Below are 144179 nucleotides of genomic sequence, written 5' to 3' on the forward strand. Positions count from 1 at the left end.
GTGAAATACACAACCATTCTGAGTAACCTGAGGGTTACTCAGATGACGATGTTCATGCAGATGATCCAATGCTGCTTCTTTGGATGCTGCAGCGGATCACTAAAGCCAGCACTGGGCGTCTTTCTATTATAGACGCCTCCTGCTGCTTTAATGTTACACAGCAGCTGCATCCAAAGACGCATGGACTGCATCCATCTTTGAATCAGGCCCTCAAATCACTATACAGATTTTCATTTAATAGCATAGGGTAGACTATAGAACACATATAAGGGATGATTCTGAGTTGCTGATGTTGTGGACAGATCGTACATCTATCAGTCACTTTTCCACTTGCAGCTGAATGGTTGTGACTGGGCGAGAACGGGGCGAGTGCATGTAGACTAAGTGCTATGACGGAATGTGGTGAGTGTGTAGAATTGCAGCCTATTCTGATTTCTATGTGAGCAAAGATCCCTTTAATTTCAGATGGGTACCTGGAGCCAGCTATAGGGCAGGTGCAAATGCCGGCTGAAGGTGAAGATGGTTACATTCATAAGCGGATGGATAGGAGCAGTGTGGGCAGATAAATACAGCCAAGTCTACATGCAGAGGGAGATCTTCATATATTTATGCGCATGCAAAGCGGACGTATCTGTGCCCATCTTGCGTGGAACTCTCAGTCAGCCCCATTGTGACTAACGCTACCATCATGACAGAAACCATTCCATCTTTTAGATGGAAAATTTCCACTTTGTAATGGACGATACATTTGCTGACCTTGACATACTACCTGAGACAGGCTCCTAATTTTATGCCCATCCTTACCAGAGATTCAGTCAAACATAATTAGCTTGGCCAGTGCTGTTCCTAGACCTCTGAAGCTCCCCTGCATTGTGTACCACTTGCTCGCCGCAAGCATGCTTCCCTTATCCCCATTTTTTTCAGGGCTCTAGGTGGCCACCTCCATTCACCTAAGCCTAAATCTGGCCTGAGAACAGTTTATGTAACTAGGACATTATTTGCAAATAAAATAAAAAACACATCTGAACATACTAAGCCTGATCTATGTGTGACCTTGTTTTCAGGGGGACAGCAAAGAGCCAGGCCGCACAAAGCATGCACGCTCCAATCAAGTACATTCTTTACTCCCCCACAAACACACCCCCAGTTCTTCCTTCCTTCCCAGACTGCCACACGACATCTCTTCAGAATTTTACTTATTGGTTCATCTGCAGGTGGCGCCATCTACACACGGAAGCAACATATTACAAAGGTGTTTTTTTTTTTCCTTTCGCCACCTCCCACGACCAATCATCTTAGTTGTTATGTAATTGCTCCCCAATGCTTAATGGAACCTGAAGTGGGTAAAAGAATAAGAAAAGAAAAGCACCTCTAGAGTATCTCTAAAGGATGAGTTATACTCTAAGTGTTCCTGATGGTGGCCCACACGGCTTCTAGCACTTGGAGCACCTACTAATCTTGCTCTGCCCACATTGTACCCATGCTTGTATGTGTCCTTCTATCTCATTGTACTGGTTTCAGTTTCTGACAGTGAATATCTGTAACATGTAAAGGGTATTTAATTTTTTTTATAATTTAAACTTCTGGAGTTTAGTTGATTGAGTACATTACAATATATTCTTCTAATATAATTAATTATATTCGAGGTGTCAACTAACGGAAGTGCTGATGGCCAATTGTGGATTCATCCCACCACATGTCACAGGGATGGCTCAGTTTCTGGTGTTCAGTATCTTTTAGTACCAGGTTCCATTCTTTCCGTTGTTGCACAGTGCATGGGTGTATGAGAACATATGCTATATTGTGATGTACTGTACACAAAAGTACAATACTGAAAGATTTGCCATTTTAGCCATTAGAAAATATTAGGTAAAGAATTGTTTTATGTATTAAAATCCATTAAAGTAACACAAAAGTGACATATTGCAAATGTTCAGGAACCCGAAGACGATTTGTTTTGCAGAAAATTTCCACAAAGCTGAAATTGCAGCGTATATTATATTTATACATTTATACTCATAAACTTAATAAGGCATATTGATAAAATATAATAAAAAGGTAAAAAGAAATCTAATAAGAATTAAAAATATAGAATAGAGTGACAAAATTGCCAATGAAACTGATACAAAGGACAACTTACATGCATGTATGCTGTGACAATGAACACGTTACATACATGTAGGGTTAGTTAAGCATAGGCTTAAGATTTTAATAGGTAGATCTGGAGACAGGAGTAAGTCACTGGGAAGTGTGACTGCAAGTATCATTGTCACGTGCCCAGGAACGTTCCTATAATGGGTGCAGGGTGTGCGTTGCACACATGCCTCCAGGTCCAGGGGGGCCCGCACCGTACACCCTGCACCCATATTATCTAAAACTTACATCTCCGAGGTCCCGTGTCGGGTCTCTCTGCACTGCTCAAAATGCCGGAAAATGGCTGCCACAACAATTTTTCCGGTGTTTTACGCATATGCTGTGAAGAAATCGCAGGGAAAATGGCAGCCTCACCATTTCCCCGGTGATCTGTGCATGCGCAGTAGACTCTGGGCACACTCTAGTGCCCAGAATCTACTGTTTCTGCGGTGGCCGGCCAGCTGCGTCAGTTGGCTACAGGCCGCCAGGGTGAGAGAAGGGGGATGCACACGGGCCCCCTCCTCTCTAAAGACGCCCCTGCATATGCCAGTATATGTGTAGTTGTCACATACACTGTACACTCACACACTGCAGTGCAAACAAACATATTAGCTACTGTCTGTGTGCAGTTGATTGTTTTTGTGTATTAAAGTAAAGCTGCATCTTTTTTTCTCATTGCAGTTTACTATATTGTTTATCTGTCCAAAAAAATGCTCTACTGTACTGTACGTATTGAGTTTTTTCCCGGTTATATGTATATTTAAAAAATTGCAAAAAATAGTTTTTTTTTCTGTTTAAAAAAAAACAACATATAGGGCGGGATGTAATAGAGTTCTAGTTTTTAGATTTTGCGAGTTTCCCGGAAAACTCACACATTTTGGAATCTCGACCAATGTAATAGCCTGCGCGATCCTGCAAACACACATTTTTCCAAATAGACATGTTTCAAACTCGCATCCAGATGTTTCCCCAGGTTGTACATACAACTCTTGCAATGTAATAGGGTGCGAGTTCAAAACTCGCACATCAGACATTACCATAATCCCGCCAAAAAATAGACCAAAGTGACAATGGAGAGTTGTATGTTAACATTTTTTTTTTTTTCTAAACGCTTACAAATGAAGCTTTCAATCCATAAACATATATAAATATGCATATAAGTGTAAAAACACATTTTTAAGGTTGTAAATACTCATATTTCTTAATTATTACCTGCGATACTTTTCTGCCTCCGGGACTTTTCGCCTACTTCGACCTGGTTTGCAGGCGGAACAGTATTGCACGCGTGGCCGCGTATCCACGTATTCTATTTGAAAGTAGGCGAACCCGGCAAACTTGAACAGGGGGATAGTACTGTAAGATGCCTGACACCCCCCAAAAGATGCACTGACATGTGGGTTAGCTATAGTACCCCCCGATTTGGCTTGCTTATGATATTTGTTGTTTTTTAATGGGCTCAATAGCTGCTAAATTGCGTTTTCTATATGTGTTGCAGAATAGTATTCTGGAGTATTTTTGCCCTAAAATAACTTATCCCAGCAAATTTGGGGTACTTGAAAATGGGGGTCAGCATCTTTAAAAGTTGCTAAAGTGAAGTTGATAAAATCGTGAAAAATCCACCTGCCGCAAGTACCTGCAATCAAAAAAACACTTGGGGTATACTTGGGGACCCCCCCATAGTCAAGGTCGCTAGTTGTTAACTTTGTCCCCCAACATTTTTTTTTATGCCCCCAAATTCAAATAATTTTTTGGGGTGTTCATAAGTGTTTTTTTAATTTTTTTGACACAGTTTACATTTGGGGGACTGTCTGAAGGCTGCACTGGAGTTCCCGCAATGTTGCACCCCAAAACCACAATTTTGCACTTTTTTCCGCCTCCCATTCATAGGCGAAAATTTTCCGCTTATTGTTACATTGCATTGACTTTCCGCCTAAAAAGTCAAAACAGGCGAAAATATCGTCATTGGTGAAAAGTCTTGGGGATAAGTTTTCTCCCTGGCGTAAAGTCACAATTGGTTATTTTTATCCCCTGAAACCTACTGTTTGCTCATAAATAAATTCAAACATCTGTTCCATTTAAATATTGTTCAAAATTAATTATACAATGTAAGTTTAGTTTGTAAAGAAAGACACACAAATTTATTTCAAATTACTTTACTAAACTAGTAAGGTATCAGGAATACAAAACAAAAAATGTATAATAAAATATATTACTGTGAGGCAGATGAACCTCTACCCCTCCCTGACTCTGTAGTTGCACCCCCCCGTGTACGGGCACTTCGCCTCGGAGGACTCATTGGTGAGACTGTTTGGGGACTGGTGGCTTGTGAGCTGGGTGTAGATGCTGATGGCACATCCCTAAGGGCCCTTTGTGCCACCAGCTCTCTTTGTAATGCCACAAAAGCCTGGGTTTGCTCCCGTATGGCAGTATTTTGGTCTCTGGCGGCCTGTGTTTGCTCCCATATGGCAGCATTTTGGTCTCTGGCGTCCTGTGTTAGCTCCACCAGATGCCTACTGAAGTCACTAGCCATACGGGTGCGGGTCCCCTGGGCTACTGCGGAGATCCTATTTAGCTTCCTGAGCTGGTGTGTGATGCTGTCCATTTGTATTTTTTGCATCTCCATATAATGCATCTGGTGTTGACGGAAGCTGTGCAGGGACTGAGCCAGCTCATCTGCACTGGGGATGGGTGGCTGTGCTGGTTGCTGTGTTGGTGGCTGTTGGTGCTGTGCAGGTGGTTTTGGTCTTGTTGCCACCACAGGACTAAGAGGAATTGGTTCCTCAGCCTCCTCCTCCTCAGACGTGTAGGCCACCAATCTAAAATGAATTCCTTGGACCGTAGATGCTGGTGGTGTAGTCCGCAGTGGAGGCACAGAAACTCCAGATGGTCCTGAAAATTTTTAAGAAAAAAAATTAGAACTAATATGTTTTAAAGTATGTTTGGATTATTTTTTGAGTTTGATGTTCACATATATAAAAACCTAAACAGGTACATTCAGTAGTGACTGCAATAAAGTGACACAATGAGTGTATCTGCATGAGAAATGCTACTTTACAGTGGCATCGCTTATGACACTGGAGCGTATCATTTGGCATGGAGATACACCCGCTGTATGACAAAAAATATAGGAAAGCCGCATATCATTGGAATCAGCAGAAACTGCTGGACTATTCTTTTGCCATTGATGTGCAAATAAAACACATTGTTACAATTAAAATGTCTAGAATATAATAAAATAAAACAATACAAATATAAAGCCTGTGTAACATGCAAGGAGGCTATATTTGTGTACACATCTCTATCATTACCTTTTACTTTAAATTAAATAATATGTGTAGAACTTAATTTCGACTTTTCAATTGTTGTAAATTTTAAGGTAATGCTAAGGTAAATTATGTAATGTGACATTTTGTTGTAATCCAAATTAAAAAATAAAACCAAATCTGGGTAAGTGGGTTTTTCAAACGTTGGCATAACTCACCAGCCTGGTCCATTGACCTTTCCATGCGAGGTCTTTTAGGAGTTTGTGACCTCCTTGGTGCAGCAGCTGTGTTTTTTAAAACAAAAAGAAAAAAAAGATTAGATAAAAACAAAACTATTTGGCCCCTATTCAATTGGAAAGGACACAAAAAGGGCACCCGGCAAAACTAAAACAGTCAAAAAATCCTGGCAGATTGGTGTAAAACAGCCTGACATCCCCCCAAAAGATGCACTGACATGGGGGATCACTAGAGCCGTATTCAATTTGATTCGCACCCGCGATACTTTTCCACCATACAAACCAGGCGAAGTAGGCAGAAAGTCCGGGAGGCGGAAGAGTATCGTGGGTGCAAAACAAATTGAATATGGGATCTACAATACTTTGAAAAAAAGACAGTGAAAAGTAGTAACATTTGTTTGCATACTCACCACGACGCCTAGGGCTTGCTGGCCGGTCAGTGTCTACAATATGTGGACCTGGAAAAACCTCAGGAGCAAAAACCGGCCTCAGCTCCTGTTCATATGGAGTGAAGTGAACTCTCACTGCTCATCCTCCTCCTGTCATGCGTCGCTGCCTATGCTCCTCAGCCATTTTCTCTTTTGTGTTCCTTTTAATGTCATTATAGCACTTTTTGATATTTTTAAGGTCACGCCGGTATTCACTCACTGCATTCACTGCATCATTGATGTTATTCCACATCGCCTTTCGACGTGCTGCTGACGTCCGATGTGACTGTGCCCCAAGTAGGTTTTTAAGACCGGTACTATTGCACGGGGCAGGACGTAATTTTCATCATAAATGAGGCGTATATTACGCCCAGTATGTGTTTTCCCAGGGGCTGGGGGTGCTTCAGACTCCTCATCCTCAACACTACCCTCAGCCTCAGATTCCAGCTCCTGCGCTTCCTGCACCACACTCTCCTGCTCCTTCACCTCTTCACTGCTCACCTCCTCACTGCTCACCTCCTCACCAATATCAGGTTGCAGTACAACCTCCTCCTCCTCCTCCACCATCCTAGCCACCCTCCTTGCTTTTCTGAATGCCATGTTGCAGCACAATATATATACAATTGTTGGCTTTTTTTTCCCTCTCTCTCACCACTCCTTCACAAAACTCTTCACTACCTTTCAAAGGACAAAATGGAGGATAAGGGTTTATATAGGGTGTGTGAGGTAGGCATCAGGAGACTTTGGAGGGCCAATGAGTGACTTTGTTTAAACTCGACAGAACGGTAAATGAAAGTCGCATTCCGGTTGGTCCAAAAAACCGCATACTTCCTGATCTGTATCCTCGCAAGAACACGCACATGATAATGCAATTTGGCTAAAAAAATCGCACCCCATTACATTGCACGAGTTGTAGGGGAAACACAATCAAAAAAAGTGTGTGAGAATGTGCGAGTTTAGAAATGACTAAAAACTAGAACTCTATTACATCCCGCCCACAATTTCTAATTACATTTAAAAATGATATTGTGTATTTCAAGAAGTTGCTTGTTCAGATGAGTGATGCAGCGTATATTACAATTCTCTGTACAGTGGTGTCCCCCTGTCATCTGCACCCCAAAACAATTTTCACAGAGAACTGTTCCTCCAAGTGCATGAAAACAATAGCCATTATTTTCTGTGTCTAAAACAACAAAGACATTATTTCCCAACATTTTGCATAGTGTGTTATCCTTTCAGTGTTAGTGGTGGTGTGTGTTGGTGGTGTTCCCCCATCATCTGTACCCAAAACTAGTCTCTCAGAGACCTGTTCTTCCAAGTGCATGAAAACAATTGCCAGTGTTGTCTGTGTCCAAAAAACAAAGCCATTAGTGCAAAAACATTTGTATAGTGTGTTATACTTCCAGTGTAAGCCATGCTGTGTGCAGTGGTGCCCCCCCCATCATCTGCATCCCAAAACAATGCTAACAGAGACCTGGTCTTCCAAGTGCATGGAAACAATTGCCAGCATTGTTTGTGTCCAAAAAACAAAGCCGTTAGAGCAAACAATGTGCATAGTGTGTTATACATCCAGTGTAAGCCATTGTGTGTGTGGTGGTGTCCCCCCCATCATCTGCAACTCAAAATAATTCTCACAAAGAAGATACAACAATGTCTCCTGCTTCAGTTTCTCTGGCTAATGCTGCTGCCAGGAAAATAAAAAACTTTTTCCAAGAAATCCACTGGTTAGGAGGATGTCAACCAGCACATCAGAGTGAACATCATTACGACATCTGGTCAGCCTAAAGAGAATTGAACAAAATTATTGACACCTCTACCGTGACTCAATCTGATATAGTAAGCATCAATTGAATGGTGGAGGATTATTTTAATGACAATGTACAAATTAGCACCTCACAGAGTCCCCTTGAATACTGGAGGAAAAAAAGGAATTAGGAGCCCCTTCTACAAATTAGTTTCACTTTACTGAAGCTGCCCACCTTCTAGTGTGTACTCAGAAACAGTGTTTAGCACAGCCAGAAACCTTTTGAGCGATTGGTGTATGAGGCTACTTCCTAAAAATGTGGAAAAAATCATGTTGATAAAAATGAACTACAAATTCTATGAGGAAGACCTTTGCCGCCAATTACAACAAAGTACAGAGACTTCTGTAACAGTGGATTCCAGTGGAGATAAGCTAATATTGTGTGATGATGATATTAACAACATGGATGAGGATGAGAATGCTAATGACATTTTCCAATTGTAGACATGATTAACAAAACTGTTAGCTGCCTTGTTTTGTGGGGGACCCAAACAAAGTAAGCACTTCAGCCACAAACATAGCAGTCCCTGTCGCTGAAGTGCTTGGTTTGTTAAATTGTGCATGTCCTTTTTAATATACAACTTAAGGATGGATGGGAGAAGGACAATTCCATCATGCACCACTTTTCATTGTGGGCTTTGCCAAGATTGTGTGTCTTTGTCAGGAACTGTACTGTATATTACTATACTATACTGGGGCACTCATGTTCTTTTGTATCTTGCAATGCCAACAATCACCAGCTTCTTACTCAAAAGCATATAGGCCTTGTTTCCTGCAGCTTCAGGCTAGTATGATCAAATCATATAATTAATAATTCATTATTAAATTTGACTAGGCTGTTACTCTGCCTTAAATTCTGAATAATCAATCTTATTGGGATTTTGGATGCTTTTTTTGGTAGAGTTTTCCATTTCTCCGATTTACTTTTTAATAGCTAAATTATTAACACAAATCAATCAATTAATCAATCTTATTTGGATTCTTGTTTTTAATTAGTTTGGTCTATTTATCACAGTTTTTTCTTTATAATTATATTCCTTAATCAATCAATGAATCAATCAATTAATGAGTGAATCAATTACTCAGTCAATTAATTAATCAATTAATCAATCAATCAATCAATCAATCTTTTACCTGGTTGCCACTAATAGTACAACCTCCATTTACTTGTGCTGACCTCAGGCCTCTGATCTAGTTCTTGATTAATGAAAACATTCAATGGCATTGTTTAGTTTCAAAATTGGCTGGAAATGACTGGAAATGAATGTTATTAAGGTTAATAATACTGTAGGAACAAAAACAGGCCCACATTACATGATTTCAGCTATTTTGATAAATTTTTAAAGAAATCCAGATTCAAAAACAAAAAAATTTGAGGGTTGTTTTGGCAAAACCAAAACATTTTTAGGGTTGTTTTGTTAAAACCAAAACATTTTTATGGTTGTTTTGGCAAAACCAAAACATGGGGGTCTGCGCACATCTCTAGTTTAAAGATGTTAAATGTTGTTATAGTTTGAATGCAAAGCTTTGTTTTAACTTTTGGTTTTGCCCTTGGTGTGGGTACTTTCATGTCCCTAATACTGTGGTGTACACTGCAAACGTGTTTCTCCCCTGAAGTGAAATGCATACTTGACTGAGGTGGATCACAAATGTGGTGTGGATGAATAAGGGCATTTACCACTTATGCAGCATAATATGGAGAAATCCACAATTTAAGGATGGATAAAGAGAGGGGGCATGGTCAGAACACATTCTGTGGTCCTGCCCTGAGAAGTGTAATGATGCATACAGTATTGTTCTTTTATGGGATGTTTGCTTTAGACTGACGCTTCTGTTCTGTCTTCCTAATGTAGGAACCTACAGTGGGTCTGTTTTACTTAGTATATATAAACCAAATTAGAGAAAGTACAGACCCAATATTTTATCTGTGTCTTTTCTGAGCAAATGAAATAACATGATAGTAAGTAGATGTTCAAATGTAAAGAGGAAAGCCTCCAAATCTGAAAAACATGATATCCTGAATACTAATGTTATAGCAAAAATACCTCTCAAACCAAAAAAACATGATATTCAGAGTATCTCTCAATCTGAAGAAAATCCTTCTCGGAATATCTTTCAATGTAAAGAGGAAAACCCCTCAAATTGAAAAATATGATGTCAAGAAGACCTTACAATCTGATGAACGGTAGCCAGAAGACCTTTTAATCTGGAGAACATGGTAACTACAAAACATCTCAATCTGAAATTATATGACAGCCATAAAATCTCACAATCTGAAGAACATGGTAACTAGAAGACCTTTCAATATGGAGAACATGATAACCAGAATACCTCACAATCTGAAGAACATGGTAGCCTGAAGATCTTTCATTCTGGAAAACATGGTAACCAAAAGACCTCACAATCTGAAAAACATGGTGGCCAGAAGATCTTTCACTCTGAAGAACATGGTAAACAAAAAAACTCAATCTGAAAACGCAGTATCCAGAAGACCTCACAATCTGAAAAATATGATATCCAGAATACTGTACCTCACAATTTGAAGAACAAAGCAGCCAGAATACTCTGAAGAACATAGTAGCCAGAAGACCTCTCAATATAGAAGAAAATCCTTGACAGAACACCTTTCAGTTTGAATAATATGATAGTCAGAGGAGCCTAATGATCTAAATAACTCATTATTTGAAGACTAGGATTGTCAGAAAACCTCCTAATTTAATGAATTGTATTGTCAGAAGACCTATATACTATGCAAAATTAGAAGAACTTCCAATCTAAAGAACCTGTCAGAATCAAGTTTCTATGATCAGGAGGTCATCATTGAAGAACAAGAGGCACATCTGGGAAATTGTATTCAATTAGCTACCTTTTTATAGTTAGCATAACTTATAGGTAGAATATCCAATCATATTTCTAGTAATAACAATCACACTAATATCCACTTGTAACAATTCAATTGTTATATAACCTTAAAATTGTCTTTTTTTATTTCTATAGTATGAAATATATGAAGAAAAAACAATTCTACAATACAGGTTCTCAAATTCCAATTTTTTTATCATGTAAATTATTCCATTTATATGAATTATTAATCCATGTGTCCATTTTTGAAATTACCTCCAATTATTTTAAATCATTTCAATTTGTTGTTGAATTGTGCTTTTTATCACGTTAATTTAAAGTTGCTCTATAATTATGTGGTAATTGTTTCTAAAAAGAAGGCATTCAAATGTTTAAACAATATTTATTGTGTAATGAATTAGGGATCTTAAGATGAAGTCAGCAATTCTATGGCTCAAATTTGTTTTCTCTTGCTTTAGCTGTTCTTGTGTTAATGTGCTATAAGTGCTATAAAATTGGTTATTATTCAAACAAGTACTTTTATTTTGTAATTTATTCTACTTCCCGTGAAGGTTTACGCTGAAACATTAGTGAGGCAGAGACATAATATAAGCTTCTATTATGTGCAATGCAGTGATGATACTATATTTTTGTAGTTTCTAATGGCATGTTTTGTCACTGATGTTGCTCTACATGTTGTGTTGTTGTTCTTTACTCTTGTTTGTTAGAAAATTACCTCTAGACTGGAAACTAAGCAAAAATGCAAGTGACTTTGCATAAGCACCAGCAATAAGCACATATATGGGGAGATTTTGAAAACTAGTACAAATAGAAAAAGTGGTGTTTGTACTTTTAGCAACCAATCAGATTCTTACTGTAGATTAGAAGTGAAAGCAAACATCTTATTGGTGGAAATCTTTTTACTCCATTTTCTACTACTACTAATATTTACTAATATCCCTGGATGCAAGTAAAATTTCTGGAGTTTGTCAAAATTAAAATATTTAAAAGAACTTTTGCTTTACTGAAAAATATTCTTTAGGTACAGTTTAATAAAATATTAATTTCAATATGATGTAATTTTTTGGCTACATCCAATTGCAGGGGCTGTAGACAAAAAAATAGTTTCCACTTCATGGATTTATATTTTGCAATCACATGAGGGAACTGACTAGGATACTTGCTGATGGGGTTAGATCATTTTTGGGACTCCGCTTCAAGTTTGATCGGTTTTGCATGAGAACAACTTGGAAATGTGCCAGGGATTTAGTTATGTGTACCCTAGCCCCTATAAGTATTGAGGTATGGGGGACTAGTAATAGTCAATGGTAACGTCCAGGTAGTAGTGGTTATTATTTTCCAGTTCCCACAAGTCATGGGTCTGTAGTGATTTTACACAGCTGGTATGTATTTTCAGGGCTGGTCCGACTGAAGATGTACCTGATGCCTTTTCTTAAATTGCTGGAGCAGTGACAGTGTTGCGACTGTCTGTAGGCCCTCTGCTTGCCACATTTATAGAAACAGCACAATCTTTTTTGTTGTTGGAGAATTGGGTACTTGTGTACTTTACGGACTCCTTACAGAGAGAACCCAAGTGTCCTACACTCATTAATATTATCAATCATGGTAATGTCTAAATCCCCTTCATGGAGAGGATCCTGACATCATCAGCCAGTGCCCAGCATCATTCCCAGTGTCCAGCGTCATTCCCTACCATCCAAGTGGGCATTGAGGGGGAATATAGCCTTGTGGTGAGCGTAGTGAGCCACCGAGCCTGAAGCGTGGCTAGTGCAGTGAGCCCCGAGGGGACAACTTTCTTCTTTAGGTGGGGACAACTTTCGGTACTTGTGTACGTAAAGTACACAAGTACCAATGAAAACATTCATTGGGTTCTCTCTGCAATGAGTCCGTAAAGTACACAAGTACCCAGAATTGTATCTGCAGTAATTCATCATGGTCTATTTCTAATGCTGGGCATAGACTCTACAATTATTGGGCCGATCCGCCCGATATCAGCGTATCGCCCTGATAATTGTAGTGTGTGTGTGGCCGACCGAGGGTTAAATATCAATCGGTCGGGCATGCCGGATCGTACAGCATGTCCGTCCTATGCGATATCTGCAAGATAAAATTGCAGATATCGCATGTAAGGAACAGGGAAATGTCTCCTCCCCCCGGGGGCGGAGCACAGATATCGGGGCCAATACACTGTGAGGCATCTCACAGTGTATGCCCGCGATGTCTGCAGGCTGACAGGCTGCCAGAAAAAATGTCTGACAGGCATTTTATCTGGCAATGTGTGCCCGGCATTATCATTAGAATCTTCACGTGGCTAGCCAATCTATAGCTAGGGGTGTTAATGAGACACCTGGACATCCATTTGTCATGTACTGTAATGTATTTTGCTTAACCCAAAGATAAATATTCCTTGGTTTCTTTTTGTGCCCAAAACATCCACTTTCTGGCGCTTATTCTGCCACGTCTGCCACACAATGTTTATTGGCACTGTCAGGCATTTATTTTAGATAGTATTTTCTGCTTGCTCGTTTTGTATGTGTGCTCCGCTGATCATGATCTTTATACTGTATGTTGTGCTGGCATCCACATTTTGCCACTTGCTCTGCGGCATCTGCCAAACAGTATTGATGTGATCAATTTGACACATCTTCAGTTATGAAATGATCTGAAATGGCAGCTGTATTGTTCTGTGATTATTTTCCTCAGAGTGTCATAAGTATATATCAGATAGTGTTTTGTCTACCTAGTATACTGCACTTCACCACCGGAATCCCTATATTTTGGAGGTATTATTCATTACAAACAGTGATCTTTATAGCACACACATATCACACAGCACTTCACAGAAAATATTTAGTACTGTAATTCACATCAGTCTCTGCCCAAGTGGAGATTTTAATCTATATTCCCTAACACACATATATACAACACGCATGTGCACGCGTGAAAGTGAAGGTTATGTTTTGTCTGTATATTTTTGCTGTGTAGATGGAAATTGTAATGATTATTATTTTTCAACATAGTCAGCTAAGATATTAGGGTTCAGAGCTAATTCCTCCTCCCCACAACAGCATGTAAGTGTGTGTGTGTCTTGTCTTTCCTGTTACTACTGACCAGCACCGGCTCCTACCCTATTAGAGCAGGTGGGCTGCCGGGGCAGAGAAAACTCAACACCTGCTTAGCTACAGGCCGGGTCCCGGCACCTGCAAAATCGATGTGACAAGCGCCGGGACTGGTGCATGGGCACTAGCAACGGGGAGCTGCACATGCGCATTTTCCTCTGGCGTCCAAAGTGCTGCATCATCTGCAGCCCCTAGGAGCTGGGTAGGGCTGGTTGAAAGACAGAGTAGCGGCTTCTTCCTGGAAGCCACTCTCTGCAATAGCAGCCTAGACTGGGAGTCCCAGGGGGAGGAGACACGTCCCGCTGAGACTGTCTGTTGTGTATCTGACTGGCAGATGGCGCTTCCAATAGGAAGCCACTGCCAGTCACAGTGTATAGAGTGCAGTCACGGACTGCACTGACTACACTGAGGTGGCGGATTTTACTGGAGGGGAATTGCAGCCTCACAGCCCCTAGGCAAAATCTGCCACTGCTACTGACTACAGAATGGGACTCGATTCGGCTCGGAACCCAAAACTTCCGGTGTGTTATTTTTCGATAAAACTAAACCCCACATCTCTAGTAACAAGACTGCATACACTTTAAAGTTTTTGTCATTTTATACACATAATTCATGCTTGTAAAGTATAACAAAAATTATGGATCACATAAGCCATAATCAACAAATGTATCTGCAGAAATAGTTATTTTGTCTGTAGGTCACCTAAGCTATTTGCACTTTCACATTGACAAAGGGACCTCTGGTGATGTTAATGAGGTGTTTGTTAAAAGATACACTGAGGTGAAGGAAAGACTATTTGGGTATAAAAGTTCCCTTGTCACTCCTGCACCTCCACACCTAAAAATCTAACTCAATCTGGATTTAATATTAATTGATGTTACAGTTTTAAATTTTTGAACATGATCTGGTCATGAAAGTGAAAGATGCTGCTCATCATTTAGAAGTTGAAGGTTTTGGTAGGGGTACTTGACAGTTGTCACCTCTTTTGTTTAAATTAACATTGGATCCTCTCCATCCTGCAGCAATGGCCAGCCTTTAAGGGCATAAATATTGGTGGCTGAGATGTTCTGCTTTTGTGGATGATCTATTGCTATCTCTCTGAACCTGCACATTAACTGCCCCTGTTGCTATAGCTCTGATCCTGCACATTCTCTGTGATAGATAAAATTGAGACATATGGGAAAATCTTTGGTCTTCCAAATAATGTAGATAAATTTGTGGCGTTATATCTACACCATAGGGTCTCTTGCCCATCATGTGGTCAGTATTTTCCATTTAAATAAACAAGTCTTGCTGACCTCGGAGTACAGAAAAATCCATTGTCTCTTTATTTTGCGAATATCTCTCCAGCTATTTCCCATCTCTCCAAAGAGCTAGTAGGTTGGGGTCATCTCCAGCTATCCTACTTGTAGAGCTATAGTAGTCTTATTGTCTCTTTCCCCAAATGTATGTACATTTTTCAATCCCTTTTTTTTCACAAAGGTGGACAATGCTACCATTCATTCACTCTTTCATGCATTTCTTTGGAACAACAAAAGACCTAGAATAATTCTCAATGAACCAACTTCCCTGCTTTCTCAATGTTACCATTTATAACCTTGCTGCAGTTCTTCACCATTTGGGGACGGGCTGTGTTTTGATAACTATTTTACAGTATATTTTGTTGGATGCAGGTTTTCTTTCTACCTCCAATCTAGTTTAATTTTACATCTTTCTGACTATGATGTCCCCCAAGAGGCTAGCATTACCCCCTTCTACAGATGACTGGTGTGGCATATACTGTGGCACAAACTGAACCTCAATGCCCACAAATCCTTGTATCTTACTTTGGATGGCAATCCTGACTTACACGAAAGCATTGCAGCCTGTTCCTTTGTGGCATGGAGAGAGAATTTGATTAAATCAATTGCCTATTTATCTGTTATATCCTTCAGGAAACTGCTACCATTTAATTCAGCATCTGAGAAGTATCCCTTCTCTGACCCTTTCCTTTTGCATACTTCCAAGCCCGGCACTATATATCCAGGGCTCTCTGGGTTCTCCGTAACCCATTAGATTCTTCTTTACCAACCGCCTCCCTCCAATAAGGCTATTACCTTTCATTCTACCTTTGACTAAACTAAGTCTTCCATATGTCTCTACTCATGATTAAAAGTTGGTTCCTTCTTAGTGGCTCTGATGGAGTACTGTCGATTGATCCTCTCTAGTTTGTATTGAGAACTGATTTCAAAAGTTTTTCATGTGACATACCTCTCCCCTCATCTTAGTTTTCTTATAGGCCTCTCCCCTTCCCACACTTGTCCCAGATGTTTGGCTGACTATACTGATATCTATCACTGCCTTTGGGGTTGCCCAATTGTTAGAGGCTTCTAGCTAACGGGTAGAAAGTTTGCAATTAATTATTTGGTTAACTTTTTGCTCTTTACCCCAGAATGGGCTATTTTGGAAAATATGACCCAGAGGGTTAAAAGGATTTCCCAAGCGAGAGTCTCGTGTCTCTTGCTGTTTTACATGTGGAAAAGTTACATTGATTCGTTGCCCCATGTTACTAAATTTCAGGTTTGCAAAAGTGTTTCTAATAATGAGGGGTATGAAATAAGAAATGTGGCTGCTGTCCCCCCCTTCATTGGTAATGCAAGGTTCTACCTTATGTTGTCCAACTTATCTTCAGCAGAAAAAGAGGGGAAAATTGCAGATGCGCACTCTAAGCAATAGAAATGTTGATGATCATTTTTTTTTGTCCCACTTATGTTGTCAACTTATTCCTGAATACTGCTAATGCTATATTGTGTTGTGTGACACTTGCTGCAACTTGCTGTTATTATGTCACGTGTGTTTGTAACATTTTTTTCATGTTTTGTTGTGTCCAACTTTGGGTCTCATTCAACAGCTACAACTATTTGTTAATACTCGCACTATTTCTTTATGTTGCTATCGCTATGTAGATATTTGTATTTTGCTTTGCTTCGGATTAATAAAAAAAATGAAAATATATATATATACAGTATATACTGTATATATATATATATATATATATATATATATAAAAAATAAAATATATAGGGCCTCATTTATCAAAGAGTTTTATCACTCACAAGTGATAAAACTTGCTACGTATGATAAATGGTGCTCCAGCCAATCGGCTCCTGACTATCGTCTTTCAAACAGATTGGTTGGAGCATTATTTATCATATACAGTGAGTTTAATCACTCATTGTGAGTGATAAAACTCATTGATAAATTAGGCCCATAGTAAATAGCCGGGCTTCCTAAGATCCAGACAGTTTCTCATAAGAAGGAAGCTGCTGCAGTTTACTCAGTCTGTCCATGACAATGTGCTGTAGTCCTCCATTTTGTTCTGATGAGTTGAATTGGCTTGGACAGATTTGAGAAAGGGACCTCACCTAATTCCTACAAGAGGGGGTAAGTGTGGTGCTCACAAGTTGAGACACGTTTTTTGATTACGCTGGTACTTAGTTATCTGAGAGAAAATAATCGACATCATTTGGATGATGGAAATACGATGTCCCTAGTGATAAGACTACATAAAGAACTGAATTACTACCTACAAGTTCTTGGAAAAATAGTTTGCATGTAATGTGACATTTCCCAGCTTCTATGTTTCAAATAAATAAATATATATTTTTTTCAGATGCTTCTAATAAATATATTGCTGATAAATGGTGTACCTTTATCTTCCTTGCTTTGCTATATATTTGATTTATAGATGGGATCATTAAACATAGGCTACCTATGAATACAAAGCAGTTATAAAATCTGGGGAGAATAAGCAGAGTGTCAGTGTTATTGATACGACTGGAACCAGAGAAGTAGACGTCCTGTGCGTCACTGGGTACCGCTTGGAAGATGTGTTCTTCTACAAGATGTTCCCATTTATCATTCCAAGTTAAGGTGCTGAATATTCTTATTCTCATCACAATACTGTACCTTGTGTCACTGTTTCAACTCATCCTGGGTCTGCCAATGTTTTCTTTTCTTTACTTAATGAAGATTTCTGTGTTTTAAAACAATTCAAACAGACATAGCCTGATTCGCTATACCGATGTTTTCGCAGTTGAGCAAATATGGGCAATCTGCGCATTTGTCAGAATTGCACTACAAATGCATTAAGACACATTACTGTAGTTTTACACACAGTTTCATTGACAGTCAGGGAGCATTTGGAGGAGGTAACGGGGAGTGGTGGAACGCAAGAATGCCGCGACCGTTTTCAGGGTGTGTCACAGGCTGCGCCTGCAATCCTGTATGCAGTGAAAGAGGCTTCGGAGTCTCAGTACACGCTGCCATTCTGTGCGACTATATGGCTACTCAGAACTGTGATAATTTGAAGGATCTGTGATCGATGCTGCATCTTTGTACGCAGAGGTTTGCAAAGCCGCAAGTGAGCGTCTCATCATTTGCATATTTTAATGCCGTACCTGCGTACACTGATGCAGAAGCGCCGCAATTAGTGTACAACTCCGAATCATGCTGTACAATACTAAACCTTTAATCTTCAAATTGTGTCTATTAAGACAAAGGCCCTCATTCAGAGCCATTCATTAACAGCAGTACGCTCGTTGCGTTCCGATGTTGAGTAACCGCGCATGCGTCGGTGTTACACTGCGCATGTGCGTACGGCAGATTGCGAGTTTTTTTTGTCTCGTTCGTCAAATAGCGTACAGGAAGTGACATGTCAAATGTGATTGACAGAACAGGGCGTTTTGGGGTGTTGCCGGGGGAGGAGATGGAAAAACGCAGGCGTGGCGAGGCGTTTTTTGGGCGTACATACATTACCAAATGCGAACGTCAAATGTGTTCATACCAACTCATACGTCACTGGATGATCCTCTTTCCCTTCAAAATGCTCGCACAGCTTAGGGGCTGGATAACTCGACCACAGTGGCGATGGCCTTCTCCTCCATCCCGGCACTCCACGATGTTGCCTCGATTAATCACGGCTTGTCAGAAACTCAATTAGTGTTGGATTGAAAACCGGCTTGGTATGTGTTTGGAAAGCAGTTTTTTTGGATAGCACAAAACCGAACGCAGGTGGAAATCATAGCTGCTAATGTCTGGATTACACAATCAATTAGCGTACATTTGTGGGGGTGTATTTTGGCCGCAATGTGTTCTTTTTGGACTATTGTAACAATAATGTCATCATGTTTAGGTTTTGTGCCTCATTTTCTGTTTGCAAGGTGATTTTTCCTCCTTAGGTAATGTTTTAAACGTTCCTTAACGAGCCCTTTTTTTTCAATGTGTAATTTTTTAGGTTGAACGTTGTTGGCTTGTGGACCCGGATTAAATGTAACCCATTTTTACAATAATGTCAGAATACAAAGTCGTACATTTGTGGAAAATTTATTGGTATCCCACAAAAAATAAATACACATATTTAACTCAAACATTTTTGGCAGTATTCATTCCACAATATTTATTAATTGTGCAAACAATAATTTTTGGGTAAACGAAAATGCAAAAATTAAAAACAATTCACAAGAAAGGAGAGGGAAGTTTTGGCCAGAAAGGAATATGAGGCAAGCACAGAAGGAGTGTGGGAAAAGTAGCCAATGGTGTCACCGTTTTTTCGGCCGTTTGGCTGGGGCAGGGAGGGCGCCAGACCGGTCCGGGATGTCATCGGGCTGGCCTGTCCAGAGGCAGATGTTGTGGCCTCTGGACTAGGCACAGGGCTAGGCACATTTGGCGGATTGGCTGATGTTGTGCCAGAGGTGGAGGATCCTGATGTTCCGGCAGGAAGGGAGGTCGGCTCCACCATGTGCTGGCGAACGAGCTGCTCCAGGGCAGTGGCGATGCGGATGTTGGCCCTGGTCACGTTGGCCGCCGCATTTTGCTCCAGGGCCTCAGCCACCCGTACCAGACTGGCGTCCATCCTCTGCAGAATCTCCGTATGGAAATCCGATTTAAAATTGAGTTCTGAGAGGAGGGACACTGCCTGCGAGGGGGATTGCCCTGGATTGGCTTCTGCAGGGTCCTCAGCCGGATGTACTGGTTCCTCCCCTGCAGAAATTCTGCGGCCAAGGCTCCCCTCTGGAGCAGACTCATCCGCCTGTGTCTCTGTTGGAAAAATGAGAAAAGAGTCACATTAGAATCTACATATTGGCACAATAACATTTCAGAGTTGGTGACATCACAACATTTACCTGGGACAACATGAGGAGCCGCAAAGTCTGGCATGTCCGTATCCATGTTGGACACGCCAAACACCTCCACAGCCTGCACACACCCCTGTGCCAGCTCTTCTAAATCAGTCAACTCCAATGACACAGGGGTGGGACCTCCACCTGTCCCCCTTGCATGCCTAGCCCTGTCAGCCATTTTTTGTTTCAGGCGATATTTGAAGTCGCCCCATCTGTGGGTGAAAAAGGAACCATTACTTTTTATTTGATTTTGTTTTTGGTTTTAGGGTGGTCAAGTGTTTACTTACCGCCGTGAGTGGACATCCCGGGCTAGACGGACATAATCACCCACCCTATTGACATCCACGGCTACCTCTTCCCACATTCTCCACTTCTGGCTAGCACTCATATTCCTGTCTGCCTGTGGCAGGATGTCCACACACTTCTGAATCAAAACCTCCATCTCCTTTCTTGTGAATTGTGGCTGCCTTTTCTTTTTGGCAGCTTTGCCCGGAATACTGGGCCCAGCAGCCTCTTCCATGTCATCCTCCTCACCTATTTGTGTAAATTTGAAGAATTCTCAACTTCACAACTTGCACAATATTATGTTTCTAATTAATCATTGAGTCAAAATGCATGAAATACTTACCGCCTGACTGTTGTCCATTGTTTCCCTGGTCTGTAGCCATGTCTGAGCTTCAAACAAGAAATACACCAGAATTGTGTTTTTGTCTCGTGACGTATTTATACATGCGTCCTTATTTTGCGGCCGCATCATTGATTGTGCGTTCCTATGATCCCTCCTTAATTTGTGCGGGAAACGAAACACTATTTATGGCTTGGGGCGTCTCGATTCGAGGTGGCGTTTTTTGAATGTTGGAGGTTACGTTGGTTGGAGTTGATTGTTGGCTGGTATAGGAGTTATCGTTTTTTGTAGTATTTTTTTGATTTCCGTTTGTTTTTTTTCCCTTTGAATTTTTTTGGTCGTTTCCAGTTTTGGTAAGTTTGTGGAAGTCTAACTTTGGGTCAATTTGTCTCTCATTCTGGTGACGATTTTTCTAATAAGTTTTTCCCGTCATTTCATCTCTCTTAGGTTTTATTTTGGCTCTGCCCCAAAGACATTTTGTTCCGGATTCTTATATATTATCTCTTGGTAAGTTCATTTGTTAAACTGTTTTGGAAATGTTCTTGTTTGTCTTTACGCAACTTTGGTTGGCCTTACACATGTAACGTTTGTTTTTGCAAATTCGAAATCTGTGTTTTTTTATTTTTTATTTACGCGGCATTGTAACTTGTATTTGCGAACTAATTAGCGCATTTTTACTACTTACTATTGTGACTTGTATTTGCGAACTAATTAGCGCATTTTTACTACTTACTATTGTGACTTGTATTTGCGAACTAATTCGCGCATTTTTACTACTTACTATTGTGACTTGTATTTGCGAACTAATTAGCGCTTTGTGAAATGTTTATTCATTCCTTAAAATTGTTTGTGTTTTTTCGGGAGCATTTGTTGCTTACATTTGGCCTCAATTTGACGTAGTGTGCGCAACGTCGTTTTGCTCTTTGCCCAAATGTGTGTGTCCCCTTTTCTGTTTTTTCTTGCTTAAATTTTTTAAAATGACATGGCCAGCATAAAATGATGTATATTTATGTTGTGATTATTTCCAGTTTCAACATATCATGACAATACCCCGGCATGTAAGCATCAATGGATGGTATTTTCAAGCTAAGTAAAAATGTTTTTTTTTGGGTGGGGTAAAAAGCCTGACATTCCAATGTTGCCATTTTAGGTTGATATGGGTCGGATTGTTCTGGCCCTGCTCCCGGAAGCCGACCAACCTCAATCTCGTCCCAGGCGTAGGCATCGTAGGCATGCAAGGCCCCAGATATTTCGAACACGTGTCACCCTTTTTGGAATGCCCGATGATGAGGTTTTAAGATGCTACCGTCTTCCTCCAAAAATCATCATAGACACTCTCTCATTAATAGAGAGTGATCTTGAGCGGCAAATTGACAGTCCTACAGCAATACCACCACTTACGCAATTTATGGCGGTGTTACATTTCTGTGCCTCAGGATCGTTCCAAACAATGGTGGGAATAGTGGCGGGCATCTCCCAATCCTCCTTTTCCCGGATCCTGAGGGCAGTGATGGAGGCACTTTTCAAGCACCTCCATCATTTTATTCAAATGCCTTTGGATATGGGTGCCCTTAGTGTGGCCAAGGCCAATTTTTACCAAATAGCTGGCTTCCCACACATCATAGGGGTTGTGGATGGTACTCACATACCACTTCAGCCTCCAGCATGGCTGGAGGCAATATTTAGAAACCGGAAACACTATCACTCCCTCAATGTAATGGTGGTATGTGATGCCTCCCTCCAGATCCTGTCCCTGAATGCAAAATTACCAGGAAGTGCACATGACTTCTTCGTCATCCGGCAATCAGGGATATGGCACAATTTAACCAACCTACAAGCTGGTGATGCGTGGCTTCTGGGTAAGTGGAGACCTTTAGTACATAACAATGTTAAGCTTCATACAGAGTGAGCCTGATGTTGACTATTCTTTTTCACAGGAGACAGTGGCTACCTTTGCACGCCCTGGCTGCTCACTCCTTATTTGGCTCCCACACCAGGGCCACAAAGTGAGTATAATTCCGCACTTACAGCCACCAGGCAAGTGGTGGAGCGCTGTATCGGCCTTTTAAAAGGCCGATTCAGATGCCTCCACCGCTCTGGTGGCGAGCTCATGTATTTGCCGGATATGGTTTCGAAAATTGTGGTCCTGTGTGGGATATTTCACAACATCGCCATAAGGAGTGGTGTCCCAATGCAGCCAGAGGATGCCTTACCTGAGGATGGCCCCCCCGAGGTTGGTCGGAGGTCAGTATGTGGGGGGGCCATATGCAATGATGTGGTGGCCAGATTTTTTAGGTAATTATTGACAAAACAACAGTGTTGATACCTAATGTGGTTGGGTTTGTTTGAGAACATCTAATTTTTTTATAATTTTTTTCTCCATCTTCTGTTTTTTAACATAATCTTTGGCACTCCAACGATGACTACTTCCTGCTACCCTTACAAAACCTGTATGTGGACATTTTGGGGATGTATTCTGGAACCCATATTGCAACGCCATATTTGTGGAATCATGTTGGCATGGTCCTTCGTCAACCAGTTCTTGATTTTTTGTTTTTTGATGTGGTTTTTTTGGTATGTGTTGTATTTGAGATTATCACTGTGTGTTTTGTTTGTGAGTGACCACTTTTGATTTTTCAGTTATGTTGAGAATAAATGTTTTGAGAGTGAAATGTTGTACCTTTTTTGGAACGTTACCAGCAAGTGTAACCAGGTTCACACACGTTACATTTGACTAAGGGGTAATCCAGTACTGACGCCAGTTGAGCTAAAATGTAATTTTTTTTCAGGGTCCAAACCAACACCAAAAGGAAGCCTGTACAATCATTTTGCTTCGTAAGATTGGCCTAAGCAGCTTGCACACCAACTAGGAACCTGTAAAAGGTAGAAATATCTAATTGTGACTACACCAAAAAAGGGAAATGAGATTGTTACTGTTAGGTGTTTCTTGTGGCTGTTTTACATAAAAATACAACACACACTCTTAGTGTCAAAAAATGGAAATCCTTGCAGGAACAGTCTACTTATGTCAGGGTAAACAATCTGTGTTTTTGAAAAAACGAATGAGCCAGAACGTTACTTCGAAAATAACAATTTATTTATATAATGGGACAAAAAAAAAAGCTAATCCCTAAGGAGGACCGACATATGGTCAAGGACCACCAGCACCCCGATTATATTGTGGCGCATCCGGGCCACACAGGCGGATAATTCGGCCCGACGCCTCTGTTCCTCTGTGGGTGAGAAAAGTGTGGGGATTAATACAACAAAAAAAAAAAACAGCATTAAAACACATCAAACTAAAATGGTGTAGGCCAAAATTCCAAGGCCTATGTACAAATTCCGACAGGTGTGATATGTGTATGTGGAAAACAGCAGTAACAGGTAAAGGCAATCGCCCAAATCCTCAAAAGTGTAGCCAAAATCCCCCAAAAAAGGAACCACACATGATTACATACAAGCAGTTTGTGTCGATAAAAAACCGCAAAGAAAAACATACCGGAAGATCCAACGCCAGCTACGGAAGGCCCTCCATCGTCCTCCTCGGAGGTGGCTCCATTCCCCAAAGATCGGGGCGGGGTAATGACCGACTCCAGGGAGGGGGTCATTCTAAGAGGGGTGGTTGGAGGAGAGAGGGAATTGGGACGGAGGGGAAGGAGGCCCGAAATTTCAGGCTGAGGGTCTAGGAAGGCTGGGGAGGAGTGGGGAATAGGGGAATTACTGGAGTTGGAGTGTTGGCTGGGGGTTGGGGAGAGTGGCCGTGAGCGCCGTCTGGCCGGACGCTGACGTCGTAGTCTTCGCTGGGCCCCTAAAAGATGTGAAACAAATTGTGGTTAGTTTCAACACAAATCCGCGCCACAAAACAATTTCAAATCCCCCCCCAAAAAAACCAAAAATGCAGATATGAGGAATATGAAATACAGGGAAAACATGGCCATGCAGATATGAGGAGAATGAAAAAATATGAAATACAGGGAAAACATGGCCATGCAGATATGAGGAGAATGAATAAATCTGAAATACAGGGAAAAAATGGCCATGCAGATATGAGGAGAATGAATAAATATGAAATACAGGGAAAACATGGCCATGCAGATATGAGGAGAATGAATAAATATGAAATACAGGGAAAACATGGCCATGCAGATATGAGGAGAATGAATAAATATGAAATACAGGGAAAACATGGCCATGCAGATATGAGGAGAATGAATAAATATGAAATACAGGGAAAACATGGCCATGCAGATATGAGGAGAATGAATAAATATGAAATACAGGGAAAACATGGCCATGCAGATATGAGGAGAATGAATAAATATGAAATACAGGGAAAACATGGCCATGCAGATATGAGGACAATGAATAAATATGAAATACAGGGAAAACATGGCCATGCAGATATGAGAATGAATAAATATGAAATACAGGGAAAACATGCACACGCAGTTAGGGCCACAAAGACAAACATGAAAACCACAATCCATAAAACTTACTTTCTGCGATTTGCATGCGAAAGCATGCCAGCAAGCGGGGCGTCCGCCGTTGCAGGTCCGACCACCTGCGCTCCAGCTGCCCGATCTGGCGGCATGAGCCGAAGGAGCGCAGGTGGGCCCGTACCTCCGCATATGCGGAACGCTTCTCACGGTTGGTGATGGGTGGAGGCTGGCTGGTGATCCGCCTATCCATCACCTCCGTAAGCACCAGCAGCTCGCGCCTGGTGAATGCGGAGGCTCTCATGATGGCAATGGTGTTTTTCTTAAAAATCATTTTTGATAAAGTGCACCAAAATGTTATGATTGGCTAATGTATTTGGGTAATTAACAGGAGCAATTCTATTGGTTAGTGTATGAGTCATGTGTTCGACAGGGCCAGATATCTGTTGAGACTTATGATAGGCTTGATGCAGTGACATGCGTAAGCAAATTTACATAAAGAAATGAACTCCGGGAAATATGCGGGCTGAAAAACAAATAGAACAATTATTTAATTGAGGCTAACATGTATTTTGACAATTAAAAGCGAATGTTTAAGCCATACGTATTCTGCGGGTAAACACAAACACGGACATGAATAAAGTTTATTGCATTATGTTAAAAAAAAAAAAAACACAATTTAGCGATTTGATATATTGATTGGCATGATACGATTGAGGGAGGTAGGCAGAATAAACGAGCAGTTAATCGAAATCTGACAGTCCAACTTCCGGGTAGTACTAGTGCGTGCGTTCCCTTCAAGCCACTTCGGGGATGTACGCTCGCTATTTGGCACGCTCGTTAGTTAGAGGAGGGGTCGCTTGAGTTTGGGGAGGATGTTTGTCTGCGTGCGAAAATACGAGCGTGTGCTTGAATTTAAATTTTTTTTACGTACGCCGAACGTACGAACGGTCACTAGCGTCCGGGTCTGAATGAGGGCCAAAGATTGCTACCAATGAGCTTTGAAAGTAAATTTATAATGAGTTGACAAGGCTCGCGATGATGAAGTATCCACCTTGCCGTGGGGAATACTTATCACCAGAGCAATTTAGCATTGCTCCGGTGCGGGGATGGCTAAGCAGCTGTTCCCGCTATCAGTAACACTGCTACTTCTGTTACTGCATTACTTACCTGGGCTCATTCACCGGCTTCATCACACGTGTGACCTGAGGTCATGCATACGCAAAGCTGCTGGGAAGGCAGTGAGGAGGCAGTGGAGGGATCTGCACGAATCCCTCTGCAGCCCCGGAACATCTTCCCATAGGCAGGATCGGGGCTCTGACAGCAGAGCAAACTCAGAAAACTTTAGGTTTCCGCATATTTAAGGAATTGAGGGATGATAAATCAACTCCTTATTAAGACATGGGAAGCAGGATTCTGGGAAAAACATTTTAGTGCAAAAAGTTGCTGACTTTCCAGGATATAGTCAAAAACATGGTTACCTACGACATTCTGGAAAAAAATAAACAGGCAGAACAACTGGGCCTCTTCTGACCTATAAGTAGGCTAATAGTATACTTACACCTACTTTTAGTAACATATCATATAATGATCCAGTCCATTTTAACCAGATTATTGGTACCTAGCTTGTTTTTGGGCCACATATGCCAAAATATCACAACTGCCCATATAGCAGCATGCATGGCCAGCTTGAGCATTAGATGACATTAGATTGGGTAAGGAGCATGGTCCCCAGGTGCTGTCAGGTTCTAGTGCATGAGTTCTAAAACTCAATAATAGTTCTAAATAATTCTAGAATAAGCTCCCTCAGTGCCTATCTTAGCCATAGGGTTTATTAGGTTATTTATACTGGTCATGTTGATCTGATATGATAAACCCTGCCACTATTAACTATTGTAGTGTACTGCTAAATGTTCTAGGATAGGAGGGGTCAGGACTGGACAAGTCTATGGTCAGCAGAGGCTGTAAGGTCAGCAAAGTGCTTGCAAAGCTCATACTGTATATAAAATACAAAACAATTGTTGGAAAAAAAATGGCTGGCAATGGATATATTTAACTGAGGAACATGATTTATGTAAAGATGGACTGGATGTCTGTATTATAGCCCTAAAATAGATGTGGCTATTAGATAGAGGCAGGGGAGTAGCGAGGGCGTTTCCGGTGGAGCATGAGCTCCGGGGTGCCAAAATGGACAGAGGGCGCCATCCAGGTCCCATTGGGGGAAGCATTCTATTCCCCCAATGTTACCTCAATGGCAAGTGTCATACTGCCACTGTTTGCTCTTTTTCTCTCCACTTCAGTATTCCCCCGCAGGCTGGCCACACCCCACTGGCACAGTTCAGTACAGGGAGGGGGGCGGTATGGCATGCACTTTCTAGGGGCGCCATGGTTCCACGCTACTCCACTGGATAGAGGGGGCTTAGGACACCAAACTGTGTGTCTACATGCTCAAGAATGCTAAATACACTGACTGAAACAAATGAGGGTCACGCTAACAGTATTTAAGATAAAAAAAATGAAAATAACAATAATATTTTAGAGGTGGCCTAATGTGATAACCAGTAGTAGTTTATTTTGAGCAGAAAATTTGTGCAATATTGTGCAAAGCATCAGTATTCTGTAAATTAACAACCAAGAAATAGACTGTATTGTATTTCCATTAATTAAGATGCACTTTGAAGCACATTTTGTAAATTACCATAAATCAGGGCCGTAACTCTGGGTGTGCGAGTGGTGGTGTCGCCTGGGGCACGCCCTGTGATGTTGCTGCCCCACGGCCCCTGTATATGGCTTACAATTACCTGGAATTGTATCCTGCAGCCAGTGTTGTTTTTAGCAGAGCTGCACAGTGCGTCCTTTGGACTCACCAGGCACACACCCTGCAGTCTGTACAGCCGCCTGGAGGGTTCTGAGATGCCCCAGTCAGTGCTGTACTTCCTGGTGCAGATGGCGCCCTCAGAGTGAAGTCATCACATCACCATGTTCAAGTGGCCGAGCCCGGCACAGGGTGCGATGCCACCCTGTGTCGGCACTGCCATAAGAAGTATAATTTCATGATAATGTGACTTAAGTATGAACTAGATATTAGAGATTTCATATTTGTCCCCAGGGCTGCATGCTGACCGGTTTGTTATGTTACTTAACAGTTTGCCGCACTTTCAAAATGTTGTATGCTTCACCGGTGGAATTTGGCCTCAAGTATTCTCGGTTCTAACCCAACCGCACCGCACAGCTCTATCCATCATATATTTGTGCTGCAAAATTAGATTTTACAAATTCGATGTGGTACGGCATTCAGCAGGATGGCAAAGCAGAGGTGGAAGATTGTGTAGATGGAACTGTTCACTTCTATGAAATGGCATTTTCTGCCAACTAACTTTTTTTTTTGGGGGGGGGGGGGGATATTGCTCATATCTAACACATACATAGAGATATACTTGAAGACATGATTGAAAAAAATCGATAATGTTTATTTACTATCTCTTGTATTAAACATTTTATTACTATGTTTCCATGAAAATGTTGTCTGTTTCTAATTTCTATTATTTGCATTAATTGATTATGGAAAGGAATTTTCACATAGTTTTCTTTGTAGGAGCTAGTCATTGTGCCAGGCATATTTATTGACATTCTATTACATGATAACTGCTGTCACTAATTGTTCGTTATCATTAAAGTTCCTTTGGGTTTTTCGGGAGGCAGGAGATGCATGCAAATGACGGCTGCATGACTCTCGTAATGCTCTCTGATTGATTTTAATATGGGTAATAGAGAAAGCTAATTGTTTTCTGTTTTTACTGCATAAAAACAGTGGAAGAAGAAAATGAAACACAACATTTAAAAGCATTCCAGAAATGATATCATCCGGGCATTAAGGGGGAGATTTATCAATGCTTGGAGAGAGATGAGTTGGAGAGAGATAAAGCTCCAACCACTCAGCTCCTAACTGTAATTTTTCAAACACAGCCTGTAAAGTGACAGTTAGGAGCTGACTGGTTGGTACTTTTTTCTCTCCCCTTCATATCTCTCTAAGGGGTCTATTCACTAAACCTTGGAGAGAGATAAAATGGAGAAAGAGAAGTCCCAGCCAATCAGCTCCAGTGGCAAACGCAGGATTTTGAAAGGGGGGTTTCCAAATAATCGCCCGCCCCCCCCCCCCCCCCAGCAGTAGAATAATATGGCACCTGGCTGCAGTCACAAAAAAAAAAAAAACTGGGACTCCCAGCCCGCCCCCCACCCCCCCACAGCAGCAGTATAGCAGACTGGCAGTGGAATATGGCAGTGCCTACCCTACCCCCCCCCCCAGCAATAGATGGCACCTGGCTGCAGTCACAAAAAAAAAAACTGGGACTCCCAGCCCGCCCCCCACCCCCCCACAGCAGCAGTATAGTAGACAGTCTGGCAGTGTAATTATATGGCAGTGCCAGGGGGGGAGCGGGCGGGCGGTGGGGGCTGGGAGTCCAATTAATACTCAGACTCCCAGCCCCCGCTGCCGGCCCGCCCGCAAGATCCCCGGCGCTCCCCCGACACATACTGGCCGCAGGGTCAACAATTCGGCGGCCGGGCCACTTACATCTTACGGCCGCCGCCCGGTGCCGAACTCTGCAGGTATGGAGGCGCGGCAGACAGTCCACAGTGGCGCTGAGTGGAGTCACGGTGCCTGCCTGGGAACTGGCTGGGAGGGGCTTGCGCGCTGCAGCTCCCCCTACAGCCAGCCCAGGCAGTGTCACAGTCTTCCTGAAAAAAAATAAAAAAATGTTTTAAGCAGCGCTGCTCGCCGGGTCGAACAGGGGGGGTTTCCAGGGACTCGGAAACCCCCCCTGCGTGCGCGGGTGAGCTCCTAACTGTCATTTTTCAAACACAGCCTGTAAACTGACAGTTAGGAGCTGATTGGCAGAGACTTATCTTTCTCCATTTTATTTCTCTCCAAAGTTTAGTGAATAGACCCCTAAGATTTGATACATATCCCACTAAGAAACAAATATTGCTGACTGCCGTAACTCACCTACATTTCCCTTATGGAAACGGATCCCACTGATACTACTACTTTTATAAGATTGGGGTCCGGCTGAAAGCATGCATCGTAGGCACAGTCAAAACTTATTTTATTATTCATCATTTAAGCTTCATTAACCCTAAATGAATCACGTGGTAGAAAGAATGCGATTATTTTGGGAACAGTGGGAAGTTTTTTCCCATAGTCGCAGCAGGCATGGAGGTAAGAACAGGCATCACTTAATGCTTTCTTGTATTAGGAGGCTCTGGGCCTGAATCAGGGGTGCATGTAATCTCAGTGCCACACGCAAGTTGCCCATGCTGGCACCCCTGCCGGGTCAGTTGGGAATGATGTCGTAGCTGGGTACACATTGTTCAATATGTACCCAGCTTTAGAATGCACAGCAGCAGATTAGTGCCACAGCCGGTGTGTGTCTCAGTATTAAGCCCATCGGTGGTGGCATTAGCATAAAGACACAGCCGCGCCTGCAGTAGCATCCATCTCTGAATCAGGCCCTTTATGTTCCTGGCAGGTCCAGAGCCTTTGACTCTCGCTCCCTGGCTGGGATTTCCTTTTTCTGTAAATTGAAGAGCCTTCCTGCCTGTACAAGAGCTTTTATAGTGAAGACCTTGAAGGGTTGGGCTTGTTGCTCCCTCTTTTTTGGCAGTAAATGCACACACTGCTACTATGATTACAAGACTTGGTTATTTCAACTTGCCTTTTCAGGGGCTTCGGAGCTTTTTGTCTTTTCCAAGAGGGTGGACAGGAGTAACTCTGCTCTGGTATTCTTGTTGGTGAGATATCTGTGTCTCACAGGACATAGTACTCTAACACTGACCAGAACAACAGAGGCAGGTGAATTCCATTGGTTCCTAATCAGGGCTTTTAGGTCTGCACTGTTGCCCTAGCGTGGTCTTATATGTCCATTTGCTCTATTGAGTCCAGCTCCATATTGATTCACTCAGGCGGTATGCCGTTAACTAGGTACCAGTTTAGCTGCGTTTTGAAGTGCTGTGTCTCTGGCACCAGCCTCTCGCCACTAGATTTCGCCACACATTCAGTATCTAGGCTGATACCTCTGTGGTGGTTGCTGGCTTTTTGGTTTCAGAAATGAAAGCCTTTGGTTAATGGATATCGTCCAGTTATAGACGTTATATTAATCCTGTTCGTAAAAGTTGCAGGTGTTTTTATGCTATTCCTTGTTCTTGTTTATTGGTCATTCCCTTTTCATGTCCAATGTCTGTGCAGTACAAGTGTTCATCGGTCATGTCTCCTTTTTCTTTCCTACTCAGGCTTTCCTACTTGTCACTTGTGGAAGAAGGAGTCTTGAGGAATTTTTATTTTTTGCTTGAACTGAGGGACCTGATTCGGCAAACTGAATTATAATTACCTTTTTTGCCTCATCCCCACCAGCTTCATCCCCACATTGGCCTTTCATTTTGTGTCTTTCGTTTGTTATTTCCTCAATTCACATCGATTGGCATGAGTATAATAAAACCTAACCTAATGCAAGCAGAATAACAGTTGTAGCAGCTGGATGCAAAAGTGTGTGCTTGTATTACAAGGCAGCAGCATTATCATTCTCCAGTAATAAACAATCCTTAGTAGATGGCATTTCTGTGCGGGTTGGGTATAGGATGCCAGCACTCGGGATCCCGGCGGCCAGAATCCCGAGGTGAGCATCCCGACTGGGTCACAATCTCGACAGATGGAGGTAAGGATATTACCCTTCCCCTACCCCTCCCTCTCCGTAGCCCAAACCTAACCTTAACCCCCGCAGCCTAACCCTAACCCTCCCCCTAATGCTTAAACCCAGTGTCTAACCCTAACTCTCTCCCTAGTGCTTAAGCCTAACCCTAACCCTCCCCCTAACCCCAATACTTACTGTCGGGATGCCGACGGTCAAGATGCCAGCGCTGGGATTGTGACTGGTGTCGGGGATTTTGGCGCTGGCATCCCGACAGCTGGGATAATAACTACATCCCTTCTGTGCAGTTAGCTGTGGTGTAACATGGGTGAGACCAGGGGAGATAGCACAAGGTGGAGACATATAACAAAATCCAGTCATTGTATAAACCTTAGCATAGTCAACTGCTGTCTAGTATTACTATACACTTATAATAACTCAACTTTCATCTTCTTCTGATTCAGGAGAAGGCTTTTGCTTCTAATTTGCGCAGGCACACTTGTGACTGGCTGCCAGCCTGGAGTAGCTGTGAGCAGCCTGGTGTTTTTTTGTAGCACACTGATATATAGGCCAAGGGACAAAGTCGGGTTTCTGGGACTTTCCTTCAGCCTGAAAATCATAGTCCTTTTACAGGGAATGGCACCCTGCAGCCAGTATCGCAGTGGCAGTGCTGCTCCAAAAGACACTACAGGCACGTTACAGCTGCTTGGAGCATCTTGAAGATGTTCCGGGCAGTGCAGTAGTACCGGGTGTTTGTGCCCCCTTATGTGTAACATCATGTGCAAAGGGGGCTGGGCCGGCACAAGGTGCTCAAGCCCTTGTTACGGCTCTGCAAGAGGCAATCCGCCCCATTCCTCCTGACTGATGCAAACATTGCACCTTGTCCATCTTGGCCTGAATACCCATAATATTGGAGTATTGGCCCAAAACTAGCTGCATGGCATCTCCAATGAGTATGTACATTTTTACATGCCTAACTGACCCTTAGAGAGTTTGCTTTTTACTGGCCAACAAAATAATGCCAATATAAATGTAATATCGGTGACAGCTAAATAACTATTGATCCATCTAATTTACCCATTGCACTTACTATCAGATAACTGTACTGAAAAATATAACCTTAGCTTTCTGGAGAACTGGATAAGTACTGGTATGGAAATAGTATTTTATTTTGTCTTAGTGAACTCTGCCTAAAGCTACATTTTAGTCTTAGGTTATATTCATGAATGCATTAGCCTTTGGACAGGCCTATGTTTATCCCAAGTATATTTAAATTCATTTATTGCTGTTTTTCCCACTGCAACTTCTGGGAGTATTGGTGGTTACGGTTCCCTGACAACCCTCATATTTAACACTGGCCGTGAGTGCAGATTGAAATAAAAAACAATGCTTTAGTAGAGTGATTCATCCTTGGACACAGATATATAAAAACAAGTCTATTAAGATTCTATGTCGGTCTTTGTTCCAATGAATCACCTAGCTTCCAGTGATATCTAAAAGATGCCTCGCTGTACCTTAGGGATCTGGGATTTCAAACATTCTGTCTGTAAAATAATTCTATAAGTCCAATCCACTTAAGAGAATTTAAGATTGCTTGGCAGTTTTTCCCCAGCCCCCCTCCCCCCTCCCTGAAAACAAACATAACGTTCATGACAAAGAAAAAAAAAAACACTACAAAACAGAATGTCTTGTATAATAATGTTTTGCATCCTTTAGGATTAAAACTTCACAGGCACACAGGAATCACGGCCCTTTGTAGTTACTTTTTGTACTTACATACTCGAGTTTTAATACAGTTTCTATTAGCAAAATCAAAGGGAGCTTTAGTGTGTGTGCAGTCACTTTGTAGTGACTCCTAGACAGATGCAGCAATATATATGCACCTCATAGCTGGTAACGCCGACTGTTTATGTATTACAACAAGCAGGATGTCCACATTGTATGATGAGCTACAGATGAAAGGGACAAGTCTGCTCGGGAAATCTGCTGTAAATTCAGGCTTGCAATAGTTTTTACAAGAACAGCAATTTTTCTCAGTGATCACACATTTGCTTTGAGTTGTAGCTCTGGAATCCAGAATTGATGATAGGTTGGTTTAATATAGTCCTTACCTGTGACTGCTGGAACTCGAGATAGTATGTGAAATATTTAATACAATGGAGCCTAGGAATCTGTATGTTAAAATAAATTCTAAGGCATGATAAGTAATACAGTGGCAACAAAATGCAGGTATGCAAGAACCTTCTCTGTGTTTGTTATCAGTATAAATGTTATTCTACAAACTAAGTGACATTTTCACGGTGCTCTGAAGCTGGGAATTGTGTGGTCTATGAAACCGGCATGCTGTAGCGTTGCTATATTTAGCTATAACATAAGGAACGATATGCTAAAAAAGTAATACTGACTCTGAGTAGCATTTATGTTGATATGGAAGGTATAATATGATATCATCAGTATAAAAGGACCAGGGACGTGGAGAAAGCTGAGAAATTAGTATAAATGAATGAAGGCTAATGCCATGCAATATTACAACAGGACATAAAACCATGAGAACATGAAGAAAGGCTAAATTACTGCAGATAATGATTCACATTTAGTTGAATATATTATGTTTAATGTTTACTGTAAGGATATTGTATATACAGAGGGTATGCAGTCAGAAGGTTTACACTGATGTTGTCGACATGGTTAAATCATAATTAATGTTGACAGAATATCATTGGAAATGTCAATATTGACATAATGTTGACTTTTCCATTAGGGTTAGTGCTAGCGTTAAGGTAAGCATAAGGGTCAGCATTAGTGTCACAGTATGTTTAGGGCTAGTGATAGAGTTAGTGTTAGGGACACAGATAGAATTCGACGACAATTTTCACATCAGTATCGACATGATAAATGTCAACATCATGAATTTTGACATTGTAAACGTCGACAAGATATAACACACCAATTATACAGTAGGTCAGATTTTACCAGTGTATTTTGGTCTAGGATCTTGTGGTTGGTTTTTGCTACCACAATCTTGCGAGCAGTTCTGGCTATAAAATAACCCAGTGACGTGGTCAATGACGCTGCTGTATTAATTATGCACACCCATAAAACGCCCGTTTTGACCTTTAAGCACGCCTGCGTTCTGATCTCCACTCCCCATTTTCAAGCACCTTCCCCTGTTACCACCCACATACACCTCATTCTGTCACTCAAAATAGCAGGCATTCGCTATATTGCGAGCACATGAATTTCGGCCGCACTGACTGGTTCGCGCATGCGTATAATGATCCGTACGCATGCGCAGATGTGCGAACATCGCTCGGAACGAGCGTACTGCCGCTAGCGAGTGGCTCTGAATGAGGGCCATAGAGCTGAGCAAACCTCCACATGTGTTGGCTTGGTCTACAGACCCATCACTGTGTTTTGGTGTTGTTTTTGGTTTAGGGGCCTCCTTATGAATATCTGCAGTGCAGCCCAGAAAATTAGCATTACAATGCCATTTAAGATGCATTGCCTATCGGGACTAAGCTCTGGAAAGTTTTGCTGAGATCAAACCTCCGAAAACAGCGTTTTTCACAATATTTTTCACTCTAGTGCATCCCACCCAGAATCATTATAGACCTACTTGGCCACAAACCGCATCATCTATGGACTCAATATGACAGTCCTTCATTTTAAGTGAGGTTCAAAATGAAGGTTTTAAGTCCAGCAATTAATGTGGCTGGAGGATGAGCACAACTTATTGCACTATAACTATTTAATCCTATATTATACACACATGCAAGACTAATATGACAGATCTGGTTGCCCAGACGAGCCCAGTTATCTGCACATTATCAGATTCAGCGTTCACAGATTCAAAGAAAACAGTGAAGAGTGTTTATCCCAAAGGAGTAGACCAGCCTCTGAAATTCTGTCTACTTTCCCAGTGTAGTGGCACTGTGATGATGCAAATCACTGAATCATGCCACTGTTGCCCCGCTTCAATTGCGCAATGCTGTGAACCACAGCATTACGTGGCAGGAGGTAGGCCCTAATGACACAAATTGCATCACCAGCTGCCCTGCAGGTGCCCCTTAGATCTCCCCTCTGGGATCCCCTGATGGTAAGTCCTAATAAGTAGGCAAGCATGGGTTTGACACTCTTTTAGTTAGAGCATAGTAACACCTCTTATAGTTGAAATAACAGCAACATGATTGAAGCCAAAAACATTAGGCATGTTGAAGTGATGTGATGTTCAGTAAGCACATTGTGGATGATTTCCAAGCGCATTTGGAGCCTTTGTCTTTCTGAAGTATCAAAAACTGATGTCAGTTTCAAAATGTCTTCACTTACTATAAGACAATAGCTTATAGGATTTATTAATGACTAGCTGGGATACCTGGCATTGCCTGTGTTGAAGACTGATATACACCTGCAGCCTTTATTTGGTTACATTGTCCTCACCTATAACCCCATTCCATTGATTCTGAAAAAGGACCCCACTCTTTGATAACATTCTTGCAAACAGTGATGTAACTACCGTGGGTGCGAGGGGTGCGGCTGCTCTCGTGCCCGAGCTGCCCCTGTGGCCCACCGCTCCCCCTGCACCCAGTCACGAACACAAGGTGGGCCGGTCCAGTCAGGTCCGTCTGGGGTGTAGCCGTGTGTGTCAGCGATGTTGATTTGGTGCCGGCCCGCCAGCTGATCACAGCTGGTACACTGGCAGGCAGTCATGGAGAGACAGTGCCACTGGTTGCAGACTATCAGAGCTTAAAGGCTGGTGCCAGATTCAAATTGCACCAGCTGTAATTAGCTGGTGGCTCAAATCCACAGCTGCTGGCTGCTGATGGCACACAGGGCTAGGCAGGGGCGTATCTATAATGGGTGCAGGGTGTGCACCCATAAACCTGCACCCATAATATACTTACCTCTCCGCAGTCCTGCGACGGCGCTGGGGTCCGGCGCTGTAAAAACATCTGGAAAATAGCTGTTGCAGCCATTTTCCCGTCGTTTGTGTATGCGCAGTACAGGGAAAATGGCCACCACGGACATTTTCCCGGTGACCTGTGCATGTGCTATAGACTCTGGGCACCCTCTAGTGCCCAGAGTCTATATCTCTGGCGCTGGCCGCGCACAGCTCAGTGCGCTGCCGGCTGCCAAAGAGGAGGGGGCCCGTGACGGAGACTGCACACGGGCCCCTCCTCACTAGAAACACCCCTGGGGCTAGGTGAGAGGCAGGGCCAGCTCAAGGGGTGTTCGACCAGTGCAGACGCACAGGGGCGCCACCCGTAGAGGGGCGGCACCCCTCCCCAGCATCCCGATATCAGCGGGACAGTATTGTCCCGCTGTTCCACCTGCGGGCTGAAGTGGCCCGCGCGTGGTCAAATCAGGAGGCTGGGGACCCCCACTGCCGCAGCTGTGCGGTGGTGACGGATCCCCGGAGGGTGAATGGATGCCACGTGCATGCGCACGGCAACCATCCACTGACGGGAGAGGCTGGGGGAAGCCCAGCCAGTGACGGAGTGCTGGGCTTTACCCCCAGCCTGACGTTATTTGGAGGTGTGCCATGCGGGCATGCCTCAAAATAACGTCACATAGGAGGCGTGGCCTATGGTAATTAGGCCACGCCCTAAAATTCGGTCGATGTTAGGGCACCATCTTGAGGGCCGGCACAGGGTGCTCCGAACCCTGGAGCCGGCCCTTGTGAGAGGCTGCTGGTGGGACATGGGGAGGTGAGTTGCTGTGAGGGGCATAATGTGTAAGAGGCACTACTATTGTGTAGAATAATGTGTTATATGGAGCACTACTACTATGTAGAGATGTGCGCCGGACCATTTTTGCTGGATTTAGATTTGGCTCTGATTCGTCATCTGGTTTTGAATTTGGAATTGGATTTGCCAAACTGCCGTGACTGGTTTTGTATTTGTTTTTGCAAAAATTTACAAAAAAAGCTAAAAACATAATTTGGGCCTTTTTTGTTCCTAGAGTTTTATTAACCTCAATAACATTCATTTTCAGTAAATTTTGACCGCCTCACAGCTGCATGGAGTCAGACAGCTTTTACGCACACGCTCTGGGGTACTACTGGGGTGCAGTGCACAGAAAATAATAAATACAACAATTTAGATTTTTTTACTTTTTGTTATTTTTTTTTCTTTTTTTGCTGACAAATATAGTCACACTATGAACGGACTGGGTGGGGCCTGCGGAGTCAGTGCAGCACCACTGTGATAGAATTATACTAATTAGACTAAGGGGACTGGACACAGCACAGCCACTTAGATGGACACAGTGACAGCACAATCCATTAGAAATGGACGCAGTGACAGTACCACAGCCTGTTAGAGATGGACATAGCCCCAGCAGCACAGCCCCTTAGACATGGACACAGCCCCAGCAGCTCAGCCCCTTAGAGATGGACACAGCCCCAGCTGCACAGCCCCTTACAGATGGACACAGCCCCAGCAGTACAGGTACTTAGAGATGGACACAGCCCCAGCATCACAGCCCCTTAGATATAGACACTGCCCCAGCAGCATAGCCCCTTCCAGATGGACACAGCAGCACAGCCCCTTAGAGATAGGCACAGCCCTAGCAGCAGAGCCTCTTAGAGATGGACACAGCCCCAGCAGCAAACTTGGACACCGCAGAGCAGAATGCAGCATAAATTCAAGCGTGACTGGACTGGAGTGAAATGGCACCGAGTCCCAACCACGGCTCCTTATATGGAATCCAAAACCCGCGAGAATCCGATGCTGGGAGAACTATGGGCCTGATTCAGAGCCGGACGCTATTTGCGCTCGCTCGGTCAGAAAAAGGGGCCGGCTATTTAAATTGAGCTCTCGCTCTTTGCGGTCTGTTGACGCCTCTATGTCTGAGCGAGCGAACGAAACATGCGCTCGCTATTTTGTAAAGACGCCCCCTGGTCGCTCACATCCTACGTCATCTCTGCTTTTTATTTGATTAATCGAGTACATCAAAAGGCATCTGAACTGTTCGCAGTGCTTGTGGTAGGTTTATCCTACCGCAATCATGCGAACAGTTCAGGCTAAGAGACAACCAAGTGACGTGGTCGATGACTCTGCTTTGTTAATTATGCACACCCTTAAAATGCCCGTTTTGACCGTTTGGCACGCCTGCGTTCGGATCACCACTCCCCATTTTCAAGCACCTTCCCCTGTTACCACCCACAAACGCCTCACCCTGTCACTCAAATTAGCAGGCACTCGCTATTTTGCGAGCGCTCGATTTCCGACCGCAATGACTGGTTGGCGCATGCGCATTACAACCCATACGCATGCGCAGTTGTACGAACATCGCTCAGAGCGAACGAGCGGACGCTTACGAACGGCTCTGAATCAGGCCAAATGTTCGTCCTCTATCTGATATCCTAGCCTGGCGGGAAACCCCAAGCCATGACTTGGATGCTGCTCTGATTAACAAATTCAGAGCAGTCCGGATTCAAGATAATCCAGACTGCTCATCTCTACTACTATGTGGCATAATCTGTAAAGGGCATTACTATGTGGTATATTGTGTAAGGGGCATTACTGTATAGTGTTAGGGGAATTACTGTGTGGCATAATGTACAATGGGCACTACTACTGCATGGCAAAATGAGTATAAGGGGTACCACTGTGTGGCATAACCTAAATGGGCTCTGTGTGGCATAACCTGAATGGGGTCTGTGTGGCATAACATGAATGGGCTCTGTGTGGGGGCAAATGTATGTGTTTTTTTTTACCTCTGGGGGCCCTTTTAAGATCTTGCTATGTGGCCCACAATGTTCTAGTTACACCCTTGCGTGCAAACACAGAGGCTCTGGATTTAATATGAACTTGCATGAGTCATCACCTTTGCTCAGACTGAGGTTAAAAGGATTCTTTTGTAGCTTTCGCACAGGTTTTTGGCAGACTGACAATTTCCATTAAAGCCAGCCCCAGAACCTATGAAATTTAAGTGTCCCTATTTTTAGGGATTGTGTGACAGTGTGTGGCCCTGACAAGGTTCAAACCTAGGCAAAAACCTAATCCTGGTCAAACTACACCACTAAGGACAAATTTGGTGTAGTTAGGTCCAAAACTCTGGCCGTGCATAGAGGACAACAGATAGACAGACAGACACTCTTTCTTGCTTATAATATAGATAACTTGAATATACTTCCCCTTCCACATGCACAATATGTCTTGTACCCCTGGCTACAACACAAAAACATTGCATAACAGATCTACTTTTGTGTAACAGTTGGCAAGGGTTTCTTACTGTATCTTCAAACGCATGAACTTATTTGCCAATGTATTTTGTCTTCTTCATCAGAAAAATCCTAGTTTCGATTCATAGATCCAAATGTTTTGCATAGTTTAGATGAACCCATTTCACAGTGACCTCATTTATGCAGATCATTGTTGTGTAAGTAATGCTGCACTGTGGGCAATATGTGGCCGACTCAAAGATGCAAGCAAGTTGCATGCACGGAAGTAAGGGACTGATTCAGGGGATGGACGTTATAGTACAGCTGCTGTGTCTTTGTACGCAGCGGCTGCTAAATTATGCAAAAGCCCCAGAGGACATCTTAATTAAAGAGACACCCACTGCTGGTTTCTCTGATCCACTGCTGCATCCGAAGATGCTGCATCAGATCAACTGCATGTCCATCAGACATATGAGTAACTCTCAGGTTACTCAGGATGTCCAGCAAAATCACAGCTGCCAGTGCCAGTGAAGCTGCATCCAAGGATGCAGCCACTGACTTCGGCACGCACAGAAAACAGGGCCAGAACACTCCCTGCTGCCACCCCATCGCCGCCCCCAAACGCCAACAGCATGTCAATCATTCTGCAGCATTGGAGCACTGCGACCTCGATGTAGAAACCAGCCTGCACATCTCAGTGCGGCTCCTGCGCAGTTCTGCAATCATCCGAGATTTATGTAATTATCTGATTTCTGTAAGCCTTTGAATTAGGTCCCAAATGTGAAATTTCATTATGCAACCGTGTTGCCCATATCCATAATCCTGTTTCATAGCCATCATCATTACACCACTTGCACCAGTCTATCCTTGGCGCAAGAGATCCAACAGAAATCAAACAGATCTCTGTGCCCTCACTAAACTTAGCCTACATGAGAACGCTACACTAGTGCAAGCGGAGATGAGACCGAGATGCTTTTGAATCACCCGTAAATAAGTAGTTCTGGCTACAGAGCATGCACATTGCTAAAAACAGCAAGTTCTGTCCTCAGAAAGGACTAGAGTGTGACTCGAAATCAACAGCTACAAGTCCATAAGTGGAGCTAAACGTTCCAGCAGTTTATCTGAGATGATCAGTGTGTATTCTGGATAGCTGATCTAACCTCTATTTGTGCTGTTCTGTCAGAGGCTCTTCTATATCCTGCCGTCACCTTAACACATCCCACTATGATTCAAGTCTGTATTATCTTTATTTTCACATCCTCAGCAGGGGCGCTATGGGGAGGAGGGGAGCGGGTAATAATTACCCAGGCCCGGTCCTGTTGAAGGGGCCCCGTGGGGGCTCGGGCCAGCTGCTAAGGGAAACAAATGTCCCCCTTTGCAGTTTGCACTGCCATACATAGTATTCTACACAGATTTGTTTTTGGTGGGGGTCTGGAAATGCCTCCCGAATTTGGTCACACCCACCTTATAACCTAGGCCCCATCAATGGCTCTGATCCTAAGTCCATGGTTGTTGAAAGTAAACAGAATAATTATTATATGAGAAATTAGAGATGTCTGTGTACTTGTTTGACACGGAGGAGTTAGTTGACTTTTACTTTACCTTTATTAAAACAATGTAAAGTTCAATCACCCGGAAGGATGTCCAACATTTTGCATATGCCACATTTACTCTTCTTGTATTTCCATTAAGCAAATTATCAGCAACTAAATGGTCATTTTGCACCACAAATTGCAGAACGCTGTCATGTGTAACTGTGCCACATGGGGGTTGTGTCACCTATTGTGTGATTCATGGAAACAGACAATTTGACCAGGGCTATCTAAATTATATACACAACTATACATAGTTATTTTTGTCAATAGAGCAGCAACACAATGTACAAATGAATTCTGAGGTCAGTAAGTGGTTAAATTGGGTCTCTTACTAAAGGTGAGCGAAATAGTCCCTTCATTCCACATTTGGTTGCAAAATTTAGCATATGACACTGGTGGAATTTGGTCTTCAGTGTTCCAAATCCAACCCCGTCCCACCATTCCTTTACTCATCATGTACAGTGTAAATTAAGCAAAAGTCTATTTCCAAATACAGTGCACAATGGCGTTCTGCAGATAGGTGAAGCATTACTTGGAACATGAAGATTGTATTGCTGGAATTTTGCAGCTGTGTGAAATACCTGATTTCCAGCGTATGACATTTTTATGCAATTTTGCTCATCTCTACCCGTTACCTTATGTGTATGTCTATCTGTTAATCAGAGGAATTGCAGTGGTCCAACAGTCAAGACCCTCAAGACCCTTTGCAATTCCTGAGCACAGTACACAGGAAGGCTTAAGAGAGGTGGGTGTTATATGTGCAGCCTTCATGGGGGCACCACTCTCTTTTGCTGGTGCATGAGTCAAGCTGACCCTGACTCTGGCACTAATGCGCATATGCTGATCTCCGGTAACAGCGCCCATGCCATATTCCCAATGATCGCTCTACTACACATTTGCATATACAGCAGTGTAATAGACAATGTACTAAGCTCTGTAAAGTGATAAGTTGGAGAGTGAAACACTATCAACCACTCATCTCCTAACAGTTATCTTACAGACTGTGTTTGAGAAATGACAGTTAGGAGCTGATTTTTTGGTAGTTTATCACTTTCCAATTTATCACTTTCCAGAACTTAGTACATCTGCCCCAATGTCACTTACTGACTGGTCCTAGACTCCCGTTGAACATGTAGAATTGCTAGGGGTCATCATCCATAATGATGGAAATGCCATGAATAGAACGCCTTTACTAACTAGAAGTAAGGGGAAAACCATTACAAACATTATCACACAAAATGGCTGTACTTATTTCTCTTAGTTTGAATATTTTTCCGCACACAGGCTCTGATGCAGAATTGAATGCAAATCGTTTGTAGATGCTCCTGTATTGCATACACCGAACTAAGGCCCTCATTCAGAGCCGCTCGTTAGCGGCAGTACGCTCGTTCCGAGCGATGTTTGCACATCTGCGCATGCGTACGCTTTTTAGTACGCATGCGCGAACCAGTCAGTGCGGCCGAAAATCCTTTGTACGCTATATAGCGAGTGCCTGCTATTTTGAGTGACAGAATGAGGCGTATGTGGGTGGTAACAGGGGAAGGTGCTTGAAAATGGGGAGTGGAGATCCGAACGCAGGCGTGCTTAAAGGTCAAAACGGGCGTTTTATGGGTGTGTATATTTAAAACAGCAGCGTCATTGACCACGTCACTGGGTTATTTTATAGCCAGAACTGCTCGCAAATTTGTGGTAGCAAACACCAACCACAAGAATAGCGAGCAGTTCATACGCTGGTCGATGTACTCGATTAATCTAATAAATAGCGGACATGACGTAGGATGCGTGCGGCCAGGGGGCGTTTTTAACAAATAAACGAGCGTATGTTTTGCTCGTTCGTTCAGACTTAGAGGTGTGAACAGACTGCAATGTGCGTACGGATCATTTGAATAGCCACCCCTTGTTTTTAAACGAACGACCGCAAATAGCGACCGGCTCTGAATGAGGGCCTAAATGCGTATTTTTGCCCATACAACTATCTGTACGCATGGTTCATTTGGTTGCAGTGCTTGTATATTGCGAAAACACGCAAGATACAATATGCTCCGCCAACAAGCATACATTCATCTCTGCATCAGCCTCATTGTGTAATACTATGTGGTGCCATATGCATAGCTGACTATTTCTGTATCTCTGAGTTAACATTCACAGTGGCAACATTCAGAATTTCAACGTTCAATATTGTCGACATTCACAATCTCAACAACGACAGACATGATATCATGTTGATATTGTGAATGTCAGCAAGAGTATAACAACAGAAGATTTTTGAATGATTTTAGGGTTATGCTTAGGCTTAGTGTGGTTAAGGTAAGGGTTTGGGTTAGGTACAGATTTAGGGTTAAGGCTAGGATTAGGTTTAGATTTAGGGTTAAGGATAGGATTAGGTTTAGGTTCAGATATAGGGTTAAGGATAGGATTAGGGTTAGGTTCAGATATAGGGTTATGGATAGGATTAGGGTTAGGTTTAGATTTAGGGTTAAGGCTAGGATTAGGGTTAGGTTCAAATTTAGGGTTAAGAAGATGATTAGGGTAAGGGTTAGGATTAGACATACTCACCTCTGGAGAGGACAGCAGCATGCTCGGCATTCCGCCAGTCGACAAGACACCCGTGTTGAAATTATGAATGTCGATATTCAGAACATGATTGACAAATTCTATCACACCACACACCAGTATTTCTGAGTCCATGAGTGACAATAGGAGTGCATATGGGAGATTTAGTCTGCATCCCAACAGCCGGGATGTTGGCGGTCAAAATCCCGGCGCTGGAACCCCGATAGCAGTCGGAATCCCGGCTCCAGAGTCCCGACTGCTGACATCCCGATGTTAAGTGTTAGGGTTAGGAGTAGAGTTAGGCACTAGGGGGAGGGTTAGGGTTAGGCTGCGGAAGGGGAGGGTGAGGTTGCGGGAGGGGAGAGATAGGGTTAGGCTGCGGGGGGTAGGGTTAGGATTAGGCTACGGGGGGAGGGTTAGGCTGAGGGAGAGGTGGGTTAGGCTGCGTGAGGGGAGGGTTAGCCTGAGAGAGAGGAGGGTTAGGCTGCGGGAGGGGAGGGTTAGGCTGAGGGAGAGGAGGGTTAGGATTAGGCTGCGGGAGGAGGGTTAGGGTTAGGCTGCTGGAGGGGAGGGGAGGGATACGGTTTAGGCAGCGGGAAAGGTAGGTTGGGGTTAGGGGGAGGGTTAGGGGTTAGGCTGCCGGGAGGGGAGGGTTAGGGTGTGGCAAAGATAGGTTAGGGTTAGGATACTTATGAAATTCTGTCGGGATTCTGACTGCCGGCATCCCAACCGCCAAGATCCCGCACCCAACCTGCATATGCGGCACAGAAAGTATCCATCCACCCTCCTCTGTATATCCTCCAATCCCACTGTTTGTCAGCATGCTCCTAGTACTGGAGATGAGAGCCCAAAGCTATATGTCACAGTGGTTAAATACGTCTACCCTCTAAAGAATTACATGAAATCATTGATTATATAATTGGTCATGTATGTATGCATATAGCTATACTCTGTAATCAGCAAGGGAAGCAAATTATAGAACATAAACACAAAGTATAGAAATATAATATTTTCATGAAAATTAGTCTGTAGAAAAAACATGATTCTATACATGTAAAGAAATGCCCTTATTGTGTTTTCCTTTTCTTGTTGTGTCAGATAACATGACATGTTCCTGTGTTGCTGCTGTTAAATATTGTTTTAATGATGAATGATGAACTTGGAATTATGATAAACATCTATTCAAGATGCTTTTTCTGTATTTGCAGGTGCCGTATGGAATGGATAGCTTCAGCACAGGCATCATATCCAAGGTAACCGGGATTTCTCTCGCTGTGATATACTGTACAATCTGCATTTTCCCCATTTCTTGTTGATAATTGCTAAATGTAGCAGTATAGTGGTGTTCTCAGTGTATTTTAAGGAAATGTTCACTATTTGGTAAAAATGACATTTTGCGTGTATGGGATTGATAAGACGTACTGCATTCGTCCTGTGCTAGACTTGTAAAAAATGTGACTTGAAATGGCCACATTTGCAAATTGGTGTAAAAAGCATGCACTGTGGATTGATCCTTACCAAACGTTTTTATCGCCAAAAATCTGTCTTTATTGCGAATGTTGTTTAGTGTCTAATTTCAAAGAAAATTATAGTGCTAAAAAAAAATCCAGATATTTTGATTGTGTTAAATGAAGCAGTTATGATGCTCCAGATATTCATACGGCACTTACTGACGCACTGTACAAAGTTTTTCAAGGAACTTTTCCGTTACAATAATGTTGTTTTTTATTTAATTCAAAAATGTGATTCTGAGGCTGTAGAGATTATATTAACACCATTACTCAGAGAGCTCATCATGTTGTCAGATCTCACGAGATAAGGAATTACCACCAACATTCTAATATTACAGAGTATCTTATACTGTTATAGACTTTGGGCCTGATTCTGAGTCACAGGTAATTTCGGATCCCCACTGTGAATGTAATGCGGCTTTATACCCATATTCTGAGTATTGGCAACACTATCATCGGCTGTTACGCCGACCCCATACTAGGTGCAAGAGATCCATCTGAATTTGTTGGGCACTTTGCATTTACACATCCCAGAATAGGCTACACGCCCACAACCAGAGATGTGCGCGGACCCCTGTGTTTTGGTTATGGAGTTGGATTCATCTGCGCGTTTTGGATTTGGATCTAGGTTTAAAACAACAAAAATGGATAAAAAGTTTTTGAAAACAGCTAAAATCATGTCATTTCTGAAATCCAAGACCAGAAATTTGGATCTAAAATCCGAATTCCGAACAGCGGCAAGATCAGAACTGCGAATCAGATCTGTCCGGATTCACAAATTTCGGGTGGATTAAGATTTCTGGAGAACCGAACTGCACATCTCTACCCACAACAAACTCGGGTATGGCTACGCACCCACAGAATGGTTCTCCTACGCAGGGCCCGGCCGGGCCGAGGTACAGGGGGGCATGGCCTAATCACGGGAGGTGTGGCCACGCTCCCTCAACATATTTCTTTTAGATAAATGAGTTTTGCAGCGACACGCACTGTTAGCCCCCCAGCCTGGCGCTAAGCGGGGGTGGCGCAATCAGTGTGATCACTCCCCCCCTACAGCCATAGGAGGCTGCTGCAGCAGCCGCGAGCAGTCTAGTACTGCAGCCCAGCACAAGCTGTGTGCTGAGCTGCTGTGAGGGTGAACTGTACCCGTTCCCCCCCCTCTCGGCGCCCATGCTCCTACGTGCGTTTGGATTGTTGCCTCACAGTTGTCGCTTGAAAATTCCCAAAATGCATATGTACCCTGCGACAAATACACAGCTTGCTGCAAATCGCTATTTCCTCCTGCATTCGGACCTGCGTGCGACGCAGAATCAGGCCCTCTATTTTGCTTTAAATGGACACTGCAATTAATGTAATTAAGTCTATAGCTGCATACACACACAACGATTTTGTTACCAACGATTTTATGAACGATTTTCTGTCAGATTATCTGACAGATTTTTTAAAGTGTAATGAACGATTTTTTGAACTACAAATGATTTTTGTAACTTCCCTTAATGAAAATCGTTCAGTTGGTCAGTCAGAATGAACTACAAACTACAAATGGGAACGCGCATGAACGATAATCGTTCATCGTTATAACTCAGAAACTGAACGATTTTTTCAACAATTGAACGATAACGACGGTTATAGTTAAATCATTAAAAAGATCGTTATGTGTGTATGCACCTTTACTGTAGTTTAACAATGTCTATCTATGCATGTGAGAGTTTTTCTTACTGAAAAGCCAAAAAGGAAATTCCTGTATAAATCATTAATCGGAACATTTATATTTAATTCAAACATTTTAAAATTTTAATGCTAACGATATTAGTTTTAATATTAAATATAATGCTACAACCAAAAAGCTTTATACATTATATAAATATATACTGTATATAAGTCCTTGTGTCTCTTAGTCTAACCACATGGTTTTTTTTTGTTTGTTTGTTTGTGTTGAGTTCGTTAGTGAGCAACACAAACCACTCAGTTGTTGGACCCCTAACTGGACACTTAGGACTAAATGACTTCTGTATTGCATATCTTAACATCTTTGATAAACATTATGAATATTGTACACTATACTTGTAGGATCTAAATAGAAAAGAAAATGATACAATGTGATATCATGTAACTCAAACTATAAATACATTACATTTATTTACTCATGAGACATAAAAATGTTTGACAACAAAATAATCCTACAAATTATGCTAATGTAGTCTATGCTAACAAAAAGGTTATAGAGCACTGTTAGGGGTTAGTTTAGTTAGGGGGCGAGTTGCCTTTGTCATGGAAACGCCAACAGCACCATAAGGCCACCCCCACGCGTCCTGATCTTGCTTAGACTTAAGGGACTGCAAACGAAAATCCTGGAGTCTGGGGGTACTGTAAGTGCGACATGTAACTGCAGTTACTCCTGTTCGCATCCAATTTAATTGGCCCTTTGAAATATTAATGCTCTACGTGGTTACTGAATATGGAGTAAGTTATCTTTAGCGCAACACTGGCAAAAATAAGACATTCTGGTATCTGCTGATGCTGTACTAATGCCAGAGAGAAGCCAGAGCCAGTCTTGGGCACCCCAGCTAATGGTGATAGTAGTATGTGGCCAACTGGACTCTTGCACAAAAGACACATAAGAATTAATTTCTGAACTATGAAGAATGTCCTGTTCTGAATGTGTTATCTATGGGGCGATTCAATTCAGTGCGCTGTTTGGGCGGGCTAAGAATTTTTTCTCGCACCCCCCTGGGGATGCGAGGAGAAACCCGACTAAAGTGCCAGGCGTGCAGCTGTTTTTCTGCTTACCGCGGTGCTAACAGCCGCGCGCCCGGCACTTTGGTCAGAGAATGCCGGTTCACGCGCCTTAACACCCTTGTTAAGGCGCGATAACCGGCATTCGCCAACTACACAGCGCACTGAATTGAATAGCTCCGGGAGCTCGCTCCCGGCGCTATTCAATTCGCGTTGAATTGAATCGCCCCCTATGAGGCTGGTTAGCAGCTGTAAAAGGAACATATACATACTGTAGCAGGATTCCCTTAACATATGTCTCACAATTTTTTTTTTTGACCTTTGGTAATTTGTTTTAAAAACATTTTTTTGGTCCCATAACTCTGATTGCATTTTCTGCCTGGTGATTGAACACTCTTTCAACTGTCAGCTAGCTCCTTTGGTACTACTGTGGCGTTATTGATTTCCTGACTCATTGACTGTATGTTTATTCCTTGGAATTCTCTAGGTTCCCTTCGTGCAGGCTACAGTATGCCGTCTTTATATGTTTAAAATGATGCCGTGTTTTGATTCCAAACTGCATTTGAAATCTCAACACAAGAGTCCTTCAGTCAGTTGACATGGGTTGTCGGTCATAAATAGAACTATCTGATCTGAGTCGTGTATGCCAGGAATAGATTCAGTTTGTTCCTGAAATACTTCCTTGATAATTCACTTAGGGGGAAATATATCAAATCTTACAGAGAGATAAAGTAGAGAAGTTGTTCATACTGTACCAGCCAATCTAGCTATCATTTTGCAGGCTGTGCTAAAAAAACTACATTTAGTAGCTAATTGGTTGCTATGAGCAACGTCTCTTTATTTACAAGACTTGATAACTCTCCCCCTTAATCACATTATAACTGATGATTAGTTTTTCAGCAACTCAAGGTCTTCAGAATCTATGACTGGCACTGGAATCTCTGCCTTGTAAGATATTTTTGCAGGCACATTTTCAAGACCTAGCCATTCCTCTACTGATCTCAGCAGAGCGTGTGGTGGAATTGTTGTCCTCATTCCTAACTGATACAAAAATCACCTTCGAGCTGAAGGTGAAGACTTAACAGGAATACCGTCCATCTTACAATAAACAAAGCATCTTTTCCCAATGTCATGACTGATAAAAATATTCTGAATGCTATTTTGAAGCTGTAAAGCTCACATGAGGATTTGTACAGACGTGTCCTCATACATTCTGGCTGCAGTAATGCCAAACAGCCCCTCTTAACGCACCAGGTCCTGTGTGACTGTTTGCACTGAGCGTCTTTTTGGCATCTTTTTCACCCGGTAATGTGTCTTAGAACTAGGACGCACCAGGAGACTGTGATTAATTTGATATGCAAAACTTGAGTGCAACTAAATCTCCGAATCTGTATACGAAGTGATACAATGTAGTGGCCGCTGCTTTTTAAAGTTCCATTGTGCTTCATTTACAGACTCACTTGCACACAGATATACAAGTGTCACATATCAAATGAATCAGCAAAGTCTCTAGGATTTACCGCATCGTGGTAAATGTCCAGACTGACTACATTTCAAGCAAAGGTCACATTACCTTTTTGATTGAGTGCTTAATATGTTTCACAAAGCTATTTTCTATTGCTTTTACAGAATGCTGGATTTTGGGGCACATTGTGCTTTCTGCCCAGAACATGGCTGCAGATGTGTCAAAGTTAAAAATGCAATCAAACCCCCAAAATGCCTTTTTCGAGACTTTGACAACATTTCTCATAGGAAAAAAGGAGGAGATGGGCTGCACATTCTAATCTTAAACATAATAAAAGGCGCTACCATGCTGAGACCTGTAGTTCTACAGCAAAAAAAAGGGAGAAGATGCAGGTGCACACTGTAAGCACTATGATTTATTTTCTAATGATCAAATATTTATAATAAACTCAAATAATTAACATGATTTTTTAAGTATGGTTTCTTAGTACATGTTTGGCTAAAGATGTTTGCCCACCTGCCACGTCACGGTGAAACTCTTAAGGTGGGTCCCTAACATCTCTAATACTTTCATATTTGTCATATGCACCAAGCTTTCCACAGCTTGGACCCAGTGGGCAATGCCATCTTTAGATGGCATTGCCCAATAGAAGCCTATGGGCTCCTTATCGCAGTGTGCAGTGAGAGTCCCTCCCAGCACGCCCTGAGGCATACGCGTCATACTGTGCATGCACAGAGAGACCCCTGGGTCATAAACCCAGAAGTCCTTCTATCGCAAAGGACAGCTCTTATCGGGAGACCTGGTCTTTGCAATTTTCTTCATGCATCCCGGCATTATTAACGCCGGCATGTATGCGAGGAGTGGCGGGATGCATCACATGCAAAATGCGAGGATTGATGCATCTCGTCCTGTATCTGCATGAAGATCCTTTCAAAATAAGGTCCTTGCTGTGACGGGTTGGTTTGATTCATGGTTTCTTGTCTGGGTGGTCGTACCATCAAAGTGGAACTATAAGAGCTAAGACCAGTAGGCAAAATGGAAGATTTTCCTGTAATTAATTTAGTTTAATGCACTTTATGAATGACAGGTTCTTTTTGTTCTCTATGTCAATGCATTTTTGCACAATTGAGTGTTGTTTCTTTAACTGTTCTACTTGCTGTTGTTTTGCCTGGGGATACTTATCGTTATCACTTTGTGCTTCAGCTGAATTGTTTTCCTTTAAATCAGTGATGAACTGCCTGGCTTTCTTTAAAAATAACATAGCACTTTCCTCTTCCTCTGCCCCAACCACCTCATCCAGTAGATCATCAATTAGCCTCCTGCGATGGTGACAGGTTTTCCCTTTCGCTGTGCTCTCTTTCCAAAACTGGCAGGATTTAATCATGTCATCTACTGTCATATGAGTTAGGCATCTGCTGATTCCATCTCACAAGCCTTCCACATCCATCCTGAACTTTTTAGCTTGCAGCACCAACGTGCTAGCGTGATAGATATTCTCCCCAACACAGTTTGTGTCTCTTTTACTGCGAGCGCTCAGTTTCCCTCAGCAGACATGCACACTCTTATCTGTAACCTTCGTATTATTGGAGTACCACCAGCTTTCTGTCCAGCAGCTCATAGGCACTGGCATGTTATCTTCGGGCAGAATTACAATAATAGCTACCCAAGACTCACATTGGTTGTCAATTTTGTTGCACACATGAAAAATTCATTCAGAGTACAAAGGAAAGGATAAATGAAAATGTAATCCCATTTATTGCAGATAGCAGAAACAATATAAGAATAGACTTCAACCATATTGCACATAGTGGCACTGATGGAACAAACAGGGCACACCTACCTATTAGCAAACATATTTAATGTATTATAATGTAATACCAAGCTACTTTGATGACGTACAACACCATAGTCCTTCTATAATTGATGTTGATTTAGGATATGTTTACAATAAAGCTTAAATAGTATTGGTTAGTAATATCAGAGTTCAATTAATAGGTGATTGTTGCATTACATAGTGCACAGGCAGGTCTGGAGCTGCATCCATTGCAGAGGTTCTATGAGGCCTGAAGATGATTGGAGGCCCATAGCTTTTGCACACCATGTATAGGCAGAACGTCCTTCACCACTTAGATCCTCTCTCATCTCACTGCAAGAGCAGTAAAGCAGAAGCAGGACTTCACTAAGCACGTGCTGAGATGGGCAGAACATGAGCAGCAGGTGGACAGACTGCACAATGGTTTTTCCCATAGTACAATGTGTATCTGAACTGATCTAATAAAGGTAAGGGTGAAGATCTTTACAAAAAACTATTTAGGAACAAAATAAAAAAAACAAGTTGCACACATAAGGCATTGCTGTCCCACCTCTCCGAAGCGCCAGTCCAGAATTATATCCAATGAGTAATTCACTGAGGCTCTATTTTAAACCCTTTTTGTCCCACCTCTGCAGGACTACTGATAATCGGAGTCACCCATGTCACTGACATACATCTTATGGCTCACGTATCCATATATATCATTTACAGTCATCGCTGCCAGTTGTATCTTCTCAAAATCTTCACAGAGAACTTGTGTCTGTTTGTACATGCACAGCAAACAATATTCTTGCAAGTTTAATACATTTAACATAAATAAATAACATCCAGCATTCAACAACATCCCAAAGAAAACGTGTGTGTAGCTGCTTCTAGGCTCATGGAGGATGAAAGCACGATCACACCGGGAAGAATGGATTGTATCTATATATACCTTTATTTATGTTAGTGTACTGGGAGCATTTCACTGTATAGGAACAGAATCTCCATTTCCAATAATGACATATAAAAAAAAATAAGAGGTATCAAGTGTAATACCATCTGGTGTATTTAAAAGAATATTTTAATGGAATACACTCACAATATTTCAAGATAATACACAGGCATATACAATCCTCTACAGAATAATGCAATGATTCACATGATTGGATTCCTACCAAAGTTAAGAAGGTAAGCGGGTATATAAGAGATCAGGAGAAGTCCCGGGTCTCCCAGGAAACTGCACACTGTCTGAAAATGCATGGAAATTACTAATTTTATTTTCTGGCTTTATATTTTGATGTATGAAGTGGCACTAAGTCATTGTATAAAGCAGCAGTATTCAGGTACACTGTTTGCTGATTCCCATATTTTGATAACTCACGCATCCATGTGACAAGTAGCTCAGTGAGCTGACATTCTGGAAGTTTTAGGATTATAGATACATGGCTGCTTTTGAACAGATCTCATCGGTTATGCTGGGAACTGACACTGTGGGCCACCATCAATTTCCAAGTGATCAAAGAGTGAAGAAGTGGACAAGTAGAGAAGTTGCCCATGGCAACCAACCAGATACCTATGATTTATAGAATGCACTTGATAAATACTACCTCAAAGCTGATTGATTGCTATGAGCAACATCTCCACTTGCCCACTTCCCCACTCTTTAGGAGGCTTGATACATCTCCCCCAATGCCTCATTTACTGCTGGAGGCAGAGGCTATGCTGTCACACAGCGCCTCTAGTGTTAGATCATGCACACAGCAGCTACAGTTCAGTTGTATGTAAACACAGAAGGCGAACTGGTAGATGCCTGCTTTATCTTCAGTGTGCTCAGCCGGCAGCCAGCTCAGTCAAACCATGGTCAGGCCACACCGCATGCCTGGAACACTTGAACACTAGCGTATGATTAATCCCTATAAGGTTATAAACCATAATTTTACAAATAATCAAATAACCCAATCAGAATATTGCAAAGATAGGCAAGATATAATAACTTCACATCATATATATGTATAGGCAGTGGTTTAATCTGTTATTGCATCGATCTCCATGGATTTAAAAATAGATTTGTTGAATATGATGACTAGTATAGGTATGTAATCAGGAAGCAGGCGGTCGAAATGTCGACCACCGGCTTCCCGACTGTGAAATCCCGGCATTGGGACTAATGATAGCTGTATAAATACCGATGCTCATCATCAGCCCCACGCCAAATTCCTGATGCCCGGTGTACCGAACGTAGGTAAGCTGGGCGTCGGGACCTGTTAGACGCTGGGGGGAGGGGGGTTAGGTTTAGGGACTCCCGGGGGGGATTTAGGTTTAGGCACCCCCGGGAGGCTTAGGATGTGGCTAGGGGAAGGGGGGTTAGGGTGAGGCACCCCCGGGGGAAGTTATGGTTAGGCGCCCCCTCAGGAGGGTTAGATTTAGGGTCCAGAGAGGAGGTTAGGTTTGGGCACCTCTGGGGGAAGGTTAGGGTTAGGATCTAGGGGGGGAGGTTAGGGTTAGGCACCCTCAAGGGAGGGTTAGGGGGGGGAGAGGTACCATTGGGATCTTCATCTGCCGGACTTCCGGTGTCGGTATTTAATCCGCCGGGCTTAGGTCCGGCGGTATGTCATAGTGATTCCGTTTGTATAATGTATATTATTTACTATTGAGAGGCCAAAATTAAATTAGACATGTACAGGAAGGGGGGGGGGGGACTTATCAAGCCCTCTATAAAGGAAAAGTGGACCAACCAATCAGATTATGGCTATCATTTTCTAGCACGTACTAGATAAACAATAGCTAAAATATGATTAGTTGCTATGGACACCCCGACTTTTCCCTTTTAGAAGGTTAAATCAATCTCCACCATAGTCCTGCTGCATCTACCTCTATGAGGTTTCCCCTTATTTGAGTAATCTGTTCCAATTTATACACGCTTCAGTGTGTGTGCATTGTGCATGTAAGAATACCATGCATGAGACATAATAGGAATCGGATACGTGGTTATGTGAAAAAAAAATTGTGCAGCTTAAGTGTGCTGTTATAAGAAGGTGTTGCCGCCAAGTGCTTCTGAATATACAAGAGCACAGTGCAATTATCTTCCACAATTACATATCCCAAATGAACCTTACTGCACTTATGTTGAGAAGCTGGTGATCAACTTACTGGAAAATAGAAAAAAAATGAAAAACCAGTGGGGATGCAGCTAAAATACTGAATTTATTTATATTATAGACAATAGCCTCTACGGACCTTAAAAACAGGACTCTAAGGAGCACCGGAGTGCTATAAAACAGCAATTTCCCTGCTACTGACTATGAACTATTCACACTCCTGTGCATTGAATCCTCTCATATGCAAAAGCTCTTGGCTGGGGCATTGAAGAACCATTACATTCTTCTTGCGATATTGCTGTGTTCTCTCCCCTCCAATCATTGCATCTGTTTCCTCAATGGTTCTAGAATACATTACACAAATAGGATGGCTACCTGTTAATCTCTAGTCTGTAAATCAAGCAGGGCTCTTTTAATGCAAGTTCATTTTCTTGTAATATGGTTATTTATGGGAAGAGAATAATGGTAATATATTTTTCTGCTTTTTAATTTTTCTTGAATCCCTGCCATAGAATTTCTAAACTCATTTATTTTTTATAGTGTTAGCTGTAGTGCAGCAAGATGTTCCCTTGGCTTTTAGTCTTCAGCACAATACAGAGAATTGTGAGACGTAGCAAGCAAATATATTACATAAGAAGACAAAGTCTCATTAGTGTTATTTATAGCATTCTCAAACCTCATTAGAGGAAGGTTTGGTAGATGCAAAAATGCATTACAAGCACTGTTTCCTTTAGCAGGAGAGAGAAACACATTCTCGTCCGTCCCCGTGTCAGGATTAGCAGCATCCGCTGGGTACTGGAAAGATAAAAAGACTATACAATAAATATGCAGCATCTGTACTGTATGTATATATATTTATACATAAAATACTGCAAATGAAAACAAAAAAGTAGGTTGTAAAACTGTTTACTATGCACCTTAGAAGTGTCCATGCTTTTATTTGTAGCGCAAACAACAAGCAATCATTTATTAGATACGTGTTGTTTCCTGTAAACAGGTAGAAGACCGTATTCCGTATACTGAAGTTTATTAACAGGTAGCTCTCTGTGAACTTTCAGTGCAGGAGGATTCAATCTGCTCAGTCTTCAAAATAGCGCTTCTATACAGCCATCTTGTTGTAGACTCGAGTCCCTGTGTTATTGTTATATTGCAGCACAATAAAGCTTCTACCAGCTCCTACCTTCAGTTCAAGGGAGGGACCATAAGGTAGGGCAGGACAGAACAGGGCAAGGGTGGAGATGACCAAAAGTATACAACAAATTTTACAGTGATAAAGTTAAACTTCTGTGGAGAGTGGAGACCATTACTGCTACTTCACTCAAAAGTAGAAAAATTAAACTCTAGCAGCAAAATTACAATAACTTTCTACTTTTTCTATTCAAAATTCTTTTCCAGTTTCACTTTTTTTGTGTGGGCAGTCCAGGATTTCTGTCATTCATTCATGGAGGGTTATTGGTGAGAGAAATGGAAGCCTATGACTGTCTGTAGAGAGGACTACAGAATAATGGTCCACATGGGATGTACCTGTGGGCAGTGGCCCTGATTCAGAGCCGCACGCTCTGACAGAGCACTCGCTCTGATTCAGGGCCGGCCCTCTGAATTCTAGAGCGGCCTCCTGGCCGCTCGCATAGCTGTGGGTGACAACCCACAGCTATAGCGAGCGGCCAAAAAGATGGTCGCGATGGACAAGACCATCGCGACTATCGGGCTTGCGACAAGACTCTTGTGGTAGGGTCTCGTCTGCCGCAAGCCCTGGAGTGCTTTCGGCTCTATCAGAGCCGAGAGCACTCCCACTGACATCAGTTGTGATGTCAGTGGGGCCGGCCCCAGACGGAGGCGTTCACATGGGAACGCCTCCGTCTGGGCAGCCACGCTCCTGGCATGCCCACCAAAGGGGGCATGCTGTCACTCACCATCGACAGCACGCCCCCTTTGTAGCGAGACCCATAGCGACGGCTTGGCCGTCGCTATCCGGGTCTCGCGCATGCGCACGACGGAGCCGGCTCCCTCGTGCGCATGCGCACTGGGCCAACATCGACACGCTTGCAAGCGCTCGCGAGCGGGTCTGAATCAGGCCCAGTGGTCACAATCAGCCGATAACTAATGAGGGAAAGCATAGCAGACATCCAAAACAGGCACTGCTCCATTTCAGAAAATGAACTTACTATGATTTATGGTATCAGTTACTGTTACAAATTCTAATAATAGGCAAAGCCATTAGGTAGTTTCGTGACTATACACAAGTCATATAGACTCCAAGATAAATTTTTATCTTGATGAATATGAAAAAAGACTCAGCCATTATAACTAAGCATCAGTTGATAACAGAACTGGCTGTGCCGATATTATTTACAGGAGTGTGGACATGTAATAGCCTCACAAGTATCTTATAATGGTTGTAAACACAATATTCCTGGCTATACAACCTGCACAAGCATTAATCTGGGTACACACTTGATATATCGTTTGTTCCAACAACGAAGGACATATATATCGTTAATGCATCAGCAGGTGTGTACACCCGATATTAAAGGACATCGTTCACAGACATATCATGTCGGCCCTGCAGAACCGCTTATGCCGATATATCATCCAAATATATGGGTACGTTAAAGGTCATTTAGTATAAAGTGGAGTTCTGTGAATTATTATAAAAAGACAAATATTTGCCTATCAGATAATCACCATTATTATAGTTTATCTGTTAGACTCCAGAGTGCTAAAAGTGGGATATACAAGGTAGATAACATAAATGTGGCAAAAGGCAAAAGGTTGGGGAATGCCTGCTGTCCTGGGACTCTCTTCTCTATACTGTTTTTGTGCAGACTGATTTAAACTGTGTGCATTGTTGTTGAGGCCTATTTATCTTACCTGAACCTCCATCCTCTTCTGGTACTGGAGAAGGCTCTTAAGGGGGGTAACCACTTAGCGATTTAACCAAGCGATGGCATGATAACGACGTCGTTATCTTGCAATCGCTTGCAAATCGCACATGCATCGGGCATGTTTTGGTTGGAAGCGACCAGCAAAGCGCGTGCCCGCTGGTCACTTCCGACATCGCCCGTACATGCTGGTCAACCTGACGATCTCGTCAGGTTCAGCATGTGCGGGGATGAGGGATGTGTCTGGACTGAACGAGTGAACGTTCAGTCTAGGCACATCACTAGATATACAAACGAGAGCACGACTGCAATGTCGCAATCGTGCTCTCGTTTGTATATATATAAGTGGATGCCCGCCTTTACATTTGTGCTGCGCGGGCACTCTAGTGGTTATACACCAGCTCAGATTAGCGGAGTGTAGACCGTAGTTGTCTTTGTCATAACGGTCACTGCTAGACACACCGCCAGGACACTTGTTCCTCATGATCACAGAACTTATTGTTTGTAGAATTTGGAGGTTGAAAAGAGATTGGCGCTGACACCCTCTCAGAATGTACGATACTGCCTGGTGATAGTAGTACAGAGTACAGTAGGGTGAGACGGGAACTATGCATACAGTGTCCCAGATTTATCAACAGATGATTTTCTTGTTATCACTCGTTACTAAACTTAAATGGTGCTCCAACCAATCAGCTCCTGTCATTTTTCAAACACCTGACAGTTAGGAGCTGATTGGTTGGAGCACCATTTAAGATTAGTAACGACTAATGAGTGATTACAAGATTATCACTTGCTGATAAATCTGGGCCAGTATCTGATAAGAAAATAAAAACATTTATTCATCTTAATCAATTGCAATTTATCCAGCACACAATGTAAAGTTTTCCTTGAAGTTCTTCTTTAATTCGGATTTCTCATGACAAATTAAGGTGAAGATGTATAAAACCTTTTAAAGTAGGTTTGATACATCAGCCCTTAAGGAATTCACAAACATCCTGAGAAAAGAGGGCTTTATGTGACAATGGTAATATCATCTTGTGAGTAAGGCAATGGAGAAAAGTAGGAATCACAGAGAGTCAAACAGAGAGAAACGGGATTTCCAAACAGCGCCACTCGAACTGGCGCAGGAAGACTGTGGTGTCAAACTCACCTCTAACTGAAATTAATATCAGATCTCCGAAGGGCGAATCTCACGTTATTGGAAATAATGGGGGTAAGCTCGGATCTGCCCAGCTTCCAAAAATGATGTGCTTTAGTAAATACCCCCCATGTAGAGTATATACTTTCTTGAAAGAAAATGATACTTTTCTGCAGTACACTAATGTTGTGATGGGCATCAGGCAGCCCAAGGGACCCTTCTTTGTCGCTTCTTTGTCTTAGAATTTAATGCAGATGAGTTTCTCCTGTTCTTAGTGGGAAAAACTATTTTACCCCCTCTTTATATCTAAGGCCGAACATTCTACCATCTTTTCTCATTATAACAATGTAAAAATAATAACATGCAATGAAACCAAGGCTCGGGCACACATGATTTGCTCAGAATTACTGTTTCATTTAAATGCAGATGGGGATAAGTAAGTGAATTTTTGCAGTGTTGTGGGTTTTATTTTTAGTTATTTATTTTTCTAGTGCAGAGGCTCATTTCCTCATACTGTAACTGCAGTTTGTGAAGAAGCTGCTATTTCTATTCATATGTTCTGCCTTTTGAAGAGCACCAAAAACAGCAAGTGACCAGCTCACTGTTCTCTGTGCATCCTATGATGCAGGTAAATAGTTATTGCCCGACACTGCCTGCTATCACATTAGGCCTTTTCCCTTTCAAGTTTGAAGTCACTGAGCATAGGACAGCCTGTGTAGCCAATCAGATTATTGGAATGTGCACAAATATTTCAGGAGATGAATGCGCTGGTCTTGTCGGAGGCAGTGATCTGCAGGTGTGCGATGCACATGGGACCCTGGGTCCAAGGGGGCCCGCACCACACACCCTGCACCCATTTATTCAACACTTACCTCTCTGGAGTCTCACGTCAGTGGCAGCAGTGCTGTGCAAATCACCAGCAAAATGGTATGACGGCCATTTTCACAGTGTTTTGCACATGTGCAGTAGGGAATTCGCAGTGAAAATGGCTGTCGCGCCATTTCCTTGGTGACCTGCACATATGCAGTAGGCTCTGGCATAGCACTAGAGTCTACTCAAGTGCCTGGAGTCCGCTGCACACAGTGCACTGCTGACCGCCGGCTAGAGAGGGTAGGGCTTAGAAAGGGTACAAACAGCGCTATAACTTAACAAGTAAATGCATATATAAGATGGAATGGATTGAACAGTAAATATTTAATAAACATAATAGATAATATTCATTTCTTAGTAGAAATAATGAACATAATACACATGAATAAATATAAAAACAACATCAATATATAATAGGCATATGGTACAATTGATATGTAATAGAAGGAAAAGACACCTAGCGTTGTCTCTTAAAATGCTGGAATTGGTTGGTTGAAGTCACATTAAAATTAAAACAGTCTTGTATAATTACCACTATGATCCAAAATAAAGGGGTCTTTAGCAGAGATGTCCTGCACGCTGGTAAGGTAATCCCTTGGTGGATATGGGCCTTTGTGGATGGAGTTTGCTGAATAAGTTGTTAGTGGCAAAAAAACACCATATTATATCCAGTTGGTAATGAGGAATATGGGGCTTGGTTCAGGCGTCCCAGGATGAAAATAGAGTCCCAATGCAAAGCAAAGTCCAGTACAGATGCTTCCTCATTACCAACTGGATATAATATGGTGGTTTTCTTTTACACTAGCAACTTACCCAGCAAACTCCGTCCACAAAGGCCCATCTCCACCAAGGGATTACCAGCGCGCAGGACATCTCTGTTAAAGACTCCTTTATTTTGGATCATAGTGGTAATTATACGAGACTGTTTTTATATTAATGTGACATCAACCAATCAATTCCAGCATTTTAAGAGATGACACTAGGTGTCTTTTCCTTCTATTACATATCAATTGTATTCAATCCATTCCATCTTATATATGCATTTACTTGTTAAGTTATAGCACTGTTTATACCCTTTCTAATACCTATCTTATTGAGGTTGACTAGCCTCATCTACTACAGTGGCTTTAGAAACACTACCCTATGCAGCGCCTGATATAGAATCTACTTGCTAGTTCTTTTTCTTACAAAGAGGGGAGGGCCCTGGATGGAGACTGCACACAGGCCCCCTCCTCTGTTAATACGCCCCTGTGTCTACCTGTGTGCTTATATTAGTGGCGACAGAGCTGCAGATGGTAGTGGCAATGTGATGATGTGAGGAGGAGAAAGGAGGTAAACAGGCAGACACAGACTGAGATTATCGCTGGGTACAGGGAAGAACTATGGAAGACAATGGAGGCACCTGCTGCCGGGCTCCAGCTCTGATGGGACACCTCTATTGTCCACAACATATTCAGGCCACTTAGGGCTGTAGCTATGTACCTGGAGTGTACCGTCATGGCCGCCCAATACATGGCACCTCTTCCCGGCACCTGAGAAGCCACCATACACTAGTGGAGAGCTCCATGTCAGACCATCAGCTGCTGCCTTCGTCTATCTATAATCTGTCTGCATGCGAATTGCTACATTACAGTGTCAGCGGCTGTGATGGGGGGGCACCAAATTATAGCTTGCCTCCAGGTGTCTGGGATGAACTTACGCCACTGGCTGAATACACTCTAACAACGGATTGGTCAGCAGACTGATCCGCTGTCCAAGCGGCCGATTTGTAAACTATACACACTTACCAATTGGCCACTTGATATGTCTGGCCAGGCATCACTATTGGGCGGGCACAGTTGTGATGTCAGTGTCGGCGATCCCTGCAGCCAGTGCACGGGCGGTCGGCTGTCTGCCGATATATCTGTAAGGTGTATCGCATCGGCTGTATGCAGGACTAACCTGATATGTCTGTAAATGATATTGTTAACAGACATATCAGGTGTACTTACCCACCAATGCATTCGCGATATATAATTTGATCGAATTAACGATATATCGACAAGTGTGTACCCAGCTTTAAATAGTTTTATGTGTGAAGACAATACGCTTTATGCACTGGAATACTGTGGTGTACTTGCTCTTCTTCCAGCCACAGCTCTGACTTAAGCTGGGTACACAGTAGGACGTCGTCCTCTGATGATTGGCAAATGCATACACTCCTACAAATTGTCGGTTGATTGACATTACAACTGGGAGGGTATTTACTTGTGTCCGCCCAGTTCAGCTATCAATCACCGGCGGCCTCTGCAGCAAGTATACGGGTGGTCGGCTGACTACCCGTACACACCGCACACTGCACCAATATATCTACATATATATTGGGCATCGGCAATGTCGTTCACAGACATATCGCTGGTAGACACTCTCCAAAGCGCCCACGATATATTGGCCAGGGTGTACCCAGCGTATCTCTCAACCTTACTATCAGTTAACCTTCACCCATTGACAAATCATTTATAAGCTAGATAACCTTTAGTAACCTAGCGGTTCTCACATTAAAGTCAATTTTTAGGAACCGTTCATTGGCTGAGAGAGGGGGAGGCTTGCCAATGAAAGCTCAGCCCCAGCTTTTCTTTTAGAGCTGCTGATCTGCCATTCGGCAAGTAGAGGACGGTACTAAGTTTCTGGTTTGGGCTCCCCTTTACTTTGAAGACGCTGGAAGCTGGAAGCCTACTTGGACAAGATGATGTATTGTAGGTGAGTATATGTGAGTGTGTAATAAACTTATACTTTCGCAGTGTGTGTGTTGTCTTTATTTTAACATTTCTTTAACAGGTGAACTAGAGGTACCAGCAGGCCCTTAATGCCCTGCATGCTAGTAATTGTGGTTCTCCTAGGACCAGCATGCGGGGGAGGCTTGTTTGGACCTGTAGTTCCACTGTAAAAGACAATGTTATTATATATTTTTTTAGACACACTTTACACTATCAATCCGAAATGCACCGGGCGGAGGTGCTGGGCCGGGTACAACTTTGGGCTATCAGCCCAGGCCTGGGTGCCCTGGAGAGGGGGACCCATTTATTGTGGGGTCCCCACCTCCCCAGGGATCCCCGGCTTGGGTTGACTAGCATCAGGTGTAATGCTTTGGCTGGGGGACCCGGTGAAAGGGTTCCCCTGGCCGTGGCATTACACCCACGCTAGAAAGAGTCCAGTGCTGGTTGTGGTAAATATGTTTTTTGTCCCCCATATTTACACAACCAGGACTGGCTCTGAAAAGTCCAGGGCTGGTTGTGATTTTAGGGGGGACCCCACATCATTTTTTTTCATTTTAAAACTTTTGAAGCTTTTTACACACTGATGCATGCACGAATTTGTGCATGCGTCTGTGATAATCAGGTCTATTCATATGGGGATTTGAATTTAGTTTTTGAGTAGGATTTGGTGTTCGATTTGTACATATGCATGCAAAACCGAACATCAAATTACTGTTCAAAATCAAACCAAATCAATTTTGATTTAGAAAAGGCTTCTAAAATCGAATTTTTGTAAATATGGGAATTGATGAGGGATTTCTACATTCGATTTGATTCGATTTGAGGTGAGCTAAATCGAACATCAACCAAATGTAAAATCGAACTTTGATAAATATACCTCTTGCTGTGAATTGTCTGTAGGGGTGTGGTATAAGAGATAGACAGTAATTAGTTAGACGATGTCTAGCTAGACACCAGATGTTAGACAGTCAATAGTTAGACAAGGAAAAAAGTTAGACACAAACAAAAGTCAGACACACTAAAGTTAGACATGTAAAAAGTTCGACAGGTACAATAGGTCGACAGGGTCAAAAGTTCGACATGAAAATGGTCGACACAAAATCAGCTTTAAGCCCGCTGAAAACAAAATCCGGGTGGGTGGGTTTGGATCTCTTAGATATATATGGAACTCCCAAATATTACCATGGAATAGTCAAACAATATATGGCTATTTACATCTGGCAGCACCGTGACTGACATGTCCAAGAATCAAGTGTTACATGTATAACTGAATAGTTCATGTCTCTGTATTTGCTATTTCCATGTCAGGTAGCTACTCTACTGTACATAAACTAACTGTCACTGTCATATTTGGACAAGTGTAATTTATATAGGATAATTTTACAGAAGAAAAATGAAGCTTTATTATACCAAAGCTACAGAAAAATTGCATTGGTTTTCAACCTATAAATTATCAAGTAGTTTTACTGTATATTTCGCTATATTAATTTCTGCTTCATAAAAAACCATTTGACCCTGTGCTCAATGCAAATTGCTTTAGTGAATTAGTAGTGAGGTGGGTGAATTTAATTGCTTCTTTTGTGCTGCGTAGTTCAGGTTTATGTTGATTAAAGGTCTAAATAATTAAAAATACAAAAGACGTGGTATTCAGTGTCAAACTGTGTATAGTTGACTTCACTTTCAATTAACTTTTAGTTGGAAAACGATTACTATTTTTTATGTCTGAAAACAATGTTAATTTCTGGTTCAAATTAACAGACGACTAGTATTCAATATTGTAACACAGAATCAGAAGTAGCATTGTAGTGATGAATACTCTACAAACATAGGTGATGGATGTTTCATTCCAGAGGTCCCTTCATGTTATCAAGTTGCTTCAAGTTTAATTAAAGTTCACCTGTTGTGGACAAAGAATGGCGACTACCATTTTGTGGGCTGTACCAATATTCAATTAATCAATTCATTATGGACCTGCGGTAGTACTGAGAGCAATGTACATTGCCATGCCTTAACGACTGTGGTGTCACTAGGGGAGTGTGGAGAGTGAGGGCTGCACCAGATGACACCATCCCAGGGGGTGACACCAAAATAGCAGAGATGCTCGGATGGTGTCACTGAGCAGCGCTGCATCAGTGATGGATCATCTACTGTGCTGGGAGAGACTGGGGACTGCCCAGCATCTGCAGGAGCGCGAGCAAGCCCTCGGCGTGGCGACAACAGGGGTGACACGTCGTCACACCCTCAAATGGTCAGACATAAGGGGTATGTCCTCACAGACATGAGGCCATGCCCCCTTAGGCACACACCCATGCAGATGCCGCACTGGGTGTCCCCAACCATAGTGACACCACTGCTAAGCGATGCCAACAGTCTAGGTCTAATACACATGCCCTTGCATGTCTAGTCATCTGCATCAGGGTGCAATCTGATTTGTACAGCAGTGCATGGGCATAGGAACTGTATCGACAATATTGCAATGTAATTGAAGTGGATGATCGGGCCAGCAATAGTTTCATTTGCTCTCATAAAGGAGCATCTATCATCGTTCTCAATCTCCTTATTTCTGACGACTCTACTTTGTCTAACTTCCAGCCTCTGCCCTCCCTGGTGTGCAGCTATTCCTTAATGAAAACAGAGGACCTCATTCAGAGTCGGTCGTTGCGGCCGCTCAGTCGTAAGGTAAAAGGGGCCGGATATGCAAATGAAGCGCTCGCAAGTTGCGTCGTTAAGATGGGATCGTTAGCTGGACGAGCGAGGGGAGGATGCGGTCGTAAGACTAAAAATACGCCCCCTTCTCGTTCGCATTACACATCATCTCCGGGCATATAAGGATTAATCGAGACCATCGGGGCTGTTCGTAGACCTTAAGGTTGACCATACCCTCTCTTAAGCACTACGATCAAGTCAGTGTAAAAATCTCCCATGTCACATGTGCCATGACACTACTTAGTTAATTATGCACTGCCATAAAAGCTGTTTGCATAGTCAGACACGCCTGCGTTCGGATCTCCACTCCCCCGTTCACAAGCACCTTCCCCTGTTACCACCCACAAACGCCTCATCCTGTCACTCAAACTAACGACCTGGCAGTGTTCAAGGAGAGAGCAATTTCTGATCGTAATAGCTAGTTTACGCACGCGCATTGCAAATTTTACGCATGCGCAGTTTAGCGAACATCGGTGGCGTACGACCGAGCGGCCGCAATGACCGACTCTGAATGAGGTTCAGAGTACCTAAAGGCCCCCATACATCAGCAGTTGATTGCAGCTATCATGCAATTTGCAATCGATTGTGTATAAAAATCTTTCCCTTTTTCAATCGATTGTGGCAATTCAGATGTTTATACACAGTCGATTGCAAATTGCATGATTGCTACAATCAATTTCTGATGTATGGGGGCCTTCAGAGCTTATCCTGTAGTGCAGGGGCTTTGCAATTTCTTGTATCATGGGGCTCTAGAGTATCAGCATTTTTCACACGGCACACCCAGACCTAAAGTTTCTTATTGAGAAATTCAGGAAGATTATAAAATGAAGTAAATTGTGCTTATCTGTCATCATTAAGTTCTCCTATGTGGCGGTTGTGCTTCTGTTTGTCCACATATGTTATAATTGGCAGCCACCAGCTCTGGTTTTGCCACACCCCTACAAGTGCCCCGCGGAAACCATTTTGGGAACCACTGCTGTAGTGGAAAGTGGTCAACTTCTACCAGAGTTTGCTTTAGTTTTCAGTGAAAACAGAAGTTCTGCACAGTTGTTACACAAATGTAAATATTCCGATACTATAATTATAAAGTTTACACAAAGTACAAATATATGTAACCAGTGGTGTATTATACCTATAACTTGCTTTGTACTGTTCCATTTTGTCTGCTGGCTCCCTAATACCATTCCTGCTAGCTCTCACAGTCGTGTGCACTGGGTGGTTTGCAGGGTGTGCAGATACACACCCGTGAGATGGCACTAACCCCCTGCACTGACTGTAATCACCAGGATCGGCTGCCACCGTTCCCGGACATGCACCTAGGAGCAAGGCAGAACAGCATTTACATTGGCGGGCACTCCAATCCAGAGCTGGCCCCTCATTGGACGGCATCCAAGTTGAAGGTGGGTGGTCTGTGATGGGGCAAGGCTGTGTGGAGAGGGGTTGTGACTATGGGGTCTATGTACTAAGCCTTGGAGAGAAATAAAATGGACAGAGATAAAGTACCAACATATCAGTTCATAACTGCCACTTTACAGGCTGTGCATGAAAAATGTCAGGAGCTGATTGGTTGGTACTTTATCTCTGTCCACTTTTTCTCTCTCCAAGGCTTAGGCCCTGATTCAGACCCACTCGCGAGCGGCTGTCCGCTCGCAAGTGGGTCGATGTTCTGCACTGAGCATGCGCACGACGGAGAGAGCTCCGTCGTGCGCATGCACCAGACGCGACGAGCGAAGGAAAGTCCTTCGCTCGTTGTGTCTGATCAAAGGGGGTGTGCTGTCGATGTTGATTGACAGCACGCCCCCTTTGGTGGGCGTGCCGGGGGCGTGCCTCCCTGACGGGGGCGTTCCCAAGGGAACGCCTCCCGTCAGAAGCCGGCCCACTGACATCACTAGTGATGTCAGTGGGAGTGATTTTGGCTCTGATAGAGCCAAAATCACTCCGGAGCTTGCGGTTGAAAACCTCAACCGCAGGCTCCGGCTCGCAGTTTCGATGGTCGCGATGGTCACGACCATCGCGGCCATCAAACTGCACGCTCGTATAGGCTGTGGGTGGTAACCCACAGCTATACGAGCGTCCAGGAGGACGCTCCATTTTTATGAGCTCAGCGTACGGCTCTGAATGAGGGCCTTAGTACATAGACCCTTATGTCAAACCCCTCACAAAGACCTATGCTAGCACATGAAATAGATAAGAAGATTTTACATTGTAAACTATTTGCTGGTGAACTATGCTCTTGTCACCTTCTGACAATATAGAATATTTGACATCATGACACTACCACATTTCCCTGGCAGGACATTGGTGCTGTACATATACAAATGTTTTGGGCTTTTTAGCGATTATGTGATTGCTACAGTATATAATCTCAGGAGTCCTCTGGTTCCTGCCATCTTGTAGTTGCAACATCTGCTACAACTGCAGTTTTGCCACAGACATATGTAGAGAGATATATGTGAATGCTCTTTTAGATATATTTGCAGTGCATGTGCTTTCTTTTCTATAACCAGAGAAAAGAACATTTATGTGGGACTATTACAATGTTGCGCACAGCAAAGCCTCAGTAAATACACCTGCCTTTACAGTATGCTTTTAAAAACTCATCAGTCATGTGCTCTATGTATGCATAATAAAGAAAATGTAAGGCTGACTGCGTCTGAAGAATTGTAGTATACATCTACTTATACAGAACCATGTAAAGGGGTCAGCACTTTTAAATTAATCTCTGGTACAAAACATTGCATATTTATCCTGTCTGCAAGCCTCAGAGCTTTCTAATATATTCCATGTAATAACATGGAGTCAGACTTGCGATATACTGTAACAGAGAACTATATGGAAGAAAAAAGAATTCTTTAATGTAACTCTGAATAAAACAATAAATGGAAATATTTTAACATGATGTGTAACATTAATCTTATCAGTGTTTCTTACATACAGTGCCTATACATGACATTCAGCTTGCAGAGAACACGCCGAGATGAGAGAAATGTTCAGACCTGTTCTGCTAAATATTCGTCTCGTTTCAAATTTGGATGCAGATTTGTGAATATCTCATCAGAATGATTTGGCCTCCACTATTCCCAGCCCAGCTCCAATCACACCTCACAGTAGAATGAATTGACAGTAATGTTTGCAGCTCAATTCATAAACAATATATTTAGCAAAATGCTAATTTACAAATGTATCGCAGACACTTTGCACTTCCGTAAAACAGTGTTATCCTCCTCGCCATTACCTCCACAAGAAATTTCAAAGTGATTTCACTCATCTCTATGGGCAAATACTTAGGTGGGTTTTACAAACTACATGAATAAAGGGCAAAGGTCATCATATAAAGGCTTTCAATCCCAATGATGGACAGATAGACATGCTATATAGGAAACAGAGAAATAATGTGTTTGTACATGGCATATTTGCTGCATTAAAAATAAGGACTCCTATATGCACTATGTGGGTGAATATGATTGGCCCTGTGGAGAGGGACAAGGAGCAACAGAGTGGTATAAAGCTATATGTTTGCGGATCATATGCCTACAAATACTGTATGTGGGAATAATGGCTACCTTGTGACTATATGGAAATATTAGCTTTGTGAGGAAAGTAGGGACTTGCACCAAATGTAATTTCAGGCCCGAAGTGGAAGATGGCTGCTTGTTTGGGTTCCCACTAAAATTCGCCCCAGCTTATGAGGATTTGATCCCGTGGGTCTATGCCTCCTAGACTGCGTATCCAGTTACAGCAGAAGTTAAGCCTTGCATGTAGGCTACATCAGGTGTAGTCAATTTATCTGCCTCTGTCTATAAATAAGTATGGATAGGGTGGGACCCCAATCTGCCTAGACAACAGTCACGGTCTCAATGTCCACAAGGGATTCCCAGGCCACTGTACTCTAAGTTTATACCCATCCCTATAGACAGGCTTTCGCACTGCATGTTTATTAAAAAAGGGATCTTATGTCGAGGACTACAATGGATCGACAGCCAACTTTTTCCCTACCAAAAAAATGGCTACTTCTCTAGGCATTTAAACTTGGATAACTTTGAAAGAATGCAAAGTTGCTTTGAACAATGTCAATAAAGTTGTTTGAAAAGCCATGGTAGCTGTCCAATGTGTTGACAACTGTTCAAAGCAGACTGCATACTTTCTTTATTGTCTAAAAAAGCAGCCATTTCTGATGGCCATGTGATTCAGTAGCTGCCAAAATCATGGGTTCCCACCACCAGACTACTACAATGCTATTAGTTGTGGACTGGGGGTTTATTGATAAAATTATTTGTTTTCCGGAACATCATTTAAGCATTGCTGGAACTGTCTTCATCTCTGCACATAGATATAATGAGAAAAGTATAGGTATATAAGTATAAACATAATTTTTAAAGTCATAATAAAATGTCCAGCAACAGTGATGAGCATGTGCATCACCCACATAACAAGAATAGATATGTCAGGTTGTGGCCTAGGATCAGCCGTTACTCACCTCAGCACCGGCTTTCCCTGATCTCTAGAGCGGTCAGACGCCAGGTGCGGCAGCGAGTGACGCGCTGCATATTATACTTGGGGTCTGCTAGGACATCCATGTGCTCGCTCCGTGATGTGGTTTCTGTGGTTACCGCCATGGACGCAGCCATGACAGTCTGTTTTCACTTGACTAACCCTTTACCCAATGGTAGCATTGGTTGCGGTCAGCTGACAGTGTCCTCCAATGGACTGCTACCTTAGGGTATATAACCAGGCTCTGGACAACAGGAAGTTGCCTGTACAACGTCATTACTTCCAGTGTTAACTTGCTGTTACAGCGTTCCAGGTTCCAAGCTCCGTTCCTTCTAATGACTTGTTCCTAGTGTTTTCCATGTTGTGTGTACTCAGAACATCATCTGAGTACAATGTATTAAGAGTCATCTTCTGTGCTAGCTCCACAGCTGACTGCTCAGCATGTGTACTGAGGGCCTGATTCAGCAAGGGACGCACACTAGCAGACGCAGGGACCCGTCCGCTGCGAGAATATGCTAATCAATGCATACGCACAGAGACCGCAGCACAAGATGCAGACACCCAGCCCCATATTAAGCTGCCCATCTGCCTTTACTCACAGCCTGATCAGTACGCAAGATAGTGTAAACATCGGCAACATCGAGGACCATCGGACCAATATGCACAATAGTGGTTGACCTCACCTGCCGCAGGATTTTGGCCACTTCCTGTGTACAGCTTACGGTATGGCTGCGTATGCCACCTTAATTATGCACGCCCCTATAACAGCGATAGATCGCCTGCGTTTGCCTAACCACCCCCTGTCACCACCCACAAATGGCACTTCCTGTCAATCAATATCGGAAGTGTCTGCGTACACACTGCGTGTAGTCTGCGTAACATAACCCAATCGCACTGGCTAATTCACGCACGCATACGCATGCGCAGAGCAAAAACATCAGCCAAGTGCGTGCGTTCTCTCCTTTGCGTTCCTTGCTGAATCAGGCCCTGAGTTCATCAGTCAAGTACCATCTTGTGAAGAAATTCTCCTGTGCTGCATATGAGGTCACAGTGTGTGTACTGAGTTCATCATTCAAGTACCATCTTGTGATACCATTCTCCTGTGCTGCGTCTGCGGCCTCAGTGTGTGTACTTAGTACTAGGGATGTGCGCCGGACCATTTTTGCCGGATTTGGATTTGGTTCTAATTCGTCGTCCGGCTTTGGATTTGGATTTGCCAAACTGCGGTGACTGGCTTTGGATTTGGATTTGGATTTTTTTACAAAAATTGACAAAATAAGCTAAAATCACATAAATTGGTCTTTTTTTTCTTCCTAGAGTATTATTAACCTCAATAACATTAATTTCCAGTCAATTTAGACCATATCACAGCTTATAATATTGTTTTCAACATTATTGGCCAAAGGTTGCAGTGAGCTGACTGGTTACTAAGCGACAAAGCAGCGGCACAACGACACAGACACCACAGTATAAAGCACATCTATGACACATTGCCACACAGCAGTGGCAGAAATGAAAAGTAGTGCACCCACCCAGTGGGGTACGGCCAGCAGAGTCACAGTACTTGTTTACAAAGTGGGCTACGGCCCTAGGAGTCACAGTGCACAATCTTATTAGCATTACACCACACATAGTGCCTGATTCAGAGCCGTTCGCTATTTGCGCTCGCTCGTTCAAAAACAAGGGGTGGCTATTCAAATGATCAGTTCGCAAATTGCAGTCTGTTCCCACCTCTAAGTTTGAATGAGCGAGCAAAACATACGCTCGTTTATTTGTTAAAAACGCCCCCTGGCCGCACGCACCATACGTCATGTCCGCTATTTATTAGATTAATCGAGTACATCGACCAGCGTATGAACTGCTCGCTATTCTTGTGGTTGGTTTTTGCTACCACAATTTTGCGAGCAGTTCTGCCTAGAAAATAACCCAGTGACGTGGTCAATGATGCTGCTGTATTAATTATGCACACCCATAAAACGCCCGTTTTGACCTTTAAGCACGCCTGCGTTCGGATCTCCACTCCCCATTTTCAAGCACCTTCCCCTGTTACCACCCACATACGCATCATTCTGTCACTCAAAATAGCAGGCATTCGCTATATTGCGAGCACATGAATTTCGGCCGCACTGACTGGTTCGCGCATGCGTATAACGATCCGTACGCATGCGCAGATGTGCGAACATCGCTCGGAACGAGCGTACTGCCGCTAGCGAGTGGCTCTGAATGAGGGCCTTAGGGCCTGATTCACATTACACCATAAAGTAGTGACTCTTATTTATGTTACGACACACAGTAGTGCCCCTTTTACACAATGCCCACAGTAGTGACCCTTTTACACAATGCCCACAGTAGCGGTGTCCCTTACACAATGTCCCCCAGCAGTGGTGCCCCCTATGCAGTCCCCTTAGTAGTAGGGTCCACTATGCAGTGCCCCCAGTAGAATGCCCCCCAGTAGTATGCCCCCCATTAGCAGGCCCCCCCAGTAGTATGCCCCCCATTAGCATGCCACCCAGCAGTATGCCCCCCATTAGCAGGCCACCCAGCAGTATGCCCCCCATTAGCAGGCCCCCCCAGTAGTATGCCCCCCATTAGCATGCCACCCAGTAGTATGCCCCCCCAGTAGTATGGCCCCCCAGTAGTATGGCCCCCCCAGTAGTAGGCTGCCCCAGTAGCAGGCCCCCCCCAGTAGTAGGCTGCCCCAGTAGTAGCCCCCCCTGTAGTATGGGCCCCCCCTGTAGTATGGCCCCCCCCAGTAGCAGACCCCCCCAGTAGCAGGCCCCTCTGTAGTATAGCCCCCCCAGTAGTATAGCCCCCCCAGTAGTATAGCCCCCCAGTAGTGCAGACCCCCCCAGTAGTATAGCCCCCCCAGTAGCAGACCCCCCCAGTAGTGCAGACCCCCCCAGTAGTATAGCCCCCCCAGTAGCAGGCCCCCCCAGTAGTATAGCCCCCCCCAGTAGCAGACCCCCCCAGTAGCAGACCCCCCCAGTAGTGCAGATCCCCCCCAGTAGTATGGCCCCCCCAGTAGCAGACCCCCCCCAGTAGTATAGCCCCCCCCCCAGTAGCAGGCCCCTCTGTAGTATGGCCCCCCCAGTAGTATAGCCCCCCCCAGTAGCAGACCCCCCCCAGTAGTGCAGACCCCCCCCAGTAGTATAGCCCCCCCAGTAGCAGGCCCCTCTGTAGTATGGCCCCCCCAGTAGTATAGCCCCCCCCAGTAGCAGACCCCCCCCAGTAGTGCAGACCCCCCCAGTAGTGCCCCCGGCCCTTGCACAAATAAAAAAATAAAAAATAAAAACTTACCTGTATCCCCGCTCCCGCGCCGTCCGCTCGGTCACACGCTGAGGAGGGAGCCGGAAGACGGAGCTCATGTGTGAGCTCCAGCCAGCTCCCTCCGTGCAGCAGCCAATGAGAGTCTGTGTGACTCTCATTGGCTGCTGTAACAAACACACAGCTGCCGCTGGCGGCTGTGTGTCTGTGTCTGTGTAGGGAAGAGTGCTATCACTGCGCTCTGCCCTACACGCGAGGAGATCTGATGTCGGATTCTCTAGTGAGAATCCGACATCAGGCGGCCGCCGTTCGGCCCCGAACGGGGATCCGAGTCAGGCGGTGAACACCCGAACAGGGTTCGGGTGGACTCGGATCCCCAATGTTCGGAGCGGTTCGGATTCCACAGAATCCGAACCACTCATCTCTACTTAGTACATCATCCAAGTACCCACTCATTATACCATCTCCTGTGCCAGCATTGCAAATGAAACCACTAAGTGTGTTCTCTATATGTCACTTCAGTACGATCCTCCAACATCTTTCTCCTGTGCTTGCCCTATGGTAGTGTTCTTCCTTTATTTCCCACTTGTGCCGGATACCTGACCAAAGGGCTGTGACCTGCCTACTGGGTGCAGTTTAAGCCCTAATTCCACTTGGAGGGGTCACTGGTGAACACCTCCCAGTAAGTTAGACTCAGGGCCTTTGGTCAGGTCTCGCCAACATCCGGTACTGGTGGATGAGAAAGACACTAATCCAGACCCCTCGCCTCCTTTTCCCTCCTCAACCTAGGTCCACATCTTCTAATCTCATGGCAGAATCATTTTAGCCAGATAAGATAGTGTCAATTGTATCACAAATGCAGTATTGATAAGTAGTTTTAGACTGTATTGCAAAAGTTGTGCAATAGAGACCTTTCCCTGGATGAAAAATTCCAGGGACAAATCTTGAAAACCTTGGACTGTCCAATGAAAATCGGGACAGTTGGAACTATAGTATACTTATTTGGGTAGTTACTCATGCAAAGTTAAAAAAGCCCAACTGAAGTAACAATAACAGTCTAGGAGAATTAAAAAGGGAGCAACCAGGTGGGAGGTACAGAGGGTGCGTACAGCTGGGAGCGGTTCTACACTCTTGGGGGCCCAGGAATTTGGGAGTCTCCCGGACAATCTAGGTCTGAGAGCGAAGGTATAAACTGAAGTACTCACAGTTAAGAGAAGGAATGCACAACTCAATTGCACAGCTTCCATTATTATTACGTTTGGTAAATAGCACTTGTGACATCGTTGCCAGCCACTTCCTAATGAAATTTATCATGTTCTTCAGAGAATTGGGCTAACAGGTATTTGCAGCCAAAACAGTTTGTCAAAGCCACAGTAACACAGTAACACACCGTAACAATCCAAATACCTTTACTGGAAAAAGCAAGATAAGATTTGTTTCTTGAAGGCCAACAATGACTTTGAAAATGATGATTTTAAATGGTTAAAGTGGAAATGAAAATCAGCTGAGATGAGAGAGACAGATCTATTTTGCAGGGTCATGAAAGAATAGAAAGTGATGGACCTCGATGACCTTTTTAATTAAATGCGGAAGGTGCCCTTTCCACGTAGCTCTGTGGATGTCTTTGATAGGAAACCCGTGAAAGTTACAGAGCAATGTGACCAGGGGGACTAATGAACAAATGGCTATTTACTGTACCAAGCCAAGGTGTTCAGAATGTGCCCTAAAATGTTTATTAATTTTATTCCTGTTACTGATGTTCAAGAACTTATGTTCTAAAATGATTTTCATCAATGCTGCTGTGATTACCAGCCTACTTTAAACATTTTACTTGAATAAAATATTTCTTCTTATGCTACAGTATTCGTCATAAAAAACACATCAAACTAGCATAATATATTACAGGTTATGACACAGTCTGTAGGGTTAGGACATTGATGCCCTAACATCGATGTTGCCATCGATGCATGCCCATCATTCTTGTCTTCTTTCTCAGAATGTTCGAGGAAAACCCTCCCGCATTTAGGAAGTGCATCATCTTGGTTCCACCCCCTCTTCACGGCGGGGGCCTAATGATGAGATGTGCTGGCCCGGCCACCCACAATGATCAGTTGCATCTTCCCTCTAGTAACTCTCAGATACATATTACTCACTCCTGGAGGTTGTCCTGCTGGAGGCATTAGTGTTACTTGCTTGTATGACTGCCTGGCTTCGCTGCCTTACTGTAGGAATGTTTGGTAATCTGTACACTGTTTTCTCATATCTCTGTTCCTATCAGGCCATCTCTCTAGCCTGTAGCTGCTTTCTTTCACTACTCTGCAGCCCAGCACTCTTTGCTCCACATTTACAAGTTAGGCTTGGCCATCGACTTTCAATGGATAAGCCAGACCAAGGACCAATGGCTTTACCCTGTGAGCATATTGCTCAGGATAGGGGGCTTGTCCCTGCTGTAAGCAGAAATGCATTGAATAAGACGGCTGGTCCCTGGCCAGCCACCAGGAAGAACCAAAATGCCACGGCCTGCACACATGAGAGCATCCTCAGGATGCTCCGGGCATTACTGTAATCACTGGCGATTGTGGCCCCGCCCCTGTGTGACATCACATGGTGGGGGCATGGCCTGTACCGGGCCCACGAATAATGTTATATATATCAAAATAGCCCTCGGCAGAATACCCCTGATCTAAATGATTCGAGAATTGTGTCGAGACATTCACACAGTAGCCATCTCTAATGTATAACAAACACAATTGAGAACAGTGGTTGCATTAAGAAAATGATGGCTGTCTAACACTGAGCTGTGCTAACATACCAAAATAAGTCAGGTCCCCGGCATAGCATTCAATTATTGTATAAGTAGCATAACTATGTGAAAACTAATCTTTATGTCAGAAACAAGTATTAATTAGAAAGTTATTGGTTGTAATAACTTTTTGGAGTTATTGTTTACTTTATTTTTGGATGGACGTCTGAGAGCAGCTAACATTCTGAAATACGCACCATTGATAGAATAAAGAATTTGATACTTCGGTCCATTTGCTGTCAATTGTTTTTTTATTGGGCTGGCAGATATAACTTTAATGTCAGTGTGTTTTCTTTATAGAACTCTCTTCATTAGCTACAGCTGTTGCATCTTGCTGTGCTCTGCATTAAGGTGTCAGGACCATAATAATTGCCATATTTGTCCTCCTTCTGTCATATGTCAGGATCTGTTACAAAGTTATATGTGCCAGTCTTTTTCTAAAAGCCGAGAATGAGAAAAATATTGCTTGTGATCTATAGCAAGCGAATGCCGTTAAACAAGATTACAGACTGATTGCTTGATTTAGTACTTCAGTGTCACAGAGAACGGTGAAGTTGTTATTCTATGGTCTTTCGATCGGCCAAAGTCTTTTTCAGTTCTCTCTTTGGTGACAACTTTATAAAACAGTGAGTGAACTATTACAGTATTTTAAAAGAAAATGAATTATCCCCTTTTCCCTCCTGTAGTAGGGGAACAGCTTTGAAGAAGTATGCACTCTTACAATTTCTCTGACTTGGAAAGATGGGTATTTTTTTACACACAATTATTAGTTCATATGAAAACTGCAATGCACTTTTAAATATGTTGTGCAATATTAAAGAGCAAATATACTCATTGTAATAAGTAGAACTTTGTAGTACAACAATAGGGCAGTCATTTATATAAACATCTCTCTGCACAGTTGCAGTAATAAAAGGAAATGCTCAGCCGAGGTATTATGTCGTTGTTACCCATTTAGGGCCGTATTCAATTAGAAGTGAAAAGTCAGTTTCGGCGATACTTTTTCGCCGATGACGTTATTTTCTCTGGTTTCAACTTATCCCGTATTCAATTCCAAATACTTTTCGCCTAAGCGGAAAGTCAATGCAATGGACCCAGCGAAAAAGTTTTGCCTATGAATAGCAGGCGGAAAAAAGTGCAGAATTGGGGTTTTGGGTTGCAAACTTGGGAAAACCACCCAGCACCCCTTGGACAGCCCCCAAAGGTAAACTGTGTGAAACAATAATTAAGAAGACCCCAAAAAAGTACTTTAATTTTGGGGGCAAAAAACCCCCAAAAGTTGGGGTACAAAGTTAAAAACTAGTGAAATAGACTCCAGGGGGGTCCCCATGCATGCGGCAGGTGATTTTATGAGTGCAGGTGGTTTGCGGCAGGTGGATTTTTCACGTTTTTTAAAACGTCACATTAGCAACTTCAAAATATGCGAGAACCCCTACTTTTCATGTACCCCAATTTGATGGGACTAGTTATTTTTTCCAAAAAACCCTCCAAAATGCTATTCTTCACCAATTTTTAAAACACGCAAAATAGCACCTATTGAGACCATTTAAAGTGGCCAAATACCTTCAGCAGGGCTATTCGGGGGTGTCCAAAGTGATCCCCCATGTCAATGCATCTTTTGGGGGGTGTCAGGCTGATTTCCCCAAAACTGACAGAACCTTTTGCCGATTTAAGTTTCAATGGGTCCCGTTTTCGCTGATTTCTAATTGAATACGGGGATAAGCTGGGACAAGCGCGATACTTTTTACCATTCAAAACTAGCGATGATGTTGAAAAGTTCGGCAACAGAATTTTCGCTTCTAATTGAATACGGGCCTTAGTGTCATTTATGAATAAGCAGTGCAATACTTATGAATTCATAGTACCATTGTGAAATTTGACTATTGGATGGATAAAGATTTCACGTACCTTTGCAGAGCATATTTTTGCTCTGCGCGTGCTCATGCAATGCAGAGTTGTAGGCAGTCTTATCTAGAGATATTAGTAGTATATTTTTTACATACTACAAAATAACATTTTACCTGCTGTGAAATTAGCTGCACCCACCACACAGTGTATGTTTCAGGGACTTTCAATGGTATGGGTACGGGATCCTGGCGGTCAAAATCCCAACGACGACATCCCGACAGGGTTAGCAGCATACCGACACCTGTCGGTCGGTATGCTAACCCTCCCCCTCTCTACCCTAACCCTCCCTTCCCGGTGCCAAAACCTAACCTCCCCTCTAGTGCTTAATCCTAACCTCCCCCTAGTGCCTTACCTGTAACCCTCCCCCCTAACCCCGCTGCTTATCTTCTGTATTCCGGCGTTTGCGATTCTAGCGGTCGGGATGACGGCGTCGGGATTCTGAACGCCATAATCCCATGTGCTGGGATATTGAACGTATGCCCTTTCAACACTGCAGTAAGTATGAATTAATATACACTTACCATAGAGATCAGGGGCGTATCTATAATGGGTGCAGGGTGTGCAGGGAACACGGGCCCCTGGGTCCAGGGGGGCCCCGCACTGCACACCCTGCACCCATAGTATTACTTAACTCTCCGAAGTCCCACATCGGCTTGGGGGTCCGGCGCTGTAAAAACGACTGGAAAATTGCGGCCGCAGCCATTTTCCCGTCGTTTGCACATGCACAGTACAGGGAAAATGTATGCCGTGGCCATTTTCCCAGTGACAAGCACATCCTCTATAGACTCTGGGCACACTCTAATGCCCAGAGTCTAACTCCGGCACTGGCTGCGCACAGCTCAGTGCGCTGCCGGCTGTCTGGCAGAGAGGAGGGGGCCCATGTCGGAGACTGCACACGGGCCCCCTAGATGGTAGTTCTTGCTGTGTCCACTAAGTAATCATTCCCATTAACTGGACTACAACTAACCTGTCATGGTTACCTAGTGCATTTGAGACCTTAGAACAAACTGTAAACTTACAATTCTATTAGAGCAGGGTCTCGCTACAAGGCAGATGGTCGCGACAATCGCAATGGCCGCTATGGGAGGTCTACCACAGCTTAGCGAGCGGCCAGAGAAAAAAAAAAAAACACGCCCATCAGGCCCTGCGAGCTGCCTCAGGCCCTGAGTGTCTTATTTTGAGAATTATGCTAATGTATTTGCAGTTGAGATCTCTCACAGATCGCAATTGCAAATCTATGCTAATGCCTTCCAAAGATAACCCGAGCATAGGGACTCCCACTGCTGCTTTCTCACATCTGTCCAACGGCGTACACCGTACACAGCATAACCATCGGCAACATCAACGCACATCAGACAGCCATGCAGCCTCTAAGTCAAGTCTGACCTGTCTCAAACACTGCAGCTCTCCTGACACGCTGAGAACTCTCACACTCTGAAGGAGATCGCAATAGCTAGTTTATGCATGGCCATGGAACAAATGGTCAGACACGCCTGTGTTTTTGTAACCACCCCCTTATTACCTCCCCCAAACACTGACTACCTGTCACTCAACTTGCGAGTGAATCCTCTAGACGAGCGTAATCGTAATGCAATTGCTGCAAAGCGCAGAGTGACTTTCGCGCTTGTGGAATGGCTAACAATTGCTCAATCTCCGTAAATATTGGCACCAGGGCCATAACTAGGGTAGTGCGAGTAGGGCCGCTGACAGCAGCACCGGGCCCAGGTGACAGGGGGTGTGGCCTATTTGTGGGAGTCATGACCACGCCCTTAGATAAAAAAAAAAAATCATTTGCGTGCTGGGGAGGGGGGCGCACTGTGCCACTCAGCCCGGCGTACAGCCAATGTGGGGCCTTATCAAGCCCTCGCCAGGCCCCATCAGCAAGCCCGGGCCTGGGTAATTAGTACCCGCCCCCCCCTCTTGGTGCCCCTGAGTGCGACCCCTGCCATGGCAAAGGGCACCGCAGGGCAGGGGGGCACTGTTTGGACCTGTCAATTTTCCTGTTTATTATCATTCTCACTTGTAGCTTCCTCTTCTTTTATCCCCAGCATCTCCTGGCTGCCCCAGGAGTACCCCTATCTTTTCCCTGGCCCTTCCCCATGAGGCCATGGGCCTTTTTCAGGTGCACTATCTGTCCCTATTTAAAAAATGCTCTCTCTGGCACAGGGCACCAAAAAGTCTAGTAACGGCTCTGATTGGTGCTGCGTAAATCTTGAAATCGGGCCCACAGTACAAACAGAAACACTGACAGTGCTCACAGGACAGGCAGCCAGAGACACTGACAGTGCTCACAGGACAGACAGACAGACACACTGACAGTGCTCGAGGACAAGCTCACAGGACAGAAAGACACAAAGAGTGCTGGGAAACCAAAAAACAGTGCAAACAGACACACTAACAGTGTGCCATATTGGGGTTGCACTTACATTTAACTGTCCTAAGTTATATAATAACCAACTGGGTGTCAACTGAACAGTATACTGAGAGAAAAGTGGAATAGGTCAATGGGTGAGAGTTCTAAATGCTATGCAAAGCTCTATAAAATCAGTGCTATTTTGTTTTGTAAACCATGTGAGCTTAGGCACTTTAAAAATTCTGTGATGATTATGCAAAGCGTCTGTGCAAATGGACAAGGAAATTGCTTTCTAGGGTGCAGTCCTTTTACTTAATGGTACGTAATATAATAGGTGCAATGGACACAGCCCTACGAATCACAATTTTATCACTATTGGTCAGGAGGACCAGCAGTAGGGTATACCTGGCCAATCTCAGGATTGAATGTGAGCACCAAGTTATATCGATAACATACTACACTTTAAATCCGTGTTTTTCTGAAATGCTCCCATCTAAGGCAGTGGCGGCTCTAGGCACATGGGCTAGCAAGGCCGTCACCCGGAGCGCCATAGCCTAAAGGGCGCAGCTTTGAGCCCTGCCTGAGCTCACCATCGGCTGGCTCCAATGGAAAAGCCTCTCCCCCACCCTCCCACTGGCGTTATTGGGTAAACCAGGGACGTATCTATACTGGGGGCACCCTGCGGTGCACACGGGCCCCCGGGTCCAGGGGGGGCCCAGACCCTGCACCCATATTTTGTCACTCCAAAGACCCGGGCTGGGTGTCGCAGCCCTGCACAAAACACTTTGAAAATGGCTGCCATGGCCATTTCCCTGGCGTTTTGCGCATGCGCAGTGGGAAAATCACTGGAAAAATGGTGGCCACGCCATTTTCCCGGTGACCTGTGCATGCACAGTAGACTCTGGGCACAGACTAGTGCCCAGAGTCTACTGCAGCGGTCAGTCCGCTGCCAGCCACTGGGAAGAGAGGAGGGGGCCCCGGACAGGGAATGCACATGGGCCCCCTCCTCTCTTAATACGCCCTAGGGGTAAATGCTCAGGGGGAAGGAAGGGGCACGGCAGTGCAGCACAGGATGGCGCTGGGCGCAGAGAAGCCTAGCACCAGTACTGATCTAAGGGGTATATTTACTAAAGTGTGGTTTATAAAAGTGGAGATGTTGCCCATAGCAACCAATCAGATGCTACTTATTTATCTACCACATCTTAGAAGATAATAGCTAGAATCTGATTGGTTGCTATGGGCAACATATCCAATTATATAAACCCGCACTTTAGTAAATATACCCCTAAGCGTGCAGTCAGACACTAGAGAGTTGGGTATTGCATAGATCACAGGTTCTGAAATTCGGTCCTCAGGACCCCAAACAGTGCATGTTTTCCAGGTCTCTCACAAAATCAGTAGAGAAATAATTAGCTCCACCTGTGATTCTTTTAAAATGTGTCAGTGAGTAATGAATACACCTGTGCACCTGCTGGCTGACCTGGAAAATGTGACCTGTGTGGGGTCCTGAGGATTGAGTTTGAGAACCACTGGCATAGATTTTGGACAAATATGTTTTATAGATGAGTGAGTGCTAGATGTGAATGAAAGTTGTCAATTTCTCCTTTTGTGTCTTTCAACTACGTAGGATTAATGAGGATCTAATCAGCTTTTCTGCTGTCCTTATGGCAATACAATATGCAGTCAATGTCAAACAAACTGCAGTCCAAGTTGATAAAGGGATTTCCCCAGAATCTGCACCTTGACCTAATTATAGATTGTTTGCAACAGTATCTGTTTGAGGGCACTTCACTTATTATTTACACTGGGCCTAAAATAAAACGACATTTACATGGTAGAAACTATTACCTTTAGATATGTTTGCATTTCAATTCTTTTAAACTCACAGTAATCACCGGTATCTCGTTCTAAACATAGAAATTGTAATTGCAGCTTGCAGAGCTCACTTGATCTATAAGGAACAGTGCCTACACCCTTGGAATCAGACACACTAATGAAATAGAAATAGTTCCATAAAGACAGCATCATGTATTCTTTTACTTTCTATGTTGTGTTTTGTATTAAGCTTATGTCAACTAGCGAATTTACTATAAAGTGCTGAATACTATAATACCCAGTAATTATGGCATATGCCAGACATACAGATGCTCACACCTCCAGTTGTCAGAAAAGTACAACATAATCAGTAGCACAGTAATACTGGCGAATATACAACCTATAAATAACTGAGCAATGAAGATAACAAACTAACAGACAATTATTTCTGTACACTACTAGAGTGTACCCAGGTCTCTGGTGGGAAGACATGGTGAAGGCTCATTGTTATATATGTTTGATTGTTTATTATCTTATTTAGAAATTCTTTATTTTAATTGGTCAATTACAAAAAAGAACTTACATGCATTAGTGCAAATAAATAATGAACATTCGTCAGAGAAAGTGATGTACACTAGAGCATGGGATAATCTCATTCAGGTGAACATAGATAAAATGAAAGAGACAGGGTTGGATGAGGAATGACCAAGATGTAAAGGGTTAATAATATTTGAAGATAGGGCTGTTTGAGGGACAGGAGAGGTGAGACAGCTGTATGTGTGGGGGGGGGTGGGGGATGGAGGGGGGGTACAGGACTGTCCATAAAAGAAGAACAATGGGTATAACACAGTGTGAAAGTGACATTATGTACTATACTAACTGTGGTAGAGGATTGATTTCAGAGTTGGGGGGAACTCTCCATATTTCGTATCTCCCTGCCAATGCTTGTGCCCAGGTAGGGGAATCACAGGGTGACGGTGGAGGATGAATAATCACTTATTCTGAACATGTGTGGTACCAAAAAGCGTTAAAAATGAAGTGTAATAAATACAATAAATATGCCTAAAATGATAGCAGAAAATATATAATAAAATAAAATATATAATAAATGTATAATAAAAACTAATCTGCAGGGTGTAATCAGTTAATGGGACACACATAAAATGCACACTTAATAGATGTTTATAGCCCCTTTAGTATGAATGTGGTGATTAACCTCTCGGGTTCCGGCACAGTAAGTACTGAAAAACTTTCCCTGTCTTAAGGTGCCTACACATGCAGCGATATTTTGGACGACGGAACGATATCGTTATCGTTCAGTCATCAAAAAAATCGTTCAGTTTCAGCCCAAAAACAATTAACGATAACAACCAATGCGCGCTTCTGTTTGTATTTGGTAGTTAAAGTTCATCACCCGAACCTCCCGTCCAACCTGGCGATATTGTCAGGTTGAACATGTTCGGGGGTGAGGGAGGGAGCCTGGCACTGAACGAAATCATTCTTGATTTTGTTCAGTGTTTGTGCTCAGTGTCGTTAACGACACTGAGCACACCCCTGCCGGGGACACACGGAGCGATGTCATTCATGGAGCGAATCGTCCCATGTGTACGCACCTTTACCCTACCGAGTGATCTTCTGTTCACAGTCAGTGCAGCTAGCCGACATGCTGTTGTTGTTCCTGACCAAGATAACGGCTCCTAGGGTCAGCGGTGTTCACTCCGCCTGGCTTTTGGCAAGCGGATGTGCGATCACTTTGCTCCATCCTGAGCGCTATTGGCTAGCTGCACTGACTGTGAACAGAAGATCACTCGGTAGGGTAAGACAGGGAAAGTTTTTAATTATATTATATATTTTTTGCTGTCATTTTAGGCATATTTATTGCACTTAATTTTTAGTGCTTTCTGGTACCACACATCATTTAAGACAATTTATTTTGTTTAAAGCTGCATACACATGGTACGATCTGTACCACCAACGACTTTAAAGATATTTTTCATCTCTGAACAGACAGAGTTGACAATATTGTGGAAGTTGGCCTGCATGTACAGACGCGCATCGTTGGTCATTCACTGCATAAAAATGAACAATATGAACAATATATCATTGAATGATATAATTATCGTTCATATCAATAATAGATATTGTACCATGTGTACTCATTAGAAAGCTGCTTTGGTTACACATTAGAAGCGCTTGACCACATTCTATACTTATTCCGAACAACCATGGGGTCCAAACTTGATGACATTTGTGGCCTCTGTCATGGAGATTATTTCCTCTGTGGCTGCTATATGCCGTATTTGTTTTTTTAGCGCTGAGTAGGGGGATTGGTGTATGTTTTTCCAGTATTTTGCCAATAAACATTTTGTTGCTGACAGAATGTGTGCGCCTAGTTTTGTGGAGAATGTGTTTAGGCCATGGGAAGTAATGGAAACATGGGAGATAATAGTAACACCCACGGGTCCTTAGCCACCAGAGGCTCAAAGAGACTGTTCAGAAGTCTATGTACATTGTCCCAATAGGGAGCAATGATGGGCAGAACCGCCAAAAATGGATCATGAGGCCCCCATGGCTACAGGTTCTGACAACAGCTCAGAGGAGCTGAGAGCAACATTTTATGAAGCCGAGTCAGTGTGTAATAACATCAGTAGTACAGTTTATAAGAAATGTGAAGTTGAGATATAGCATTTAGCCATCCCCATTCAGCTTTATGATAATCCGGTGAGGATAGACTGGACTGCTTCTTGTATTATGCCACCAATTTGGGAGGTCATGGCTCATTTTGTTGGGTGGTGTCTGCAAATATTCTCAAATTAAGTATGAGCCATAAGAATGTGAGTCAAGAGTAGAGAGTCCAGAAAGTGGCATATTTTAAAATGCTACAATTAGCTCAGCATTCAGGATGAGGATCTCTGTTTGAGTGTCACCAGGGGCAGTGACTGTCCACCTTCAGAGGGGTAATTTGAGGTCAGCTTGGGCTAAGTCGTGGATCCCAGTCATGGAAACTCCCAGAGGAAACTTGGGACACTGGCTCCAACTAAATTGTTGGGTTGTGCAATTAAGCATATTATTCATGCCGACCTTATGATCGTATTCACCAGAGCTGATGCAGTTGAAAGCTAGTACATTTGTGGAGAATATCCTACACGTTTTTGCACTATGAATGTTCTAGAGCTAAGTGTAAGTAGCTATAAAAGAGCTATACTGCCATCTTACTGTAGACACTTCACTTGGACATTCTCTTATCAGACCCTCTGTTCCGGAGTCCTCTGTGTGAGCGTATTTACAATTCAATTGCGCTTTATACGCAATAGCAAAGAGTTGCTCAATCTGCGTAAATATTGGTAGTGTGTCCATCTCTGAATCAGGCCCTTAGTACACTGTTATTGAATTAAAATACTAAATGAAAAAAAAAAAAATGAAAAAGTACACAATCTGGGTAAAAAAAGGCAAAGGTCAGAGATCTGATACGAGTGACCTTTGCCATTCCTTGCACCATATAAAGTTATGCTTAAACTGATATATGTACAGTATGTTCATTTTTTGAATGAGAGAGGGGGGTATTAAAGGTAACTTCCGCCCTGGGCTCCACTTGGTCTATAACCGGCCCTGTAAATACTCCCCTTTTTCTGTCAACTAAAGCCAGATATGTTATAGTCTACAATCGCAGTAGATTGGAGTATGTCAGTGACGTGCAGTGAGGTCAATGGCCGCGCACGTCCCTGGAATATGTATGTCATGGTTAGTGTACCGTGGTAATTACCCATAACCCTTATATTTCTACTTGTGGGAGTGAAGATGCAAATTACAATACTGACATTTTCATTACATTTCATGATTTCCTAGGTATATCACAGATTTAAATGGAAGGAAGCGGCTGTCAGTACATTAGTCATTAATTTAACCCACAGAGAGTCAATTTGACCTTTTGGACTTGATTGTTAAAGCGAAAGAAGAAGGCTTACATGAAGATTGATATTCTCAACCATAATAAAGTCTCTGGGCCTTATTAGTAGTCTTAATGGATGGTGTTTTTCTAACACTATCTGTTGTGTAATCTCATTGTGTGTTCTCAAATTGATTTTTATTTCTACCACCATTTACAAAAATCAAAGCTGAAATGTCATTGACTGGAATAAATAAAAAGGGGTAAAACAAAAACACAATATACTTGCCTAATTCTACCAAACATATTTCTGCCGCCCTCCTTTATTTATATAGTGTAAAAAGTTGTTACATTTTACATATTTCAGCGAATAATAACATAAATTTTTGCCGCCGCCTTTGAATGATTGCTGGTTTATCTAGATAAATACAGCCTGTTCAGAGCCTGATAAGTAATATAGAATGATTCTTCAGTGCGATTATGTGTGAAAAATAAAATAGGAAGGAGGAGCACTCTGTACATTGAAATAACTCCCATAGATTCACTTTCAATTTAATTCCTATCAGTGTTTGCAAGATAACACATAATCATGGACTGGATTTCCTGACACAAAGCAGGGTTAGGAGCTGGAGATCAGCGAGCTCAATAGGGATAATTATGGACAAGTGAGGAATACGGTAGCATGTGGGAAGGTGCACAGCAAGGAGAAAGAACAGCTTGCCATGGAAATAATCCAGCTGGAACTCAAAGACGTTTCACATCCAAGTGCCCTGTAGATAGGGGAAAAAAAACTTTAGAACTGACTGCATCATTCAAATATGATTTGAACAGTTGTATGATGCCTGCTTGTAAGATGTTTAAACTGAGTGATGGAGCTGGCATTCCCTGATAAAAATATACTTGTGACTTCAAAATGTAAGTTCAAAATTATCTGTATATTATTATTATTATTATTATTATATAATGTTTATTTATATCACGTTTCTCAAAACAGACTCAGTACTCAGAAAACATATAACACTTTAATTATCATTCCACTTTTTTTTCTCACATTTCTATTACAAATGCATATTCCCTATTCCATTTTATTTAACCATTAGCTCGGGATGTAGGTAGGAAGCCTGCGGTCGAAATGCTGACCGCCGGCTTCCTGACTGTTTAATCCTGGCAAGAGTCTAATGATAGGCGTCGAAATCCTGATGCCTATCATCAGCCCCATGCCGAAATCCCGACGACCGGCTTCCCAATTGTAGGTAAGCCGGGCATCGGGAGCAGACAGCCGCGTTGGAGGAGAGTTAGGTTTAGGGGCTTCCGGGGGGACTTAGGGTTAGGCACCCCCCCCGGGAGGGTTAGGCTAGGGGAATAGGGGAAGCGGGCGTTATGGTCAGACACCCCCAGGGGGAGGTTAAGATTAGGCACCCCCCCAGGACGGTTAGGTTTAGGGTTAGGCTAGGGGAAGGGGGGATTAGGTTTAGGCACCCCAGATGGGAGGTTAGGGTTAGGCACTAGGGGGGGGAGGTTAGGGTTAGGCACCCTTAAAGGAAGGTTAGGGTTAGGGTGGGGAGAGGGGAGGGTCAGGTTTTCTTACCTCTGTCGGGATCTCCTGCTGCCGGCATTCTGGCATCGGTATTTCATCCGCCGGCTTAGGTCCAGCGGTATGACATACTAATTCCGTTAGCTCTACATTCTAAGAGGCCAGACAGCTTTGGCCACATACAATAGGTTGAAGTCTCAAAGAGCTGTTCCTGTGGTTGGATGATAACTGGATAAAAAGTCACGTGCTCTCATCATCAGACCACATTTACCATCCATCCTGACCAATGCCCAGAAAGATTCCAATAAGATGTACATCGCAGTAAACTGTGTTATTGGGCACACACGCTACAATTTACATACTAGTGGGTCAAAAATTCACACCATAAGAAATAACATTTATTATATAACCAGCCTATTGTCAGTCTAACAGCTGCACGCTAGAGATAAAGGGAGGCCCCACCCTTCAGAGATCTTAGTGACTGCTAGATTAACATGCAGAGCAGGCCTGCCCTCACCCCCACCCCACTCACAGCCATCCTATGCCAACAGTGAAGCGTAGCAATCTCCTGTAAAACAGCACCACCCCCACTGCTGGAGGTCCCAAAAATCGCCACTGCTTTCCTCGCTGGATGTCCCATGAATCAGCAACAGCTAGCAACTCGGCAAATGATGTGTCACAAATAATAGTTATCTATAATACGTTTAAACTGTAGTTGGCTCAAATTTACAGGGCATGAAATATGCAGGTTTAAAAAATAAATACAGTACTATAAACATAAAAAGCACAGCCTAGTTGCAAGGCCCAGTTATAGTTTTAAGCATGATTTCAATTTACTGTTGGTAGCAGCTATCCTGTTGACTGTGATTGTGTAATGCACAAGTTCTCAAACTCTGTTCTCAGGACCCCAAACAGTACAGGTCTCCTCACATAATCACAAGTAAAATAATTAGCTCCACATGAGGATATTTTAATATGTGTCAGTGAGTAACAAATACACCTGTGCTCCTGCTGGGTGACCTGGAAAACGTGACCTGTGTGGGGTCCTGAGGACCAAGTTTGAGAACCTCTGGTGTAATACCATGATTTCATATCACTGAGAGCCAATCAGTAGTTTTATAAACCTAACAGCTTTGCTTGTACACATGCTAGTTTGACAATATCACAGAAAGTGTTTCAGGAGCACTGTAGATGGGGTGTTTATACTCTCATCAATACTCTCAAACACCCACATCATCTCAGAAGATGGCTCCTAAAATGCAGAAATATTAGCTTCATTGTGAACGGTATGTTTATATTATATATTTAACCTCTATGGAAATGGCACATAATGTAGGCCTGAACTTCAGGTTCTGTGGAGAAGGGGGGTTGTATCCGCACTGAAAACTATCTATTATCTATTTTATTACCAAAATCAAGTTCAAATATATGTCTAACACAAGTTAGATCTCAGAAATAGCTTCTATTGGTGGTGCTCCCCAGAGCCCAGATATATAACGTATTTATAGCAACAAGAGAAAAGGAGGCTCTCTTTTGGGGGCACTCTTTATATGTAATTATTAATGATGAAGATAAAATTTAACATTTATTAAGTCCATTAAAATAAAAGTTTCAAGGTATAGAAGGACAATACTGGACACTACAAAACAATAATAAATATATATATATATATATATATATATATATATATATATATATATATATATATATATATATATATATATGTGTTGCAATCTGTGAATGTTGTGTCCCAAAGTGAATACAGTTTCTTTATTTAATAGATAAGGATATCATGTAAATTGTGCAGTAGAAACACTGCATCCATATAAGTTCCTTCTATTAATTAGATAATTCACCATTTAGGACATTTATGCAACATCAGAAAAAAGTAGCGAGAAGCGAAATTGTTATTAATTGATATTTTGAACCGATATGTTCAATATATCATGTCCTGAGGTATAGGTGAATCCAAATTCTTTTTCTAGTGAATAAGGATATGATGTAGATTATGCAGTGGGAACACTGCATCCATACAAATTCCTTCTATTGATTTGGTAATACACCATTCGGACATATATGTAACATCAAGAAAAGATATGTATAGCGAGAGGTAGAAATATAAATTGGTATCTAAAGCCAATATGTTCAATATATATATAAACCTCCAATATTGTCTATGCAAGGGTTCTGCAAAAATTGATAGTATTATGTATCCTAAAGTAATTGATGCAGAGTGATCAGTGTCTGTGCACATAGGTGTACATAATGCTCTAACATCCACAGTCTGTTTATAGTATGATCTGTGAGGACCCCAGACAGAGAAAATCATACCATGTGCTAGGTTGAAATATTGAGTTCATACAAGGATAACTTGGTGTATACGCAAGCATATGAAATTAGCTTAATTCCTAGTCTGTGGTTCCTTCAATATATGGACCAATCATCTTATCCATAACATGAGTGGAGTCTGCAGTTTGTCCAGATACAGCAGTAAATATACAAACAGCGTTATGGCATTCTGATGTGCAGACACAGCAATAAATATACAAGCAGAGTTAAGGCATACTGATGTGCAGACACAGCGGTCTGCGTGGTGATACAATTACCCTTGAGATGAGACAGATTGGAGGGGGAATGGTCGGCTAGTGCACTAGTCCGGCCAAAATCATCTTAGGTCACTGGACGCGCGTTTCGCCCGCTATAGGCTTGTTCACCATCGCTTGTAGTGCAGGAGCTCTGCTCTTACCTTTTGTACACGTCTTCCTGTCAGTATTTCGATCACGTGATCGTGGAAAATCTATTTTCATTGGCTCTGTCTCCCATGTGATCTCCTATCTTGGTTTTATAGCACATATATCATCCCATTCAAAGGAGAGTATTGGGGAACATATCCATAATAATAATAAATTGTTAAGTGGATATTTGAAACACCTGATTTTATGAAGTGCTACGTAGCCGATAGCAACAATACATACGTCATCCTAAGAAGGTATAGAATGGTAATATTATGTGGAAAGTCCACTGTTCTTATCTATATGATATTAAAAAAATATAAGGATGAAAGTATGTAGCGTTAGCAAGTATAAAAGTTCTGATGTAAGAGCACCTATTAGGTGTCGGTCAAATATTTATCACATGGTGTTATCGATCTATGGATAGGAAGAAAGACGGCAAACTGTTCCATATATTGATAGATATATTCAGTACATTTCATCCCCATGTGTTGTCTTAGTGGCATATTGGGAGTGGTACAGACAACATATCTGTGTGGGATCCTAAATCTAGAGATAGACAGTTTAGACTAGACCAAAGAGAAAATGACACCATATGGTTAGCACAGGTGACAGCTACTGCATGCCATCATACCATGTATTGAATGGCATGTGATAGTATCATCTGTGTGATAAGGTGTCTGAATAAGTACATTGGGTATCTGCTGTTACATTGTATCAGCAAGAGGAAGGCCTGTTGATATCATTGCAGGACTCCTCCCTGAAAATCTATAATGAGAGTACCCATATGGGAGTGGTAGGGTTAAAGATGGATCTTACTGCAGTGGCAATTGCCCAAGTTGCTTTCTATCATATGTCCAGATGGACATTGATGATTGATGAACATTAGGGTCATACATGAAGTAAGTTGAAGAAAGAAAATACAATGTGACTTCCATTAGTACTGGTAGGGGGACGGCTCTGTTGCTAATAGCATTGCAGAGTCATGACTCCTATTTTCTTATAGGTGTCACATGTAGAAAGTGAGGTGTCTCTAAAACTAGAGAAATATTGGTGCTAGTAAGAGGTAACTTGGGTAATAATAAGGAATAAAACATAGTGAATGTGTGAGTATAGAACAGTGTATGGAAATGGATATATTATTTGAATATCATTTACCGAAGAATTGCTAAAAATGTGACCTTAACATAAATGTAGTTGTAGTGAAAATGTAACTAAATATTTGTTTATTAAAGGTGTTGTAGTGAAATGTATGGTCAGAAGTTCTGTGACCCAGTGATATCAGGGAAATAATGATTCCAGTGATAATATAAAATAAGATGACTGAAAGTGCTTATTGGTCCAACGAGATATAATAAGTTAATCTCAGTGCTGGAAAGAAATTATACTAAGTGATAATAAGAAACTTCAGGTTCCAAGATGTACAATAAATAATTTATTTTTGGCTTTTCAAATTTATACAGTTCTGGGGAAAAATCTGAAAAACAAAAAATTGTTTTGGAAAATTGCTGGCGCTGCCCGTGCACACCACAGACCAATATGGTTACAGCTTGTGTCTGCCTATTGGTTCCCCTATGTCAAACATATTTGGCTATTTATCACCTTCTATTAGTCAAATAGGCTTGGAGCTGTAGTTCCTGTGTGCTATTGTTAATACAATGTCTCCGATACAAACAGGCTAAATTGGATATAATTATTAATTATTATTGTCAAGTGTTACAAGATAAAAACATTTACTTTATATGTCAGTGATAAATAGTTTGGAAGCAGAATCTGAACTGGTTTATGGATAACTTAAATTTACCCTAAATAAAGGATTAGGACCAAGGCTTTGATAAGATTTTAGACCATTTTAGTTAGTATTAGCTGTATTGGAGAGCGATTATAATGATTCACCAGTCTTTTTGTGTTTGTACAATACCTTGGTGGCATAACACATAAGAATTAAACTCACTATAGGCCAATGACAGCCCTCATCATCATCCCCCTCAGCAGCAGAAACTTAACATATTAAAACATCCTATCTAAAACTAAATTGACAACGGAAGTATTGGCAGGATAAAAGGTCAGATTTTTATTTAAATATATGAAATTGTATTATTGTTATTATTATTATTATTATCATCATCATCACAAAATGTATGGTGGTGGAGAAAGAGCCAACAATTACTACTTAATGCCACCTCCCTGGATATTAAAAAATTGGGATGAATACAGCTAACTACTGGGTGCCTTCTGCCAGCCCATTTCCATAGAACTCCCATTTTAATGACCACCATAACAAGCCCACCTGGACAGATTGTGCCGATGAACCCAGTAGGGTGCAAAAGCAGCTTAAACGGACTATTAGAAGGGAATGCACCTCTAGATCTACTAGAGCAAGGTGGCCATATTGCTGATTGCCATTTTTTCCTGCCCCATCAGTTCCTAGTAGAGAACCAAAGCACCAACATACTGTAACAATAAACACAATTTTCTAAGCACTCAAAAATATCCCATACCTAAGAAGCTATGAGAAGAGGACCTCAGGCCTATAGCAACCATAATCTATAAACTATTTAGTAACTCTTTGACCTGTTTAGCTATATGAACAAATAACTATTTAAAGATGTGCTGTTTAAAGTTATCCTATGTAAAAAAAACAAAAAAACTGTCAAAGCACCAGGCAAGTCAGTGCTAGGTTAGGGGGAAAAGAGAAAAATCCTTTGAACTAGACAAGAGCAAAATGATGACGATAACCCAATACCACTACTGTTATGGATAAGCTATCAAAAAAGAATGCCACATCCAAGCCAGCGAAAGTAAAAATATGCGCAAGCAACATACCAAGGCAGATCCAACAAATGAGGGGCCAATAAAAACCCCATACACTTAGATTGACCCGCCTAAGCAAGCGGCACTTGCTGACACTAAAGAAGGGAAGAACAGGAGAAGAGGAGGGATTTGGTGGAGCGGCTTGTAAAAACAGCTTGAAAATTGATGGAGCCACAGCACAAACAAATATTGCAAGCGATGCAGAGGAACCAAAAATATGCCAACAGGCAACTCTATACAATGCCGCCTTGGTATTCCATGAGAATTATAGCGACATTCTGAGGCCAAAAGGAAAAAACTGGATGCCCGAGAGCAGCCAAGAATACTTGAATTACTGATCACACCACAAATGACACAGACAACACAAAAAAAATCTCCCTACACCAATCAGGTTTGCGACACGGAATAACCATCTCATCCAGCGCAGGACAATTTGTAGTGAAACAGATCGCTGCTGATTAATTGCATGCACAGCACAAAAATAAAAAGTTTTTGTCCATCAATTGATCACTCGAGATTTCTAATGTTGCGAAGATAGGAAATAGCTCAAGCAGGAGGATATTCCCAGTTGAGCTATTCTGGGACCAGTCAGCAGGCCACACCAGGTCCCATCTAGATATGCACTGGAGCCCATTGCACTAGCTGCATCTATATAGAGCTGCAGCTGGATATTGTTAGGGGTTTTTACTGCATAGCCGATTGCGACTGCTATAGGGTTTGGGTATGAAATGCCGAAAGCCGGGAAGCCATCAGACTAAATCCCAACGCCGCAAGCCCGAACGCTGAAGATCTGTACTGGGGATGGTAAGTACCCTAACCCTCCCCTCTCTCCCCCCTAACCCTCCCTTAGTGGTGCCTAACCCTAACCTCCCCCCAGGTAGTGCCTAACCCTAACCTCCCCCGTGGGGTGCCTAAACCTAACCCCCCTCCCTGCACCCTAAACCTAACACTCCCTGGGTGGTGCCTAACCCTAAGTCCCCCCAGGGGTCCCTAAACCTAACTCTCCCCACCCTGCGGATAAGCATTAACACTGTCCGGCTTACCTTCATTCGAGAAGCCGTCTGACTAGATTCCAGCGTCGGGATATAGACGGCCATCGGGATTTTGACGATTGCCTTTAGTCCCGTCTCATTATTTAAATGCCGGGATTTAGCCAGACTGCTTCCCGACCATCGCCATTTTGACTGTATCCCTGCTATAGAACCTATGGTTTGGGATGTTCTTCACAAATAGCATCCACCTTTCCCAGAACTACAGCGTTCACTAGTACTCAGATGGCCCCTGTACTTGATCCCAGTACTATAGTGTTGCTAACAGCACCAGTGCAGACAGTAGCAGGAGAAGGAGCATAAATGGAAACACACAGACCAACAAGACAGAACAAAAGCCAATGTGAATAGTCAGGGACAGGCTGAGGAATTTATAGTGGAGAATGGTCAAACGACGGCACAGTTCTGGGAAGGCTGAAGACTGGAGCAGTGGTCAGACAGGCCAGGTACAAAAAGGCAGACAGCAATCAAAGGGATAATCCAAAAAAACAAGCAGAGATCATACACAGAGGGTCCAATATTAAATACTAAACTACAGGCACAAGGATGGCAAGGCAGAACCTAACACTAGCAAAGTGAAAATGGCATTGAAGTTACTGTATTTATGCGAGTGCTGGACAATCAGCTACTGGGTGGAAATCATGTGACCAACATTACTGAAATTGCTGCTGACCACAGGCAAACATCTGTCCATGTAATAACTATACTCGAACTGAAAACCCTTAGACCGTTCCATGCATTGTTCCAATCGCTAAGGACTGCATCAGTGTCAAGGCCTCAACAAAACATTGATAACCCACCTGGCAGTACAGCTCAGGGATTGTACTATTCACTGAAGAACCAGGAGGATGGGACAAATGTTGGATCAGGAGATATTTACCAGGAGCCTTCTTCGACACTACCCCCACAGGGAATAAAGCCATACCAGGCAAAGGAGGTACGGGATAAGGCCCAATCATATGCCCAACACACACTTCATTCATTGCTTTCTCCTTAACCACGATGGGCAAGTCAAAAGCATAGCATAGATTACTAGGATGACCAGTATTTACAAAACCCACAATAAGGAGGGAAAAAACAAAAAGAAAACCACACCTCAGCTCATCTGCCACCTCCTTTAGAGGATTCCCACACTAACCACTTAAACATGGCATCCACATTTACCTGCACTTCTGTGTTCCCGATGGCACCTCGTGCAGCAGGGCCAGAACCTGACCTCTAGCATTCCTTATTGGGGTGTGGATTTGCATCTTAGGCAAAAGTGTCTAAGACAATACGTAGCTCTCAGTGTACATTGTTGTACACAAAACGCCTACCTCAAGAGCAAGTGTTATGTAATGAAGGAGGAGGCAAGGCCAAACAGCTACCCTGAGAAGGTTCCGACAGAGGGCCTGATTCAGACCCGCTCACGAGCGATGAGTGCTCGCAAGCGGGTCGATAGTGCCCTAGTGCGCATGCACATGACGGAGGGAGCTCCGTCGTGCACATGCGCGAGCCCCGCATAGCGACAGCTAAGCTGTCGTTATGGGTCTCGCACCAAAGGGGGCGTGCTGTCGATGGTGAGTGACAGCACCTTTGGTGGGCGTGCCAGGGGCGTTGCTGCCCAGATGGAGGCGTTCCCATGGGAACGCCTACCGTCTGGAGCCGGCCCCACTGACATCACTAGTGATGTCAGTGGGAGTGCTTTTGGCTCTGATAGAGCCAAAAGCACTCCAGGGCTTGCGGCAGCGAGACCCTACCGCAGGGTCTCGTCGCAAGCCCGATGGTCGCGATGGTTCTGAATCAGGCCCAGAGTCCAGAGAGGTTATGTGATATTAAGCTATACCTCAACATCTTTGCACCTAAAATCCTGATAGCCTTGTTGTGTTGTTTATGAAACTCCTCACCATACATTCTCCAAGCCACGCCTCCCATAGAATGGAACAGATTGTATATCAGATGCAGATACCTGATCATGTTCATAGACTCAGACATGACATTTTCCAAATAGGCAGCAGCAAAAATATATATACCGCTAAGCCAGGTGTTATAGGACTTGTAGTTATCCTTGCTCAAACCACCTTTCTTTTTAGCCGCTGCCAATTCCTTTTTGATTTGACATGAAAGTGTGAAGACATCCATGTACTTACCATGCAGAATCCTATCACGAATCCCCAGATAGAGAATGTGTTAGCACAGTGCACAACTGCTCCCTGTGACCCCTTGCCTAGAGATGTATCACCACTATTAGAGGATCGATGTGGGCAATGGTGAGACCTACCACTGGATCTATCCTTCCTCCAGTGATTAGCATGCTGTCCACTTTCCTCAGAGGAGGTACAGTAGACACATGAGTAATTGACCAGGCAATGCTGGAATCACCAGTCATATCACCAGACTCCCAGGGATCAGACACAACTGAAAAAGATCGCATTTTCCCATAGTTGTAATGGGGAAAAGTGATCTGCCCAAATTTACTAAAATTAAACTGTAAAAAATAGCTAAGGGAGCCCAGTGATAATAATGCTATTTTTTGAGATGGCGTTATCATGGCATCCCTCCTGTTTCCCTTAATCCAGCTCTGCTCTGACAGCCAGAACAGAGCTCAGAGCTGGCACCTGTAATCAGCCATGTGTATCTAAATAGACCACAGGTTGGTTACAGAAGAAAATAAAAAGTTAAAAAAGAAAATAATAAGCTAACACCTGCATGCTGTTGCAGTCAGGGATCGGTGTCCGGCTCCTGTGACCTCGGTCAGCTGATGCTGTGAAACACCAAGCCAGCATCTCAGTTTACAGCACTGATCAGCTGACTGGGGTCACAGAAGGGGCCGGACACCAACCCTTTGCTGCAGCAGCGTGAAGGTAAGTGTTAGCTTTAGTGGGGCGATTGCTAAATACCCTGAGAAGTGCGAAGACTGGATTAGCAGGAATAGAGCTTTCTCGCAAGCTGAGATGCGGATTGTGTCAAATATGCCTCTAAATGGATAAGGAGAAAGTTATAGGAAAGTATAAAGAGAAATATATAAAGTGATTGCTAATTCTGGGGAGTGTTCTTTAAAATTGTCTTGTTTCTTGTTCTGCATATTGTCGATTTGTGGTATTTTCCATATAGTCCGTTTTTCTTTTTTTCTGTTTTGCTTTAAAGTCCTGTATGTGTAAGAGTGCAGTGTGATTGTTTGTTGGTATTTTATTTTTTTATGTTTTATATTTTTTTTGTCTGGTGAGACACCATAATCCTCCATAGCCCAATTGGATGATATTCCTGTCAATCAATCTTGCCTGTCAAAACCAATTAATTGACCTGCTGTTCCAGCAATTGCGTCTGTCTGAGCCTAGTCATTTTTTGAGGGGGGTTTGCCAGTGGTCTTACGGTAGTTTTAAAAACAGCTGCTTGAAAAATCTGCGGTTTCTATTCTATTCTTTCTATGGCCTAAAACATTGATGGTCATTTGATATTCAATTCTATTCTAAAGTGTGATTTCTCAGCAATGTTGACCTTAGTAAATTGGCAGGTTGCAAAACTGCCAGGATTTTGTAAAATTAGCTCTTATTGTCAATAATAACTAACCCAACCCCCTATTACTGATGCTGCTGACAGGGTCTGCTGAAGTGTGTCTCGTACCAAGGGGTTTTATCATTCTCCAGGCATATTAAATACCTTCTGATATGAATGTCAGGGAAGGGATAATATTAGTACCTTGATGATAGATTGCAACTGTTGTGTTAGAGATACATTATGATACCCAGCTGCTCTTCTTAAGGCACACATCCATTAGCAGATATTAATGAGCGATTGCACAATTACGACATCGTAATCGTGCAATCGCTCATTACTCATGCACAAATCGTGCACTATACTGTCGGAAACAACCAGCGATGCGCTCTCCTGCTTGTCGTTTCCGACATAAATCATCGCCCGAACATGCCGGTGAATCTGACAGATTGGCCATGTTCGGGGATGAGGGAGGGTGCCTACACTGAACGACTAATCGTTCAGTGTAGGCACTGCAGGGGATGGGGAATGACGGTACGATTACAATGTTGTAATCGTGCTGTCTTTCCCTAGTCGCCTAGTGGATGTGCGTCTTAACATATTTATAATCTGGGTATATAGTCATTGTGTAGTTGCTACCACTGTGTATAAAACAAGAGTGTAAGAGGTTATTCATGTCCTATATCTAATGTGTTCATGCTGATGTATTAACATACTGTATATGCTAAGGCAGAGGTTCCCAAACTTGGTCCTCAGGGCCAGGGCCGTTTCTAGGGGCAGGCGACCCGTGCAATCGCACGGGGCGCGCTGCCTCCTACCCCTGCTGCAAAAACAGCCTGTTAACTGCCGGGCGCCCGCTGAGATTCAGTTACCAGCGGGCGCCCCGGCAGAGCAGCCGGAGACGGAGATGGAGACGGAGGCTCCTGCTTCCGACTTCCGGCTCCCACAATGTGCACTATGGGAGGACGTCATGACGTCTTTCCCATAGTGCAGAGAGAGGAGCAGCCGAGCGGAGCGGATGCCAGAGCGGGGCTGAAGGTAAGTATAACTGTTTTTTTTTTTTGTATGCAGGCAGCCTGGACAATACTTGGGGGGAGGCACTACCACTGGTGGCACCCGGGCACTACTACTGGGGACATTACTCTGGGGCACTTCTGCTGGGGGAGACACCACTACTGGGGGCATCTGGGCACAACTAGGGACATTACAAGGGGGGCACTTCTACTGGGGGAGACACCACTACTGGGGGCACCCAGGCACTACTACTGGGGACATTACTCTGGGGGCACTTCTGCTGGGGGAGACACCACTACTGGGGGCACCTGGGCACAGCTACTAGGGACATTACAAGGGGGGCACTTCTACTGGGGGAGACACCACTACTGGGGGCACCCGGGCACTACTACTGGGGACACTACTCTGGGGGCACTTCTGCTGGGGGAGACACCACTACTGGGGGCATCTGGGCACAACTAGGGACATTACAAGGGGGGCACTTCTACTGGGGGAGACACCACTACTGGGGGCACCCAGGCACTACTACTGGGGAAATTACTCTGGGGGCACTTCTGCTGGGGGAGACACCATACTGGGGGCACCTGGGCACAGCTACTAGGGACATTACAAGGGGGGCACTTCTACTGGGGGAGACACCACTACTGGGGGCACCCGGGCACTACAACTGGGGACATTACTCGGGGGGCACTTCTACTGGGGTCATTGCTTAGGAGGCACCACTACTGGGTGCATTACTCAGGGGCCAGGGGCACTTCTACTGGGGGCACTACTACTTGTGGCACTACTACAAAGGGAGCATTACTATTGGGGGCACTAATACTGGGGAATTTATAAAGGGGACACTACTACAGGGGGCATTACTATTGGGGGCAATACAACTAGGGACACTACTACTGGGGCACTACAACAGGGACCATTACTATTGGGGGCATTACTGATGGGGCATGACTACAGGGGACATGACTACAGGGGGCACTACTAATGGGCTCTCTGCATAAGTTACACTACCACTGTGGGCACTGCATAAGGCGCATAAATACAGGGGACACTGCATATGGGGACAACTACAGGGGGCACTGCATAATGGGCACTTTTGCCTGAGAGCCAGTGGGGCGGAAGCCTAAGACCTGTCGGGATGCAATGGCAAGGGAGGGGGCTGGAATGAAGTGTGTATTATGTGAATCATGTTTTTCAATGTGTTTTATGTGATTCTGGATTTAATAATGTATTTGAGGTGGATGTGGTTTTAAAACGTAGTTTATGTGCCTCTGGCTTTTCCAATATATTTTATGTGGGTGGTTTGTTGCAGTGTATTTTATGTGGATCTGGCTTGTATTTTCAATGTGCTGGGCTCGCTCCCAACGCAACTAAAACCGGGTGTGATGCAAGGTCATACTTCTGCAAATGTCACACCAAAGGCATGCACACAGAAATGCGGCGTGGGCTTGTGACAGCTAGGCCACACACCAATTTTTGAGCGTGCGCCTCTGGCGTGCGCATGCTGTCTGTCTTTTGTTTAGCTACATATATTTTGCAGCGCTTTGCCTCTGACAGGTTAGACACCCCTGTACTCAGTAGTCACAGTGGCTGACATTCTGTGGTCTTTCTAGATCACGCTCCCTTACTGTGATACCACACCCCCTCACGATGACGCCACGCCCACTCCACAATGTTACTGCTTCGAGGGGGGGGGGGGGGGAGCATTTTGACTGCTCGCACTGGGAGCCTCAGACCCTAGAAACTGCCGTGCTCAAGGCACCCTTACTGTCTTGGCTTTAAGGATAACCATGCTTAGGCACAGGATACTTAATTAGTACTTCAGTCAATTTGATTTAACCATTTGTGCTCAACCATGGATATCCTTAAAATCTGAACTGTTAGGGTGCCTTGAGGACCAAGTTTGGGAACCCCTATGCTAAGGTCTTTTTTATGACTGCTCTTCAGTACTTGTGTTTACGTGTTTGGCACCAGGAGGTTCCTAGGTTACATATTACAAAGCTGCATTGAATGGGCACTGGTCACAGGCCCATGTGGTTATCTCCCTGCCTGAGATTGTTACTTCTATAGCTGTCATCAAGAAAATATATATATATATATATATATATATATATATATATATATATATACACACACATCATTATTAATGAATCTAGATCCTGATGGAGACAGCTAACTGGTGAAACATGTTGGGAGGGCCATGGGTAATGCCGCCCTTTGCCCACTGATTAAAGAGGTCCAGAGTATTGGCTTTTATGAAAAGTTATTAATAACAATGACATTCGTATAATAGTGAAGATATTTTAAACTGTATTTACAGTTTCTGCACAGCTATGCTACTTATTCTGCAGAAGGTACTGTAGCTAAAAGAGACCAGATGCAGTGGACTGTAGTGGTATTACTGGCATTAAGTATATTACTGTATGTATAAGGGAAAATCACAATCGCTTCTTTCAAATAAACTTACTTTTATATGAGCTTTGCTGATCAATAATGTATTCTACCCTAAGTCTCCAGCCTGCAAACTCTAATACTTTAGTTATGTCATGTCTTCAGCAGCTCTCGATGGCCTGAATAAATGTACCTGGCCTCTGTTAAATGTAATCTGTTGTACAAATGATAAGGGCACAGGTCACTAGAACACGTTGTCTAGAGATGCAGGAAGGAATTTTACCAGTATCATAAAGACATGACAATCTGATCTATATAGAATTCCTTATTAGGGGCTGGTAGACTGTTCTTAGTGCTTCTATTCACACGTGGGAAAGTGATAGGAGCAAGGAGAGCTTAAGTATGGGTAAGGTGAAGAAGCCATGGAAATGTTTAATATATACTTGAGTGTGTTTATGTATATGACATGCGTGTGGTATATGTTGACACTCATAATGTCGATAGTCATTATGTCGATATGAAAATGTTGGCATGGTCATAATGTTGACATGTTAGAATGTCAACATACTGTCCCTGGTGGCCCAGCGGTCACTTACCTGGTCCCGACGTCTGCATGCTGTAATTGGTCTTGGAGAAGATACATGAGTTTATGTGGAATCGCATTCATAATCGCATTCAACCCATCTTGACAAGAAGAACAATGTAATCGTTTATTCTCTTATTGTGTTATTGTGTGTGTATTTGTTTGTGGGGAAGTCAATTACCTACTTGGTTCTTTTGTGCCAACACCTATCGCTCTGTGTTTTGTTTTGTAGCCTGAACTTATGGTTGAAGCTGGCGGCTCCACATCTGCTGTTATCAGCAAGCTGTTTTCTGTACTACTGTCTGTATTCTTATTTATTTACCGATTATTACACTGGCTATCATTGAGTTTGTCCCTCTGTTTGAAGACTGATGATGATGATGACCACTAGACACCATAACTCGGCCTAACCTGAGCCAGTGTCAACAGTTAGCAGCAAAGACTAAAGGTGCATAAACACACAACGATTTTTAAGCTATTATCGTTGATATCGTTTATCGTTCAATCATTGAGAAAATGGTTCACTTTCTGAGTTAAAACGATAAACAATTGTAGTTCATGCACGTTTACGTTTGTAGTTTGTAGTTCAGTCAGACTGACCAACTCAACGATTTTCAGTAAGGGAATATGCAAAAATCATTTGTAGTTCAAAAAAATCGTTAATTACATTTAGTAAATGAACGATTTTAGTAAACGATTTTCGTTTATTTTTCCCTTGAAAAAATGAACGAAGATCGTTTACTAAAATCGTCCATTTACTACATCATTATATGCAGCTTGAGGGATTGGGTCATTTAATTTACATCATTCTTTACACGTAGTGTGCGTACACACTACACGATATGCTCCCTGAGCGATATCGTGTAGTGTTGTCCCCGGCAGGCTGTGCTCAATGTCGTTCATGACATTGAGCACAGCCGCTGAACGATATCATTAACGATATCGTTCAGCGCCGGGCTCTCTCCCCCATTCCCTGACATGCAGCAACCTGACGAGATCATCAGGTTTGCCTGCATGTCAGCCTGATGAACAATAATGACGAACGACACGCGGGAACGCGCGTCGTCGTTATTGTTCATCTTTTTGGGGTTAAAAATGGACGATAAAGTGGACGACTGAACGATAACGATATCGTTATCGTTCAGTCGTCCACTTTATCGCCCAGTGTGTACGCACCTTTACAATTTATTTCAAATATATTCATAACAACATACTGGAAAACATATTGAGCATCATCAGGTAATTTTGATAAACATTTGTTTACTTATATTACACAGTGTTGTACGTTTGAGGGATCATGGTACAAATAAAATGCATACCATGACATGAAATAAAAGATAAAGATGACCATATGAGCTTACAATCTAAAGGATTGTGGAACAATTGGTACATAAGGTCAGGACCATAACGAGGGTGGTGCGATAGGTGCTGCCACCCACAGGCATAAAGCAGCAAGTCTGGCCGTTTCTTTCTCCAATGTACCGCTGTATCTCTGCTCTCTCCAAAGTCACACACAGAGCCATAAAGAGCAGGGACGGGCCTGGGTACTGGAGGGGGCATGACTACATAGCAAAGGTGTGGCCATGGGCCCTACAAAAAAAAAAATATGACAAGGTGGCGTATTGGGCGCCGCAAAACTCTCAGCCAGGGACAGTTCCAGCGGTAGGGGGGACAATCAGTAGGATCAATCCTCCCACACGTCATGCAGGCAGAGAGAGAGACTGCTGCTGTTTCTCAGCGGCAGTGGCCTCCCTAGATCCTCCTCAGCCCAGCACACAGCAGCGTGTGCTGGACTTGGGAGAGAGGCTGCTTGACAGGTAAGAAGTGTTACGGGAATGAGGGCAGATCCGGGGATCTCCAACAAGCCCGTGCCCAGGTAATTAGAGCCCACTTCCCCCCCTCTTGGCTCCCCTGGTCGCATAAATGGTGCAAGAGGGGACAGTAGCCTAGATAAACCATACAGAAAATACAGAAGAGAACTTGTGGAGGTAACCTGTACCATAAAGAAACTGTAATATCTTGGGGTGTAAGCCATTGAAGAAGTGCTGGTGAGTGCCAGGAGATGGGAGTCAGAGAGCTGCCAGAGAGAATGTGTGTAAAGATAGGAGGGAGAGGGGGTTTGGGGTCTTGTCCAGCCAGCCCAGGAGACTGATATGTCCAGGTACAGCACTGCATTGTAGCAGGTGGTGCACTGAAGGAGACCACAGGGCATTGCTGTAAGTAGGAAATCCTATAACATTGTATAACCTTTGGTACATACAGTATCTTTCTGATTCACTATATGCTGAATGTAAAGTTAACCTTTTTAATGTAGTTCTATTGTGGATATTTTTTTAGTAACTAATTTATATTATAAAGCACATGTTTGGTGCAATATGTCTTTCTTCTCAACTTAATTACTGATGTACTGCTGTTTAATTTCTAAGTACAGGCTCATAGCTCCCCATATGTCACCAAAGTGTATCACTCCAGGCATTCCATCAACCATCACATCTTAAATGACAAAATAATGCTTTTCCTAAGGCTCCTGTAACCAAATGTAGCAACCAGTGAATTACTGTTTCTATAGCATAACAACTTACACTAAATGAAGAAAAAAAAATGACAATTTCAGTAAACGAGTATTTAAATTGGCAATAAAGAACGACAAAACTAAATTTCAACATTTCAACCCATTTCCAATGTTAGAATTATTACACAATGTCTAGATATTGCTGAACTTTTAATAAATGCAGTTGGAGTTTGGCAACAGCTGCCTTCCACTATTAGCTTATTACTATAAATTACAGTCAATTAGAACCCGCCAAATTTGCAAGAAAATAAATAAATGATGCTGTATGTTAAATAGCTGCACACTAGCTATTTGCTTTTTATCAAATATTTTTACATAGTATTAATATTTTATAAGCAGTCTGTTTTTCTTGTTCATTTCTTTTTGGCTTAGTAACAAAATACTGACGGAACAGTAAATCCATTACTGAAATATATTATTATAAGTTAGAAGAAGTTATGATTACAACAAGTTATGATGTATCATATCTTCTAAAGAGGACAAGTAGAGGAGTTGCCCATAGCAACCAATCAGCTTCTAGCAATCTTTTATCTAGTACATTATATAACATGATACGTAGAGGCTGATTGGCTGCTATGGGAAACCTGTCATCTTTACAAGGTTTGTTAAGTCTTCCCCAATGCCTCCTAACTTTTTATATCCTCTTAAGAAGACTTGATACGTCACCCTCCCCCCCAGCCACCTAGCTTTTTATATATTATGCAAGGGCTGCATAATACAAATAGATTAAAAAAACACAATACTGTGCTGACTTATGTTTCAAATGATGGCATTAACTTATGCTGGGTACACTCCAATTAATCGGCCAATATATTGTGCCGCCCTCGGGGGCCAGTATGTACAGATGATATGTTTGTGAACGACGCTGTTCACAGACGTATCGCATTGACTGTGCTGCACAGCCGATGAACAGATATGTCTGCAGACATATCTGTCCATCGGCAAGTGTGTACGGGCGATCAGCAGCTGCGGGGAGGAGGGCGGGACACGCCCCCTACCAACCCCCAGGCCGGCCCAACCCGCTGCAGCATGCAGATGATGGTCGTTCAGTGTGTATGAACAACCATCATCTGCAGATATATCACTATAGTGTGTACCCACCATTAGTTTGGTCCAATATCATAGTTTAAATGGTGTATGGTATATATTACTACTGAGAGTCATTTGAGAATTGATTTCTTTCCATTTAAAATGAATCCGTGTGATAGAAAAAAAATCACTCAAGAAGAATTTGCTTCAAATGTACAGTAAAAAATGAAGCTCTACAGCCATGGCGAAAAACTTTTGAGAATGACACAAGTATTGGTTTTCACAAAGTTTTCTGCTTCAGTGTTTTTAGACCTTTTTGTCAGATGTTACTATGGTATACTGAAGTAACATTACAAGCATTTCATAAGTGTCAAGGCTTTTATTGGCAATTACATTAAGTTTATGCAAAGAGTCAATATTTGCAGTGTTGACCCTTCTTTTTCAAGACCTCTGCAATTCACCCTGGCATGCAGTCAATCAACTTCTGGGCCACATACTGACTGATGGCCGCCCATTCTTACCTAATCAAAGCTTGGAGTTTGTCAGAGTTGTTAGTCCACCCGCCTCTTGAGGACTGACCACAAGTTCTCAATGGGATTAAGGTCTGGGAGTTTCCTGGACATGGGCCCAAAATTTTGATGTTTTGTTCCCTGAGCCACTAACACCCTCCATACTCACCAGACCTAGCACTGTGTGCAGGGCTGGTTCTAGACATTGTGGAGCTCAGGGCGAAAGTTCCCAGTTGCGCCCCGACCCCCCCCAAAAAAAGAAAGAAATAACTTTTTTCAGATAACATAACATTATGCCACACGCAGTAATGGCCTGTATAACACATTATTCACATGCAGTAATGGCCTGTATAACACATTATTCACATGCAGTAATGCCCTGTTTAACACATTATTCACACGCAGTAATGCCCTGTTTAACACATTATGCCACATGCAGTAATGCCCTGTATAACACATTATTCACATGCAGTAATGTCCTGTATAACACATTATGCCACACGCAGTAATGCCCTTTATAACACACTGTCACATGCAGTAATACCCTTTATAACACATTATACCACCCATGCAGTGCCCCCATTAGTAGTACCCCCAGTGGTAATGCCCCCAGCAGTAATGCCCCCTATAGTAGTTCCCCAGTAGTAAAGCTCCACAGTAGTAATCCCCCAATTAGTAATGCCCCCTATAGTAGTGCCCACAGTAGTAATGCCCCTATAATCGTCCCGCCAGAGCTTCCGACTGAAAAAAAACCCCACAATACTTACCTTTAGCCCCGCTCCTGCTTCCACTGCCGTCCGGTCTGACCGCGGCTCCTCGGGTCTATGGGGGAGACGTCATGACGTCCCTCCCATAGTACTCTCTCTGCCGGAAGCCGGAGATCAGGAGTGAGCTCCGGCTTTCGGCTGCCGCTGCAGGGAGGGACCCGGGTGCCTGCTGATAACAAATATCAGCAGGCACCCGGCAAAAGCAGCCTCCCGGCAGCGGCGGCTCTGGGGGGGAGGGTTTTCGGACCAGCGTATTTTTATTTTTTTTCTTCTAGGTTTTTTTTTCAGGGAGGGGAACTCGGTGGCGCCCTCTAGGTGTCGGTGCTCCGGGCGACTGCCCTGTTAGCCCGCACCTAGAACCATCACTGACTGTGTGACTTCTTTCTTTTCTCTAAAGTCAAATCTGTACTCAAAGGAACCCATTTTGAATAAGTTACTGAGGTAGAGAAGAAAACAATGGAGCTGTTGAGACAGCAGACAGATAATTAGCTACATCACGGCTTTGACCAATGGAAATAAGAATGCAGTGGTGTGTGGATGCAGAAGGGAAGTATATAGAAGAGGAACAGAGTTAAAATGTACTTTATATAATTAAACATAAATTATAGCATCATTCTCGTTATTTAATAGCCACATCTCGTACAGTATATGTTACAAGCCCAAGTGTCCAGCATATGAAAACTGTCTCATTTCTTACATGAAATAAATTCTGCTGCTCAGTTTATTATACAGCCCCATACACAGTATATATTACAGCCTCAATGGACCAGTATAAAATACAGACTAACATGACCAGTGTAAAAAGATCCAGTGATAACAGTAGGCAATGTGACACACAATAAATAATAATACAGGTATACCTTGACCTGAGGTTATGCCGTGAGGTCTGTGTGCGTATTCAGATTTCCCACATCCTAGCAGCCTGCAGCTCTTTATAGTTAGAAATGATTCTGAATGTGCATAAAAAAACATGTCACATTGCAGTTTTCATCATGTTTATCTGCAGTAAGAAACAAACTGTACAGTATGTGTGTGGTTAGCGCTGAAACTGTACATCCAGGGCTTCCTTGTAGAGATGAATGAACTGATTTGGACAGTTTGGGAATTCATAAGAATAATGCCAAGGTGCACAGTGTTAACAATTTGGTGAAGCAAAACACATCAGTCTAGCATCTGAATATAATTACCCTGTAATATTGCATGACCACTTTCTGAACTGTGCCAAAGCAGATGCCAATATCATCTGGACCTAAATTAGGCCCTCTGCATATACTATATATATATATATATATATATATATATATATATATATATATACACACACAAATTACATATTACCTAGATGATGGTTACTTTTGTGTAACTGTGAACCCCTGAAGAAATGGGTCCTCCCTGGGCAGGCAATCTCTTCAATTGGTACTCATTATTCTTGTAGTACATGACATGGTCCTGAAGATGCCTGTTTGTAAGGCATGTAACCAATGTCATCATCATACAACAGAGGTTCATCCAGACTTGTGCCCCCTGTGTTACCTCCTACCCAGTGTCCTCCTCCAGCCTCCTGCCACTTGTGTCTCACCAGTCTCCTGCCCTGTCACTCCAGCCTTCTGCTCCCTGTCATTCCAGTCTCCTGCCCCTTGTCACTGCAGCCTTCTGTCTGTCTCGCTTTCTGCCCCTTGTCACTCCAGCCTCCTGCCTCATCACTTCAGCCTCCTGTCTGTCCAGCCTCCTGCCCTCTGTTTTTCCACAGAGGTTCAACTAGACTTGTGCCCCTTGTCACATGCCACATGTCCCCTCCAGCCTCCTGCCTCTGGTGTCTCTCCAGTCATATGCCCCCGGTCTCTCTACAGCCTCCTGTCCCTTATGTTCTCCAGCCTTCTGCCTTTCCAGCCTCCTGTTGTTCTAGGCTCTGGACCCATGTCTTTCCAGGCTCTTGCCCCCTGTCACTCCAGCCTCCTGCTCCATCACTCCAGCCTTCTGCCTTTCTAGCCTCCTGCCGCCCGCTACTCCATCCTCTTGCCCACTGTCACTCCAGTCTCCTGTCTTTCAAGCCTCCTTTCACTCCAGCCTCCTGTCACTCCATCCTCCTGCACCAACACTCTGGCCTCCAGCCCCATGTTAATCCAGCCTCCTGCCCCATCACTCCAGCCTCCTGTCACTCCAACCTCCTATCACTACAGCCTCCTTCCACTCCATCTTCCTACCTCACCTACCTCACTACTCCAGTCTCCTGTCACTCCAAACTCCTGCACCCCATCATTTTAACCCACTCCCTGGCCCCTTCAACTTACCCTCTTCTTGGATAGCTTGCATGTTCCACTTCTGCAGCAGGGAGGGGAGACACGGCAGTGAGCTGTGCTTGTCAGAGGATGTATCTTCATGGAGAGCAGTTGGGTCCTAGTGCCCATTGACTATCAGCCATTATGAGTTAAAGATGGATGTGGGGGAACGGCGGTGGGGTGACTGCAGCTGTGTCCACAGGCTGCAGTGCCTCAGGCAATAGCCCTCCCAGCCCACCCCTTGAGCTGCTCCTGTGTGTGTGTATATTGTATACCATAAAGGCTTTTTTAAATTTCTCTTTAAAATTATCAAATGATGTTATCCCTTATTCAGTATCATTTTAATAACACATCTGCATATCAGTTAATAAAATGATGCTGAATTGGGTCTAAATTGCTATTATTTACAGCACATACTTTGATAATAAAAAAATTGTGAGGACATTTTGGGAAAAATATTAACCAGTTAAGTGGTTATTTATCAGGTCCTTGACCTGATAATTATCATTTCTTATAACGGCAATAAGTAATTCAAGAACACCCAAATTTAAAAAAAACACATGCAGGGAAAGGGGCTCATTCCTGCGATGTGTTAGAAGTGAAGTGAACTTTTGTTCTTCTTTGAGAGCCAATAGTGGTACTGCGTATGCGCCATCTGCTGACCACACATGTGCGAGTGAAGAGTGCTGGGGTGGGATCCTAGGGATACTTCTTCTGGTACCATTTGCGGACTGTAGCCCATGTGCTAAAGATGTAAAGATGTAGCCGACAGCTTAAGATGGTGTTATCTACTTGGGCAAAGCTTGGAATATTTGGCAATTAAGCAATTCCCATAATTTTCTAAGGGGGCTGCTTTTGCGATTGAAAATGGGAAATTGCAGCAGATATCTTTGATATCTGCTGCTGGCCCCTGTGGATACTATACATCCGAGGGATATTGTTTTTGGGGAAAATCCTGCAAATATTCCTTGATAAATAGGACCCTGTGTTAGTAACTGATAGGGTATTCAGTTTACAACCATTGCCCCTTTTTAGTACAATGGAGCTCATTCAGAGTCGGTCGTGAGCGCTGAGCGCTCAAAACCGACTCGATGTTGCCCCACAGCACATGCGCACGTGCAAGACCCGGCTAACGACCCGCTCCATCGTTAGGGGTCTCGTAGCAGACAGGGCGAGCTGTCGATGTTGAGTGACAGCGCGCCCCATTTGCTGGGCGGGTCGGGGGCGTGCCCGGCCAAACGGAGGCGTTCCAGTCAGAACGCTTTCCGTTTGGGGGCGGCCCCACTGACATCATTGCTGATGTCAGTGGGGAACTTCCTGCTCGAACAGGGTCTGGTCGTAAGCCCCGGTGGTCGCAATGGTCTTGACCATCGCGACCATCATCCATGTCGGTCGTTAGAGCTGTGGGTGTTAACCCACAGCTTAACGATCGAGAAGGAGGCGGCCGTTCAGGATGCAAGCGGCCGCCCTGATTCAGAGCGACCGCTTGCATCTAACGACCGCCTTTGAATGAGGCCCAATATGTAATTAAATAAGGCAAACATATTACACTTTAACTTTCCAAAGCACAACAGGAAAACATTATGCAAATGTTTTGTATTTTTTTGCTGTTGTCTATCATGCGTGACAATCAATCTTAGATCACTGTTCATGCCTCTTGTGATTACAGTCATATATTATTCATAACTCAGGAAGTTTAATACGATTTGTCCATTATTCATTTTTAAGGAAAAAAGTAGTTTAAAAACAATTTATGACTGACATGACAATGGTTTATATGGTCTAATTTATTTTATTTGTCATGTTTCACAAATAAAGGTTCATTCTAATCTTAATAGGTTTTTTCTCCGAGATAGTTGAAAAGCTGCACACATTGCATTATGTCTTTACTCGGTGTTCATAACACATTTTTAATTTGGATCATCCATCAATATATGTCAGCCAATCAAAGAAGACACAGTATCTACATTCTATCTATCTATCTATCTATCTATCTATCGTAGGGCTGGTCTTAGCCTACAATGTGCAGTATAACAGTAAATAGCATACAAGGTAATAATAAATATAATACCAAGTAACAATAAATTAACATGTACAAGATGTGTTATGGAAAGTTCAAGTTCTAAAAAGAATAATTTATTTCATTCAGTACACTTCCCTGTTAGTATTAGGGTGGCAGCTGATCAGGTAGATCATTCACAGAGATCTAAAATGGTAGAGAATGGACAAGCGCCGAAAAGTGCAGTATTTTTAGAAAAGAATAGTTAAAAATATACTAAGTGAAAAATAGCGTGCGTACCCGACACTTCCTAAAGCTTATCTGTAATAGTGCTGGGATCCTTCGTATCCCGTGCGCAGGGCCGTAGCTAGACTTTTTGGTGCCCTGGGCCAGAAGGCAGAAAGAGCATTCCACCCCCCCCCCCTACCCCGCAGTTTTGAAATGGGGACATAAGATGCATGCCCAAAAAGGGGTGTGGCCTCTTGGGGAAAGGCCATGACAAATAGGATTTGTTCTGTACAATGATGAGGGGGTTTCCGATCCCTTTGTACCACTGTTATCCAGGTGTCACTGCCAAATACAGTGTGGTAAATAAAAATGGCCGCAGTGATGATACACAATACTTATGCAGTATAACTCAGAGGTGGGAGCGTGCTGCTAAAGCTGCACCTGCAGCAGGATTTGCTCATCACAAAAGCCATGCACAAACCTGGAGCCGTCAGTGTAGATCACTGACTGAAGGTAAAGAAAGAGTGCTGCTTGTAGTGTATACAGTGTGCAGCAAATATCAGCAGTGCAGAGTTTCGTGTATGTACCATGTGAGAGCAGCAGGACTCACCGGCAAGGGTACTCGAGGTGTGCTGGGAACACCTAGGTCTGAAATTAGTGGCTGTGTTCCGGGCTGCCATCAGAAATTGTGGGGCAGATAGTGCCAAGTGTAAGGTGTCTGGCTGCCATAAATAAAAGAGGATGTGACTGAAGGTGGAAGGGGAGTTGGCCAGGGAGGAGATAAGGGCGGCAAGGAGGTGACGCGTATAAAAGAAGTGGAAGCTACAAGTGAGAATGGATATAAACAGAACATTGACAGACCAGAACAGCACCCCCTGTCCTGCGGTGCCCTGTGCCGTAGCAAATGTTGCGCCACCCTAGTTACGGCCCTGCCAGTGCGTAGTTAGCTGACATTTTCTGGCAGATATAGGTGTTGTTGTCTCACAGCCCCAGTAACTATTTTGCAGTGGGTTTAAAAGGAAAATCACAATAGTGTGATATCTTCAAGAATAATATAGAGGGTAGTGAGGTAAAGTGCTCGGTGCTTAAGCAGAAGTAAGCTCTGCGTACCAAATAGAAAATCTTTAAAGCTTATCTTTTGCTGCATCTGTTTATTGTCTCCATCCTCACATTCAGAAAAGTAGACTTACAAGTAGTATCATGAGATAAATAGACACTTTCCATGATAAACTCTAGTATTTATATATAACACTCCAAGCAAATTATCGTCACTCGAGGCACGGTCATGATGCTTAACAGCAAAGTGTATTAAAGACTTTCAACTTTTGGGGCACCAGCCCCTTCATCAGGACACATTTAATAATACAATCAACATGCACTGCACAATTACCCACCATAAATAACCCCAATACCTGTACCAGCAACCAGTCACCTCCGACCGCATGCAGCCCACGTCCGTGAGAGACACACTTCCGGGATCCGCCTGCCTACGTTGCCCAGCAACCACTTGGCTTGCGGTCCAGTATGCAGCCGCTTACCTTGCAGTCCAGCAGGAAGCGGCTCCCCATTCTGCATAACAGTCACCGGAAAGAGTAGCTGCTACTGCAGACAAAGACAGATAAACACACATATAATAAAGTACATACATAAAACATTCTAACAAAGCAACATGGTTAAAAAGCTACCAAATAACAATGAATCCTCACACTTTAATAAAATGACCATACATCAAAAGTTTAATGTGCGCAAAAGAAGGGATACTAGGGTTTACATAAAACTGTTCCAATTAATTTTTTCATTAAGACCTCTAGGGGACACACAATCTAACCTAAAGATCCACCGAGCCTCTAACAAGAGAAGTGCCTTAAGACGATTACCCCCCTCAGGGATTCCGGGATATAATCGATGATCATATATTTTAAAGCAGATAAGGGATGTCCACTGTTCTTAAAATATTTAGCAACAGGCTGATCGATGTCTCTGCCCATAATGGCCAGCTTAATGGCCGATCTATGCAGAGAAATTCTCTCACGAAATTTACGTGAGGTCTGGCCTACATAATACATACCACAAGGGCACCATACAATATACACCACAAATGAAGAGGTGCAAGTTAGCACATGACGGATGCTAAAAATTTTATCCATATGGGGGTGTTTAAAAAGATTTTGCAAGTACCAGATACAGGTGGTGCAATTAAAACAACTATAGCACCCTGGTGGTTTCACAAATACATTATGGGGTTTAGAGGTGCCTCTACCTGTAAAGTCAGTGATCATGAGTCGATCCCTAAGATTTCGACCTCTACGAAAAGCTGCCACAGGGCGCATTTTTTTGAACACAGGTAACTCAGGGTCTGATGACACAATCGGCCACAATGCTTTAGTGGCATGGCTGATCACAGGGCTTGCCACCATGAAATTACTAGACCATGGGATGATATTAGCATGGTCCTTGTATTTAGATTGTAATAATTGTGACCTGGGATGGCAAGCACCTTTCTTTTATGCTCCAGCAATGTTCGGTAATCATACCCTCTAGCAAGAAATTTCTGGATGAGCTCATCCAGTTTTTCAGGAATTTATATATATATATATATATATATATATATATATATATATATATATATATATATATATATATATATATATATATTGTGTTAGAAGCACTGGTAAAGTGCTAAATGGCATATATGTTTGTCCAAGGCTTCTGACCTATGTAATGTAAACCCCCAGGAAATGTCTGCTTCTGCTTGATTAGAAATTGGGCTTTAAGTAAAAGCTGGATAATTGGTCCTGGTGGTGTGGATGTGAGAGAGAAGGGAGGGCTCCATCCACAAAGCCGTTTCAGGTGTTAAGACCTTCAGCCTGAGAGCAGGCTAATTAGTGACTGCCGCTTTGAGAGGCTAATAATGGCTGTGTCAGGGTTTGGCTCAGTGTCTCATACCTGAGGAAAGCAGGCAGCCAGGCTTGTTCAGAGGCAATCTAAAAAACGTAAAAAATCTGGCGCCACCACCTCCTTGAGTGAAGATATTCAGAAAAATAGCAGAAAGTTATTCAGACTGCTGTCCTAGAAACCAAAATGGGAATTATATCAACCCACCAAATATTAAAACAGAAAGAAAGTAATTCAGGGCACTGTCATGCTACTTGTATTTAATCATAAAAAAGGTATACATCTAAAGTTCCCCCAAAAAAAGGAACATATATACTTTTCAATAAAGTGCATACATATTATACTAAAACATACCCCCAATAATAAGTACTATATCCAGACATATAAAAATAAAAATATATAAATTATATCAGAAACAAAAATAAAAACAAATTAGATTGTTTAGTAATTATATCCAGAGGAACACAATTTGTACCCACCAGCAAATAAATTGTATCCAAAAGTATAGCACCACAATTGTTACTTTGTAACAGTCAGCAAAACGTTATATCCAATACAGAATCAGTGTAACTTCCTTTTAGACTTTAAGATTTCTTAGTGGAGCAATTTTCCATTGGATGTATAGCACAAAGTGAAATATCCACTCTCAATTACAATATATAGAGCGGTGTGTTCCGCTAGCTATAGAACGCCGCTATGCAGAAATAGGTGAGCACTTGTTTGTATGTACAGTCTCATATACTGTTTGTCAAGTATACCAGTGCTTAAATCACATGCAGTATGTCTGAGAATTTCACTGAATCTCAATACGGGCAGCCTTCAGAGCACTCTGCTTGCTCTTTGCGGGTTCAATGTTTGACGCACTGTCCTATTTAAGGTGAGGCTGATGGGCAGTATAAAAGCAGTTTACATCTCACTGCCGCTGCACTGGACTTGCAACCCCCTTTTGTGTGCTGCCAAAGGCGATATAGCTGATAGCGTCAAGACCAGTATTCTATATCAGGAGAGCTCCGTCTCTAGGCGTTTCTCCACCTCAACAGATATCGGCAGCTTCCTCAGGAGATAGTGGTGCTTGTAACTTGTCTCCAATGTCTTTTGTAGGCAATAAGCAGCTGTGTATAATTAAGTCCGAATGTGCCTGTGTAATTAGAAGAACATATTATTCTCATGCTGGGTGCTTTCTGAGCATTTGTCTTGGGCAAAGGATAGCCTTGTAGTCTGGTTATATAACTTAGGCTCATAAGGATCTGTATAAAGGTATCCTGAATATCCATTTTCTTCAGCGACTTGTAAGTAAATTACAAACAACCACTACATTAATTTTACTATAATATCGGCTTACAATTCCGAACATCCAGGGATTAAATATAGACACAAGGAAATCTAAAACTTTTATCATCTTATAATATTGATATTCACACTCAAATTAACATACTCCCTAGTGTCAATTCATTAATGAATAGATATTTAGAATCCATATATTTCACTCTAAACATACAATAGCCAATGCATAGTATGTATATTGTATTAGCAAAATTCACTCATTTATTATCTAGCATTCCATTATCTTAATTAATACCTATTTTACCCTACCATTTAACATTCTAATATCTGATTATTAATCCAACCGTACAGTTGGATCCAAGTGATGAAGGAGAAACAGAAAAGTCAATTTGTACAAATTAGATGATACATAATTACATGATATATATATACACCCATAATGTGTGTATGTGTATATATATATATATATATATATATATATATATGTATATATATATATATATATATATATATATATATATATATGTCATGATAACCACTAAAGCCTAAACGGTTTTTTGGTAAAATTACAGACTTTGTATATATCGTAAAAGAAAATATTTAAAAGACCTATCATGAAACCCAATGACCTAAGGGCGAGAAATTTCAGAAGTATTCAGATCCAAGTTGTTAGATAGACATCATAAAAGGAATTACTAATTAGTGGGGTCAAAAGACATTTCATTCTATGGTGTCGTTCAGACCATGTGGTGTAAGGGTTAGGAGGCGAAAAATCCAATGGGCTTCACACTTGCATAGCAAGCCAAACCTATCACCCCCTCTTTTTGTAGGGCTAATCCATTCAATAGCTGTTAGCCTAATTAAATCTAGTGTATCAACCTGACATTCTAAAATATGTTTAGCCAAAGGATGATTTCTTGTTTTTTTCTTCCAAGTTGTTCAGAGGCATTGTGATGTACTACTTGTAAGTACTGTGCATATGCCTATGTTTTTAGTGAGGGCAGTAGGCCCTACCTCTTTGAGAGAGGGAATTTATTGTTTAGTTAGTACCCAGATGGGCTAGGATTTATTTTTATGTTTACCATTTTATACTGCACAATAAAAACTAGCTGTGGCTGGCTGGCACGAACACTCTGGTGTGCTGTTTCCTGGTTGCTGTGTGTTTGGAGGTGTCCATATACCCCAGGAGAGGGACATCCTACCCCGATCATGTGACAAGATATATATATATCTATATATATATATATATATATATATATTTAAGATTAATTTATTTGACACTAGCTGGGACACCCAGTGTTGCCTGGTTTGAAGACTGGACCCTGAAGTACACCTGCAGTCTTTATCAGTTTACATCGTCCCCGGCTACAACCCCACTTCTTTGATCCTGAAAAGGATTCCACTGTTTGCTAACATACATGCAAACAGTGGCATAACTACCGTGGGTGCTAGGGGTGTGGTTGCTATGGTGCCTGAGCTGCCTCTGTGGCCCACCACTCTCCCTGCACCCACACAAGGTGGGCTGGTCCAGTCAGGGCCACTGAGTGGGGCCCTGGTGTCAGCAGTGTGTCACAAGCCACCTTCACGTCGTGGTAGATGGAAATTCTCTCAGGCTGGTTGCTGGGAGACGCAGACGCCATGCTGTCAACTTGCAGGTCCTCCCATCTGGCTGATATCATCTCTTAAGGTACGGGATTGGTGCGTCTTCCTTCTTCTACCTTGCTGGTGCACTGCACAGGTGCCGGTGATAGTGTTTCATGTGTTTCCGGTTTTGGTGTTGTCTCCTGCTATCCAGACGAGTACCCAGTCCTCCTGTCTGCTATTGTTACCTGCCGTTTGTGTCATCTAGGTGGCATGGCCCGCATATCTACTACCTGCCATTTGTGTCATCTAGGCGGCACAGTCCGCATACCCACGCTCTGCCAGTTGTGTCATCCAGGCAGCACAGACAGCACCCAGTGTCCAGAGTGTGCAGTTCAATGTCCAGCTGCTTGTGTCAACCCAGCGGCACAGACGAGCCTGCAAAGGCTGCTACATGGCCCAGAGGCCGCATCCTGCTCTACGGCCCACAGGCCACAGCCTGCCAAGGCTGCTACATGGCCCCGGGGCCGCATCTTGCTCTACAGCCCACAGGCCACAGCCTGCCAAGGCTGCTACTCAGCCCAAAGGCTGCATCTTGTTCTACGGCCCTCAGCCCACAGCCTGCCAAGGCTGCTACACGGCCAAAAGCTGCATCTAGTTCACAGCCAGAGGCTGCCTCTCGCCTAGGCTTTCTAGCCCTGAAGGCTGCTACACGGCCAAAGGCTGCATCTTGTTCACAGCTCAGAGGCTGCTTCACACCAAGGCTTTTCAGCCCTCAAGGCTGCAAGACCTCACCAGCCCTCAAGGCCGCAACTAGCCAAGAGTTCCAGCCCTCAAGGCTGTAACCAGACTATTCCTACCTTCCTCTCAGCTGAAATTCCAGCCTATTGGCTGCAACAAACTGTACAAGGGGTATCTCCAACCAATCTCCTTGCACAATCCTCCGCTCTGCACAAATCACAGTTGATTCCTTCCTGGAATCGTTACACAGTGTTGATTTGGTGATGGGCTCGCCAGCTGATTACAGCTGGCACTCTGGCAGGCAGACATGAAGAGACAGCGCCGCCGTTTTCAAGGCAATCAGAGCTCATGGACCGGCAGCCAATCAGCAATGGCGGCTCCTGATTGGATGCCAGTCTGCGAGCTCTGCTTGGCTTGCGACTGGTACCAGATTGAAATTGTGCCAGCGTTGTCTGTCCATATCTGCCACTGCCTGTCAGTCCGCCAGCTGTTATTAGCTGGTGGCCTGGCAACAAATCTACACCAGCTGGCTACTGATGGCACACAGCAAGAGGCTGCTTGAGGGACACGGGGAGGTGAGTTGCTGGGGGGGCATAATATGTAAGGGACATTACTGTGGTTGGCATAATGTGATAAGGGGAATTTCTGTGTGGCATAATGTGTAAGGGGCACTACTATTATGTGTAATAATGTGTTATAGGGGACACTACTACTATGTGGCATGATCTGTAAAGGACATTACTGTGTAGTGTAAGAGGCATTACTGTGTGGCATAATGTATAAGGGGCACAACTACTGCATGGCATAATGTGTATAAGGGGTACTACTGTATGGCATAACCTGAATGGATGCTGTGTTGCATAACATGAATGGGCTCTGTGTAGGGGCAAATGTTTGTGTTTTTTTACCTCAGGGGAGTGGCTTTTAAGAACTTGCTATGTGGCCCACAAAGTTCTAGTTACTCCCTTGCATGTGAACACAGAGGGCGGACTAATATATATGGTTACTTTGAGTAGGACTAACTGTGACTTAATATGAACTTGCATGAGTCATAAAGTTTGACACTTGCTTAGACTGTGAGGTTAAAAGGATACTTTTATAGCTTTCACACAGGTTTTTTGGCAGACTGCCCTTTTCCACTGGAGCCAGCCTTGGAACCTGTGTAATATAAGAGTGTCCCCATTTTTAGGGATTGTGACAGTGAGAGGCCCTGACAAAGTTCAAACATAGGCAAAAATCTAATCCTGGTCAAACTACACCACTATGCCAAATTTGGTGGAGCTAGGTCCAAAACACTGGCCGTGCATAAACAGGAAAAACTTTCTCGCTTATTATCTAGATAACCAAAGAAAAATACTAAAATGTACATAAACAAAAAAAGTAGAGTTTATCTGTATGGCCTTGATGTCATCTGGTCTTTACAAGCCGTTGATTTATGTACTTTAGGCAACAGAGCTTGTACTTTGGAAATACAGTTCAGGAAAGGAGGCAAGGACTCAGTAGTCCAGAATAGCATCTATAGCAAGCAGGAAGGGGGTAGGTACAGTATGTCCATCCCTACATGTTTCGTCCAGCAGTGGAAGTCCTCAGGGGACCATCCCCACCTGTTTACCTTACTATGTCACACTCACACCATGCATGTGCGTGCAGCACTGATTCACAGAGCAGTAGTGAATGGGAAGAATGCAGTCCCAATGAGGTTGGCGGGACAGAACCCTTATATCGGGACGGTCTCAATTAAATGCATATGTGCCGGTGGAGAGTTGTGTGCAGCACACATAGAGAAAACAGATATATTATTAATAGACAAACTTGGACATATGCAGTCTATAAATTACCTTCCGATATAATGCAAGCTCTTTTATGGTCAAAATCCAAATGGGCCTATTAAGGGCCATATTCAATTAGAGGCAAAAGGCCGTGATCGGCGAAAAACATTTGCTGAATAGTCTTCGTCACATCCCAAAGTATCGCCCTATTCAATTCCAACACATTTTCGCATGTGCGCAAACTCCATAGGCAAAAACAGGCAAAATAGTTTCTCCATCCAAAGGCAGAAGAATATGTGCAAAATCCCTTTTTTGGGCTAAAGATCTGGGGAAAAAAAAAATCTGAATTCACCCTAAAAAAGACATGTCATTTTTGAGGCGAAAATGTCAAAAGTGTTTGAAAATGGGAATAAAGTGCTTGATCTGGTGGTTTGGGGTACTGTATGGATGGGGGGGACAGGTGTTTTTAGGATTGCAGGAGGCTGCTGCAGGTGTTTTTTATTTTTAAATAATGCACTTTATAGTCACAAAAATATACTAGTACTCATTTAAATGAACCCCCAAATTAACTACAGCATTTATTTTTCCCAAAAGAAATAGCTTTTTAACATTTTCCCACACTTATACAAATAAGCATATAACAGCCAGTTAACACAATTTAAGAACCCCAAATACTTTTATTAGGGCTATTAATACACTCTTATATTGATTTCCTGGGTCAGTTAGGCTTTTTATGGGGTGCAGACTGATTTCCCCAAAATATGCTGTCCTTTTCGTTAGTTTGGCCATTCGCTGCATTCACACATCTCCATTTTCGCCTGTTTTGTAAATGAATAGGGCAAAAAGCGCATTGTGAAAGTACGCAATAACTTTGCGTCCAAACAGATGAATGAGGCGAATGCATTTCGCCGGCCGCGACTTTTCGCCTCTAATTGAATCCGCTAATTGAAAGTCAGCTAAACAGATTTCACAGGACTGTATGCTCAAAGACCTATACAATATGCTATAATATTCATAAGAGATGGCATATTAATGGGGACTATGAATTAGAAGCTGCAGTAAAAGCTACTGCTAGAAGAACTCAACCTAGAGAAGGAATTAAAAATTGCCAGAACTTTTGAAGCGTCAAAAGCTAATATGAAAATGCTGGAGGGTGCAGCACAAGAAGTACATGCTGTTGTATGACGCACAGAGACAAACACACACAGTCAGCAGCGAGGAGACAAATATAGAGGGGTCACAGCACAAAGCACACTCTGCAGAAACTATGGACACAAATATTACAAAGAGATACAAATAGATCACAAATGCCGCAAACAGGTTCATATTTCGAAAATATGAAAGTGACAGAGCAATAGTAATGCAGTACACTAAGAAACAAACTTACAGTGATGCAGAGAAAACTGAGGACGTTGCATATATATTGTTGCTTTACAGCAGTGAGACAATGGGTTCATTTACAACCAAGACCCTATCTGTGCAAAGTTTGTATGTTCTACTCATTTCCTCCAGGTGTTCCAGGTTCCTCTCACACACAGTCACACTCCAAAAATATACTGGTACTGTAGGTTTATTGGTAAAAGGTAACTCTAGCTCCAGTGGGGCAGGGATTGATGTGAATGATTAACTATTCCCTGATAAGCGCTGCATAATATGTGCGCGCTATATTTATAAATAACTGTTATTAAATAAATAAACTATAGATCCAGTTACAAAGGAGAGGGATCAAGGACCTCATTCAGAGCCGCTCGTAAAATGCGCGCGCTCGCTCTGAATGAGGGCTTCCGCATGTTAAAAATGTTCCGGCCTCCTGGCCGCTCACTAGGCTGTGGGTTACCACCCACAGCCTTAGCGAGTGACCAGGTTGATGGTCGCGATGGTCGAGACCATCGCCACCATCGGGGCTTGCGACGAGACCCTTGTGGTAAGGTCTCGGTTGCCGCAAGCCCCAGAGAGCTTTCGGCTCTAATAGAGCCAGAAGCTCTCCCACTGACATCACCGGTGATGTCAGTGGGGCCGCCCACAAACGGCAAGCGTTCGCTTGGGAACGCCTCAGTTTGTGAAACCACCCCCCCGCCACGCCTACAAAACGGGGCGAGCTGTCGATCAACATCGACAGCCGCCCCTTTTGTAGTGAGCCCTGGAGTGAGAGAATTTCTCTCTCGCTCCGGGGCTTGCGCACATGCAGTGCGGCCGCTGCGCGTGCGCACAGCCAAACATCAACCCGCTTGTGAGCGCTCAGGCACTTGCGAGCGGGTCTGAATGAGGTCCCAAGAGAGAACAAAGAGTGAGGAAGCCATGCAAAAAAAGGGTAATGCTGGGTACACACTTAACGATGTGTACCCAGCACGATGTCGTCCGCGGCGGGTCCCGGCATTGGCAAGTGCATACACACTTGCCGATGCCAGCAGCAACGGAACAACAGCGTGGCCCCCCGCTGAAGATATCGCCCGTCGGAGATGCATGTAGGGCTGACGATCCGACGGATCGTACGACATATCGTTTAGTGTGTACCTGGCTTAAGATGCAAATACCAGTCACCGTAGTGCTTCATACAGGCACACAATTAATTGCATGCTGCTACACACTCATATGTTCTCAGGGCCAGACCAACAGATACTTTGACTAGGCAGCTGCGTAGGGTGGAGAGCAAAAGGGGTCGCGTCACACAGCTATCAGCCAGATAAAACAAAGCTTCATGAGCCGGGCACACTGCCCACTGTACACCCCACACCAATTTCACCTGGGAAGCTCCATGACTCTGGACTCAGAGACCAGCATCACAGGATCAGTTTCCCATCTTTAACAATCGGTGACCTCAGGCTAGCCAATCAGAAGGTGAAGCTGCGTAAAGAGCTGGCAGGGCATTGGCTGGCTGGTGCAGTTCAATTGGTGAGCGGGACAGATGTGGATTTGGGTGCTGGTCTTTCAGCTGGAGAGAGAGGTAGGGGCAGGGTGTGTGTTGTGGAGCTCACAGGAGACAGTAAAGTGGGAGAGCTGCTGTCTATATTATCTCTCCAGCTGTACTACAAGTCTCAGCATATCTCTTACTGCTATGCAGGGATTCCTACATCTGTAGAGTCACAAGCTGTATTATCATAATTCTATCTCCAGTATAAGGTAGAGAGTGATCTTACCGTGTTGGGTATGAAATCCCGGCTGTCGGGGTGCCGCTGGTCAGAATACTGACAGCGGCATCTCAACAGCTAGAATCCTGATAACCATAGGAAATACAGGTAAGTGTTTTCCTAACCCCTACCCTAACCCTCCCTCCCCAGTGCCTAAACCTAACCTCCCCCCCAGTTCCTAAGCCTAACCTCCCCCACCCTGCACACTAAACCTAACACCCCCTCCTCGGTGCCTAAACCTAACCTCCCCCCCTAGTGCCTAAACCTAACCTCCTCCCCAGTTCCTAAACCTAACCTCCCCCTCCCCACACCCTAAACTTAACACACCTTCCTCTGTGCCTAAACCTAACCTCCCTTTCCCCGCACCCTAATCCTTACCCTCCCCCTAATGCCTAACCCCGCTACCTAACTCTAACCTCCCCATAATATCCCGATAATTACATTCGGAATGCCGGCAGTCGGGATACTGGTGCCGAGATCCCGACCTGTAGGGATTTCGGTGCCGGTATTCAGACCGTCGGCATTCCGCACACATCTCATCGTACAGCTGCCACTCACGTCAGTGAGGTTTCTCTGGTATTATCAGGGTATTGGAAGGAAGCCTCAGTGCTCATATCTGGCTGTAATTAATGCATTTTATTGTAATTAATTTACAGAAGTTTACAAGATACATACTGTATATATTATTACGACATAAATGTTTAGGAAATTACATAGTTGTACTGTACAAATTATTAGTAATATATATGCTAAGACATTGAGGGCAGTGTTGGCACTACATGACAGCTCGGCAATAGTTGATTCCACCATGGGGCACCATAACTTTATTTGCTCACCAAAATAATAAGAAAAATAAGGAAACTATGCTCTTGGAAAGGGGCTCAAAGCAATAATCAGCGCTATATTGAAATGTGCTGCACTTTTTGAAATACAGAAAATCACCAATTTGAAGGGACAATATTTGATCTTCGGAGAAGTACCTGCCAGGTACAGTCTCTGCACAATATACTGTTTATACCTAAATATTACTCAGTAAGCACGTTCTAAACAGATGCACAGAAAGTGAATTCACCCGAGACCCAGCAAGAGATGTGTCCAGCAAAGCTGCTCAAAGCAGAGAACATCTTTAACTTACACGACACGAGCAGTACAATGTCAGAGGGCAATAATGAGGACATTTTAAATCATGATCCAAGCATTTCCCTGAAGAGCCACAAGCTGACAATGGCACCAGCACATATCAGTCTGCACAGTAGAAGACTTCTCAGAAAAGTTCCTTTAGAGAAGAGTTTATAGACTTCCAAAGTAAGACACAAACACATTGGGGAAGCTGTATCAAACCTTGGAGTGAGATAAAGTTTAGGAAGTGGAGATAAAAGTGGAGAGAGATAAAGTACCAACCAATGCGCTTCTAATTGTCATTTTACAGGCTCTAGGCGGGATGCACTAAAGCAAGAAATGCGGCCAAACCCCTGAAAATGCAATTTTCGGGGGTTTTACCACATTTCTCATATGCACCAAGCCCCGGAAAGCATCGGATGTGGTGAGTAATGCCATCTTCAGACGGTATTACCATATAGAGCTTATGGACTTCTCTTCGCAGAGTGCTATATAAAGTATCCAATCGGATCCCTCCCCGTGGCATGTGTGTCATTCTGCGCAGAATGTCTTCTTATTCATATACATGGAACTCCCTGACTTGCAAAGGACCGCTAATAACGAGAGAGCTGCCCTTTGCATTTTTGTTCATGCATACTGATGTAATTAACGCCGGCATGCATACAAATAGTGGCGTGATGCATCACATCCCAAATGCTGAGCGCTCGCAAGCAGGTCGATGTTGGCCCAGTGCGCATGCGCACGACGGACCTGGCTCCGTCGTGCGCATGCGCGAGACCCGGATAGCGAGACCCGTCGCTATGGGTCTCATTCCAAAGCGGGTGTGCTGTTGATGGTAAGTGACAGCACGCCTCCTTTTGGTGGGCGTGCCGGGGGCATGGCTGCCCAGACGGAGGCGTTCCTATGGGAACGCCTACCATCTGGGGCCGGCCCAACTGACATCACAAGTGATGTCAGTGGGAGTGCCTTCGGCTCTGATAGAGCTGAAAGCACTCCAGGGCTTGCGGCAACAAGACTCTACCACAAGGGGGGTCCGCGATCATGGGGGGCAGGGCTTAGCACCAGGGGCGGGGTTTAGCACTGGGGGGTAGCAGCGGCGGCCGGTCGGCGCATGCGCGGGCACTTTGTCACAGTATTTTATGCGAAAATACTGTGACTAGTGTACAGAGGGGATTTGCAGGGACAGAGCTTTCTCGCAAGCTCTGTCTCTGCAAGGGATTTGTAGTAAATCCCTGTGATATTGCCTGAATTCGCAATGTGAATTCAGTTGATAATATCACATTACAATCTGCATTCAATATGCAGATTGTAGTAAATAGAGCCCAGAGTAACTAACACCATTTATCACACTTGTCCTAGCTTGGTAACTGACCCAGTCTGTAGTCCCCAATGAGAAAAATGGTGAATGCAGTATTAAAAATGTGGATTGTGATAAATTTGCCCCTAATAAACATAACGTACATTTTCTTTATAGCAATAAGATTTAATATATTTGGGAGTGTCAACTATCTTTAATTTTTTTACTATAATTGCCCCTTCACAGCTTATGTAAAACCTGTAATTCTTGTTTATTTAGAACTTAATCTCTGACTTTTACTAAGTATTTATTGGCTTAGACACATGTACATTACTAGATTTGCTCTTGGCATCTCCTGGCAGTATGATTAATGTTCAGTGGTCTACGCCTTTCTTCAAATCTCCAATCTGCTCAGTGCTCAAACAATAGTCTAGTCTCCCTCCGACGCGTTTCGTCAATTATGTAACTTCGGCAGGCATTTTTCAGTAAATTTCTTCTAATTATTTAAACTAAACTACTGAACTATCCTCCAGCCCCTCCTGTTATTTCTTTATTTGTATATTGTAGCCATCATGGAAGGATGTGAATAGCTGATTTATGCTATTTGGATTTTATTGTGAACTGAGGACCTGATTCAGAGCCGCTTGTAAGCGGCCGCTCGTTCGCTCTGAGCGATGTCGCACAACTGCGCATGCGTATGGGTCGTAATGCGCATGCGCAAACCAGTCATTGCGGTCGGAAATTGTGTGCTCGCAAAACAGCGAGGGGCTGCTAATTTGATTGACAGAATGTAAAATTTGTGGGTGGTAACAGGGGAAGGTGCTTGAAAACGGGCGAGTGGAGATCCGAACGCAGGTGTGCCTAACGGTAAAAAGGGCCTTTAATGGGAGTGCATAATTAGTAAAGGAGCGTCATCGACCACGTCACTTGGTTGTCTTTTAGCCTGAACTGCTCGCAGTGATAGCGGGAAGAAAAACCTACCACAAGCACTGCGAGCAGTTCAAATGCCGTTCGATGTTCCCGATTAATCTAATAAATACTGGAGATGACGTGTGTGGCGAACGGCAAAGGGGCGTCTTTACAAAATAGCGAGCGCATTTTTCGTTCGCTCGCTCAGACATAGAGGCATCAACAAAAGCGGCTTCCAGATGTATTGCCCAGGCGCCGGGAATCGGCCGGCCACAGCCAGACCAGCATCAACGGCAGCCCCCCTCAGGTAAGATGACAGGAGCCGCTGCTGCTAGCAGTGACACAAAAGACATTTCAGTAAAGAGTACGATGAGACAACAGTCCTGTGCAGAAGAGGAATTAGGAAGTAAGAGAAGGATATCTTCTCGGATTTCCCAGATGTGGGCAGGAAGTGGGAATGCCTTAAGGTGAAATCCCTTGTGATGTCAGCATACTGGTAATGAGACTGCAAGAGAAGGTAAGCACATATTACTGAGAAACATAATAAGTGATTTAGATTATATATACACAGGATTCCATGGTATTGGAAAAGAACATTGACATCTCTCTTGCTCAAAAACATCTTATCATTCCAATTTGGGTTACCTAGAACTCAGTATATTATTGGAATCCTGTGAGTTCTTCAAACAAATGGATAACCCTACTAATAATGAAAGATGAACGTTTTTCTCAGTGACAGACAGACTTTATAACTCCGCTACTTGCATTTAGGATGACAGTGGAAAAAAATCCTATCAAGACAACTACACTGTATAAATAAATAGAATTTTCCCTGCAAGTATCAGATGAGCGGTTAAATCACTATAACACTCTGGGGAAAAGTGCTCGGAAAGAGTAGTGAAGTTCCCAGGCTACATTTTGCTGTCAGCATGAAAACTGACATACTGAAGAAGGTTTGTTCCTAGCAATAGAGAACTCGTGTGACACCTACCTGAGTCTGCATGAGTGGGCACTGGGCAGCAGGGGCCGTTGTGCCATTACAATAAATTGCAATAAATAAATTTGCCACCTCCAACAAATGGTTAAAAGTGGCCAACTTCGCCATGACTACAGTAATTTCATACGTGCACTTTCTCACACAAATGCCAAACAGCAACACTGATTTTTTTTAAGGTAATAAGTAGGGATGTGCGCCGGACCATTTTTGCCGGATTTGGATTTGGTTCTAATTCGTCGTCCGGCTTTGTATTTGGATTTGCCAAACTGCGGTGACTGGCTTTGGATTTGGATTTGGATTTTTTTACAAAAATGTACAAAAACAGCTAAAATCACATAAATTGGTCTTTTTTTTCTTCCTAGAGTATTATTAACCTCAATAACATTAATTTCCAGTCAATTTAGACCATATCGCAGCTTATAATATTGTTTTCAACATTATTGGCCAAAGGTTGCAGTGAGCTGACTGGTTACTAAGCGACAAAGCAGCGGCACAACGACACAGACACCACAGTATAAAGCACATCTATGACACACTGCCACACAGCAGTGGCAGAAATGAAAAGTAGTGCACCCACCCAGTGGGGTACGGCCAGCAGAATCACAGTACTTGTTTACATAGTGGGCTACGGCCCTAGGAGTCACAGTGCACAATCTTATTCACATTACACCACACATAGTGCCCCTGATTCACATTACACCATAAAGTAGTGTCTCTTATTTATGTTACGACACACAGTAGTGCCCCTTTTACACAATGCCCACAGTAGTGACCCTTTTACACAATGCCCACAGTAGTGCCCCTTTTACACAATGCCCACAGTAGCGGTGTCCCTTACACAATGCCCCCAGCAGTGGTGCCCCCTATGCAGTCCCCTTAGTAGTAGGGTCCACTATGCAGTTCCCCCAGTAGAATGCCCCCCCATTAGCAGGCCCCCTAATTTGCAGCCGCTCGCTGGCTAAAAGGGGCCGGCTATTTAAATCATGTGCTCGCACTGCGTCGCGTAAAGCCGCCTACTAAGTAATAGCGAGCGGCCGCACTGTGCACTCACTGTATAAAGACACCCCTTTGCCACTCGCAACACACGTCATCTCCGGCAGTTGTAGGAGTAATCGGGAACATCGAGAGCCATCGGAGCTGCTCGCAGCGCTTGTGGTAGCCTTTTCCCACCACAACATTGCGAGCAGTTCAGGCTAAAATACAACCTAGTCATGTGTGTAATGACGCTACTTTGCTAATTATGCACACCCATTAAACGCCGTTCTGCCGGTCGGGCACGCCTGCGTTCGCACATCCACATCCCCGTTTACAAGCACCTTCCCCTGTTGCCACCCACAAACGCACTATCTGTCACTCAAAATAGCGGCCCGACTATGGGCTACAGGCGAGCACTTTCCCATCGAAATGACTGGTCCGCGCACGCGCATTGCGACTCATGCGAAAATCGCTCAATGCGAGCGAGCGCAGCATAGCGTCCGGGTCTGAATCAGGCCCACAGTACAATGATGCAGTGTTCTTACGGGAACATGTAACCCAAAATTACACACATGCATCGAGGTGCTGGGCAGGTTCTAGGACTTTCAGTTGGTTCCCTGCTATGTAGGAATACTGCTGTGGCTGATAGATATTATGTTATAAGTAGTTTGGCATTTCATCTCATATTCATCTCCTATTGACTGAAGACCTTTCATTTTGTCAGTGTTTCATTGTTTTTTCTTTCAATAAATCATCTACTTGGCCTTAACTTGAAAACCTGAAATATTTAATTTGCTTTTAATGCTGGTGTGGAATGTAAAATGCATCCAGCTGACTGATTATTAACATTGACTGAAATAATGCTGTGTGGTGATGGGGGTCATTATGTGTAATGTTCCAGGTATATAGCACTTATTGGGGCTGATGTCAGGACACTTATCTGTAAGTATTACTGAATGGATACAAAAGATTACTATTTATCGCATCAATTTGATGCGATATATAGTGATGTTTTTCCGGTAGCCATTTTGTACATGAATATTGACCTATGTCGTTTGTATGTTTGTTCAAAGTTTATTCTGTTGTTTCACATAATTGTTTGTTTTTATGGCAGCTTCATCAGAATGACATTCCATATGTATTCATGTTATGTGATCCACCTATATCAAGTAAATGCAGTTCCCTACAGCACAGGCACATCTATGGGGGCAATTCTCAGTGAGGCGCAGCAGTGTCTGTGTCTGGGGCTGTTGCCAGTTGCACATCTGCGACTTTCTAGTACTAATGCATATACAAAGCCCTTACCTGGTGCACATCTGCGCATCCGAGTGTGCCAGGTCTGAGAAGCCTACTTGCAGCATTCGTAATCACTGAAATACTGATTGGTCCGTCTTTAGACGCCACCATCTGTCGCACCATGGAAACTATGGCAGGGTGCAGTTTCTCCGGCTGAGTATGGCCTCCTATGTGAACGATTCAGGGTCTGTACACAAACACTTTCATCAACCACATCTGTGACTCTCCCATAACATGCCCATAAGATAGACCATCTCCGTGTGTGGGCTAAGCCACCTCCCTGCCCGGAACGTTCAGAGCCTCCCCTGTCACACTCCCTCCCCTATCATAACCCCTGTCATGCTCCAGAGTTTTGATATAAAAACTATTAAAATAATACAAAGAAGATATTTAAAACTTATAAACATCCTGTTTATTGTAATCATTTTTTAGTTAAAACTGGCAAAAATCTGCAGAGATCCCTACAATTGCAGGGAGAGATGAGAGATGAGGCAACAAGAGCCTCACCTCTCAGACACTGCTTGCAGAATTGGGGGCGGGGCCACCCATGGCCAGTAATACTGCACAGAAAGAAAGCCAAAAGAGGCATGCCTCACTGTTGGGGTGTGGTGCCTTGAGCACTGATGGACACCTTGGATGTGTCATGTGACCAGCTACATCTGCTCAGAGACCCACCGGTGCTCAGTCAACAGCAGCAGCAGCAGGGGGAGGAAGAGGAGAGACACTGTTTGTGAAGCAGGTAGGAGAATCAATAGACACTGAAGCTTAATGTAGTGAGGGGAGAGTTGCAGTGAGTAGGGGATGAGACAGGCTCCCGGCACTCATACCCACCCCCACGTGTGCCTCCCCAGCCATTGACCTCACCGCAAGTCACTGCTCCCTGCCACCGCCCAGGAAAACATTTCTGAGACTGTTCATCTTCCGTACAACTACATGTACACATCCTTTGGCGATACTTCTCACTCTGCTCCCTGCACTGCTGGTAGCATTAACTCTATCAATGCCACTGCAGTTGGGGTCACGATATAAACACTATTGGGATGGTTATTATTATCAGAGAATGATAGTAAGCCAATGTTACATCAACAACACCACTACAATATTTTGGCTTCGTATTATTTCCTAAATTAATAAAAATGCAAGTTTAATTGTGGGTCAGCCATGACATCTGGCACCCATTGCAAACTTTATCTTTTGAGCTGCTATTAGGTGTGAAGCTTTTTTGGCAGAAAGAAGACATTAAATAGAGAAAGCAGTCAAAATTATTTCCAATTACTTTCCTAAAATGCCGGGTAAATGGCGAATAAAGTCAATAACTGAATTTAAATTAAATTAGCATGAAATGATGTTTGATCCGTGATACACTGATGTGTAAGAAAGACGACTGATTAGACAGTTTTCTGACTGTAAAGAGTTCATTTAAAGATTTCTGTAATTGGTTTTCTCTCTCTGTTTGAGTACACTATATTATTGTGATGAATTGTCTCTTTATATTGGAAGTAGGTCAAATTTTAAAGACACACAAAAAAAACTATTTTGGAAACCGTCATTGGTTTCAAATATGAATTAGGTGTAACAGCAAACCACAAATACAGATAAATGCTGCTAATAGGTACATTTGATTGATATAATACATTGAACGTTGGGCACTTGTTACCTGTAAACTGGCGCAGGTGATGTTTGCTAGTAGACAGGCTGGGACTAACCAGGGCTGGATAAAGGGGCGCAACAGGGGCGGTTCCCCCAGGGCCCCCACAAACACAGGCTTGGTGTTACCCTGCCGGGAACAATTGTCTAGCAGCACTTGTTCCCAGATGGGGTCTCAGCTGTATTCTGCCGTTCTGCGCTGTATGCAGCAGCACTGACTGCCCTGCTGGGAGGTGAGTAATGAGGGGGAGTGGTGGAGGATAAGCCTCGGGAGCCGCTCTACCAATCATGGGAGGTAATTAATCTGGGGGATGGATCTTCTCTTTGTGGCTTGGGGGGGCTCTGTGTGGCTTGGAGGGTGCCCTTACAACTTAAGGCCCCCATGCACCGTGCGACGCGATAGGGGATCCGTCACCCAGAATATTGGGCATTCCCCAGTGCACATGGTGCGATCGGGTGGGCGACCGTCTGATATGCTAACTTCCTCCTCCCTTGCTTGCATAGCCATGCATGGGATCGTACATCGCATCAACTGATCTTTCGGTCCTGAAGAAAGATCAGGGGGTACAAAGTATGACCCCATGGGAGCACGCTCGGTCCGACATCAGGGCCATACACGGTGCGATATAGCAGGCAAATCGCACCAATCAGTCGGATCACCTGCTTTATTGCCTCGTGTATGTGGGCCTTTAGTTGACCTTGGGCCCCTACAAGATTAATCCGGCCCTGGGAATAACGCAGAGCCTGATTCATAGCTGTACGCAACCCAATAGTTAGCATACAACTATGATGGTGGGAGGACTGTGCATGCACAGGACCTGCTCTGCGCATGTCCTGCATCACCACATGCAGTGCCCCTTAGGCGCAGTCAGTTTGGGGGCAAGAAGGAGGTAGCCATGGGGTCAGTTTTACAAAACAGGGGCATGTCACCCACATTTTGTAGGCATGCAGAGGCCAAGGTCTTGCGTCTTTTGTACTGTATATAGAAACTGAGCATTCATCATTATTTCCCTACCCAGATAATTTTAAGTGCCTGGCACACAGAGAGACAAGGTGGTTTGCAGCGAGTCTTTCATCTCCAAACCACAAACTCTTTCTCCTGCTGCCCATGCCCACCTGTACCATATTTCTTCTATTACTAATCTAACCACCACCATTCCTTTTCTGGATTTTCCCTACCACTATCCCCTTTCTCCTCTGGCTTTCCCCTACACCACCCTCTTTCTCCTCTGGCTTTTTCCTATACCATGCTCTTTCTCCTCTGGCTTTTTCCTACACCACCCTGTTTCTCCTCTGGCTTTTCCCTACACTACCCTCTTTCTCCTCTGGCTTTTTCCTACACCACCATCTTTCTCCTCTGGCTTTCCCCCTACACCACCCTCTTTCTCCTCTGGCTTTTTCCTACACCACCGTCTTTCTCCTCTGGCTTTTCCCTACACCACCCTCTTTCTCCTCTGGCTTTTCCTACCCTATCCTCTTTCTCCTCTGGCTTTCCCCTACACCACCCTCTTTCTTCTCTGGCTTTTTCCTACACCACCCTCTTTCTCCTCTGGCTTTTCCCTACACCACCCTCTTTCTCCTCTGTCTTTTTCCTACACCACCCTCTTTCTCCTCTGGCTTTTCCCTACACCACCCTCTTTCTCCTCTTGCTCTTTCCTACACCACCCTCTTTCTCCTCTGGCTTTCCCCCTACACCACCCTCTTTCTCCTCTGGCTTTTTCCTACACCACCCTTTTTCTCCTCTGGCTTTTCCCTACACCACCCTCTTTCTCCGCTGACTTTTTCCTACACCACCCTCTTTCTCCACTGGCTTTCCCATACACCACCCTCTTTCTCCTCTGGCTTTCCCCTACACCACCATCTTTCTCCTCTGGCTTTCCCCTACACCACCCTCTTTGTCCTATGGCTTTCCCCTACACCACCCTCTTTCTCCTCTGCTTTTTCTGTACACCACCCTCTTTCTCCTCTGGCTTTTTCCTACACCACCCTCTTTCTCTGCTGGTTTTCCCCTACACCACCCTCTTTCTCCTCTGGCTTTCCCCTACACCACCCTCTTTCTCCTCTGGCTTTTTCCTACACCACCCTCTTTCTCCTCTGGCTTTTCCCTACACCACCCTCTTTCTCCTCTGGCTCTTTCCTACACCACCCTCTATCTCCTCTGGCTTTCCCCCTACAGCACCCTCTTTCTCTTCTGGCTTTTTCCTACACCACCCTTTTTCTCCACTGGCTTTTCCCTACACCACCCTCTTTCTCCTCTGACTTTTTCCTACACCACCCTCTTCCTGGTTCATATTTCTCTATCTTTTCCCCACCGCCTATTTTATCTTGCTCTTCCCCACCACCTCCATATTCCTCCTGCTTTACTTAGATAGTAGATACCCTCCTTTTCATCCTTCTTCTTTTCCCCAACACCAACATCCTCTTCTGCCTTTCTCCTCCACTACTCCCTTTCTTATCTTACTCTAGTGCTACTCTGGACACTTGGCAAAACATTTTGTCTAATTTCATCTCATTTCATGATATCTAAGGTAAAATGTTAAAACCGAAATGTTTCTTTGTTGTGTACAATTTTGTTAATATAGTGCAGTACCTCTCCTGTTAACCCTTACAATTCCTCCTTTTGTGCTTTTTCTAGTGTAAGGTTTTAAAGGTATAGCTTTCCGATTCATTTTATTACCATTGATATTTAACACGTTAGAAGACATCAGAAGACAAACAAGCAAGTACAGTATATACTTCAAAAGCACACGTAAAAATCTAAATTTCATTAATAATTGAGAACATACTGTAATGTTCCAAAACATGCTATTAAACTTTTTCTCATGTGTCCGGCATGGGCAAATAGATCTTTTAACTATTTGGTGAAAACTACTGTTCTGACTGCAATGGGCAAAACACTTACATAAGAAAGAGCATATGCAGTTTTATAACTGACCCTTCCTAATAGCACAGATAACTGACTTGGGAAGAGTTATCAAACCTTCTAAAGAGGACAAGAGGAGATGCACATAGCATCCATCTAGAATCTAATTATAATTTACCTAGTACATTCTATAAAATGATAGCTACAATCTAATTGGTTGCTATCGGCAACAACTCCTCTTGACCTCTTCAGAAGGTGTGATAAATCTCCCCGACTTAGAATAAACAACATGACTCCCCAGAGGTGATTTCACATTTAACGTTTTTGGTCCTCCCAGAGGGCACAGTTTAGTTGTATCTTAAGGCAGGAAGAATGGATCCCAACTAACAAGTCACTGACCAGTCTATATGCCCTCTTTCTTTGGGTAACCATTAATGTGCCCTCACTGCACAAATAAAACAAATCCTTACTCCATATGCCAAATGATATTACTCTATACACCGGATATCGGCCTGATGCAAAGTGAGAACTATGCTAGTTTACTAAGCGTAAATTGCATGATCTCAATCACAAAACAGTGAGTACACGTGCATGCAAAGCTGTGAGATCCTGCCACTTCCACCAGCTTGCACCTAGAAAGGTGGCATGGGTGCATTCTAACATAAGCCAAGTATAGTAAGGTCTTGGTTGCAGATTGGGACAAAGACACATAGAGTATGCAACTTTAACTTATGTAGACAAATGAACCTATCAGGGTCTGTAAAATGTCTGTGAGCAGTATAGTAATGTGTGTAAGTGCTAATGAATGATTTCATATGAGCGTTCTGGAAGAAGCAATCATTTCAAGAAGGTTATGAGGCCACCAGCATAACTAGAATACTAGCTGAAGTTAATAAATCCAGCAGAAAGAACAGAACATTTGGAAAACACTTATCCTATATGTAAATTACCAGTTATTCCCCCTCAGCCAGAAGTGGAGATGCGACTGAGATGTGCATGACTTGAGGTCACCTGCAATTGCTCATTGTTGAGTATGCTTGGCCATGGAGCATGTGCAGGACTTGACGTCACCTGCAATTGCTCAGAGTTGAGTATGCTTAGATATGGAGCATATGCAGGACTTGACGTCACCTGCAATTGCTCAGAGTTGTACATGCTTGGCTATGGAGCATGTGCAGTGTGAAACATCGCAAGATCATCTGCAAGACGGACTTTCGTGCAACTCTGAATCATAGGTGAGCAATTACTAAACATATTAAATACCATTGCTGCCACCTAACCTTAAGTCTCAAAATAAATATTAGGGGGCTAAAAAAATAAGAATACCGAAACCAGGCAAGGGTACATGCTTATGCTTCAGTGTCCCCGAATTGGCATGCTTAGTATGGATTTGAAGCTTTATGCATATCATCTTGCCAATAGTTTTAATTGCCTTTGACTCAAAATAAATCATTCAGATTAATTAGGTTTTATACCTGGCAGACAGAACTTATATAATACACGGCACATTTACAATGTATTATCATGTATTCAACATAATCAGGTCCGTGCCATGTTCCTTGCCCTTGACGTTGAAAAAGCATTTAACTATATAAATTGGCTATATATAAAATGGATATCCAAAACTTCGGCCTTAGTGACCCCTTTATACATCAAATTTCACATTTATATTCTTACCCTTCAGCCACTGTTAACTTTTCTGATTTAATTTCTCAACCTTTCAATATTTCGGCACCAGACCGGGATGAACCCTCGTCCCTTTAATATTTTCGTTAACAATGGAACCTTTGGCACAAGCCATTAGGGACAATTGTTGGATTTGAGGTGTAATATCAGAGGCTCTAAGCACAAACCATGTTTATATTAGAGATGTGTGCATACCCCCATGTTTTGGGTTTAATTTTGGCTCTAAATCATCGTCGTGTTTTGGTTTTAGGCAAAACCACCCTGAAGTATTTTGGTTCAGTTTTGGTTTTGGATTTCTTTAAACATTGATAAAAAACAGCTGAAATCATGTAATTTGGACCTGTTTTTGTTGCTATAGTTTTATTAACATCAATAACATTCATTTTCAGTCATTTCCAGTCAATTTGACCACCTCACAGCACCTGAAATTACAAGGGATGGCCTTAAATGCAATCCAAAATATGTGAGATCCGTTTTTTAGATCTGATATCCAAACTTGCTAGAAGGCCCGAGTTGGGACTTGGTTCTACTGGAAACCCCAAAGTGATCCAAGTTGTTCCTCGGTTTGACTCAGAATCCCAAAGTTCGAGGGTGTTCAGTTTTCAGCAAAATCGAACCGCTCATTTCTAGTTTATATACACAATGAAATTATATGCGCAATCTCCTATCCACATTCATCAACAGAAGCCTAAATTACCCTAACACAAAGATATTTCACAATGTTGTACTATAAACTTAATACTACAAATTCAGATGTGCTACCATTAAATATTTATTTTCTAACGCTAGAATCTAAATTTCTGTTTAAATATTAAGGGAATAATTTGCCATGCTACTTGCTAATGTAATATCTTTAAGCTACGCTCCATTAATTAAAAACAGTAAACATGTACAAAGTCATTGAGCCTCATATGACATTTTTACATTTAAGTCACATTTATTCCCTGAATATGTTGATTCTCACCCAATTTTTATATCTAGTCAGAAGAATCCCTTACACCATTCCTAATTATAGTTTCTGTATAGCACAAAAGACCCTAAATAGTGGGATTTGGAAAAACAAATCTTTGATGGAAAGTAAATTACAGTACAAGTGGATTTTTAGATGGTCCTTAATTAAACATTTACCGCATAGCAGTATATTGGAAGGAACCAAATCTATATGTTGACTAAACTCAAATGCAAGATGTGTTCAAATAAAACAGGCAAGCCGAACAAATTTAAAGTTAGAAAACTCAAGATTATACCCTGAATTGCAAATAAGACCAACCCTGAATGTCCGATAAGTATCCATGATATTTGCATTGCTTATATATAAACTCTGGGATAAGCACAACTTTTGTTCCTTTCCCTTCATTTACTCATCCACTATAGTAGAGCTGAAATTCAAGACTGTTCCTTAACTCACTGATCTAATCAAGGAATTCATATAGAAGACCTGTCACTGGATACATGCCGAAATTGTTTAAAGATCTGTCATTTACTATACAACATCCCAAACCAAAATTTGTACAAGAAGTACAGTACCGAAAGGTTAGGCACTTATTCTCATCAATATTATCTCCTTTGCTAACAATTATTATTAATATTTTATAAACGATTATGTATATACTGTAGCACCAGCAGTGTTTGCTTTCAAATTATTAGATCTTTACTGATTTATGAGAAAAAAAATAAAACTTTTAGAAATTAGTCATATGAAACAATGAGATTTGGAACTAATATTGAATGACCAATTCTACAATGGGTATTTTTAAAAATGTATATATAGATGGTTATTGGTCCCAGTTAAACTCCACAAAATATGTTCTTCCACCTCGAATATAAGTTGGAGGCGATGTTAGATCTCTAACCCATATCCTGTGGAACTGTTTTATACAAAACCCTTATGTAGATGTGTTTCCCGCTACAGTAAGCAAACCATTATGAAATAATGTAGTTCTACCTTTGCTCTTTTTAATTACACCCATGAACAGGTTCCTCCAAAAGATTGATATCTATTAAACCAATTTTAAGTACAGCAAGTGAAACTATTTCCCAACCTTGGCGTAAATTGAACCCATCATCTTTCTCTAAAGACAATGAAATCCTATTCGAATGCACTGGATGGACACATTGGGGCTAATTCCGAGTCTCACGCCATTCACAATTGTAATGGATTTCAGCATATTTCACATGCTCCAAAGAATGAAATCGACTTCTGTGAATGCGCTGGATCTGGTATCCGTAAAATGGAAGGCGATCACGAGTGTGTACAGATTGATCCATCAGCAGACCGCACTTTCTGTGAATTGCGCTTTTCTGGGCAATTTCACCAATGTGAAACTTGTGAGAACTTAACGTGCTTGCCCGAACAGAGAGAGATATTTTAGTGATGCACAATGAAGTCTGTTCTTCAGTACTAAAGTAGTATTGTTTATTGCTCTCATTATTTGCTAATCCAAGTACAGTATAGGTTCAGTAAAGAACAGTGTAACCATCTTCTCACATACCTAATTGAGGTTAGTAGCAAAGTTCTGTTTAGAGTTACCTAAAGTATACAAACTTTAACAAGAGAGACTTAGGACTCTATTTATTAACATTATTTTGACTAAAATAAAGTGAAAAAGGGTGTTTTCACACCCTTTTCACATTATTTTAGTATCACCTATAGTTATTACAGGGCAATTGGAGTAGAATTCGTAAAATTCTACTCCAACCCCTAAGTATCACTTATTTGTAGTAATCAGATCGCATTTCCCATAATTGTAATGGGAAATGTTATCCGACCAGAGTTACTAAAAATAAAATGTGAAAAAAAATACCTAGGGAGGCCCTGTGATAATAACACCACCTGGAGGTGGCGTTATCCAGGGTCTCCCCCGGTTACCGGACTCCTGCTCTGCTCTAACGGGGAGAGCAGAGCCGCGAGTCGGTCCCAGTAATCAGCTGTGTGGTCTAAACAGACCGCAAGCTGATTACTGTAAAAAAAAAAAAAAGAATAGTAAAAAAAATTTTTTTACTTACCTGACTCCAGAGACCGGTGATCGGGGCTCCGGGTGATGTCCTCCCTCCAGTATGCTGGTTTCCCGTAGTGCACTGTTGCCCGGTCATTAGGTGATCGGGTCCCAGTGCAGTATGGGATAGCACCTGACCGGAGGGCATGGAGGACATCACCGGAGGCCCGGGTCATGCAGGTAAGTGTAATTAAGGGAGTGGGGGGGGGGGTCGCGGGGGGGAGGAGGGGTTGCGGGGGGTCCGTGATTGCGGGGGCAAGGCTTAGCACCTGGGAGCTAAGACTTGCCGGGGGGGAGTAGCAGCGATGGGCGGTCAGTGCATGCGCGGGCACTTTGTCACTGTATTTTTTCCGAAAATACCGTGACTAGTGTGCGGATGGGATTCGCAGGGATAGACCTTTTTCACAAGCTCTGTCCCTGCAAGGGATTTGTAGTAAATCCCTGTGATATTGCCTGAATTCGCAATGCGAATTCAGTCGTTAATATCACACTACAATCTGCATTCAATATGCGGATTGTAGTAAATAGAGCCCTTAGGTGTCTATTTACTAAGCAGTGTTAGGAGACAGAGGGCCTGATTCAGACCCGGTTGCAAGCGGAAAAAAAAAAACGCCCTGATTCAGAGTGAGCGCTCTCTCAGAGCACCCGTCTCTGAATCAGGCCTAGAGTGATAAGTGATAAGGTGCAAACCAATCAGCTCCTAACTGCCATCTCACAGGCTGTGTTTCAAAAATGACAGTTGGGAGCTGATTGGCTGGTACCTTACCTAACACTGCTTAGTAAATAGACCCCTTATTATCCTTACTCAGCGTAATAAGATCTTTGTCCGACATTTACAGTATGCAAGTGCACCAACTAAATACTGGCCATAAGATTATGAGACTATTGTGAATTTAATTTTATTTAACATATAAGTTAAGTATAATTATTAAAGCATGAGTGTTGAATGTTGAGATTAATGAGTATTAAGGTTTAGTAGGATTCAGTATTTGTCTTCAGGGTAAGGAGTAAAAGGAGTGTGGGCTTGGTATAAATAATCTGAAAAGTATTCTTGAAAGACACTTTTTAACAGGGGTGAAGGCACAATGCCTGAGAGAAATTTTGGGAAGTTGGGTAAAATAAGTTGTACATTAAAGTAAACACTAACATTGATAAAAAAACCTCCAAGGGCATTCATCTGACCATCTTACTAAATTAATACTACTCTACAAAATTAATGTTAATCTCACACCCAAATAAAATGGAAAAATATAAACATTTGGGATATCGTTGCTCACTTAAGGCCGGTACACACTAGAGGATGTTTGGTGTTTTGGTGTGTACCGGCCTTAAGTGAGCAAGTGACCTCGTTAACGACGAGAAATATTGTATTTGTTATTCTGATGAAAACAAAGAAAAAAATATTTTTAGAGATTTTACTTTGTGCCTTATTCTTTTTATTTAAAATGTTATTACATTTTTGCATCTCCTACTTTTATCATTCTAGTTTCATGTTTGACACTTGCATTACTGTCCAGTTTCTGTTCTGTATGCAATTTTGGCTTGTTTTACTATGCTGTATACATGGAAAACTCACAGTAACACTTCTCTATGTGTGATTTCCAGCAGCTGTTATACTTGTAAAAGTGCAGTACCCTTGTACTGTATATTTTACATGTAGCTTTCTTATATACAGTAGCGTTGTAGCACTATATGGGAGTCCATGCTTGATATTTGACTATGGGTGCCTTCTGTTGTATACCCAGCTTTGGCTGCCACACAGAATGAGGTATCATCTATAGTTTCATGCACTAACTTGGCTATAGTTACTAAAGGGTTTTTAGAAGTAGAGATGTTGCCCATAGCAACCAATCAGATTCTACTTATTATTTATCTAGCACCTTCTAGAAGATAATAGCTAGAATCTGATTGGTTACTATAGGCAACATCTCAAATTCTAAAAATATGCAATTTAGTAAATATACCCCTGTCTGGTCATTACTTCAGTAGCTACATCTGGATGAGTTTTTCTTTGCTTTATTCTGAAATCCTGTATTTGCCCCTGACTGATACAAAAATAAAGCAGAACCTCTTGGGGTATATTTACTAGAGATGAGCGGGTCCGGTTCTTTGAGAACTGGACCCACCCGAACATTGCAAATATGAACCGAATCCAAGTTGGGCTTGAGTCTTCCCAGGTGACTAGGATCCGAAAAAGAGGCAAAATGTCATCAGTCCCCATCAGATTCTCGCGGGTTTTGGATTGCATATATGTCCCTCCATGCAGTGATCAGCACCATTTGCTTCACTCCAGCTGCGCTGTATGCAGGGGCATTTTAAGAGAGGGGGGGGCCATGTGCAGACTCAGTGTGGACCCCCTCCTCTCTCCAGCGGTGACGCGACAGCAGCGGGTGCAGTAGAATCTCCAGGAAAATGGCGCCTGTGCGTTTTCCTGGGGACCACAGTACTGCACATGCGTGAATCACCAGGAAAATGGTTGCCATAATTTTCCCAGTAATTTTTGCTACTCTGCAGCACTGGCTCCGGCAGCACTCTGAGGACAATGGACAGGTAAGTATAAAGACTATAGTGGGTGCAGGGTGTGCGGTGTGGGCACCCCTGGACCAGGGCCGTAACTAGGGGTGGTGCAACCTGTGCCATGGCACAGGGCAGGGAGCGCTGTTTGGGCCTGTCAATTGTCTTATGTCCCTATTTAAAAAAAGGGGGTCCGTCCAGGGGCTGTGCTGTGCTCCGTCCATACACTCCAGTGGCTGCTCCTGTGCTCAGTGCTGTGCTGTGTCCATCCACTCCTGTGCTGCCGACACACCTGTCCAGTGTCCTTCTGCTCCAGTTCTGCTGATGCACCTGTCAGATGTCCATCACTCTAGTGCTGCTGATGCACCTGTCCGGTGTCCATCTGCTCCAGTGCTACCGACGCACCTGTGTGGTGTCCATCTGCTCCAGTGTTAAAAAAAAAAATTCAACTAAAAATAAAAAACTTTAATAAAAGTAATAAAAAAGTAAAAAAGCAAACAAAAAGTCATGAAAAGTTTTAATTAAATAATACTGTAAGTTAAAAAAAAAGTTAACAAATAGTCAGTAAGGCATCTTCTTCTGCCTCTCACGATGATGTATACCCTTTTCACTCTAGAAGAGGTGTAAAAAAAAACACAAAAAGGCACAGGAACCAACTGTGTGCTCATAAATGTTACAAATCCCTGAGGAGAGTCTAAGGGGTAAATTTATCAAAGGTCGATTTGAAGAGTGATGTAGCTCATCTCAAACCGACTCAAATCAAATGTAAAAACCAGTGATTTTGCCAGATTTACTATTATTCGATTTTGAGTTCGATTTGCAAATCTAAATCGATTTGGGTCGATTTGTGAAAGTGATTTGTTGTTTGATTTGACATGTTCATGTACAAATCGAACGGCAAATCACACTTCAAACCGAACTGCAAATCCCTGACAGCATAGAACTGCTTCATGCTTTGACTTTCAGCATGAGCATTTCGTTCTCACACAGATACATGCAGACATCAGTGAGATGCCTGCATGTATCTGACTGTAAAAATTAAATAAAGAATTAAAAGTAAAAAAAAAATGACGTAAGTTCCCCCCCAAAACAGAACCAGCCCCGGACTGTTCAAACCCAGGTCTGGTTGACTAAGTAGAGGGAAAAACTTGCATAGGGTCTCCCTGTACTTAGTACAACCAGCACTGGGCTATGGGAATCAGTGCTGGTTCTGGAATTACAGGGAAAAATTTGTGTAGGGTCTCCTTGTAATTCACAGAACCTGCCCTGGACCCTTTCTAACGGGGGACTGATGCCACAGCCAGGGGAGACCTATCACCGGGCCCCCCAGCCGCAGCATCAGCCCTGACTGCTAGTCAGCCCAGGCCAGGGATCCCTGGGGAGTTGGAGACCCCTCCAATAAAGGGGTCTCCCTCTCCAGGGCACCCCTAGCCTAGGATGATAGCCCGGGGCTATCCCTACCACCCCTGGGCATTGGGGGGCGGGTTGATTGTGTTAGTGTAGTGTAAAAATAGAAGAATAAAAACATTGTCTTTACAGTAGAACTGCAGGTCCCAGCAAGCCTCCCCCGCATGCTGGTACTTGGAGAACCACAAGTACCAGCATGCGGGGCATTAAGGGCCCACTGGGACCTGTAGTCCAACTGTAAAGAAATGTTGAAAGAAACACACACACACCTTACACAATATAAATTTAATACATATATACACACTCACACAAAACTCACCTATATTACCTCGACTGGTCCCCTTGTCCAGAAGGCATCCATGGGTCTTCTTAAAATAACAACACAAAAAACCAGACCGGCGCATTAAGCAATAATCATCCTAACCAGGATGATTATTCCTTTCCAAATGAAGTGCTCAGGTCCGTGTCTGAGCATTCATTGGCTGAGAGAGGTCAGGCCCCACCTCTCAGCCAATGAACGGCTCCCTCCATTGAACTCAATGGAGAGCCACAGGGTAACTAAAGTTATGCGGTTCCCATCATTGAGTTCAATGGAGGGAGCCGTTCATTGGCTGAGAGGCGGGGCCTGACCTCTCTCATCCAATGAACGCTCAGACACGACCTTCAATGGAGGAAGCCGAGTCTGAACGCTTCATTCGGGAAGGAATGATCATCCTTGTTAGGATGATTATTGCTTAATGCGAGGATCGGGTTTATCATTTTGTTATTTTAACAACACCTTGGATGTCTAATGGACAAGGGGACCACTCGAGGTAATATTGGTGAGTATGTGTGAGTGTGTATGTATGCATGTATGTATGTATTAAACTTATACTGTGTAAGGTGTGTGTGTGTTTCTTTCAGCATTTCTTTACAGGTGAACTACAGGTCCCAGTGGGCCCTTAATGCCCCACATGCTGGTACTTGTGGTTCTCCAAATACCAGCATGCAGGGGAGGCTTGCTGGGACCTGCAGTTCTACTGTAAAGACAATGTTTTTATTCTTCTATTTTTACACTACACTAACACAATCAACCTGCGACCCACCGCCCAGGGGTGGCGGAGATAGCCCCGGGCTATCAGGCTAGGCTAGGGGTGCCCTGGAGAGGGAGACCCCTTTATTGGTGGGGTCTCCAACTCCCCAGGGATCCCTGGCCTGGGATGACTAGTGGTCAGGGCTGATGCTGTGGCTGGGGGGCCCGGTGATAGGGCTCCCCTGGCTGTGGCATCAGTCCCCTGTTAGAAAGGGTCCAGGGCTGGTTCTGTGAGTTACAGGGAGACCCTACGCTAATGTTTCCCTGTAATTCCAGAACCAGCACTGATTCCCATAGCCCAGTGCTGGTTTTACTAAGTACAGGGAGACCCTGTGCAATTTTTTCCCTGTACTTAGTCAACCAGAACTGGGTTAGAAAGGGTCCAGGGCTGGTTCTGTGAATTACATGGAGACCCTACACAAATGTTTCCCTGTAATTCCAGAACCAACACTGATTCCCATATCCCAGTGCTGGTTGTACTAAGTACAGGGAGACCCTACGCAATTTTTTCCCTGTACTTAGTCAACCAGAACTGGGTTTGAACAGTCGGAGATGGTTATGTTTTGGGGGGATGGAACCTCACGACATTTTTTTTTACTTTTAACTCTTTATTTACTTTTTCCAGTCAGATACATGCAGGCATCTCACTGATGTCTGCATGTATCTGTGCCAATCTGACCTGCTCATGCTCAAATCGAAAGCATGAAGCGGATCTATTCATTTGGTGATTTGAAGTTCGATTTGAAGTCCGATTTTGAGGTCAATTTCAAATCGAATGATAGTAAATAAGGATTTTGTACCAATGTTTTTTCGATGTTCGATTTGAGGTTGATTTGACACAAATTTGATTTGAAATTAGATTTTACATTCGATTTGGCCTTTAGTAAATACCCAAAAGCAAAATCGAATACAAATCGAATGAAAATCCCACCTCAAATCTCTCAAAATGCCAAATTGACCTTTAGTAAATTTACCCCTATGTGTGGCCACGGGTGCAAAGTGTGTGCTTGACCTTTCAAATACTGTACTTGAAGAGGAGCCTCATTTCACCATTTGTGCAACCTCTGCAAATGTGGAGATGAGCAGCACATGTCAACATGCTGACATAGAAATAGAGGATGCTAGAGTGGAAATGCACCAGGATATGGGTGATATTTATGTAGCTGACACCTGTACTAATAAGGATGTTGATGAGGTTGTTGTTGATGAGGTTGTTTGTGTAAGGCAGGCACCAGTGGAAACAGTTGTTGCTGATGACAACCATTGTCATGCCTGGGCATAATGTGAAAAAATCCACCTCTTATGTGTGGAATTATTTCTACCCAAAATCGGACAACAATTGTCAAGTCATCTGTAGAGTTTGCAAAGCCACAGTAAGTAGAGGTAGGGACCTTAACCATCTAGGAACCTCCTCCCTGTTACGTCATTTGCAGTGAGTTCATGGAACACTTTTGGGAAAATCAGAAACTGGTGCTAAAAAATAACAGGCAGTC

At 43.2% G+C, this 144179-nt stretch overlaps 1 protein-coding gene across 1 annotated transcript; it reads right to left on the reverse strand.

The window, feature by feature from the left end:
* Nucleotides 1-4342: 4342 nt before the first annotated feature.
* On the reverse strand, nucleotides 4343-114459 carry LOC148501311 (uncharacterized). Its single transcript, XM_088450670.1, has 5 exons — nucleotides 113885-114459; nucleotides 113457-113579; nucleotides 111905-112112; nucleotides 5615-5680; nucleotides 4343-5022 (listed from the first exon to the last, which is right to left on the reverse strand). Exons 4-5 carry the CDS (start codon nucleotides 5637-5639, stop codon nucleotides 4343-4345), a joined length of 705 nt encoding a protein of 234 aa, XP_088306796.1. The 5' UTR covers nucleotides 5640-5680; nucleotides 111905-112112; nucleotides 113457-113579; nucleotides 113885-114459.
* Between the last annotated feature and the right edge of the window lie 29720 nt (nucleotides 114460-144179).

The sequence above is a fragment of the Taudactylus pleione genome, unplaced genomic scaffold, assembly GCF_031769625.1.
Source record: "Taudactylus pleione unplaced genomic scaffold, aTauple2 ptg000520l, whole genome shotgun sequence".
NCBI lineage: Eukaryota > Metazoa > Chordata > Amphibia > Anura > Myobatrachidae > Taudactylus > Taudactylus pleione.

What these genes read in the sequence shown, in the direction of transcription:
- LOC148501311 (XM_088450670.1), bottom strand. Translation starts at nt 5,639, where the DNA reads ATGGAAAGGTCAATGGACCAGGCTG. An exon ending in AAGGTCAATGGACCAGGCTG is followed by an intron (nt 5,023 to 5,614) that starts GTGAGTTATGCC and finishes AAAAATTTTCAG; the next exon opens with GACCATCTGGAGTTTCTGTG.